Source organism: Falco peregrinus, chromosome Z (genome assembly GCF_023634155.1).
Source record: "Falco peregrinus isolate bFalPer1 chromosome Z, bFalPer1.pri, whole genome shotgun sequence".
NCBI classification, from domain to species: Eukaryota; Metazoa; Chordata; class Aves; order Falconiformes; family Falconidae; genus Falco; species Falco peregrinus.
In genome coordinates, this window is record NC_073739.1 from 73,952,263 (window position 1) to 74,083,808 (window position 131,546).

General features: G+C 59.0%; 15 protein-coding genes and 1 long non-coding RNA gene across 18 annotated transcripts in view; 5 read left to right on the forward strand and 11 right to left on the reverse strand.

The window, feature by feature from the left end:
* Positions 1 to 1,635: 1,635 nt before the first annotated feature.
* Positions 1,636 to 7,733, reverse strand: LOC101914317 (avidin-like). Its single transcript, XM_055790761.1, has 4 exons — positions 7,203 to 7,733; positions 2,582 to 2,792; positions 2,351 to 2,483; positions 1,636 to 1,929 (listed from the first exon to the last, which is right to left on the reverse strand). The coding sequence occupies exons 1-4, from the start codon at positions 7,272 to 7,274 to the stop codon at positions 1,896 to 1,898; spliced, it is 450 nt and encodes a 149-aa protein (XP_055646736.1). The 5' UTR covers positions 7,275 to 7,733; the 3' UTR covers positions 1,636 to 1,895.
* Positions 7,734 to 13,146: 5,413 nt separating this feature from the next.
* LOC106112090 (avidin-like) lies at positions 13,147 to 15,324 on the reverse strand. The gene is made up of 5 exons (XM_055790760.1): positions 15,177 to 15,324; positions 14,194 to 14,313; positions 13,866 to 14,076; positions 13,404 to 13,524; positions 13,147 to 13,323 (listed from the first exon to the last, which is right to left on the reverse strand). The coding sequence occupies exons 1-5, from the start codon at positions 15,249 to 15,251 to the stop codon at positions 13,290 to 13,292; spliced, it is 561 nt and encodes a 186-aa protein (XP_055646735.1). The 5' UTR covers positions 15,252 to 15,324; the 3' UTR covers positions 13,147 to 13,289.
* A 2,881-nt stretch (positions 15,325 to 18,205) lies between these two features.
* LOC101916234 (avidin-like) lies at positions 18,206 to 20,775 on the reverse strand. The gene is made up of 4 exons (XM_005231527.4): positions 20,503 to 20,775; positions 20,054 to 20,264; positions 19,473 to 19,593; positions 18,206 to 19,403 (listed from the first exon to the last, which is right to left on the reverse strand). Exons 1-4 carry the CDS (start codon positions 20,746 to 20,748, stop codon positions 19,370 to 19,372), a joined length of 612 nt encoding a protein of 203 aa, XP_005231584.3. The 5' UTR covers positions 20,749 to 20,775; the 3' UTR covers positions 18,206 to 19,369.
* A 69-nt stretch (positions 20,776 to 20,844) lies between these two features.
* Positions 20,845 to 22,232, reverse strand: LOC101914493 (avidin-like). The gene is made up of 4 exons (XM_005231518.4): positions 22,076 to 22,232; positions 21,796 to 22,006; positions 21,289 to 21,409; positions 20,845 to 21,010 (listed from the first exon to the last, which is right to left on the reverse strand). The coding sequence occupies exons 1-4, from the start codon at positions 22,145 to 22,147 to the stop codon at positions 20,965 to 20,967; spliced, it is 450 nt and encodes a 149-aa protein (XP_005231575.2). The 5' UTR covers positions 22,148 to 22,232; the 3' UTR covers positions 20,845 to 20,964.
* A 3,000-nt stretch (positions 22,233 to 25,232) lies between these two features.
* GBA2 (glucosylceramidase beta 2) lies at positions 25,233 to 42,020 on the reverse strand. Its single transcript, XM_055790797.1, is given in 18 exon segments — positions 25,233 to 26,174; positions 26,260 to 26,451; positions 29,366 to 29,481; positions 29,795 to 29,937; positions 30,092 to 30,198; positions 30,349 to 30,500; positions 30,873 to 30,980; positions 31,613 to 31,717; positions 32,062 to 32,188; positions 32,190 to 32,247; positions 32,350 to 32,475; positions 32,755 to 32,908; positions 35,061 to 35,163; positions 35,540 to 35,779; positions 37,062 to 37,280; positions 37,383 to 37,498; positions 37,716 to 37,807; positions 41,821 to 42,020. Coding segments are annotated over 18 exon segments (2,571 nt in total). The 5' UTR covers positions 42,006 to 42,020; the 3' UTR covers positions 25,233 to 25,946.
* A 283-nt stretch (positions 42,021 to 42,303) lies between these two features.
* On the forward strand, positions 42,304 to 53,274 carry RGP1 (RGP1 homolog, RAB6A GEF complex partner 1). The gene is made up of 9 exons (XM_005231519.4): positions 42,304 to 42,436; positions 42,913 to 43,052; positions 46,314 to 46,450; positions 46,824 to 46,907; positions 50,625 to 50,774; positions 50,855 to 51,001; positions 51,442 to 51,569; positions 51,814 to 51,991; positions 52,207 to 53,274. The coding sequence occupies exons 2-9, from the start codon at positions 42,937 to 42,939 to the stop codon at positions 52,428 to 52,430; spliced, it is 1,164 nt and encodes a 387-aa protein (XP_005231576.1). The 5' UTR covers positions 42,304 to 42,436; positions 42,913 to 42,936; the 3' UTR covers positions 52,431 to 53,274.
* A 140-nt stretch (positions 53,275 to 53,414) lies between these two features.
* Positions 53,415 to 57,287, reverse strand: MSMP (microseminoprotein, prostate associated). The gene is made up of 4 exons (XM_013294496.3): positions 57,210 to 57,287; positions 55,576 to 55,732; positions 54,825 to 54,933; positions 53,415 to 54,416 (listed from the first exon to the last, which is right to left on the reverse strand). The coding sequence occupies exons 1-4, from the start codon at positions 57,285 to 57,287 to the stop codon at positions 54,227 to 54,229; spliced, it is 534 nt and encodes a 177-aa protein (XP_013149950.2). The 3' UTR covers positions 53,415 to 54,226.
* Positions 57,288 to 57,411: 124 nt separating this feature from the next.
* Positions 57,412 to 59,373, reverse strand: LOC129782746 (uncharacterized). The gene is made up of 3 exons (XR_008744805.1): positions 59,238 to 59,373; positions 58,128 to 58,321; positions 57,412 to 57,561 (listed from the first exon to the last, which is right to left on the reverse strand). It is a non-coding gene; the product is annotated as an uncharacterized LOC129782746 (long non-coding RNA).
* A 5,900-nt stretch (positions 59,374 to 65,273) lies between these two features.
* Positions 65,274 to 76,528, forward strand: NPR2 (natriuretic peptide receptor 2). Its single transcript, XM_005231530.3, has 22 exons — positions 65,274 to 66,059; positions 70,625 to 70,824; positions 70,908 to 71,021; positions 71,294 to 71,429; positions 71,521 to 71,615; positions 71,700 to 71,832; positions 71,947 to 72,031; positions 72,144 to 72,264; positions 72,686 to 72,760; positions 72,927 to 73,004; positions 73,142 to 73,246; positions 73,488 to 73,559; positions 73,637 to 73,796; positions 73,870 to 74,025; positions 74,108 to 74,276; positions 74,393 to 74,539; positions 74,719 to 74,842; positions 74,974 to 75,042; positions 75,114 to 75,288; positions 75,373 to 75,471; positions 75,568 to 75,659; positions 75,828 to 76,528. Exons 1-22 carry the CDS (start codon positions 65,321 to 65,323, stop codon positions 75,888 to 75,890), a joined length of 3,207 nt encoding a protein of 1,068 aa, XP_005231587.2. The 5' UTR covers positions 65,274 to 65,320; the 3' UTR covers positions 75,891 to 76,528.
* A 6,490-nt stretch (positions 76,529 to 83,018) lies between these two features.
* On the reverse strand, positions 83,019 to 84,404 carry HINT2 (histidine triad nucleotide binding protein 2). Its single transcript, XM_055790943.1, is given in 6 exon segments — positions 83,019 to 83,158; positions 83,271 to 83,343; positions 83,428 to 83,508; positions 83,510 to 83,533; positions 83,626 to 83,784; positions 84,320 to 84,404. Coding segments are annotated over 6 exon segments (498 nt in total). The 5' UTR covers positions 84,389 to 84,404; the 3' UTR covers positions 83,019 to 83,066.
* Positions 84,405 to 84,989: 585 nt separating this feature from the next.
* Positions 84,990 to 89,755, reverse strand: TAF1C (TATA-box binding protein associated factor, RNA polymerase I subunit C). Its single transcript, XM_055791580.1, is given in 15 exon segments — positions 84,990 to 85,296; positions 85,298 to 86,192; positions 86,501 to 86,638; positions 86,772 to 86,946; positions 87,114 to 87,242; positions 87,337 to 87,472; positions 87,593 to 87,664; positions 87,780 to 87,903; positions 88,030 to 88,140; positions 88,215 to 88,462; positions 88,550 to 88,620; positions 88,712 to 88,807; positions 88,899 to 89,005; positions 89,297 to 89,390; positions 89,504 to 89,755. Coding segments are annotated over 15 exon segments (2,808 nt in total). The 5' UTR covers positions 89,636 to 89,755; the 3' UTR covers positions 84,990 to 85,016.
* Positions 89,756 to 91,816: 2,061 nt separating this feature from the next.
* On the forward strand, positions 91,817 to 100,813 carry TMEM8B (transmembrane protein 8B). Its single transcript, XM_055791700.1, has 13 exons — positions 91,817 to 91,951; positions 94,852 to 95,041; positions 95,525 to 95,732; positions 95,887 to 96,020; positions 96,155 to 96,414; positions 96,684 to 97,039; positions 97,357 to 97,453; positions 97,663 to 97,786; positions 99,149 to 99,291; positions 99,482 to 99,660; positions 99,750 to 99,896; positions 99,971 to 100,087; positions 100,312 to 100,813. Exons 1-13 carry the CDS (start codon positions 91,846 to 91,848, stop codon positions 100,645 to 100,647), a joined length of 2,397 nt encoding a protein of 798 aa, XP_055647675.1. The 5' UTR covers positions 91,817 to 91,845; the 3' UTR covers positions 100,648 to 100,813.
* An 11,358-nt stretch (positions 100,814 to 112,171) lies between these two features.
* Positions 112,172 to 115,941, reverse strand: LOC106112092 (uncharacterized). 3 transcript variants are annotated; one of them, XM_055791643.1, is made up of 8 exons: positions 114,699 to 115,941; positions 114,511 to 114,585; positions 114,317 to 114,394; positions 113,329 to 113,379; positions 113,214 to 113,249; positions 113,082 to 113,126; positions 112,744 to 112,887; positions 112,172 to 112,651 (listed from the first exon to the last, which is right to left on the reverse strand). In XM_055791643.1, exons 1-8 carry the CDS (start codon positions 115,033 to 115,035, stop codon positions 112,314 to 112,316), a joined length of 1,104 nt encoding a protein of 367 aa, XP_055647618.1. In that variant the 5' UTR covers positions 115,036 to 115,941; the 3' UTR covers positions 112,172 to 112,313. The 3 variants fall into 3 exon arrangements, with proteins under 3 accessions (XP_055647618.1, XP_055647617.1, XP_055647619.1); XM_055791642.1 differs by having other exon boundaries at positions 113,329 to 113,382; XM_055791644.1 differs by lacking the exon at positions 112,744 to 112,887 and having other exon boundaries at positions 113,329 to 113,382.
* On the forward strand, positions 115,197 to 119,346 carry LOC101917445 (CD209 antigen-like protein E). Its single transcript, XM_055791694.1, has 6 exons — positions 115,197 to 115,490; positions 116,703 to 116,820; positions 117,282 to 117,359; positions 117,982 to 118,130; positions 118,389 to 118,492; positions 119,027 to 119,346. Exons 1-6 carry the CDS (start codon positions 115,197 to 115,199, stop codon positions 119,220 to 119,222), a joined length of 939 nt encoding a protein of 312 aa, XP_055647669.1. The 3' UTR covers positions 119,223 to 119,346.
* An 823-nt stretch (positions 119,347 to 120,169) lies between these two features.
* Positions 120,170 to 123,574, forward strand: LOC114014132 (B-cell differentiation antigen CD72-like). Its single transcript, XM_055791435.1, has 6 exons — positions 120,170 to 120,391; positions 120,502 to 120,594; positions 121,409 to 121,723; positions 121,854 to 122,002; positions 122,234 to 122,331; positions 122,576 to 123,574. Exons 1-6 carry the CDS (start codon positions 120,247 to 120,249, stop codon positions 122,697 to 122,699), a joined length of 924 nt encoding a protein of 307 aa, XP_055647410.1. The 5' UTR covers positions 120,170 to 120,246; the 3' UTR covers positions 122,700 to 123,574.
* A 6,812-nt stretch (positions 123,575 to 130,386) lies between these two features.
* LOC129782772 (B-cell differentiation antigen CD72-like) overlaps positions 130,387 to 131,546 on the reverse strand; it is a 20,819-nt gene continuing 19,659 nt past the window's right edge. The window contains exons 5-6 of the mRNA XM_055791434.1: positions 131,397 to 131,497; positions 130,387 to 131,065 (exon numbers count right to left, since the gene is read on the reverse strand). Of these exons, the coding sequence (XP_055647409.1) occupies positions 130,918 to 131,065; positions 131,397 to 131,497 (249 nt within the window). The 3' untranslated portion in view covers positions 130,387 to 130,917. The remainder of the gene's footprint in view (positions 131,066 to 131,396; positions 131,498 to 131,546) is intronic.

Here is a 131,546-nt window from a genome sequence, read left to right on the forward strand (position 1 = left end):
AGCCCAGCCTGGGCCTCACGCCTTGGGTTAAAGGGCAGTGATGATAAAAATGCCTGGAATGAGTCCTTCTGCCAAGGAGGCTCACACCTTGTTTCCATCAAGCAGAGGAGCAGGAGGTGCCTGGTATTTCTGCTACCCTCCTACCTCTCCTTGCTGCAGACTCTGCATGACATCTTTTTCCCTTGGATGCCACAGGCATCAGAGCACAGGCTGTGTGAGCACTGGCGCTGCTTGCATGCACGCACAACCCTGCACTCTGGTTAGCTTGGTGTTACAGCTTGACTTGGGGGTCAGTGTTATGGTCTGACTTAACAGTCAGTGTATGGTCCAGTTACAGCTTGCCCTCCCGGCTGTGTTCACTTTGTTATCCCCAAGGTCAGCCTGTCCTGCACTGATGTCCCCAGAGGAGTCTGTATCAGCAGCACAGGAGCATGCCAATAGACCAGAAATATGAGCCTTTCAGGGCAAAACATTCTGCTCAGTCCTTGGCAAGTCCCATATGGGTGTTGCCGAATGGAAACCCTCTCATTTTTTTGCTTAGTGACTCCTCAAGGGTTGGTGGTGCCATCTCCTTTCCAGAATAATGACACACTGAAAGTTACAAAATTATGAAACGAAATTTGCCTCCTATTGCCATGGAGGGCCTGGGCTGTATGGCCAGTACAAAACACTTCCTGATTACAGCTTTAAAGGAATCAGGTTTTCCCTTTTTTTTATAGGAGTCAGGGGTTTCTTGGAGACATGGGAATTTCAGTCGGTAAAGGTAAAGCATCTCCTCCTTTTCAAGGGAAAACTAAAACGCCGTGTTAGGATCCATCCTATTTTATCCACTAGCACCAGCTGCTGGATATCAGTGGAAACAGAAAAACTAGCAGAAGCCTGAGCGCCGGGTTAAAAATGCAACTGGGAACACCGCAATGGAACCACTGCCTCACCCCAGCTCCAGGAACCGGGCACCTCAGCTCCGTGGCTGCTGAGCCCCCATGGGAGCTGGTTGTGTCAGCACCACTTTGGCAAGTTGTCCGAGGCAGAAAGCGGAGAGGTTGGGCTGGGATGCCTGGAAAGAAAACCAAGCAGTGCCAGATGCGTCCTTCCCCTCTTCATACTCCCTGGCCATGCAGGGTGCAGAAGGGGCTTGGCAAAAGTCCCCCTCGTGTGCGTTGCTCAGGGATGTGGCTGTGCTGAGGGCTTTCTCTGTGAATGGGCTGTGTGGGAGCTTTCCCCACCCATGGGGCAGGAGGGCAGCTGGCAGCCAGCCACTGCAGTGCATCCGCTGGGGCTGGGAACGGGAAGCTGCTGGCTCTGCAAAAGCCATTTGTGGCCGCCCCGTGCATTTGGGCGCCCAAGAAACTTCCTTTGCTCTGCTCACACATGGAAGGCTCTGCCTGGAGCCTGGCCTGCCTGCAACCCTGGGATATGCTGCTCACAGCATCCCACCGAGGCTGTGCCTCATCCCGCTGCCTGGTTTGCCCCACACCCCTGGGGACATTTGGGAGGGAAGCCACGGGACAAGTCAACCACAGCACAGCAACAGGTTTGCAGATGCAATGCTGCTGTACACTGCCAAGGAGGGGACACGGGCAGCCCCCATCCCCAGGGACCCTGCTGTCTTCAGTGGTGCTGCAGGAAGCTCCCACAGGAGGGTGGCTGCAGGGCAAAACGAAGCCTGTGGGTTTGAGGCAGGACAGAAACGAGAGCCAAGCCCTGCATCCCCACAGAAACCCTTTATTTTGCACCTGGTGCCCAGCCTTCTCGCCAGACTGAACTTGCCTGGGAAAGCATGAACCTGTGGGCTGAGAGCTGCTGAGATGCAGCACGTCAGTGCAGGCAGAGCCTGGCTGGTGGAAGCGCAGTCTTCTTGTCGTCCTGAGCCTCCTGGATTTCTCCGCTTGCTGTTATTTTATCCGGGTGAAAACGCTGGTGCCAATCCTGCAGAAAACCCCAGATCACTGTGGTTCACCCACCCAAGGTCACCTATGCTGTGGTGGAACGTACAGAGGGGAAACCCACGAGGTGACACTGTGTTCCGCACTGGGTGCTGCGCGGGATGCCCCCGGCTCCGACACCCTCTAGTGGAGGCTGCACCGGGTGTGGGCATCGTGTTCTGCTCTCTCCCTGCTGGGAAGAGTGCAGGGGGAGTCCTGGGAGGGTTCGGCTGGGGCCAGACCCCATCCTCAGGTCACCCAGCCTGGGGCACATCACAGAGATGCTTCTCAGCCCCTGTTCATCACTGGTGACAAACATATTTCACCCTCCTGGCCCTGCCATGCCTCATTCCATGGGATTTCTCCCTTCTGCAGCCTGGGGTGTAGGAAAGCTTGACACGGAGTGGCTGGGAGCCAGTGCTCACCGGGTGGCTTTCCAGTCCTCGGCAGGGTTGTCAGCTGCCTCTCGCAGGAGCCACAGGGCATGGAGGGTCTCCTCCCCGTTGGTGCCCACGTAGCACTGGCCCAGGAAGACGGTTGTCTGTGCTGTATCTGAGTCTGGAAGGAACCGAGGTGTCACGAATCAGGGTGGAGAGGCATGATGCCTGCATCCCGCTGGCATCCCTGCTGCAGGGTGATGGCCCCCTCCTGCCTACCTTGGAGCTGCCAGTGCACAGTGAAGGAGAAGATGGGCTGCGAGATCTGCCCTGTGTCCTGCTGGGACCCCTTCAGTGGTGAGGTGAGGATTTCGGAGTTGTCAGCAACAGGCCCCGGCAAGTAGGAACCAGAGAAGCTGCCATCCTTGCTGAGGACGGATACAACCATCCGGCAGCCACCGTCACTCCGCCATGACCCAGACAGAAGGCACTGCAAGGCGAACACTGTGGCTTGGGGTGCTCTGCCAGGCAGAGGGGACATCCTGCTCCCGTCCCACCACCCTGGCTCTACCTGGGGATGCCTGCAGCGGTGATGGATGTGCCACAGATCCTGTGTGAAGCTGGTGCCACCTTGGCACAAGCATTACACCTGTGGCACTGATTGCCTTCAGCCCAGCTGCTGCTCTGGGCTGTAGCTGGTGACACCCAGGGGAGAGCGGGTCCTCCCCATGCTAAAGCAGAGGGTGCACGCTTGGTGGGAAAGCAGGGTTTCTCTGGGGCATGGCTCCGTTTGCCTGTCTCTGGATGGATTCCCACAGCGAGGAAGATCATTGCAGGAGCAGTCCCTCCCTCCCAGCCTCTTCACAGCTTCCCTCAGCACTGCATAGCGCTGGTCCCATCAGCTGGTCCAGGCGCCCAGCTGAGCACCGAAGCCTCAGCAGCAGCCTTTCGGGTCTAGCAGGGTGCCAGTGCCACGCCCCCATTGTCACCCACCCCCATACCTTCCTCTCCGCAGGGGTGACACACGCCACCAGGGCCAGGGTAAGGACCAGGGTGAGGGCACTGCTCCCCATGGCTGCGGGGCTGCGCAGCGCCCAGCACGGCTCGCTCCCGGCCCTGCGCCCTGGCCCCCTTTATAGGGCTGTAACCGGAGCCCCACAGGCACCCGGCTGGCAGCAGCAGCGGCAGAGTCGGTGGCCTGGTGGCAGGGTGCCCAGGACAGGCGAGGTGAGGAGGTCTCTGTGACCTGGGCAGTGCCGGAGGAACGCGGAGCCGAGCACGGCTGTGCAGAGGGGTGGAAGCGCAGGCTTTTTTAAAAGCCCTTATAGCAGCCTGGAAAGCATTAACTGCTTTCCTTTGGAATCCACCTCCTGTGCATGCAAGGCTGGAATTTATTACCTGTTTAAATGTTTAATCATATCCTGCTTTGCTGATGCCACTGCCTGACCAGGGTGTCACCCAGGTGGTGCCAGGAGGTTCCTGACAGAGGCAAGCTGCAGCGCTGCACCAGAGGGAAGGCTGGCCCTGCCTTCTTCTTTAGCAGGGACAACATTTTCCCAGCATCTTCTCGATATCAGCTGCTGATTTTGCTGCTTTTGCTTTTACAAGAGTTAGAGGAAGGAGTAACCACAGAGGGGCACTGGAGTCCAAGTGGTCGTGTTTGCCAAACACACCCAACATGCTAACGAGCCTTGTACTTGCACCTCTTCCTCGTATTTCCTGCACTTAGGGGCTTTGGATGTACAAAGCACAGCATGTACTGTCCCAGCGTTCCTCAGCTGCTTCTCTGCTCCCTGAGCGCCTGGAGCAGGGATGGGGCTGTGTGCAACCGAAAATTAAGGTAGGATTCAGCTGCATAAACACATGCTGTTTCCAGGACAGCAGCGTTGGGTCACTGGATGGCAGCAGGGCTGAGATGTGTGTACTGGGGGTGGGGGAGTCCCACCCTGCCGTGGCACTGCTCAGCTCCCACCATGAGTCCTAGCACACTCAGGGACCCCACTGCTGCTGCTGCTGCTCACCGCCTCTTCCTCCGGTCTGCATGGCCCCAGAGGCTGGGGTGAGTGGAGAGGCAACAACCCCTCTCCTGACACTTCATTTCCCCTTGTTGTCTTTTGAGTCCCAGACTCACAGGCTAATCATAGGGGTCTGATAAATACCCCCCGGGGGATCTCTTGCTCTTGCTCTGGATCCCGTGCTCCATTTCAGCCTGACACCAGCCCCTGCCTTTCTGCATTGTTTGGCAGGGACAAGCCGCCCTGTTTGAGGTGCCAGGGAGGTAGCAGCCACCACTCCACGTCACAGCACTGTGCACCCTCCTCACTGCAGCTGGGCCAGGCTTAATGAACTACATGGCTAGTGTGCTGGCATCCCCAGAGCTGGGTTATATTTGTAACAGTTCTGCAAGAGGCTTCATCTTCACCCATGGACCTGCCAAAAACTTTGTGGTGCAAGAGCTGACTAAGCTTGGCAGGTATCCACAGAGGCAAATAGAGTAGCCCTGCTGAAATGCAGTGGCAAAGAAGAATAAAATTCCTGGTTGTAACCCAGGAGGATGTGATGGGGTGGGATGGGATGGGATGGGGTGGGGTGGGGTGGGATGGGATGGGGTACAATGGGATATGATAGGATGGGGACTTTAACTGTTCACATTTTACTTCAGGTGCCATGCAGTGCAAGGGAAGTGCTTTACCAACGTCTCGCATCTACTGATGCTGTTAGCTTCATCACACAACCTGCAAAGCACAGAGCCCTGGGACTGGAAAAGTATCTGGTGGGAGTGAATATGAAGGCACTGCAAGGAAGGTAGCTAGATTTGGGATGCTGATGCCACCTATGCCACCAGCAGGCAAGTGGGGAGTGATGGTGCAGGGTAGAAGACTGAGTTAGGCTGAGGTGAGAAATGGGCCCATGGAGCTGGGTGGGCAGAATCAGGGAGGGATGCAGATGTCCCTGAGGAAGGGCCGTGGTGAGTCCTCACCTCTGCAGGGGTACCTATGGGGACTGAAGCTGCCTCAGGGAGCAAGGGCAGTTTTTTAGAAAAGAAGACCACAGCTGATGTGATTTTTAAGTTTTATTTTTATGTGAGAGGCTGGTTTTTCTTGCCTTGTGGGGCCCAGGCTGCAGCTGGAGCAAGATGTCATTCGGTGTGCAAACAGACATCCTCACAGGGTGGGAAGAAGCTCTGCAGGAGCTTTCCTTTCGGAGTGCGTTTGCGTGTAAAGATGTTTCTGCCCACCCTGTAGGAAACAGAGAGTTCTTGTGGGACAACCTGCAGACATTGCCCACTGAATGTGTCAGTGCCAGCAGGTGACAGGGATGTCCCTAAATACCCCCCAACTTGTCTCAGGCAGCTGCTGGATGCCTCTGGCCAGGGCAAGCCCCTTGCCAGGAGACATTAGCATCCCCACTGCAAACCCATGCTGGGGTGTTCCCACAGGTGGACCCCTCACCCAGGGGGATGCTTGTACTTAGGGGTCCTGAGGAGGGCCTCTCTGTGGGGCCACTGCCCCCCACATCCCCCTACTACCTTGTGGCTTTCCAGTCCTCCTCGAGGGACCCGACAGCTTCACGCAGCAGCCACATGGTGGTCAGCGTCTCCTTCCCACCTGTGTCCACAAAGCACTGCCCAGCGAAGGCGGTGGTGGCATCTGGGGGGAAGCATTTGGTGGGCGGGTGGTGGGAATGGCACCCACACTCACTGGCTGCTTCCCTCTCCCTGGGGTCCTCCTGGCTGCAGCTGTGTTCATGCTCCAATGGCCGCATGCCCACCCAGCCCATGCCAGGAGGATCCACCACCCACCCTGCCCATCCCCAGTGGCTCCCTTGAGTGAGACAGGCTCTGTGGCACCACATCCCCCATGCCTTCATGGGGTCCGGACCCACTGCAGTCACCTTGGGCTGCCCAGTTGGGATGGGTGCAAAGACACTGAGCAAGGAGGGGCTGCCCTGTGCAAGCCCAGGATTGCCCATTAGCCCCAGACTGGGCAGGTGCCGCTGCCACCCTCTGCTTAGCTGCACCAAAGCATCACCCAGCAGACCTCCCAGAGGAGGAAAAATCCTGCTGGTCGCCTGCACAGCTCCCAGTGCCCCCAAAATGCCATCCCCAGTTGTCCCAGTACTTACTGGAGAACTTGTCCCAGCGCACAGTGAAGGCAAAGGTGGGCCAGCCCCCTTCGCTAGGCTGCTGCTGGGCACCCTTCAGGGGGGAGGCGCAGGCACAGCCACCAGCGAGGGTGACCCGTGTGAGGTATCTCCCCTGGAAGTCCCCGTTGTCCCTCAAGACTGAAATCTCCATCAGTGAGTCCTGCTCATTCCTCCACAGCCCGCTGAGGTGACACTGAAGGGACACAGCCATGAGCCCTCTGACCCCACACACAGTGCAGAGGGGACCCCATCCTCCCACTGCCCCACAGCTGAAGCCACAAGCCCTGCTGTGAGCACAATTGTGGGGCAAGGCTCTCCTTGTCCCCGGTTTGGGGAGATGCTCCCCCAGGTGCTGCACGCTGCTGAGCGGGCAGTGCAACAAGAACAGCACATCCCAGCCCATCAGTGTGCGTGGTACACCCAGACGCAGACCCCATGGGAGGGGATGCCCTGCACACTGTTCCCTTCGGCATAGACCCTGTGGGAAGGGATGTCCCATGAATCATACCCCTGAGCCCAGGCTCCATGGGAGGGAATGACCTGTGCATGGTGCCCCTGTGGAAACAAAGCTTTGTGGAGGTGGTACCAGCTGGCTGGGGGTGACCCGGAGATATCCTGCCTGTTGCCTGGACCAGGTGCTTGGAAAGTTCTGCTTCTCCCAGCCTAAAATAGCATTTAAGAGAGAACCTCTGGCTGCCCACGCTGCCTCCCAGTGCCATATCTGCCACATCCCCATCATCACCTGTCCCCGTACCTTCCTCTCCGCAGGGGTGACACACGCCACCAGGGCCAGGGCAAGGACCAGGGTGAGGGCACTGCTCCCCATGGCTGCGGGGCTGCGCAGCACCCAGCACGGCTCGCTCCCGGCCCTGCGCCCTGGCCCCCTTTATAGGGCTGTAACCGGAGCCCCACAGGCACCCGGCTGGCAGCAGCAGCGGCAGAGTCGGTGGCCTGGTGGCAGGGTGCCCAGGACAGGCGAGGTGAGGAGGTCTCTGTGACCTGGGCAGTGCCAGAGGAACGCAGGGCTGAGCACGGCTGTGCAGAGGATGGAGGCACAGGGGTGATTTGCACATCCACTGCCCAAGAGGGTTCTGTGTCTGCCCACAGGAGTTCATCATCATGGCAGCCCCCTCCAGCATGACAAGCTTCTGCTGCTGTTTCTAAATTGTTTTTTCTCCTGACTGTGCTAGGCTTTCCCTGGGTCTGGGAGCCGCGGCTATCACTGCAGTGGGACCTCTGGGGCACCCTTGAATTAATCCCTCTTGTAAGTGAAGAAGAGCTTTTCTGGAAGATATATAGATATTAAAATTTACTTGCCTCCATGGGAGGGAATGCTCTGTGGATGGTGCCCCCGTGCACAGACCCCATGAGAGACAATGCCACATGCATGGTGCTTTGAGGCCAGGCAGGGTACAGCTCCACAAGAGAGCCTTCTCTGAGCCCTCCCAAGGAGTCCCTAATGGTACAAGGGACTGTACTGAAGATGTGGAGGTGGCTTGGTGTCCTCGGAGTGCCTGGCTCTTGCCCAGGGACACAGCACAGCCACCTCCTATAAGATATCTATCCAACCTGGTGAACATATCACTGCCAATGCTGCAGGGCACCTGGCTGTGTCCGGGTCAGGAGGGACCTCTCTGGCCTCTGCTCAGCACAGGGGATGAGCTTGTCTTTGAGAGTCCTTCAGAGGCACGTCTGCCCTGGCCTTGAAGACACCAGAAGGGCCATACTCCTCCTCCTTGGGGAGCAGGTTCTGGTGATGCTCATGTGCAAATTGCACTTCATTTTTAATTAAAAAATTACAGTAGCTGCCTTCGACTCCCATCGCAGGAACTTGCTCCAAAAGCCCTTGGGATCCTGGCACCACTCTCACTTTCTTGCTGCCAAGCCGGTTCCCAGCACCAGCATCCACCCTCAGGGCTCGGTGCTTCCTTGGGGTCTCCATACTGCAACCCATGGGTGCAGCCTTAGCACAGAACAGGGATGGAAAAGTGTCCTGCAGCCCTGCTCAGCCTGGGGCTCACCTGGTGGCTTTCCAGTCATCCTTGAAGCTGTCAGCCTCACCTTCCATGATCCACGTGGTCCTCAGTATTTCCTTCCTGTCGTCGTCCATGAAGCACTGGTCTGTAGAGTGATTTTTAAAGGATTGAGGGCATCTGTTACCATCGTCCAGGTTGGACAACCCAGGCCTGTTATTTGAAGCTGCAGAGCAACTTTAAATTGTCCTTGGAACAAGCAGGGTGAGACAGAAAACAAGCTACGCACAAAGAAGAAGCCAGGTGCAGAGCAAGTCCTGGGAACCCCAAAACCAACACACTCTGCTCAGCACACTCTGATCAGGCGCCTGCAGCATGCTCACCGATCAGCGACACGGACGCCCGCGTGACCAGAGACTTTTATCCAATCACCTGGGTGTAGAGCCGTGTGAGCGGTCGGTTTAAGTTATATATATGATCTGTTTGTTTAATAAAGTGAGCATGGCATGCAGCCTTATCGGTGTGATTGTCGTGACTTGGCCGACTCTCCTCGGGAGACCCTCTTCGCTGGTCCATGGAGACAGTGGTGGAGTTTGCAGCCCATGAAGGGGTGGGAGGTGGGAGAGGGCACTGGTGGGATGGGGCTTTTCTTCTTAGGCAGACAGCTTGCTAGTTTATGAGTGGGAAAGGCTGTTTGCAGGTGGGTGATGTTTCTCTCCCCTAGTACTGGGTGCAGGTCACTGGAAAGGTGTGGGATACACAGGACATGGGGGAATGAGCCCAACTGAGCCTGCATCTAGCTCTGCCCCACCTCATTCTGGGCAGGACCTGCTGGGACAAGAGCCAAAGATGGAGAACAGGAGACTGCATCAGCCATGCAGCTCTGGTGTTGGGGCTGAGGGAGCACCGGTGACACCACAGGAGGGCAGGGGACCATCAAGGACACCACAAGAAGGGCTGGGAAGCCCTGAGGACACTGTGGAGATGGGGAACCATTTGGGTCATCACAGGGGAAGGGAGGGGATCATCAAGGATACTGCAATGAAGAGCAGAACATCAGGAACACCACAGAGTGGGCAGGGGAGGTCTGAGGACACCGCAGGGAAGCTGGGAAAGAAGCACCTGAAAAGCTCCAGTTTATGGTGAAGCCAAAGGGACACAGCACAGAATAAAGCAGAGCTGGCTCTTCTGGTTTGAGCGGTGCTGGGACCCCTGCTGCGGTGACACCTGGATCTCATTTGTGGTGGCTGTCACAGCTGTGTGGTAGGAGCTGCTGAAGTCACCTCTTCCATTCACGGCCAGGATGGTCATGTTGGAGCCCAGGTCATTGATCCAGTGCCTGGTCTCAGCACCAGTGCTGCAGCACAGCCTGGGTGTGTGCAGGATGGCAGGAGCGGGCACCACCAGGAGCTGCAGTGGTGAAGGTAGGCAAGCCACAGGTCCCCCGTTCACCCAGGGCTATGTACTGCCAAATGTGATGAGCTTGGCCATGTGCTGGGGAGGCAGATTGCATCTGGGAAGCTGCCTCGGCTCCCAGTCAGCGCCAGGAGAGGCTGGGGACTTGGCCAAGGCACTCCTCCATCCTCAGGCTGCAGCCAGACATGAACCAAGGAGAGAAACAGAGGAGCAGAGGAGGGTGTGTGGTCCCTACCAAGGGGTTGGCACAACCACATGAACACAGTGGAGGGCCAAGAGCTATTAGACTTCATTTATAAGTCAAGTTAAAGGCTTGAAAATCAAATTTATTCGTTTGTCATCACTGCAGCATGGCTGCATACCAGGTTTGCCTGTGCACACACCCAAACTGACCAGCCATGGAGTCCCTGAGTGATCTGGGAACTCCGCAGCTCCATCTGTTTAGGTGGGACAACAGCCGGGCTGAAAGGGATGTTGGGCACTAAGATGTTCAGTGTTGAGACATAGAACAGTCCCTGCAGAAATGGAAGAGTAAAACGTTCTCCCACATGTAGGTAAGACATGTAAGTGCTGGAGAAGGGGTCTCCTCCATTCTAACAGTGACCAATTGTTTGAGGCATTTGGTCCCCTAGGTGAGCATTATCCCATGCCAAGATCCCAACAAATTAGGTTTTTTAACCAATATATTATGTGTGAGCACCTGTGCAACACAGACGCAGCAGCAGCTATATGGTGTGCATGATTGCAAGGTGCCTCCTGCCTCCTCCAGCTCCCCATGCCCTTGAAGGCACGCACTGTGCATGAATGAGCATGACCAAGCCTTGCCATGCAGCAGCAACAGCTGGTTTTCCTCCAAGCAGGAGGTCTGTAGTGAGGCTGAAGGGGACCCACTGCTCACCTTTGCCTTGCTGATGAGCCTGAGCTGGAAGGAGTCAATAGTGCCACATTTGTGGCTCAGAGAGGCAGCGCAGACACAAGCAGTGTGCAAACCACTGCGATCAGGTCTTGGAGCTGGGTAAAACCCAGTGCTGATGAATGCTCAACACGCACAGGGGCGCATCCTCAGCCACAGCCTCCCCCAGATGCCTGCAGGCACCCTGGCACACCATGTACTATCACCTGCTACTCCAAAACCATGATACTGGATGCATCACAGCCTTGCTGAGTGCCCTTGTGCAGGGATTAGCCTTGCAAACAGCTCTGTCAGCCCATGCCTGTTGCATTTCTCACTGGCACCAGGGCTACCTAGAGGGGGTTGCAGACTTCTCAAACCATGGTTAGCACTGCTGCCTTGCTGGAGCACCTTAAGGATGGCTGTACAGCCTCCTGGGAGCCCTGCCCTGGAGAAATGTTGACATGAAGGCAATAACAAAATCAGGAGGATGCATGCAGTAAGGTTGTGGGCTTAGCGGGATGCCCCACTGCTGAGCTGGACACACTTCAGGGTAAGAGCAGAGTCTTGTGGTCCTTCTGTCACCCTCTTTCCTAATTCTTTGGTTCCTGTGAAGCGGATAAAAGCCTGCACAGACCAAATGACACCATAGAAGGGGGGTGGTATAAAAGCATTCTGCTCAGAAAGGCTGTAAGAGAATCAAAAAAGCTGGAGAAATTCAAGGGAGGCACCGACAAGGAAATGGCAACATCAGTCCAGAAGCAGAAGATGGACCCAAGGGAGAAAAAAGTGAAAAGCAAACCACATGCAAGTCTGCAACAAGGTGGGCTAAGGCAGAGCAGGTGGAAAACTTGCTAAAGCCATGAATGCTGTTAGCACGAGATTTGCTAAACCAGGTGAGCCACAGAAGGTAGCAGCCCCACCAGCCAACTCCTGCCTTTATCCTGCTCACATCCCAGGCAGGGCACCAGTGCAGGGCGTGCAGCACCATCTGGGGTTATTTGGGGACTGAACCCCTTGAGGACCAAGTTTCAGATTCAGACCCTGTCACATCATGGATGTGAGTCTGATGCGTGGCCAGGGGACAAAAAAGCTCACCTGTTGAGTCGTGAGCTTTCTAAACTCCTTCTCAGAGGGGAATCTAAGTGTGGATAGTTCTAATCCTAGTCTCAGACTTGGTCAACAGTGTGGGTCTAAAGGGTTACATGTACAACCACTTATCAGTGTCAACATTTGGCTATCAGAGCCCTTTCAAGACCTTTCACTGAAACAGTTTCACAAGGTTGAAAAGACAGATGATCTGTTATGGTGACAGACAAATTCAGAATTGCCTTTGATAAATGCACTTACTGCAAAAATTGAACTCGGGTTGAGAGTTCAGTACTTGTGTTAACAATACTTTCCTGGGTAACATCCAACATAGCCAGAGGCACAAGTTTTGCCAAAGAGGCATCCCTGCCTGGGGGGGAGAAATCCAGGCTCATCGACCTGTCCAGTAGTTGGAGTTCTCGTCCTCAAAACAGAGGATTCTAAATGCCAGATTGATACTCATGGTGAGGTGGGACTGAGTTAATCATTGCGTGCCGACTGGCCCTCAGCAAGGATTGTCAGCTCTGGAAAACCAGTGGAGCCCGGTGGTTCAGCACAGAGTTGGGGATTTAGTACAGATATACAGGTGTTTGTCTTTACTGAAGCAACTCAAGACTGTGAACACCCCTCCTCACCCCAGGCATCACTCAGTGGATTTGAGTGTTAGGCAGCACCTGTCACTTTTGGTTTTGTGCATAAACATGTTCATCAAGTCAAACCACACTACTCCCTGCATACTCACAGGAACTTCTGTACAACAGCTGTGGTGTCCCACAGACTCAAGCTGGATTTCCTGGAAATCATTTGGTTTGGCTGAGTGGTGTGACTGAGGCAGCACCATCCCTGCTCATCACAGTAAGTCACAAAGCCAGAATTGCAGAGGGTTGGGCTGGAATTGCAGGACGTCTGATTTCCAGTAAATCACACACATTTCCCTAAGAAGAGTTTTGGGGCAGGATGTGCTGCAGCTACCAGTGCTGTCCTGCCAGTATGGAGCAGCCCTGGCTGCTTGCCAGGAATACGGACACAGCCGAGACTCTGCATCTGCCTGCCTTGGAGCTGGGGAGCTTTTTTGGGTACAGAAGGGCTCCCCAGCTTACCCTCCATCACATTGTGTAGCATTGAGCAGGGAAGAGCCAGTGCTGGCCCATGCTTGGTGTCAGAGGGTCACTTTGGGGACACACCATCCCATTTGGGCTGGAAAAGATGCTTTCCAGGGGCCAGACTCTTCCTGGAATAATGGGGTTAGAGCTTCAGCCCGTACCCACTGCAGTGCTTTACCCAGCTTCCCCAGGACATATCCACAGACTGCACAAGGTTGGGTTTAGAGGAAAAAAAATAATTTTATTTGGGTTTTGGGGACATCATTCAGAGCTGATAACAATCCCAAATGCTGATTAACACTGATGTTACTAAGTGATTTCCTGGTCTCCCAAGCCCAGCTGACTGGAGGTGGTTCTCTCTTCTCCTTTCAGCCCACGCGAGTGAAGGTGTTGTATCCAGTCCTGTAGGGAAGCAGAAGCCCCTTAGTGTCCAGCCAGCAGAGGGGCAGGATCCCAGTCAGGCTGGGTTTCCCTTGGCTCACCTGGTGGCTTTCCAGTTGCTGGGCAGGGAGTCGACCTTCTCCCGCAGCAGCCAGGAGGTCTGCAGGAGCTCTTCTCTACCATCTACAGCAAAGCACTGGCCCACAAAGACAGCTGTGGAGTCTGGGGGACCAGTAACTTAGCATCACAGTGGGACCCCAGCTGCTTTTGGGGCTTCAAAAGCACCGGTGGGTTTAATGTTCACAGAGCCCGTGTGGATCCCAATGTTTGCAGGGAAATGCTCTGTGGCAGGGATGCTACCAAAGCAACTCTTAATGTTGCCTAGCCCGACCAGTGTTTCAGGAGGTATCCTGCTGTCTGCAGAAACCATCCAGAGTGGGGAGAGATCAAGGAAGGACAGACTGGGGACAGGAGAGGGCACAGAGGGACTGGGGTGGGTGCTGGGACCTGCCTGAGCTCCCCTCCCCGTTCCAGAACCCTATCCAGGCACAGCAGCTACCAACCAGAAAACTTCTTCCAGTTGACAGTGAAGCCAAAGGTGCACTGCCCGTCCTCGTCCAAGTGCTGGGATCCAACAAGGGGGGACGGCTTGATGGGTTTCTGGGTGTTCGACACAGCGGTGTAGTACTCGCCGGAGAAGTTGCCCTGGTTGTCAACTGTGGACACATGCATCTTGGAGCCTAGGTCATTCTCCCACCAGCCGGTCAGGTTGCACTGCCAGGGGACAATCAGATGCGTCCCTGGGGGTTGCCTGCACACAGGCACTGCACTGCCCTGCAGGCTGAGCCCCCTGCTCACACCCCTCCTAATGACCACAGTGCTGGGACCCACCTTGCCATTCTTTGCGGGGTGTTTCTGCTTACGGTCCAGCCACCAGCTGGTGTTTGTTGCCTTTTCCTCATTCACATCAACCTTTCCCTCCTTGGGGATCTCAGCTGCCTGGCAGAGAAGCTTGGAAAAGAAGGAAAATAGGGGCAAGCTGTAGGTGATGGCAAGTGAAGTGTCTCTGGAGCCCCACAAGTGTTCACACACTCAGTTTTAAGAGACATGGTTTATAAAGTTTCTGCCATCTCAGCCATGGCAGGAGGGCCAAAAGCTGGAGTAAGCTGAGCAGAAGGGGAGAGGTGAAGAGCTAAAGGCAGGAGCCCCAGGCAGGCAGTAATACAGGCAGGACCCCTGCTCCAGCGCTGCCAGGTGAACAGTGCAACACCAGGACATGCCTACCCATGCCTGTGGGGACGTGTGCTGCGCTTGGCACCACTGTGTGGCACGAGTGGGGAGCCCACGGGGATGGGCAGGGCCCTCAGGTTCATCGTGAGCTCCTGCACAGCCAAGGAGGTGGCACAGCCAGAGCCCTGGAGCATCCCACCTGCAAGGCTCTGGCTCCAGCTCCAAGCACTGCCTGTCCCCTCCCACGCTGCACCTCCCCCTGCAGGGGCAAGCCACCCCCCTGGGGCAGGGTTTCGAGGTTATCCCTGCCCCAATACCCCTGCATGTCCCCAGGGATAGGGGTCCCCATACGCGCCCCTGCACCAGGGAAGAGATCCCCATGCACATCCCTGCCGGGGCACGCACAACCCCGGAGCATCCCCGCCCCCCCGCCGACCACCCCCCTCGGCAGGAGCTCCCATCAGTGTACCCCCTGGAGCAAGGTGTCTTCATGCTGTCGGGGATTCCTCCCGCGGGTGCGCCTCCCGAGCGTGCCCCTCCCCGGACCCCGGGACCCCCACGCGTGCCCATGCCGATTCCCCCGGGGAGCGAGTGTCCCACGCGTGTCCCCCCGCAGGAGCCCCCACGCACGGCCCCGCTGTCACCTGCTGCCCCGCCGCGGCCGCGGCCAGGGCCGCCCCGACGGGCAGGGCGAGGGTACGGAGAGCGCGGCGGCGCATCGGGCTGCGGCGGTGAAACCGAATGTGGCCCCGGCAGGGGCTCCTTTATAGCCCGGCCCGGCCCCGCCGCTGCCTCCTGGAAACTCCTGGGCGGCACCGGCGAGAGAGACCGGCAGCGGGGCGAGGACGGGGAGGGGGATGGTGATGGGGAAGGGGCGAGGACAGGGAGGGGGATGGAGATGGGGAAGGGGGGAGGACGGGGAGGGGGATGGAGATGGGGAAGGGGGAGGATGGGGAGGGGGATGGAGATGGGGAAGGGGGGACGATGGGGAGGGGGATGGAGATGGGGAAGGGGGGAGAACGGGGAGAGGGATGGAGACGAGGAAGAGGCAAGGACAGGGAGGGGGATGGAGATGGGGAAGGGGGGAGGACGGGGAGGGGGATGGAGATGGGGAAGGGGGAGGATGGGGAGGGGGATGGAGGTGGAGGGAGGACGGGGAGGGGGATGGAGATGGGGAAGGGGGGACGATGGGGAGGGGGATGGGGATGGAGGGAGGACGGGGAGGGGGATGGAGATGGGGAAGGGGGGAGAACGGGGAGAGGGATGGAGACGGGGAAGAGGCAAGGACAGGGAGGGGGATGGAGATGGGGAAGGGGGGAGGACGGGGAGGGGGATGGAGATGGAAGGAGGACAGGGAGGGGGATGGAGATGGGGAAGGGGGGACGATGGGCAGGGAGGTAGACATGGGGGTGAGGTTGCAGATAGGGTAGGGGAATGGGAACTTGGAGATGTGGACAGGCATGGGCATGGGGATGGGAACTGGAACGGGGATGGAGACAGGGACAAGGATGTAGGAGGGGTTTGCCTGGGGCTGACCACTGACATGGCTCATCCTGAGGGTCCCTGCCCCAGGTCTGTTGGCTGAGGGCTGTGCCTGGGCTTTACTCCTGCCCTACAGGAACCCCTGCACCACAAACCACATCCCGGTCATTGCAGGGTATGGCCAGAAGGATGAGGAGTCATGAGGGCAGGGCACAGGTATAGGTGCAGGGATGGGTGGTGATCTGCAGTGGCTTTAGGGGTCTGGCAGATGAAGGAAGTGAACCTGCCCCAACAGCCACCGGAAAACCCCAGGGCCCTGCAGGTGGGAGGTGGGCAGCCGTGGTCAGATGTACCAGATGAGATCAAAAAGCCAGTGAACATCGGGGCAGGATCGGGCCGGGATGGGCACTTGCAGCAGGGCAGCAGGACAGCTGCTGAAGCACCAAAGACAGGACATGGGAAGTGGGGGTGGGGTGGAGGAAGTTTGGGGCAGCTGAGAATCATGGTTTAGGCAAGGTGGTGGTGGCAGGGACACTGTCACTGCTGGCTTCCTGGAAACCCTGTTGTTTTGGTTTCTGTTTCACTGCTCAGCTAGCAGGCTGCTTACGTCATCTGTCCCCTGGCTGCTCTCTTAGTAAACTACAAGAGCTGCTTGCTTAAGGCAAACAGCAAGAGACAGAATTCACAGCTGAGGGGCTGGTGAAAGGACAGAAATTAAGCCTTACTCTCGGCCCTGGATGCGGTCGGGACCTTCTCGGGCTCCTACCACACTGCTGTGGCAGCTACCGACAAGCAGATCCTGGTGTCACCCCTGCAAGGCTCCCAGCAGCACACGAGTGCCAAGGGGCATCCCACCTTCGGCTTTACCGTGCAGTGGCAGTTCGCAGGTACAGCAATACCCGGGGCAGGCAGCCGTCCCCAGCCCATGCTGGGAGTGGGGTGCCCGTGGCCCATCCCCCATACCCTCTGGGGCACCCAGAGAAGCCCTGGCTGCGGCCACAGACCAGCTGCACGCACTCACCCCTGCCGTGGGATGTGGTGGGGCAGGACCGGCTGGGTGTCTGTCCCTCTGGGACAGGTCGGGGTGCGTCTGTCTGTCTGCCCAAGGGACATGGCAGGGGCGATGCCCATCTGTCTGTCCAGGTGACGCGGAAGCAACCTATCTGGGCAGTGTGGCAGGGAGTGCTGTCGGGCGGGCTGTCTGTCTCTCTGTCTGTCCAGGGCATGTGGTGGAGGGTGGCTGTTTGTCTGTCTGCCTGGATCAGATGGCCCAGGTTCCCCTGCCTGGAGGCGCAGAATGAACTGCAAGAGCCACTGTCTTAGAAAACTGCAAGAGACCGGGAATTTGCAGCTGGGGGAGTGGGTGATGAAAGGACAGAAATGAAGCCTTATCCCCATTCCTATGTGGTTCTTGGTGGCCTCGAGTCGTCCCCCCCACCCGCCGTGGGCTCTGCCTGCCAGGGCTCCCAGCCTCATTCTCCCACTCCCACTGAGGTTCTGAGGCTTTAACCTCGTAGACCATTTGGAGAAGCATTTGGGGACCCACTCACAGTGCTGGTGACAGCCACAGCTGGCATTTTGGGAGAGTGAGCATGAGAATGAGCCCAGCGTGGTCTGGGCACTGCCAACAATGCCAGTGTGCAACAGGGCTGAACTGAGAGGCTGGGTGTGGAAGGCAGGGATGAGGATGAGGGTGCAGCAGTAAAGATGACGGTGTAGGGGTAAGGATGATGATGCAGGGCTGAATGTGAGGATGCAGGCATAAAGCCAAGAATGCAGGGGTGAGGATGAGGATGCAGGGGTGGCTTTTGATCAAAAGCTGGACTGCCAGGTACATCAACCAGTTGGGCTTGGCCAGTAAGGGCGTAGCCTGGGCAGGCTCTGGTCTGTGCAGCCTCTGGGAGCCAGGGAGGCATGGGCTGAGAGTAGCCCCAGAGCCCAGCAGGGAAGGAGAGAGGGGAGCAGAGGCTGAGGAAGAATGGGGAAGGGCAGACACACTGTGAGAGGAAGAGGATGGTGTACACGCTCTGACACTTTCCCAGAGCACTGTGTGCTTGCTGTCCCAAAGTCCCTGCTCTATCTGACAGTGCCTTCCCCCAGCAACCCTGCAGCCCCCAGGCAGCCCCCTCCCTTGAGCCCTTCACACCTCTCCCTGCTCATGTGGCTTCTCCCCAGGGGTGCTCAGGGGAACCTGAGTTGGTAACTGTGCATTAAGATTAGGGAACTTGTGAGTTAGAAACTTCATGAATTGCTGAAGTGGCGAATTAGTGAGTTAGGGGGTTAGATGTGCAAATGACATTGTGCCCTTGTTTGATGTGCACGTTTTCTTTTGCTGCTGAGTTGGTAAAATAAAGTTTAGTGTACAGGCAATGTTGTTCTGTGAATTTGAGCACTGGATAGGAAACTTACCCTGTTCCACCCTCTGGCTAGTTGGGTGACAGACAGTTAGTGGGAAATACATGCATATGTGCATATATACAGTGCAAATCTACATATATATACATATATACAGATACAGTATCTGGCCTTAGCTACTCAGTCTGCCCAGTAGCTGCCCCTAGAGCCCCAGGTGCCTCCCCTGGTCCCTCCAGTATCCAACCTAGACTTTGGACCACCCCAACACCCCAGGCTCCCAGCTCGTGACCGTGGTCCCCTCTGGGGGGGATGGCACCCAGTCCTCTCCCTAGGACTGAGCACCCCCCACAAAGCAGTGGCTGGAAATTGAGTTTAATGGGAAGACAGGGTGGACTGGGGTGCAGAGATGCAGGATGAGGCAAGGTGAGCGTGCTGGCTTGCCTGCACGCAGCCTTCATTCACTCTGACCCCTGACCATGGGGCATCCTGCTGCTCCACACCAGAGATGCTGCCTGGGGTCACCCACCACAGGGCCCCTGTGGATGCCCCAAACAGGTGCCTAGGCAAGAAGGTACCTGGCAAGGCCTGAAGCCATGGTCAGAAAACAGCATTACCCAGCTGCTCTCCTTCTCTTGTCCCCCATCCTTCTCAGACCCCCAAAACACCACCTTGCCCTCCCCCAGCCACAACACATACCCACCTTGCTCTGACCAAAGCCACAGAGGGGCTTCTTGCACCCCAGGGACACATGGGGCACAGCTCTCTGCCAGGCAGAGGAAGGTTTATTCAGATCCATGTGGAGGGGCAACAAGCTTTAGGAAGGGGGGCTCTGCCAGCAGTCTGCTGGGAGGCACTGGGAGGAAGCAGGGCAAGGCGAGACTCTGTTTCCCAGTCACGCTGCTAGGAACAGGTGGGAGCCCAGCCTGGGACATGGGCAGGAGAGAGCCTCGGAGATGCAGATGGGACATCAGGGTGCAGGCAGCTCGGGTCTCTGTTCCCATCACTTGATGCGGGTGAAGATGGAGGTGCCGACCCTGCGAGGAATCCATGTCAGCGGGAGGGGAGGGAGGGCTGCAGGGTGCTGTGGCAGGGGCAGGGCTCACCTGGTGGCTTTCCAGGCATCCTTGCGGGATGGGACCTCTTCCTGCAGGAGCCATGTGGTCTCCAGTGTCTCCTTCCCACGGCGGTCCACAAAGCACTGACCGACAAAGACGGTGGTGGAGTCTGGTAGGGTTCAGAGTGAAGGGGGCTCAGAGCCTGCGCCTCCAGGCAGGGGAATCTGGGCCTGGGCCACCTCATCCAGGCAGACAGACAAACAGCCACCCTCCACCACATGCCCTGGACAGACAGAGAGACAGAGAGACAGACAGACAGCCCGCCCGACAGCCCTCCCTGCCACACTGCCCAGATAGGTTGCTTCCACATCACCTGGACAGACAGATGGGCATCGCCCCTGCCATGTCCCTTGGGCAGACAGACAGACGCACCCCGACCTGTCCCAGAGGGACAGACACCCAGCCGGTCCTGCCCCACCACATCCCACGGCAGGGGTGAGTGCGTGCAGCTGGTCTGTGGCCGCAGCCAGGGCTTCTCTGGGTGCCCCAGAGGGTATGGGGGATGGGCCACGGGCACCCCACTCCCAGCATGGGCTGGGGATGGCTGCCTGCCCCGGGTATTGCTGTACCTGCGAACTGCCACTGCACGGTAAAGCCGAAGGTGGGATGCCCCTTGGCACTCGTGTGCTGCTGGGAGCCTTGCAGGGGTGACACCAGGATCTGCTTGTCGGTAGCTGCCACAGCAGTGTGGTAGGAGCCCGAGAAGGTCCCAACCGCATCCAGGGCTGAGAGGGTCATGTTGGAGCCCAGCTCATTCCTCCACAGGCCCTGCAGGTTGCACTGGGGACAGGGGGCTTGTGTCGGTGTCTTGGGCAGCGCCAAGCCACAGCCCCCCTCCAGCTTGCCTACACAGTGAGATGCATGCCCTGTATGTCTGAGGCTGGCATGGCCCCTCTGTATGGCAGCTGGGACGAGTGGCATGGGCATCGGCTTCGCCAGCACCTCTCCCTCCTGTGGTAGGGCAAAGCAGGGCAGTGCAAAGCTGGGAGTTTTGCACCCACCCCCTGGCTGCCCTTACCTTTCTGGTGGCAGCGGCGCAGGAGCTAAGCAGGACCAGGGTGAGCAGGAGGCAGCAGCTGGGGCTCCCCATGGTGGCAGCGAGGGCGGCGGTGGCTGTGCCCGGTGCCCCGGCTCCGGCTGCACTGCTGCCCTGCACCTGCTCGGCCTCTTTTGTAGCAGAGGGGGCTGCAGCCAGGCAGCAGCCGCCCATGCTGGGCCTCTTGCCAAGGGTCACCCCAGTGGGAGACGGGCCACCGGCCACCATGCCAGACTGAGCAGGGTCCTGTTTTCCTGGGCAAGGTGGGGGGCCTGAGGGAGCGCAGCTGGGGCCGGGGGGGGACACAACACGACAAGAGACATGTTTGGACGTTTGCAGCAAAGCTTTATTGAGAGAAGTGGGAGTGTGTGGGTGGGAGTGTGGGGGTGGGTGGGAGCATCCCTCGGCGCTGCCACTGGCCTGGGACCCCTCACACTGCCACCCTCACTCCTTCTGGGACTGCAGGCGGGTGAAGACATTGATGCCGACCCTGCAGGGACAGGGAAGGAGGAGATGTAAGGGTGGGAAATGCAGCCCTGCACGAGACAAACGCACCTTCCCAGTGCCAAATACCCACCCAGCCCCGTCCCTCTCCCCACCCCCCAACATTTGCACCTTGGTGGGACCCCCAGGGAGGCCATGCACCCCCTCCTCAGTCCCACACTGGCAGCAGCTCTGCCAAGCACGGAGCACCACGGGCTGGGAGAGCCCTGGCCTCCCCAGGGAAGTGCAGGGGACCTGGGCAGGGCAAGGGGCAAGTGGGCCCACCTGGTGGCTTTCCAGTCATCATTGATGTTGTCCACACGTGACCGCAGGAGCCACATGGTCTTCAGAGTCTCCTTTCCCTCCTTGTCCACAAAGCACTGGCCCGTGAAGACAGTGACAGAGTCTGTGGGGAGCAGGCAGGAGATGGAGGGGAGCATGGCCAGGGTGGCAGGTCAGCACTAAGCTGTGGCCCTGCAGCCTGTCCCAGCACAGGGGACAGTAGACCTGGGCTGTGCTTGTCCTCTGGGGACAGTGGTGATGGGGAAAGCAGGCAGGAGGGATTAGAGAGCTTGGGGTCTCGCATGGAGATGGGCAGACAGCAGCAGGCTCCAGCTCCTGGTGCATCCTGTGTGCCCTGGGACTGGGAGGGGACACCAGCCAAAGACCTCCAGGGTCAAAGATGGGGGAGCATCAGAGACACCACAGGGGAAGGCAGGGGATCATCAAGGACACTGCAGGGGAGGGCAGGGGAAATCTGGGGACACCACAGGGAAGCTGAGAAAGGAGAACCTGAAAAGCTCCAGTTGACGGTGAAGCCGAAGGTGGGCTGGCTCTTCTGGTTTGAGCGGTGCTGGGACCCCTGCAGCGGTGACACCTGGATCTCATTTGTGGTGGCTGTCACAGCTGTGTGGTAGGAGCCACTGAAGTCACCTCTTCCATTCACGGCCAGGATGGTCATGTTGGAGCCCAGGTCATTGATCCAGTGTCCAGTCAGCACACACTGGAGCAGAGGGAACTCAGTATCGGTGCCACAGCACCCCTGCCCTGTGAATCCCAGCCCTGCACTTACCTTTTTTGCAGACAGACTGGGAGCCACCAGTGCCAGGCTGAAGAGCAAGAGGAAGGCTGTTGCTTGCAGCATCCCTGCAGCAGACAGACAGCTGGCGTACCCAGGGATGTGGTCCTTTCAGGTCTCTGCTGATGTGCCTGCTCCCTTGCCTTTTTATTAGTCAGGTCTGTGGGTGGCAGCCGTGGCCAGGGTGTTGTGCAATCTGGGTGTTTCTGAATTGGCAGTTCCCAGCAATACGAGAGGTTGGTTGCAGGCAGATATTCCTAGAAGCGTCTGCTGAAATAGTCCCTGCTCACACTTCCATAGCACCTCACAGGGAGCCCCTGTCTCCTGCAAGTCAATGACTTCCAGGACAGATGCCCAGCTGGGGAAAACCCCTCTCAGAAGCTGTTTTCCCTTCTGTTACCCATTTGCCATCCATGGTTGTGCCCAGGGTGTATAGGGTTGCCAAAGACCCTTAATTCCAATGCACTCCAGGATCGGCTACAGCACATGGCCTCACCCTGCTTCTCCTCACGAAGCATCTTCATGCAAACCCCACCACCACTGCGCTCCCTTTGAGGCTTTGCTTTGTCCCCCTCCACAGTTCTGAAGCAGCTACAGATCAGGCTACAAAGCACCTGATCTTCTTGTGAACAGGGCTGGCGTGAAGGTTTGCTGCTGTTTTTACAAACTGGCTTTTGTTGGAAGGAAATTGTTTTATGAAAAACCAAACATTCTCCAAATACCTTGGATGTTACATTTTAGTGCTGACAAAAACTGTATTTACACAGGGATTCTTAAATAACTCTTAAGTACATATTTATATAACTCTCCTTACGTTATAGTTGCTGGCTGGGGAAGCTGAAGTGGCTCATTTCACACTGGACTTTCTCACCCATTCCTCAATGATTTTCAAGGCAGTTACCTAAAATATGTGCGTCTTAATTCCCCCAGTCACGACAGCAAGAGCTGATGGAGGCCTATTCACCAACAAAAGCGCCTTTTCTTGAAAAGGAGACAACTCTCTGTACCACCTCAGAAATACTTCCCAAATTTTGCTTTCCCTTTGATCTCACATTTGAGCTCCTTTTTCTCTCCCATGGTAAAATTCATCACTACCCAGGCTGGGGAGCATTGCATTTCTGCTGACAGCATCTCAACACCACCCTCCCCTCTCTGCAGGAGCCCCACGGCCCTCTTGCGCCCCTGCCCACATGAGCTCCCTGGCCAGAGAGCTGGCTGCCTGTGGGAAATTTCTGCCCCAGTATTTGCTTCCCTCTGTTTTATAAATTAACTGCATGACAAGGTAGGTTGTCCCACAGAGCTGCTGGGTTTTTTGGCTGTTTTTTCAGCAAGCAGGTGCTGCCTGGAGCATGGCTGAAGTTTGTGATAATGAGCACAGTTCTTCTGGGAAGGTTGCAGGGGGCAGGAGGGGCAGCCACCACCCCCCTTGCCATCACCCTCTGTCCATCACCCCTTTTCTATCACTGCCTTGCCACCATCCCCTTGCCATCCCCTTGGTCTGCCAAGCTCCTGCACGGACTCCATGGCCATAGGGATGGGCAACACAAGGTCTCCATGCTGGCACTGCTGCTGATCGCAGCCCACAACATATTTACAGCCATAGGCTTATTTTAGCATCACAAAAAAATATTGGTGCTGTCTGGAGCTGAGGTATCTCTGTGGGGTTTGCATCCTCCAAAGGGCAATGAGTGAAGTGGCTCAGGGCTGGCAATCATTACCATGGCTAAATCTTGCAATGCTGTTCTTGAGCCCTAGCACAGCAGGGAGTGGGCAAGGGCAAATGGGCAGGCAGGGAAGAAGTCCAAAGCAGAAAGTGCTGAAGAAGTTCAAAGTCAGCAGGGCTACGGTTGAAATTCACGTATGTCTGTTAATGAATAAGAAGAAAGGGTTACTGAATAATAAAACTTGCTGCTTACACTGGGATTGAGTCAGCCCTAGAAAAACAGTAGTACAGGCAAATGTTAGAGAAAAGCATATCTCTAACCATGGCCTGTCTTCCCAGCCTGCAGCCATACTCCCACACAGAAGTTCTGAAAGCAGAGCCTATTAGATACAGGAGTTAGTGAGGTGATACAGTCAAAAGAAAAGAGCAGGAATATCCCCTTGATACAGACAGAGCACCCCAACCTTTGAAAGTCTGCAGGCAGCCTGTTGCCTGGGGTTAAGAAGTGATGCGGAGGAATCACAGCAATAAAACCTATATCCTGTTCAGAAGCTGTGCTGGCTTCACCACCTGCTTTTGTCCCTTGCCAGCTGGATTCAGAAGTCACCATCCCTGGTGGCTGAGAACACAAGACAAATGGAGGCAGGCAGCCCAGGTGAGCCGCACTGGTGCCCTGGCAGCCCCATCCCCCTCCAGCCTCCCCACCGTGATCTTAAGGGAGAGCATCTTGGTCCCCCTTCCATGGCTGTGGGCTCTGCCATGGGAGGACAACACCGGCTGGTCCAGGGGGGCTGCATCCGGGACAACCTGCCCTTCCCAGGTAACATGATTCTTCTGCCAGGCGGATGCAGGAATGCTCTCCCAGGGAGCAAAGAAAAGGCCATTAATCAACTCCTGGCAGCACCAGGCCACCACAGCCATGTCCTGCCTTTGCCAGCTCCCACGACAGCCAAGGGCTAGGGCAGGGGGAGTGGAACATGGTCACAGCAGGGAAAACAGGCTACTTCCCACCCAGCCCTGACAGCACTTCGGGATTAGGGTAGGGTTTTAGAGCAAAAAGCTCTAAATCAGGTAGAGACAATTCTGGGGGCATGGCCCCCTCCCACCCTCAAACTAGGCAGGTGCAGCCTTTGACTGCTGTGCTGGCAGAGAAAGGTGGAAAAGGAAGCGAGGCATGCAGCCCCAGGCAGTCGGGGACACTATCTGGCCGAGAGCCAGCCACAAAGGCCCTTTCAGGAGGAATGCTAGGCTCCTTGCCTTCCCCTGCCTCACTGGCAGCAGGGGACAGCAAGGGCTATGTCTCATCTGCCATCATATCTAGGGTAGGTGAAGCAACATCTTGCTCCAGTTAGCAAGACCCCCATGAGAACAAGCCTGTAATTAGGGCTTAACCTTCCCTGCATGCCCAGCTCAGGAGGAATATGGGAAGTAACAAGGGCTCCCTGCTCCAGCTTGTCCCCATGGCGGAGAAAACACACAAGAAGGACAGACAGCTGCACAAATTTATTTAGAACTTCAAATGATTTGTCTTCTGAAACACACTCCACTGCCCACCCCTGGCACCAGCAGGGAGGGGTGCCACGGTACCAGACCAGGACCTGCTGCTTGCGCTCCGATTGTCACTGGCTGGGGAGCCAGGGCTCCCTGGACGATTGTATCTGCCACAGGCTCTGCTGGGGCTGCTGCCTTGGGGCAGAGCCAGTCTGTATTTGCAGTGTTGCAAAAATGGAGGGACTACTACAGCATCCACGTGCCTGCGTGCACCAGTCCAGTATCCTCAAACACACATACATCCACACGTTTTTTTGCCCTACGGGCCAGCTCCCACTTTATCCAGCCCACTGACTGCAGGAGAGGTCTCCTGTGCTTGTGGGTAAGGGACCAGCTCTGGTTGAGGATGGCTGGGGGGCCTGCAGGTGGTTGGAGTCCTGAGCAATGGGGAGGGGGAGGCACAGGCTCCAGCAGCACCTCCTTATCCCACCCCTCTCCTCTCCGAGGAGACATCACCTGCACCACTGGTCCTGCCTCGTGCTCAGTATCAGTGGCTGGAAGCCCCCTGAGGTGAAGGGCATGTAGTGGAGGTAGGGAAGGAAAACAGCAATGCGAGTATTATCAAAGAGGGGGAGAGAGGTGTTCCTGTCCAGAAGCTGAGGCCCCCCCAGCCCCCCGGTGCACCTGCTGCCCTGCTCAGTGGCACCAGGCTCAAGGGTGGATGGGGACCTGGGGGCGCTGCACAGGTGCTGGTGCCCAGCCAGCTCTGCGCTCCAGGGCCAGCTGCATGCTCCAGATGCTAAGCGGTCGCATGTAAGCCAGCGAGCGGTAGACTTTCTTCTCCCGATAGGCCTCTGGTGTCTGGAAAGCCATCCCCAGCCGCTCCCAAACTGTCCGGTAACAGCCCTCTGCTGTACGAAAGCCTTCCTCCACCAGCCCCTGCAGCAGATGGAAGATGACCTTCAACATGTCCACGGAGCACAAGGAGATGGCATGTGCCAAGGGGCACAGCATCACCACTCACCTCCTGGATCATGGTGGCAGCCAAGGCGTAGACCACACCAATCCACACCTCGTCAGACTGCACGCTAGAGGTGTCAGGCACCCCGTCAGGTCTCATGCCATTCACTGCTCCCATGGTGCCACCAGCAAAGCTCATGACATTCTTCTCAAAGATGGTCTTCAGTGCACTGATGACATGACTCCTGGGGAAGACCTGCATGGAGAGAGTAAGAGGAAGGAGGTTTTGGGCTCAGTGCTCATGCAGACCCCTCAGGCTGGGTGCCCAGCAAGCAGAGTTAAGCTTTCCATGAGAAAGAGGTCAATGCTGCTTGATGGGTAAATAGCCACCTTGGAAAAAAACAGGAGGAAGTAAAAGCACTTCTTTCCCACAAAGACTGAAGAAAAAAAAAAAAAAAACAAAAACAAAAAAAGGCAGTTGCTCAACAGAAGACATGATGAACTGCATTTCACCTTCCTCCTGGGGAGGCCAATAGCTCGTTTTGAGGCCCAGACTTTCTCATGCCAAGACCACTATACTTTTCCCTCAGCCCATCTGCACCAGCTACAAGGGGCACTGCAATGCCTTCAAGAGATGGGACACTGGCCAGAGATGGCCAAAAGATGCTCTGGGATCAGTGACACTGGAAGTATCTTCCTGCCAAAGGGAAAGATTATGGCAAAGCCAGTCTGATGACATCAGAATGCATATTGCAGTTGCAAAATGAATGTTGTGGATACTGGTTGGTTTGTTTGGGTAGCTGCTGGGAATCTTGGTAGGGGGCAGGGAGGTGGGGAATTCAGCTCAGGGGAAAAACAGAAACAGGGCTTAGTTTTAAGTGATTTCAAAAGGACTTTAATCCTTCCAATTTTGTAATCTGGCAGTAATCCAAGAGTTTGTGGCCGGACCAAGGGGAGCTTGAGGTGAGACAAGGGGCAGCGCAGGGATGAAGAGGTCAAACTGAGATGTGTGCAGGGTGCTTGATGGTTATCTGTGTCTGGTAGGCGAGATTTGAAACTTTTACCCCAAATGAAAGCTAAAAACTTACGCAAAACCAATAGTGCCCAATGCATAAACATTTCAGGAGATTACAGGGAGGAATTAGACACCTTCCCCTTCCAATAAGGGAAGAGATTGTTCAACAAACCACAGCTAAGAGCTCAAAAACAAGAGCGTAAGACCAAAACAAACTCAAGACAAAGAACTCAAAACAGTTACAAGAACAGACTGAAGTATCATGCTGAATAAGCTCTTGCTGAAAAAGAAAAAAAAACCCACCCAAAACTCACAAACAAAACATAACCAAAATGAACCAACCCCACCTGAGCACGAAAACACCTGCCAGCCAAACAAAAAGCAGTGGAGCAGCAATGCAGTGAGGACTGCATTAAGATGAAAAGCCTCTGGGCACAGGTGAAAGTAAATAAAGCTTTTGTGTCACTTTCATTATTGGCAATAGAACTAGGAAGTGTCAGTGCAGCAGAAGTTACTGCCTTGGAAAGAAAAGCAAAGCTCAGGACTCAGTGATGTTGCAAGTGGAGGGCTGGCTCCTCTCCAGCGCACCACCTAACAGCAAGTAAGTCATAACAAGAACTTTGCAGAGTGACCACGATCAGGAGCAATGCCATGGAGCAACGACGACACCTACTTGCAAGAAAGAGAAGAGCCAGATGGCTCCCAGCTCATCAGCACAGACCAGGGACACGCCAGACCTTTCTTGCCAGTCTGGTGCCATCAGAGCCAGGGGAAGCAGAAGGTGTGATGACACCAGGCAGGAGCTTGTCAAGGGAACCTGGGCAGTCCAACCAGACAGCTCCGACAGACTCAAAGGAAAGGCAGATTCCTTTAATCTACACTGAAGCCAAGCATCTGACACACTCATGTTTCCTGGTGTGGCTCTGGAGATAAGCCCACGGGCTGTTAGGAAGCAGGAGTCAGCAGAGGGGTAGTGTGAAGCAGTCATCTCTGGCAGGTTTCAGGGCAGTTTCTTCAGGACTGGAGTCACAGGCTTCTCCTACTTTGTATTTCATTACTGACCTGTGCATGCAGCAAGAGTGCATTAATGAGGTTACAAACAGGAGGGCTGCCAGCCAGGCAAGGGACCAAAATACACGGGGGTGGGGGGCATAGGGGCAGCGGGTATGGACACACACCACCAAAAAAACCTTGATGGTCATAGTAACAGAAGAAAGAAGTTCACCAGTCCCACTTTCAGGGGGAGCTCAAAGCTCACCAGACCGTTTCCCCCCCCCCCCCCCCCCCCCAGAAGGGATATCAGGGTGTTACAGCATGAGGTCTGGGCCAGATCCTGCCCAAGTCCCGGTCCCTGAGCCCCAAACCCCAAGCTCTAGCAACCCACACTGGGATAAATACAGGAGGGCATGACCAGGCACCCGTTTCTCATTAAATCCCACAGCATACAGCACAAACTGCTCCCTTCAGGTCACTTGAAACTCCCCTCTGATACCAACAGACAGTAAAATGGTCCATCACCCTCACACAGACAAAATTCATTCCTTCCTTCAGTCAGCCAAAGCGTTTGCCTGTTCATCACCATCACAGAGATCTTTGGTCTCACAACTGTCCACACGGCTCTTTGCTTCCCAGCCCTGTTCCAGGTATTGCACCACCAGCAGCTGCTCCTAACATCCCATCAGACAAGAGGAGTCTTCAGCCAATTCTTCTCTTGCATATGAGGAGCAAGAGACTTTAGGGCCCCAAATGAGCCTCAGTTCCTTCAGGTATTCATTTAGGACTTTAAACTGGGCAGCAAATAACACGTGGAAAGTTTTATACACCTTCTTCTCCTATTTTTAAACAAGTAGCATCTTGCAGAGAACAAACCCCAGTTTGTTTCCAGTGGGATCTTCCTCCAAGCGTGCCAGAGTTGACTGCAATTACACACCCCTGCTGCATGGCTTCTCCATGAAATTTTGGTTTAAGGCAGGTTGCACTGATATGCAGCCAAACAGCCTCCATCCAAGCATGCACCACTGTGGGGGAGCAGGCTGGAGCTCCCCACACCAGCCCCCAGTGTATAACCTACACCATGTACCAGCCCTGCTTCTGCTGTCCTCCTGCTGCAGGTCCTGTCTCACCCCCACCCGCATCAGGATACCCCTTCTCTTACCTCAAACTCCCCTTGGTCCAGGCCACAAGCACCAAGAAACCACTGCCCAGCACACTGGTCTGACATGATGCTGCTGGAAGTGTCACTCCCACTGCTGTCATAGTTGTAGTATTTCCCTGCAAAAGGCAGGAAACAAGTTTAAAATTGATAGTTTAGGACCCTGGCTCATGTGTGCTGTTCCTACAGTCCTTCCCACGAGGCAGAGGCACATCAGCTCTTTTCAGAAGACTTCATTCTCCTTCCTTTCCCAGATCATTACACCCTTTCTGTTCCCTCCCTGGTACCTGCTCTTTCCCCTCCACTTGCAGGTATAGCATCTCCCCTCCTTCCCCCATCTCCTACAAAGCTTGGGTGGCCCTAGGAGGAGCCATCCCCTTCCCAAGGGACACACAGCTAGCTGAGTGTGGTTCCCCACTAGGGAGCACTCACCATTCCAGAGCATCCTCTCAAATGCTTCCTTGCCCTTGGACAGGATGTCTGTGTATTTCTGCTGGATCTCAGCATCCCCAAGCACCTTTGCCATCTTGCACATCATGCAGACAGCTGCCAGCCACAGCCCACCGCAGTAGGCGCTGCAGGAACCAAAGGAGAGAAGCATCAGCAATGCAGGACACCTCACAGGTTGCACAGAGCTCCCACAACAGACAGGGATCAGAGTTCCAGCTCTGAGCCTCCTCCCCACCCCATGTCCCCCATCTTCAACTCCCACCTGCCTCCCTTGCTCACCTGGCTCCATTTACCACCCAAGCGTCATATGTCTGGTCAGCAAAGCCACCGTTTTCGATGAGCCCATCATTATCTGTGTCAAACTTCAGCTCTGACTCCATCACAGCCTGGAGAGGCAGGACATGGTCACACAGCCCCTGCATCCTGGCAGTCCCTCACACTGCTCAGGAGCATCCATCCTCTTGGGATGTTGCACAGCTCCCAAAGGAAGTGGGGAAGAGGGATGCCCCATAGTCTGATCCCCTCCTAGTACCTACCTGGCAGACTGGCCACATGTCCTGCAAGTACAAGGAGTCATGTGTCAGGTAGTAGTCACGGTACACCTGCAGCACAAACTTCAGGTTGAGGTCCTTCCAGTTGGCAGTGTCATGCATCAGATAGGCATTGACACGCTGCCACGGCTCATCACCTAAGCAAGAACAGCATGGATACAGCAGGGCAGCAAGCAAAAAATGTCCCCTCTCCTACCCAGAAGCAAGGTCCCAAGGGTGCTGTGATCAAAACAGCACTAAAGTAATACATTGCACCCTGTGCCACGTCTATCCAGAGCAGCCTTCCCAGCACTGCTGAGCTTCCCTCCGTCTCCACTGTACAGCTTCCATGCAGCATGGTCTTCATTACCACCCCAAACCATCGAAGACTGCTATTCCCAGCTAAGAAAACAGTGCATTCCATGCTCCATACCTCTTTCCCACAGCCTGGGAAGTAACTACCCTCAGAAAGTTGCATGAGCAGCCCTGCACCTCCTCTGCCCCTGAGAAGACCCAGCCAGACCCCTCACCTGGGTCCCCAATGTCATGCGGCACCACATTTTTCAGCTTCACCTGGGCTGTCTGACCACACATCAAGTACTGCCGGGGCTGGATGTCCTCATTCACCACTGTGACAGCTGGAGAGAACACAGAGCAAGAGACATTAGAAAGGCCGCAGGCACTGCAGTAGCAAGCTCCAAGAACAACCACAGGCAGGGCCACCAGCACACCTGGCTGCCCTTCGGGACTCTGGCTGCAAGACCATAGTCCTCTGCAAAGGGCTGAGAGGACAGGAGGCTGCTCCCAGCCTCCCCTCAGCAGGGGACATGCAGCTGTCACCACCCCCTTGTTCAAGGTAGTGGCAACACCCAGGGCCAGGCTGGAACCCTCGTGGGCTTAGCCCTCCAGCAGCCCAGCAAAGGGCCACCACCGAGGAGCCTCCAAGCCCACCCCAAAGCATTAGGGTCTGCAAACAGCTCCATGCTTCTCCTGTGCAAGGGGCAGAGAGAACTGGTAAGACCAGGGACTTGCTCAAGGCAGGCAGAGCCAGCACCCCCAGTGTGGCAAGAAGGCACCCCAGTACTGGGTAGAGAGATGGTGACTGGCAGCAAGATTGGGCATTTGGAAATCCTGGGCCCAGCAGAGGGGCTAGAGGGGGATGCTGGCTCTACAGCACAGATTTCTGTGGCAGACGCTGTTCCCAAATCCCGTCTCTTTCCTAGCTGAAGACATCAGCAGGCATCAAGGCAGAATCTCCTGGGTCACTCACCAATGTCATACTGCAGGCTGATCTGCAGCTTGGGCCACAGCATGACAAGAGCAAAGGAGGCGTAGAAGTGGACATCATAGGTGTTGTACATCCGGTACTCCTGGCCTGGAAGGACCAGGGAGACAGTGAGGGATGGGAGACCTGCCAAAGGGAAGGGAAAGGAGGGGCAGGTCCTCTCTCCCACATGGCCCAGGAGGGTGGGCTCTTTCACAGCACAGGCAGGGGCTCCCGTTAAAAGCGGGTTTTACTCCCTACATATAGCACCCAGGGGTCTGGAGAAGACCTCATGCCATGTCCTACAGGGCTTGGTCCTGCAAGGGGTTTTGCTGGGAACAGTGCTGCTCCCTACTCAGGGTGTGAAAAGCACCCCAAAGGCAGGATAGAAACACCTCATGACAACAACAGGGAGGGGGTGAGTTGGGACCATCCATCACGTCCCTGCAAGTTACCTTCCAAATAAGCAAACCTTCCATACTCCCGCAGGACAGGGAGCAGGTGGGAGAGGCCAGCCCCCGCCGGCCCCTGCAGGTCCTTGGCACAGCAGTCTGGGGGCAGCTCCACCCAGATGGTCCCCCCCGTCCGTCATGAAGTACAGCTCATTGAAGAGTGCTGACTTGTACCAGGAAGGCAGCTGGCTGTGGGCAAGAGGGAAACTCAACCACAGTGGCTGAGGCAGTAATGCTCCTGCTCTGGTCAGCCCAACGAGGCCATCAGGAAGGTGCTCTCATCTACCCTACCTGTTCTCCAGGATGGGCTTCTGCCATGCCTCGATCTTCCTCTCCCACTCCTCATAGTGTGTCAGGGCATGATGCGACAGGGCAGGAGCAGCATCACCTCTGCTGCCAAAGAAACGGGTGTACCGCCTGCCAAGCGGGGGTTTGGTGAGTATGCTGTGAGCCCAGGCTGGGAAGCCCACCCAGTCTTGGGAGAGGGGCTGGACTATACTGAACACCGGAGTAATACGACTGCTAGTAGAGGGGCACTGAGGAGCAGGCACTGGGGAGAGGGTCCCCTCTGAGCTAGCAGGGCTATGGCTGCAGGGAGCAGGTGGCACAAGGCTCCCCAGACAGTACTCAAGCCTGGATGCAGGGAGAAGGGGGCTTTGGGCACGAGCCAAGCCCCACTGGAGACAACCCACCCACCTGAGATGCAGCTTCTCCCTGGAGCCAAAGTGAACACAGGGCATGTCCCAAGCCAGGGCCAGCTCCAGAGTCCTGTGCCCCTGGGCAGGCACCCTGCAGCTGGCACACACTGCTGCTGCCGTCACCTCCCCCTTCTCTGTCGCGCTACTTTTACCTGCCAGGAGGGAAAAAAAAAAAAAAAATGAAAATCACAAGTGACCAAGGAAGCCCTGTGGGAGGGTAACTGATGCTCTCACACACCCTGAGGGGGGTGAGACAAGGCATGCACCAGCCCCTTTGCAACCTGGAGGGCACAGCCCCAGGGTTTGAAGGGAAGACATTACCACACGTGAGTTAACCGCTTTTTGCAAGCAGGAAAAAATACCTGTAATGGGTGGAGGGGTTAAAAAAGCAAGCCATCAAAGCAGAGGAACAAATCTGGCAGGAAAAGCCACCAGGCATGTGTGGGAGGGACAGAACATCCCATGACTTTGTATCTGCAATGTACGCAGAGACACTGTGACTTTCTAGTGACAGTCATCGTTTCCAGCTTTCTGCAGGGTGCTTGAACTGTGCCCGGATTTAAGAAAAGCCCTGAGGCAGCTGGATAATTATATGCTGGTTCTGACATGTGCATCAGGTAAACTCATTAAAGCAACAACTTCAACAGAAGTACAGATCCTGACTATGATAATGCCTTGCATGTATGAAGGAAAACCACATCCCAATAGCCTGGAGAGCTGAGCACATCTAGGCAGGAAACTCAGTTTTCCGGAAATATTTCTGTAAACACTTTGCATAATTTAAGCTTCAAGAAATGTCGCTGACACACCAGGAGGCTGCACTGCCATTCAGCAAGACCTGGACAGGCTGGAGAGTCAGGCAGAGGAACCTCATGAAGTTCAACAGGGGCACGTGTAGGGTCCTGCCCCTGGGGAGGGACAGCCCCAGGCACCAGCACAGGCTGGGGTGACCTGCTGGGGGGCAGCTCTGCGGAGAAGGACCTGGGAGTGCTGCTGGGCAGCCAGTTGCCCGTGGGCCAGCTGTGTGCCCCGGTGGCCAAGCAGGCCAGTGGGACCCTGGGGGGCATGAGGAGGAGCGGGGCCAGCAGGTCGAGGGGGGATCCTCCCCCTCTGCTCTGCCCTGGTGAGGTCCCACCTGCAGTGCTGTGCCCAGTGCTGGGCTCCCCAGTTCAGGGGGGACTGGGAACTGCTGGGGAGGGTCCGGTGGGGGCTGCAAAGACCATCAGGGGACTGGAGCATCTGCCTGGTGAGGAAAGGCTGAGGGAGCTGCGCCTCTTTAGCCTGGGAAGGCTGAGAGGGGATCTTAACAATGTCTACAAGTATCTTAAGGACAAATGTCCAGAGGACGGGGCCAGGCTCTTCTCAGTGGTGCCCAGCGACAGGACAAGGGGCATTGGGCACAAACTGCAGCATAGGAAGCTCCATCTGAATCTGGGGAAGAACTTCTTCACCTTGAGGGTGACAGAGCCCTGGAACAGGCTGCCCAGAGAGGTTGCGGCATCTCCTGCTCTGGAGACAATCAAAACCTGCCTGGATGCAACTCAGCAGTCTGCTCTATTTCAGCAGGGGGTTGGTCTGGATGAACTCCAGAGGTGCCCTCCAACCCTGACCTTGCTGTGAATTCTTGAAGACTCAGTGCCAGTACCGCTAGTTTGTCAGCATCATTCTTGTTCAAAAGTTGGCAGAGATGTCACCTTTTATTGCAGTAACAGGTCAGCAGCAAGGGCTGGGAGGCCACACTGCTACGAGGCTTCTACCAAGGGAGTGAGCAGACAACTGAGGATGATGCAGAAGCGCTAAGGTATTACCACAGACTTTCAGGGAACTGACATATTAATAAAGGACAGCAAGTGATGGCAGCACCAAACTCCAAAGACTGCTAAATGCCCACTAGAACAAACATGATGGGTCCCAGCTTGCAGATCTGGCAATGGGAACTCAGGGAAGATGGCTGGGCATCACCCTAGCTACTCAGGAAAAATCTCAAACTCAGAGTGCAGCCCTACACAGACTAACAAGATACTGGCATGTACCATTAACATAGCCAAGAACAGCCCCAAAGTGGTGCAAGCAGCTTTTGGAAAACCACAACAAGGACAGCGTGACAAGCAATAGGAGATCTGGATACAGCCCAAAGCTGGGAACAAGCCACAGCATCACTGGTAGTTTTTTTGCAATGGCACCAACGTGGCCAGAAGAAAGGAAATCCATCCTTGCTTGCATGCCTGGTGCTCCACAATCAGTGTGGCCACCCATTCCCCCTGCTCCCCCTCCACCCATCCCATGGAGGATGGAGCGACTCACCGGCAGGTGAATCCAGCCTGCCATCCTGCAGGAGGTCCTGCCACACCTCTCTACCCGATGCCACAGGATTAAATGCTGTGAGGTGGGTGACTCCCGTGTCAGCCTAAGGAAGGGAAGAGCATCATCAGGGGCTGGTACTTTTGAGGGGCAGATGCAGCTGCTCCCCCCACTCCCAACAACTCTGGGACCCCACACTCACTCCCTGCATGCTGTCCAGCAATGCTAACTCCAAACCTACTTACTGCTGTCCTGCAAGCTTCACCCACAACTTCTCTCCTGACAAACACCCCCAAAGAGGGTGTCCTCAGAAAAGTCATGTCACCGCTCCTGCTCCAGCGGTCAGACAAGTGCTGAGGACCAGTGTCAACCCCGACCCACTGCACACCCATCCTTTACTAGCTGCCTGGAAGCAGCCCCTCTACATTCAGCAGGGCTGTACAACACCCCCAGCTGGAGCCACACCAGTGCCAGCCCTTTACCTTCTCCCTGGCAGAAATGGCGAGGGTGAAGGGGTTCACATGTGTGCAATGGTGCAGCAGGACTCCTGCAACCCGCTCGCCCTCCTTCTCGAAGGCAAAAGGCTCGTTCCAGTGCCCTCCGCTCCTGTCCTCCTTTGTTCCCGTGCCATTCTGCAGGCTGAACATGATGGAGACTTCCACATCCTCATTCCTCCCATTCTCCACCTCCCAGATGAACACTCCCACCGGCAGGCTGGAGTCCTGGTAGAGACAGACAACACTGCATATAGGGCTGGTGCTCCACAGTTAGCCATTGGAGCATCACCGCTCCCACTGGCGGACCAACTGGGCAGGATGCAACGGAGTAAGTGCACTAATAACTTGATCTAAGAGCCCGTTGCCAAGCTGGGGAGTAGCAGTGGGAGCAGAGGAATTTTGGGGGCAGGGAATACAAAATTAGATCACAAGCCCTGGGCTAGCAAACCCCCCACTGGACAAGACACAGATGGAAAAGCAGCATTTAAGGCTCAGACGGGTGTCTCACCACCCTCTACTCAACAGGCTGATACAGGCTCACATGCTTCACTGGGGTAAGCAGAAGGTCAGGCATGTCAGCAGCACAGCCTGCCGCCCTTGCCCAGGGCTGGGAGTGAGCAGAGGCAGCATGTGGGAGCAGTGAGGCATCCCCTGCTGCGAGTTTCCGCATTGCTGTGGAGGTTCCTCTTGCCTGGGAGCATCACTAAGCAGAGACAGGGGGAAATGCTGGGAAAGCCCAGCTAGTAAGCAGCTCTTCCTTTGGAGATGGCAGGCAAAAGCCAGCTAAAACGCTCTCAGAAACACCCAGCTGACAAACCAACCCACAAGTACAGGCTGAGCGTTTCCCAAAATGCTACCACTGGATCCTCTGGGCAGCAAGGCGACAGCTCTGGACCTGCTGTTCCGGGTGGACAGGAGCTCAGGTGGCCATGGGACAAAACCAAAGGCAGGGAACAACCAGTACAAAGAGTCAAAGCAAAGGTCAGAGGGGAAAAGAGCAGCTGCCAGAGAGAAGCACAAGAAGGAAAAAAAAAACACCCACAAAATAACCCACCAAAGAGATAATCCTTCCAGCACCAACTGCTGCAGGAGGGGCAAAGCCTTCCAGGGTCCTGCTGCTCCACACCTGGCAGCTGGCACTAGGGACAGGGTCTTACAACAAGAGACCAAGCTGGGAAAAGAACAAGGTGGCAAGCCTGGTTGTCTTCAGGCAATGCTGACAAGAGGGACAAGGAACTCCTCTACTGCAGCCTCCCTGGATGCCACAGGAAATGCTCAGGGATCAAAAACTCACCAGCTCCAAGCCTCTGCTGCCAGAACAGGGCACACCAAGCATCACACAGTACATTCCGGTCTCTGCTGTGCCAATCCTTCCCCCCTTCCCATGCAGGCAGCTCTGCCATATCCCTGCCAACCTGCTCCACGTCAGCTGTGCTGGCAGAGCACAGTACAGCCCGGTGCTCCCATGGGACAGGCTGCAACCAGCATGGAGCCATCACCTTCTCACCTTATAGTCGTGGGGGATGACAGGAGAGACCTGGCGGCAAGTAAGCACCACATTCTGCCCCGGAAGCTCATAGACCATCCACGCACGGGGGTAGAGGGCATGGTAGAAGGCATAGCGGCCACAGTAGCCCCAGTTCCAGCCCTGCAGGGTGCTGGGTCTCTCCACAGACAAGACCTGCTGGTAAACCGTCTGCCCTTTGCAACGCAAGCACACCGTGAACTAGGTAAGAGAGAAGCACATGGAGGGGATGAGATAAGCCCAAGAGCAGATGACTCAACCACCCAGGCTGCTCGCACCCCTTGCAGACCCTATGGCACTTACCTGGTTGGCGATGACCGTTTCATAGTGATAAATGCCAGGGTTCAGCTGCCAGCGGCAGAAGTCGCCCCGCCAGCCACGGGTGATGGTGCCTCCCCCGATCCCGCCCAGCGGGCACCCTGGCAAAGACACCAGAAATTAGCACCCGTGTTCCCCCACATCATAGGATCTAGCTCAGTGACCCTCCACACAGCTCCAGGGGCCCCTCTGCACTGCCCGCACAGCAGAAGCTCCTTGACCTAGCCACCCCCCAGCATCATGATGGCCCCACGTGAATCCCCACCCACACAGCACACTGGGCATTGCACCACCCCAGTGCCCAAACTGGAGGCTGACCATAGATCTGCTGCAGAGGAACAGCACACAAGAGGTCAATAAAGGCAGATTTCTTCTCTATGCGTGTCTTCTTGTACCACCACCTGAAGTATCTGCAAAGGAAAGAGAGGTATGAAAGACAGGAGCAGGCGTCACTGTCACTGGGCAGGACGTAACCACCACCCGTTGCAGCTGCCCCTCTTGTAGAGATGTACTATGGCAACCTGTGCCCCAGGGCGCGTGGGGTGGCAGCCCCTGCCATCTATCTGCAGCACGTCTCGGCCAGGGGACACAAGCAGGCAGAACTCAGGCTGCTCAGGGCTGCCTGCAAGGGTACAGCGTGAAAACACAGTGCTCCGATACCTGAGAGCAGGGCTCCCAGCTCATGTAGGAGCAGGAGGCTTTCCCAGTCACCCGTGAAGTGGGAATGCACACAGGGACCATCGCTGCCACCACTACCTCCATGCCTGGTAGGGCATGACCTGCTAAGGAAGGTCTCGGAGGGGAGGCACAAGCCCAGAGAAGCCATATGCTGCTCCAGGGACACGAGCCTTGCTCTTCCACCCCCGTGTCACCACTTGCACACACAAGCTTGCTACATCCCAGTGCCACATCCCCAGGGGCAGATGGCACAGGGCAGCCTTGCCCTGGAGGAGGTGACACCTGCTGTCTGCAGCTGGCAGGATCCTGAGGACTCACCTTTGCACACCAGCTGCACAGCCAGGCAGTGCCTATCAGATAATTTCTCACCCAAAGGCCCAGTAATAGAGACGCCCAAACAGGGGCACACCTGCAGCCGGGTGTGCCAGCACCACTCCAGGCAAGAGGTGCAGGGCTGGGCTCAGAGTCAGCGCTTGTAAAGGACTGGTTTTTGCTAATGAACAGCCCCAAGTTAAATTTTCCATACAGAGACAATTAGCTTATGGAAACCAGTCACCAAACCAGAAGAAGCTGCTGAACTTCCCCCAGCGAACAAACAGGCAAGACCCAAACGGTGGCTCCACAGCCCCAGGTGCCAGGTGGGTGACAGGGGCACTGGAGCCCCCATGGTGTGCAATGTCCCTCAGCCACCTGCAGCCACCAATGCCATACTGCCAAGAGGAGAAAGCCACCCTGCTGGGAGCACACAGCCTGTCCCACTCCAATGGCTCAGAGGATGGAGAGTCCAGGCGATGGGCCACCACAGGTAAACACGAACCCCCTGGGACATGTACGCCCAGAAGCAAGAGGGAGAGGCTCTTCCACGACACCCCCTGCTCCTACACACTCCTTCCCAACAAGGACAATGCACACTTGCCTTTTTGGCTGCATGGTCAATGGACATTCATTTTTATTCACCAACATCTAAGGTTCTCAAATCCCTCTCAGGGCGATATTTTCTGGGTTGCAGTCTCACAGGACCTGAAAGCAGCTCACTCTCCACTCCTACATACGCACCTTGACATCTGACTGTTTAATGACATTTTGCCTGCAGACGTCCGGGGCACCACAAGAACCAGCCTGTCCTGCACAACTACCCTGAATTCCCAAATCACAGCTTGCTGTGTTATCTCTGAGCTACATCTGCTGCAACTGCTCTTCTCCCAGCTGAGACAGCCCTGGCTTTATGCTGCTGAGGTGAGGTTTTGGCAGTGTGCGCACTCTCAAGGAAATTATTTTATTTTAACCCAGCATCGGGGAACCAACCCAGCTGCTTCCCCGGCAGGTTTCTGCTGATGGGAAATAAGGTGCCCAGGTGGAGCAGCCACAGCACAGCACAGCGGGGCATCCCAGCTCCTTGGAAAGGAGGTAATGGAGGGATTTCAAAAAGCAGTTTTTCCAGGAGCACACAGCAGGAAAGGTTTGGGATTTACAGCCAGCCACTGCCTGAGCTGTTCTGCCATCTCAAGAGCAAACCCCTCCCCTGCCAGCTTCTCCCAAAAATCACTCAAGCCAAGAGAAGGTCGTCGATGCCTAATTGCTGGCTACTAACAGCTCTGCCAGGGCTGCAGAAAAATCAGGAGAAAGTCTTCATATTCTGCAGCACCAAAAGCCCTGCCAGGCCCTGAGGGCGTATTTTTCCCTTCAAACTGGCAGTAGGATTAAAACCTGTCCAGACATTACCCTGCTATTCAGATCCATGCCATGACCCTCTCCCAGGGCACACAAGCCACCTCTGCGGAAACCTGCCTGCACCTCCTCCTGCCCCAGCATCTGCTGCAGCCCAAACATCTGGATGACCTTTTCTTTCCAGATGTGCAGCTGTGGGTGTTGCCATGAAGGAGTTACCCAAAGAGCCCCAATTAACAGAAATCCAACCCCAGGGCTATTAAAATGCCCAGCCACACCACTTGCAGCAGGGCTGCAGGAGAGGACACCAATCCGCCAGAGGTTTAACTCAACACACCACCATGTCAACACAGGACATGGTGGCTCCTCTCTGCAGGTCCTAAGCTTCCTCAGCTGAGGACATACAGCAATCCCAAGGTCCTCCCAGCCACCTCAGGAGGTACAAGCACCTGCAGGTGACTTGCTCTTGATGCACTAAGCCATACCTAGTTCTGAGAGCATCCCTGGCACGGGTGCTCCCAAGAGTGGGGTGCTGCTCATCATGGGTCACTTGGGAGAGGGCATGGCAACCTACAGACCTGCAGAGGTTCAGATCCACATGCCATGCTGCAGGACTGAGCCCACAGGCTCCTCTTGCAGCACCAGCACCCAGATTTCCATCAGCTAGCTGCCTCTGCCGGGCAGACGTATGGGTGCCCACCAATGCCAGGAGCATACAGCCTTCACACATCCTCACATCCCTGCATTAGCTGCACTTCATCAGCCAACACCACTGCCCTCAGGTTTTAATTCCGACTCATGCAGGTATTTCTCACCATCCTGGCACTTACTCCACTCAGCTTTCTAGGCTGGAGTCTTCCTGCAAGAAAGCTTTGCCCTGCACGAGTATTTTGAGATGACAGCTACATTACCTCCTAAATTTGTACAGGGGAAGAGGCAGTGGTTTGGCTTTTAGCTACCTGCATTTTAACCTTAAAACCTTTTTCTATGGCTGACACAAACCACTTCCATTTTGAGACCCCAGACTCCCCAGGCTGGCACAGAGGCCATCACCTCTCCTCCCCACTCACCCCACCAGAATTTCACCCTTTCCCACACACTCAGCTTATCCCCAACCTGCTACAGCAGCTTTTCCAGCAGCTTTTATCTGGGGCGTGCAGAACCCACACGCTCCCCTCCCTGATGCCCAGGCTCACACCGGGATGTCTCAGGTCAGACCAGCATGCCGCACACCCCGAAGCTGTCAGCTATCTACCCTCTTCATCAGGCTTTGCCGGAACCAGCCCTGCAAGCAGCAACCTCCAAGCACACAGAGCAGGAAAAAAGCTCAGAAAATGGAGGCAGGAGATACAAAGCAAGCAGAGGGACCCAAATCACACTGCCACTGGTTCAAGCGTTCAGCCTGACGGGTACGCAAACACCACCCGGGCACAGTGTTGAAGGCTGAAATAACAGCGTTGCTTCCCACACGCCTTTCTCCTGCTACTTCCAGCTCACCCCAAGGCAAAGTCAGAAGTCCCCATTCCCAAACCCGCTGTGGCACTGCGAAATGCTCCCGGTTAACTCCCGGTTTCACCCGCGCCTGCCGACGCCGCCTTACGCGGGGCCCGAGCGCCCGGCGCCAGCCGGGGAGGATGCGGCGGCACCGGGCACCGGCAGCCAGCCTCGGGGGCGGGCGGGGGTCCCCCGCTCCCCCCAGCAGCGGCGGCCCAAGCCCTCCCGGCTCCGGCTCAGCTTTGGGGAACCCCAGCGGCGGGTACTACCCCTAAGCCAGTTTCGCCCAGTCCGCACCTGCGCTCCCAGTGCTGGCGCCAGACAGGCCGCCAGCAGCCGGCGGCTCGGAGCGGGCAGCGGCGCCCTACGGCCCGCGGCCTTCCGTGACCCGCCGTACTCTGCCCTCCGCGCACGGGGAGGGGACACCGTCGGTGCTCCCCCGCGCCCAGCCGCCTGCAGCGCCGACGGCCTGGCGTGCGGCGCGGTGCTCCCCCCGCCTCCGCGCCCAGGACAACCCCCGCGTCTCCCCCCTCCCGGGATGCTCCCGGCCGCCGTTCCCCCCCGCCCCCATCACCCCGCGTACCGCAAGGCGAGGCCGACGTGCCGCAGGACGTCGCGGAGCGGCACGTCGGCGGCGCCGTAGGGCTGCCGCGGCTCCTCGAAGCGGTGCGCCAGGCAGACGCGCCAGCCGGCCGCCGCCACGCCGCGGCCCCGCGCCGCCCCCTCGTACCGCTGCATCAGCGGCCCCGCCGCCTCCGCCGCCGCCATCGCCACCCCCCGCCCCGCGCGCGCCCTCTTCACTGTGCACGCCGTCCCGCCCCGCCCGGCCCCGCCCCCGGGGCTCGGCGCCACGCGCGCCGCCGAGCGCGTCCGAACACCCGGGCCCGCCCCGCCGCCGACGCGACCTGCGATCCCCCGGCCGCCCGACAGAGCGTTGCCGAGTGGGTCCCGAGCGTCGTACGAGGGTTGCCGAGCGCTGCCCGAGCATCCCCGAGAATTCCCGAGCGCCGCCCGAGCGCTCCCGAGCACTGTCCGAGCATGCCCGAGCGCCGCCCGAGTGTTGCCCGAGCATTACCGAGAGCTGGCCGAGCGTTGCCCGAGCGCTCCCGAGCGCTGCCCGAGCTTTGCCGAAGTAGGTCGGGAGGGCCCCTGCGCGGCCGAGGGGAAGCCAGGCCGGGAGCGGCGAGTAGTGCGGAGCGGTGAGTGGGGCTGGGGCGGCCAGGGGTGGTGGCTGTGCGGGGCGCGCTGCCCAGTGTCCCTGGCCGTCCTGTGGGCGTTTGCGCTTGTGTGTTTGCGGTCGAGGCCACCCTGAGGCCCCCGGGCAGGTGTTGGCGGGGCTGTCCTTCACCCCCCGCAGTATGTGCTGACCCCCCCTTACGTCTGTGTGGAGCTGGGGGCGGGGGGTGTTTGTGTGTGGCCGGGGCTGTGCGTGTGTCCCCTGCACGCCTGGGTGGGTGGGTGGGTGTGGGTGGGACTGTGTGTCTGTGCCTCGTGTGTGCAGAGCCAGGCTGGCCGTAACCCATTTACACGCCCGTGTGCTGTGTCTAGACCCTTGGCTGGGTCTAGACCTCCCTGACTGCCCCACATGCCTGTGCCCGGCCTGGCTGTCGCCATTCTTGCTCTGTTACAGCACCCAGCCCTCTCTCCGTGCCCACTGTTGGGTTTTTCTTGGCAGGTGTGCAGCAGGGCTGTCCAAGCCATGATTGAGGTCTTGGCCAAGCTGGGCCGTGGGCCTGTCTTCCTGGCAGGAGAGGTGCTGGAGTGCGTGATCACTTTCACCAACCCATTATCGGCCTCATCGACGTCCGCCAGCAGGTACAGCAGCCCACGCCAGTGGGCCCTTCTGTGCATGAAGCCTTGAAGTGGCAGAGCTGTCTGGGTCCCTCAAGAGGGAACGGACCTCCCTCCCTCCTGAGCAGCCAGATGTAGTCATGGCTGGGTTGTGGGGCAATGGTGCCAGCTCAGCCCCTGGTGACTCCCCTGACCGAGGTACTCTTTTAAGGGTGCTTTGTGCCATCACTGTTTCAGAGCTGCAACTGACATAATTGTTCTGGTTTTCTGCCCCCAAGAAAGAGACAAAGAAAAAAGTATGCAGTTAGAGATGCTCTTAACTTCCCCTCAGGTGAGCCCTCAGTGACGGGATTACTGGCAGAAAATGAAGCCAAACTGGCTGTCAAAGCAGGATATCTAGTTACACCAGGGTGACAGTCTCACAGGGCAACATCCAGACAATGTCATTATTTCCTGCGTTTATGGAAGGACCTCTCTTTGTCAAGCAGCACACTGAGGTATTGGTGTAACCTCTGCCTCCAGAGCTGGCAGGCAGAGAGATGAGCGCTGCCAGGCGTGAGAAAGAGGCAGCCTTCTGTGGCAGCATTTTCTGTGGCCCAGCCTCCGAGTGCTGCATCTCCCCTGATCATTACTGTGTCTGAAATGGGTGTTGAGGAAATGCGAGAAGATGGGAGCTTCCTATATTGGCTCACGGGGGTGACTCCACATCATAATTAGTCGCCCAAAGTTTCCATGCCTGCTGAGTGTATGGCCTTGTCTGATTCTCCAGCAGGTGGAGAGTGCTTTCTCAATTTGAGCCCTTCTTGGGAAGTGTCCATTTCCAGCCCTGTCACGTTCAGCATCTCTTCATCACCAGCATGCATTTCACACGTGATTGTTTTGGTGAGCCCACCTTCAGTGCTTGCAATCTCAGCAGCAGCAAAGCAGTCTTCTGTATTACCACTGTAGGGCTTTATTGCCTTCCTCAACTTTCCATCTTGTCTTCCTGGTTCATCTTCCTTACTGCATTCAGCTTTTGAATTCAGCTCTGGCATAAGCAGCTAGCTTTCCAGAGTTTTGTCTTGTGCAGTGGCAGTGCGTTTTCCTGGTTCCAAAACATGTGGAACTGCAAAGGTGGCAGGTGGAACAGTTTTGGAGGTTCACAGCAGAGCTACAGGAGATTCATTTAGGAGTTTCATGTGTGTTGTGGTCCTTAAAGAAAATACCTCTTGAAAAAAGGAAATTTTTTAGAATAAAAGGCAGGTGACCAAACTGATGAGACTCAGCTAAGACAGTGGTGACACCACATACATTGGTGGCTTGGAAATTGAAGCTGTGAGGTGCTTAAAGGCAGGAGCCAGATCAAAGCACAGTCACTGCAACAGGGAGGTAGGCCCGTCAGGCACTAGAAGCTTTCGGGGCTGGAAGAAGCTGCAGTGCAGGTGGGGGAACCAAGAAGCACTCATTTCAGGCTTAGACAGAATGGAAGGATAGTAAGTAAATGGAAGATGGTGAATTTGATTGTGGTGTACAAGGCATACAAGAAACAAAGCTTTTCTGCCCAAAGCGTGACCCTTGTGAGCTACAGGAGTTGTAGGGGGAGGTGAGAGAGGAGGGAGATGACCTCACAACAGCACGGGATCCTTCTGCACCCTGCCAGCTGGACAAGCCAGGTCTATCAGCAGGAAGGCAGATAAAAGAAAGAAGGAAAAAAAAAAGATTTAAAATACAGTGTTTGAAAGTACTGTAATTATACTAAGCTTATATAAAGTTCATTGTCTCTCAAGCAAGACCATTTTTCTATTTCTATATAGCAGATATGTTACAACAGAAAACCTTTTGGCAGCCCTTGTGGAAAAGCCATGCTGGTACTTTTGAAGATACAGGATTACAGTTGTGGAGCTAGAAGTAACTGGGTAGAGTAACCAACACATGTTTGGGTAAGGGCAACCAGCACATACAAAAGATCAAATAGGGCGTTGTTAGTCAGCGGAAACAAATGCAGCACGCCCTTTTTTCTCTGATTCGTCTAGACGTTTAACTGCTCTGATGTGTCACATCAAGAGATACCTGCATGTCACAAAAAATCCCTGTGCCACCTAGAACTCTGGTGTCAGTGGTTACTAATCAGATCATGACGTTAGAAAACATACACTGGCTAAATTAACACCACCACTATTGAAATAAAGATAAGATGAGTGTTTTGGAAACTGAGAGGTGTCAGTAGCACCATGGGAGATGCCGTGTGGAATGGCTGAGGTCATAGCGGTGTTCAAAACATAAGACTGTTTTTCATGCTAGATGCAACCAATTCTTGTGGCTGTAGAGGCAGAGCAAAATGACCTCCTCTATAACTGTCAGTGAATCCTTTGCATCCTGAGGAGAAAATAGGTCCTTATTAAGGACCTGGAAGCATTATTCTCTGATGGTCTTATACAACCAAAAGTTGATGTTCTTGAGGGGGACAGTGCTGTGGGGAAGGAGCACCTCTGTGCCCCACCTGCCCTGAGGAGTGTCGAGCTTGGGGCAGCCGGGGTGCTGAGGGCAGGGGCAGCTGAACCCAGGTTGCAGGTGTTTGTTACTTTTGAATTTTCCCACTTCCCTGATGGTTGTGTTGTTACTGGTGGCACCTTGGAGTGCTGCTCTGCATGTCACTTCTGGCTTGGGATTTAGGTCTTCATGGCTAAAAGTCCTCTGCTGGGCCTGGCCCATGTGCAGCAGCTGGAGGTGCCCTCTCAAAGGTGCAGTCTGTGACCAGCTCCAAGCTGTGGCTGATGAGAAAGGTGACCAAGTTAGTAGGTCTTTGGAACAAATCTTGGGACGCTTGACCTCAGCATATTTGCTGGAAGATCCCTATAAGATTCTGCACAGGCTACCTGGTCTCTGTCCTTGTAGATGGGGTGGCTTCTGACTGCGCTGCTTGCGGTCTTCTGGCATGTGTGTACAGTGGGCTTCTTGGGGCAGGGGTGTTTCCTCGCTCAGTGTCAGTTCTGTGCCCAAGGTCTTGTGGTTTAGGCTACAAATATTGCTGCTGAATAAGATCCCTCAGGCCACAGAGTCAGGCCTTGGGTGAAACTGCTGTCAGCATCTGGGGTGGAAGTGGATTTGGGTCAGCACTCCAGCCCCAGCTTGCTCCGAATGCTTGTTTGGAGCAGGGCATCAGTGACAGTAAAGCAAGGCCTTCTTCCTTCCAGACAAGCAGTCCCACATGGAGCTGAGCAGCAAGAGCTGCTCTTCTCCCAATTCATGCTTGCTATAATCCAAGTTTAAAGCGCAGACACGACTATTGCTCTTCTTTGCTCTCAGTGAGATGCTGGCGTGGGCCAGCGCTCAGATCCACTGCCAGTTTCATGCCAGCGAGAACCGGGTAGCGCTCCCTCCTTCTGATGGCAGCAAGCACGATGTGCAGGCAGAGAATGAGACAGTCTTCGTCCCCAACAGAGGTGAGTGCCATTCTTATAACCCCGGGCAGGGACAGCAAGAGCACAACGAGCAGGAATCAAGCAGACTATAATGTGTGTCTTGAGGGCAGCATGTGTAGAAGTGAGTGGAAAGTCCATGTTGCTTTCCTTGTGTAATTCCCTGGTGATGGCTACTGCAGGACCTGGTTAATACTGGGATCAAAGTGGCACTAGTTTAGAGTGAAACATGAGGGTTGTCTGTCCAGCTGTTCTGGGAATGTCTCATGATCTGACCAGGGCATGAGATGTTTCCTCCTCAGCCCACTCCTCCCCGTTCCTCCCCAAGAGGATAAGGCCCAGCTGGCCTGGGCACAGCCCAAGTCTGGGCCGCATTCATGTGGTTCTTCTCTTCCAGGAGAGCGTGGTCAGTGTATCCTGTCCACACCACCAAAGATTCTCTTCTGTGACTTGCGACTGGATCCTGGGGAGTCAAAGTCCTGTGAGTCCTGTCTTCTTTTCCCCTGCTCAGAGAGCTCACCTCTGGGGAGCCCTGCTCTCAAAGCTGGCTTTGCAGAACTAAGTGCTGCAAGTGGGAGACCCTGGTGCTTGTGGAAGGCAAGATGCTGTGGTGGGAGTGTGAGTGCTAAGGAACTGCGTTGTCCAGATTCTGTTCTCCACCATATGAGGGCTGCATACTGCAATGTGTCCCTCAGTCCTGCCCCTGGCCTGCAGCCTTTGCTGTGTAGCTACAAGGCATGAAAAGTTTTGAAATACCTGGCTGCAGCTGAAGGAACAGTTATGCACACCTGCATTACCCTGCCTTTATTTCTTCAGCTGCACCAGAGTATTCTTGGGATTTAGGCTGGCATCCTTCTAAGGTCTGTGCTTCCTCTTCACGTTGTGGCTGTCCTGGAGATCACAGTCTTCTGCCTGTTCTGTTTTTCCTGCTGTAGAAGTGAACAACTTCTCATCTTCTCTGCTCAAAGCTCTTCATGTCTCCAAAGCCCTCAGACAGTGTCATTCCAATGGGTCCCCTTTAAGCTCTCCTTCATCACTACTTTCCCTTCTGCTTTAGAGAAATGTTTTTCCTTTTCACAAGGAAGTTGCAGCAACTCGGTTTTGTTGTACCAGGCAGCTTTCTCTACCTGAGTAGACAGCTGTGAAAATACAAGTATGTGCTGTTGCCTCGTTCAGTGGCTGCATGACCCTGTCTGTCAGTTCGTGTTGGACCTCCTTTGCATTCTGGCAGCCCGTGGTCTAGCAGCAACATAACGTTAAGTGTTGCAGGCTGCGTGTGGAGAGCTTCTTTGGGTTGTCCTAGGGATCTTCTGGGAATGGTTCGCAGAGACCTCTCAAGTCACAGAGCAAAGGAAGCAGAGAGGCAGTGCCTGTGGTGGAGGGGGCTCTGCTGGAGTATTGAGCTCTGGGAGGTGAGAGCAGAGGTGCAAGTGAGACCAGCAAGTTGCAGGCTGTGAAACTGGAACTGTGAAACTTTTGAAACTGCGGTCTCCTGCCTTTCTAGGCTTGGAGGAGCCTGACTGGAGGGAAAGGCGGACAGGGTAAAACCAACCTGGCTTTGGCTAGGTGCTTTGCAGGGTGGGGCAGTGCTGTTGGGAGCTGTGCCTCCTAAATTGGAAAGCCTACTGTCTGAGTATGTATTCTACAGCACCATGTGGGGGAAAGGAGCTGGCCCTGCCACATTGGAGCCAAGGACCACTGTACTGAAAGTGGCTGTGCCAGGGAGGAGGAAGTGGTAGAAGTCTCAGCTGGCCTGAGGCTCATCTGGATTCTCCTGTGCTCTGTGCTGCTGGCAGGTGTGGGGCTGGAGCATCCAGTCCCTGGGATCAGGGGAAAGACCCTTTCCCAGCACATCTCAGGCAGGCTTGGCAGTTGCTGGGAGAGCAGATTGGTGACTACAGTCCAACCTCCAGGTGGCTGGGATGAATTGAGAAGATTTCCTTGTGTGCAGGCTTTGTGGGTGGAAGCTGTTCAGCTCCCAGCTAATCTAGCGATAGTCTGTCCTTCCCGGTGATGCTGCACTGTGTGTATCCATCTGCTGGGCCACTGAGTGACACTGGCACAAGCAGCTGCACCTGCCTTTCACTTGGATGCAGCCCCATAGCAAGAACACAAGCTCTTCCACATTTTGAGGATCCTTTGCTGTGTGTTACAGCCTTTCCTCTTGGTTGTGTGATGCGCGCATCTATAGCATGTGTCGTGTGTGATGCTGCTGTGTGTGGCATTGGGCTTTTTAGAACTGAAACCCCTGTATCACAGCCCCAGCTCTGCCAGGCTGCTCACATCGATCCCATCGGCTTGCTGTACCGCTCGTCTCACACGAGACTGCAGCTGGCATGCTTGCAGATCATTCCTGGGGGCTCCTGCCAGCTCTGTGGAGGCAGAGTTAAGGCTGTGTGGGTGTGTATCTTAATTCTTCATTTCCTGTTTTTCAGAAGTTTTGAGTTTTCCTGCACAGTTTGGAAAGGCAAAAAAACCTCCACCCAGAAATCTTAATTCTGCTTTAGCAAAGTACTATGTTATTAAACTGTAGCCAGAGCTGGCACACATAGCTGAGGTTGTGTCAGGCTGTCTCTTGATAAAGGCCTTGTTTTCAGTTGCTGACCAGCTTATTCCCCAGTATCTTCCCCTGGTTATGGTGCCTATATGTTGAAGTTGACTCACCTCCTAGCCCTTTGACACACTGCCCAGACTGAGCTCTTTAAATTTGTCACCATAAAATATTTTCTCAAAGCCCTCAAGTAATTTCTGTGGCTGTTTTTGCCTCCTCTCCAGTTTTGTAATACCTTTAAATATTTGGTAGATCACAGAGAGGGGAGGAAATAGAAGCAGCCCAGACACAGGCCGGCAGCCCAGCCAGAGGGTGCAGTGGGTGGGTAAGGAAGGCATCCATAACACCAGGAATGTACTTCCTTCTGGGGTATGCATGGAAGTTGGACTTCCGAAGCCTCAGCATTCCTGTGCCAGGTAGCAAACTGCCCGTCCTCCTCAGACAGTGGTGGTCCCTGCTCAGAGAATCCTCATTGGGCATGAAGGTCTTTGTGAGCACTCTTTTTAAGCCTGGTACAGGGGGTTACAGCAGTCTTCTTCCTTCCTTGGAAATACCTGATTTTCCTCCCTGTCAGGACAGTTCTCAGCTTTATACGCACCCTGGTCCAGCAGAACAGCCCTGTGTTTTAAGGTGTGACAACCTGTGGATGCTGTGCACTAGCATAGGCTTTTTTCTTCCTTCCAGTCCCATTATTTCAAATCTAGAAGTTATATTTCAAATGTAACACTAGCTTCTAATCTAAGCCTCGATGTTTAGGATGTACCAAACTTGGGGAAGGATCTGTAGTTTCACAGCAGGATGCTGCCATTCCTCTGGCAGGGTATGCCTGCATTATGGTGGGGAAGTCAGAGAGGCGGAGTCTTTCCACAGTTCACTGTTTGCGCCTTTCTTATTATACAGCATGCGGTTTGGGAAAACTGTAGAAGTGTTCACACTGCGTCAAGAAGGGTTGTGGTTTGTGTGGTGTCCAAGGGGCTTTGGGAAGGCTGAATGTGGTATAAAGCCAGGCCCCAGCATCTCAGAAGTCTCAGTCAGAGGCTTTGCAGTCTAAGTCATCAGTCTGTCAAGGGGCATACGCCACAGGTTGTTGTGAAGGTCTCTTAATTGTTTCTTGGCCATTTAGACCAGTACTTCAGAGAAGAACACAGGAAGAACCTAATTTTTGCTGCTGAGTTTGGGTTTTGGCAAATATCAAGAGGGGCACATTGGCACCTCTCTGCCATGTGGGGCAGAGCCCTGAGGAAACCTCAGGGTGTCACTGCATCGTGAAAGCGATGTGCAAAGGAAGTGCGCAGAGGCAAATCCAGGTTGAACTCGTGATGAGTAAGTTTAGCTCTCATGTGTTTGTGTTCCTGGATTTTACATCTTTCACATTCTTTTGAGGCAGAGTTGAGTGTGTGTGGTTGTATGTGCTGGAAGCAATGTCTGGATGACAGTGCATGTGATGTGAGGAGCAGTGCGCTGGTGCAAGGAAGCCGGGGATGTGCTTGGCCTGCTGTGGAGAAGAGGAGACAGCAGAAAGCACCAGCCACTGTCCCTAACTCAGCACCATGGCCCATCCTAACCCTTGCTGCAGGGAGCCTGTGAGCAACAGCTCCCGGAGCTTCTTTTGGCCTTCAAAGACAATCTTCTCTGTGCTCCTTGCAGATTCATACTGTGAGACGCTGCCCATAGACGGCCCTCCCTCTTTCCGGGGACAGTCGGTGAAGTACGTGTACAAGTTGACCATCGGCTGCCAGCGTGTCAACTCCCCCATCAAGCTCCTGCGCGTACCCTTCCGTGTTCTCGTGCTGCATGGTAAGGCCACATGCTGCCTTTCCTGCAGACATGGGCCTGGCTGCACCCTGCCCTGCTGACACTCTCACTTCCTCCCCCAGGGCTCAAGGATTACCAGTTCCCACAGGATGAGGCTGTTGCACCCTCAAACCCCTTCCTGGAGGAGGAGGAGGGCTTGAAGAAAGATTCTCGCCTGGCAGACCTGGCAACAGAACTGCTCATGGTGGCCACTTCCCGACGCAGTCTGCGTAGGTCATATCCCTTGCTTGAACCTGCTGTTCTCACCTGAGTATGAAGCACAGCTCAGGGCTCACTATAAGAGTTTCTTGCTGGCAGAGTGAAGCTCCAACTGGGGCTGTGGAGGAGCTCCATCAGAGCCTGCTTGGGTCAGAGTTTCCCAGGGTCTCCTCCCAACCAGTCTCAGGCTCTTCCTACTGCAGTGAGAGAGACCCTCTCCCCAGCATACTGCAGCCAGCCTGTGGTGTGCTTGCGCTCACTGCAGGCATTTCTCAAAAGGAATGCCACCTCCAGGGGCTGTCCTTCACACCTAAGCAGCAGACGTGGGGTCATGTCTGCTGGGCTCTGTGATTAAGCCAGAGTGCTGTATGGAGCAGAGCCTCTTCTTGCTGCGACCCTTTCCCCACTTCTTATTGCTGCAACCCTTTCCCCGACTCTTACTGCTCCACAGACCTGTATAACATCAGCAACACTCGTGGGAAGGTGGGGACGTTCTGCATCTTTAAGACTGTGTATAAGATCGGAGAGGATGTCATTGGGACCTTCAGCTTCTCAGAAGGGGACATCCCATGTCTGCAGGTTACTGCTCGCTGTGGGGAGAGGCAGGGTTTCAGGTGGGGGAGAGGGAGTGGGGATTGGGGTAGTATTGGGCTGCTGTGGTGTTTCTACTGAGGGTTTCTAGTGGGACCCAGCTGAGACTCCTTAGGGTGTGGGATGGGGAAGGGCTCCAGTTCTGAGCTCGTTTTGGAAATGGAGGCCCCAGGGCTTTGCATCAGGACCCTGTGAGATTGTGTGACCAAGCACCTTGCCAATTGCCCTGCAGTTCTCTGTGAGCCTGCAGACGGAGGAGAGCATCCAGGAGGAGTTCCAGCGCCGGCGGGGACAGCCGGTCTCCTTCAGTACGCATGCCCGCCATCAGGAGGCCTGCCTGCACACCGCCCAGAGCAGCTTCAGCCTGCCCATCCCACTCAGCTCTACCCCAGGCTTCACCACCAATATCGGTTAGTGGCCACCAGGGAAGGGACCCACCCCTGCTTCTCTCCTGTGATATCCCCAGCCCAGCCCTTGCTCAGCAGAGGGCTGTGTCCTGTGGGAGGGAGCTGGCCTGCATGAGTGGGCTTATTTGCATGCCCCCTTGCCTGGACAGCCAGTGCTGAGGCAGCTCTTGTCCCCAGCCATTGTGGTGTTGGCTGCTGACCCCTCTTCTTCCCCACAGTTTCCCTGAAGTGGAGGCTGCACTTTGAATTTGTGACCTCTGGGGAGTCGGTGGGGACTTGCTTGGTTCGTGGGAGCCAGTCGGAGGCCGTCACCTGGACTGGGGTGGAGCAGATGGAAGTGGACACTTTCAGCTGGGACTTGCCCATCAAAGTCCTTCCCACCAACCCCATCCTGGCTTCCTATGTATCTCAGTTCTCCAACACTAACTCCATCACCATCTGAAGTGGGGACAGCTGGTAGGGGCTTGTGGTGCCACAACCGTGTGCTGTGGTGGGAGTGGTGGGCAGGACTGTCACTGGCATGCATCCCCTTGGGTTCATCTGGGACACCCAGGTGAGCATCAGGCAAGTGTCCCATCTGCAGCTGAAGGAGCACTGTGCTTGTTGCCATGTCGTGTGCTGCAGCCCTTGGCTGGGAGCTGGACCCTTCCTGCTTGGGTGAAGGTGCAAGTCCCAGGACTCATCAAAAAGAAATCTGCCTCCCAGGGAATGGCCTGATGTGCCTTTACCCCATGAGGGAACTTCCAACAGGGAAAGGCCCAGCCCAGGGAAAGGAGAGGGTGAAATGCCTGTACCAGCCTTTGGTAAAGGCTGTGCTCCTGCAGGGAGACCCCGCAAGCAGAGATCTGGTGTCCAGGTGAGGCACAGTGGCCACCTGGGCTGGGTGGGAGCCTGCGCTCCTGCCCTGGCACACGCTCTGTCTCTTGTGAGGGGTGTCTCACACGCACAGCTTGGTGCCCCCACCACCCTCACCCAGAGCAGCCAGGTTCTGGCAGGCCAGCCCTGTGCTGCTGGCATGTGCTGGTGTCCTGGATGCAGCCACATCCTGTGGCAACACGATAGTGGTCATCGGAAACTGAGAAGTACTTGGTGCCTGAGCTGTGCTTCTGGGCACGAAGGCATCCTGCTACTCTCAGGATCCTTGGGGAGCTGGAGTGAATGTGTGATGTGCATTCAGGAGCTGGGATGGAGGACTCCCTGCTCAACAGCCAGCTCCCCATTTCTACCAAACCTTCCAGAGATTTCTTCTTTGTATGGAAAACTAATAAATGTCTGATTGTACAAAACAGCCTTCCTAAGAGCCTTATTCCTCCACTGTTCCCATTGGTGGAAAGAGTCCACCTTGTGCGACAGTCACAGGCTGGAGACCTCCTCTTTCTAATACCTTTATTGCAAGAACAGAAACATCTACACAAGGCTCTGCACAACACAGGCATGGCACCAGCTGGCTCAGGCTGCCAGAGCGGCCAGCTCCACCCTGCCACATGCAGATTGCTTCAGCTCCCTGAACCCTAGCGGGGCACCCGGCTCAGTGTCCTGCTCTGCTGCTGGGGATGGGGGCCTCCCCTGGGGACATAATCTTCTAGTGGTTTCCCCCACTCTGCCACCTGCCCCGGGCTGGCTCTGTTGCAGTATTGCCCAGGGCTGGCGTGCAGTGCTGGAGACCCCCTGCCGTCCCAGGAGCCGCAGGAGCAGGGGTGTTAGTGGTTCCAGAGGTGGGTTGTGCCCCTCGCACTCTAGGGCAGAGAAGGAGCTGGCCAGGGTGCGTGGGTCCTGCACCAAGGGCCGTGGTGCTCCCCAGCGAGCTCCCAGCAGCTGCTGTGTGGGGGTGGGGTGGTCTGGGAGGGAGGAGGGACTGCTTAGCTTAAAGCTTGAGGCGGGATGACAAGAATGCTGGGATGCAGGCTAATCTGGTCCTGTAGCCCTTTCTTTAGTAGCTGGAGGTTTCCTGCCCACCTGGGAGGAGATCCCGTAGGATCTGCATTCCTGTAGTGTGCAGGGTGTCGGGTGGGGTGGGGGCCCTGGTTCAGTTCAGGAAGCTGAAGGCAGAAGCAAAGCCGTACTGTGGCAGCGCTAGGGTGTAAATGTTAACTCAGTACCATAGTGTGTGGATAGTGGTTTCCCTTGAAGGTGGCGGCAGTGATGTCTCTACGGGATGCGGCAGGTCTGGAGCATGCGGGGGGTGTGCTCTGGAGGAGGGAGGATGATGCTGAGGGGTCGCAGCGCTCTGCCAAGCCTCTATCTGGTCAGCCCCGCGCCCAGCAACTTGTTGCTCAGAGGCTCAGGGGTGCCAGCTGAGCCCCACTCGTGCTCCATGCTCTCCACGCAGGGCAAGCTGGGGTTGGCCTTCTGCACCACCGAGATCTGGCAGGTCTGCGAGTCGTAGTGGGCCTCACACCAGTCAGGGAAGTCAATGGGGTGCTGGGTGCTGTGGAAGAGGGCACGGTGCCATCAGCTTCCCCTGGTTTGTGCCACGGGGCTGCTGGCAGGGCTGTGTGGCTTCCTGTGCTGCCAGCCCCCCTGCCTGGGGCATCTCCCAGGTCAGCTTGGACAAGCTGGGCCACATCTGGGCATCTCGCTGTGCTGAGACGTTCCCGACCCCCCTGCTTTGTCTCCCCAACTCACCCCACCACCCTCAACATGCCGGTGGGCTCCTGCCCACCTCTGCCCCTTGCTCCCCACAGTCTGGTGCCCTGCAGCCCCTTGGGGCTCTGACATTTGCTTGGCTGCAGGTAGACCCACACAACCTCCTCCCTGCGGCAGGCACAGAGGTGCCACAGCAGGGCAGCAGCACTGGCAGTAGCCCACCCCCAGTGCCCCTCAGCCCCTCGCTTACGTCTCACAGCAGCCCACGCCGATGGGGTGCAGGCAGGTGCAGAGCAGGCAGTTGGTGCTCAGCCACGACTCCCCAAGGGAGAACTGCTTCCCCTCGTACTCACAGGGAGCTGCAAAGGAAGTGAAGGGCACACATGAGCCTCCACTGGGGTACATGGGAGCCTCCGTGGCACCCCTGTGCCATGAAAGAGGAGACGGGAGACATCATGACCACCCACCCACCCTATGCTACAGACGATAGTTGGTGGCCTTTCCACCACCCTGCAGGTATGGGATGCGCAGGCATCTGCTGAGGGTGATGCTCCTGCCCATCCTCTCCTAGCCATGCCCTGCAGCTCTCCCCACTACCCCAGGGGCCTAGGGCAGAGGCAAGTGGCTCTTGCATCCATGGAGAGGGCTTATCCCGTGACCCTCGGAGTCTGAGCATCTCTGCAGCCCTGGAAAGAGGCAGCAGGGGAAAGACAGGCAGCCCTCCTCCCTTCGCTGCTCGTCCTGCACGCTCAGCCCCAGCCGGGCTCCTGCCAGGAGCTCGTCATGGCCCAGCGAGCTGTTTCTCAGCCAGAGCCCTGGGGAGCTGTTCTGTGGTTTATAGACTGCTCCTTCCACTCATCACTAGCCCACGATCACGCTCCTGAGCTCAGCACAGTCCCTCCTGCGCTTCGCAGGCACGCAGTGCAGAGCCCTGCCACCCTGGGGAAAGCTGAGGCCTCCTCTTCCCATCCAGCCTCTTCCCACCTCACCTCCCTGCTTACCTTTAGCCTGGAAGTAGCATTTAGCCTGGGAGGCTGGCAGCTGGAGGAGGAGGGAGAGCAGCAGGCAAAGCCTGCCCCAAGCACACCCCATCTTCTGCGCTCTCATGGCCACGGCCGGTGTTGAGCTGGTCTTCTTCACCGAGGTTGCCTTGCTTCTCTATTGCCCTTGCTCTTTCCCTTCTCTCTCTCTCTCTCTGCGCCTTTTTAATGCTCTTCCCCTGATCCCAACAAGAGATATTTATAAAGTTCAGCTTTACGACCCTGGCCACCAGCTGTGCCCCACTGGAAAAGTTGTAAAACTCATTTCCTGATTTGAAAGGCATGAAAACAAGAGGTAGGATCAAGATTTTTAACAAGCTGTGAAAAGCTGATTCATGCCCTCCAGAAATGTCTCCAGTTGGAAGCCCCTGTGGGTGCAAGGCTCTGCAGCAAGGGGAGATCCAAGGGACCCCAGCGGGGTTGCCCTCAGCCATGCAGTGAGCATGCAAGTGGTGAGCGTGGGAGACCCTGGACCCCAACCAGGAGAGCTCCAGGCTCCCCTCTGGTTACGCTAAGCCATTTCTGATCCTCCACAGTGGCCAAGGTCTCAGGAGCATCCCATTTCACAGAGCCTGGAGCAGCACAGGTGTCCCATCAACAATCAGCATAGGATGCAACGGCACCATCCCCTGTGGGTTGGAGATGCTTGCACCCAGCTCCCAGGTACTACAGTATGGCAGTGTCACCCCAGGCTGGGCTGTGGGCCATGCCGGGCTTGTAGCCACGCATGGGTTGGGGGTGACAGCTGGTTTTTTTTGGCAGGCAGTACAGCGATTGCCACTGATGCAGGGCAGGTGAGGAGGGGTCTGCACAAGGCATGACCCAGGGCTCATCTGAGCAGCGTGTGCGGCACCCACAAGATGCTGGAGCTGAGCAGCCCCTTCCAGAGGCTAGAGACTGGCCCCAGCAGAGACAGAGAACAGGAGGGGTGAAATCAGGAGGCAAAGGTGCATTTGGGCAACAAGGGACCTGAGAGCAAAATGAGGGGCTTGGCTGGAAGCAAGAAGCTGTGGGAAGATGCCACGCCACCCAGGGATGTGCCGGTGGTCTGCACAGACCCTCAGCCAGAAGGTCTGCCTATGGTTTGAACTGATAAGGCTGTTATCAGCTGGCAAAGTGAGGGAATGGGCAAGATGGAGGAGGTCAGAGCCCTGGGAGCCACACGGCCCCGAAGAGCTACAAGCAAAGGGCTGAATTGCCAAGAGAAATTTGCAGCCCTTGTCAGAGGCTCTGCCGGCAGCAGGAAACAGGGCTCCGGGGACGGTCCAGCCGGTGGCTCAGCCAGCACCGCGCCATGCCGGCAGCAAGGCAGCAGCAGTAGCGGTAGCATATGTGGGTCATCTGCCCCTGCATTAAGCTCCCTGCTTTCTGAAAGTTTGGGACAGGTTTACACCCTGACGCGTGAGGCTTAATATCCCTTCCAGAATTTGTGTTGGCATCCATTATTATAGCTGGATATTTTTGTTATCCCCATAAATGCCCAATCCCTCCTTGAATCCTGCTAAATTTTGGCCTGAGCATTTTCCTGTGGCAGCCTAATTAAGCACAGAGTGAAAAAAAAAAATGCTTCCTTTTATCCGCTTTGGATTCGCCACCTTCAGATTTGAAGGCATAGTCCCTTCATGCTGGTGCTCTGGGCCCCCTTGCTGTCCTGATGCATCCCTGTCCTGCATCTTGTGCTCTTGCTCCCAAGGGATCAGCCCTGGCTCTGCATCCTCTCTTCCCTCAAACAGTTATCCTAGTCATCTCATAGTGCCCTGGATGATGCTGTGCCTCCCTGGCAGGGTGGCTGGTGGATGGCAGTGAGGGTGGGATCAGTTGCGAAAGGTGTTTAATAAATCTGAGAAGTTCAGAGTACCTGTGAATAACTTGCTGACCACGGGGACATGAGCCGAGATGAAGTGTATCAGTAACAAAGGAAACTGGCCCTTCGGTGCAGAGTTCTTACTATATAAGGGAGATGAAAGCATTCGTCAGAGCAGTAAATTAATAGTCCTATTGTGTGTTTGGAAAAAGAAGTCTGGCACACTAGCAACCACAATTAAATAATCCATCATTGTTTCATCACTGAGTACAGCAAATGTTAAACAAAAGCAGTGAGCTTCATTTGGAGGCAGGCATGATTTAGCCAGGCTTCCAGAAGAGCACTGAAAATCTGGGATGAGAGCATCTCTTGCCTGTGTGGAGGGGCACTGCCCCTGCTCCACTGGGGACACGGGGAGGCATTCCCAGGATTTCTGTAGCCACTCTGGTTTCCCAAATAGAGGGTTAAGGCTACCAGCCCACTAGTGGCCTTTGGGTATTTCATCAAAGCAGCTTGCTGGGTAAATGCAAAGGAGGAAGGAAAAGGGGGTCAAGACATCCCTTGGAACGTTACAGAGGGACCTGGGCAGTGAAGTGCCCTCCATGCTGTGTCTGTGTGTCAGGGGACAGGGCAGATGTTCCCCCCACAGGCCCTGCTCTTCCCTCTCCTGGTCACTCTTCTTCCCACACTTTGCACTCCTGGCACCCACCTGGCACCAGCAACCCACTCCAGAGCATTTTGTTCTGGCTCATACGGGAGGGGGCTTGCAGCTTTGGAAAGCAGCAGCTGGAGTTGGACTTGATGCTCCAGAGCTTCAGCTTGGTACCCGAGGGATGCAGTAGCTGGAGGAGCTGACACCCTCTCTGGCTGTGCTAGCTGGTGCATCCTGCAGGAGGTTTCGCTCTGAAAAGTGAAAGGGGGCAGCCGGTTTTGGTGCTCACATCTCAAGGGGACAACTGAGACCTGGGGAAGAGCCACAGAAGGGGTGCAGGAGCTGGAAGAAGTGCCTTGCTTTAAGTTCAGTCACTTTATCAGGCAGAGGCCAACTGTAGGGACTGACTACATGTCCTGGCATGCCGGTGAGGAGCAGTCAGCACCCTTGAGCATCCCAGGTCTCTACAGAAGGTCAGATCCGTGCCTCAGCATCCCCCTGGCAGGACCCAGCTGCGCCTGCCTGGCTCAGCTCTTGTGCTGCAGTTGTGCCCAAGAAGGGCTGGGTGCTGCACCCCACAGCATTGCTGGCTTCCTCTCCAACAAAGGTTGGGAGCCCCTCTGCAGAGCTGCTGTTCAAGCCCCTGGTGCCAGAGGATGGGACCCTGTGGACAGGCAGGCACAAGCACCCGAGCCAGTGGGTGCTTGGATGGGGTGAGCTCTTGTCAGCAAGAGGCATGGGGGTAATAAACGATGCTGGACAAGTTGCCATCAGCAGGATCCAGGAGTGTTATAAAACCTGAATCTCCTGAGCCTTCAGCTGGGACTGCAGCTGCAGAGCAGGAAGCAAACAGGATCCCGGCTGGCATTGTGAAAGCAAACACCATAAATCCGAGGAAGTGCTGCGATTGCTGTTTTAGGCACTGGGGAGCTTGGCTTCTGCTCCCCACAAGTGCTTTATTTTCTCTCTAAACAGAAGAAAAGAAAAGAGCCCAACCCCAACTTATCACTGGGCTGAGCTGTCCCAGTGCTGCCTTGGGTCCTGGGGAGGCTGTGGGATATGGGCACTTCTCACCCAGCACCTTGAAGATGCTTCAGGCCCCAGGGCAGCAGGGAAGGGTGCAGGCAGCACGCAGGTAGATGCCAGCTCTGAGTTATGTCCGCTCACCTGAACACTCACCACTCCTCGGAACGGCCAGATCCCAGGGAGAGGTGATCGGGGGGTCAGAGAGAACTAGGCAACCAGGAACCTGGAAGGGGGACAGGAGGGGACAAAGAGTTACCCAGGGAATGACAGACAGCTTACTCCATCCTTCCTCCTGCAGCTAGTAAGCCAGATGGGATAGACTGGAAGTACAGGTGGGATCAGAGCCAGCCCCACCAGACTTGCTCCAAAAAGGGTACAAAGCAGAGGGGACATGATGAAAACCTTCATGTCACCTTACTCTGTAGGTTGGCTACATGCTGCATGGAGTTCCATGTCACTAGAGGAGCATGGGTGGGAGGCTTGCTGGTATGCCCTGTGTCTCCCACGGGTGTCCTTGGCCTTAGCACCCACACTCTGACCCTACTCGCAGGGTAGAGACATTCCCACCCCATGGGTTGGGTGCAGTGTTTTGCAGGGGCTCTACAAACCCGGGGTGGATGGTGTCTGTGGGGTGGGGTCTGCTGTGGGCTGGTGTTGGTGGGTCCTCAGCTGTGGGATGGGGTCTGTTGTGGGATGTGTCCATGGGTCCCAAGCCATGGGGTGAGGTCTGCTGTGGGCTGGTGTTGGTGGGTCCCCAGCTGTGGGATGGGCTTTGGCCACCCCAGGCTGTGTACCTTCTCCCTGCAGCTGGTGGCAGGCTCTGTGGTCTGGGCAGCCCCATGCCAGGGCTCCCTCAGGCTCCCTTGCCCTCTTGCCCTCTCTCACATGGTCTCATACTCCCTTGCTCACCCCCATGCTCCATCCCTCTCCATCATCCTTTGGCACTCTCCCGGGCCATTTATCCCAGCTGTGGCTGCTCTGTGCCAGGCCAGATTTTGGCACCAGTGGGTTAGCCATGCATCCCTGCTGCCTTCAGCCCTGGCAGGGTGCTGGCACCCACCCTGGCACCCCAGGTACCCCAGTACCCTAGGTGTGCTGCAGCCTGTGGCTCTGCCCAGGCTCCCCTCAAGGAAACGTGCCGGGAGGGTGAGAGGTGTTTAGGAAAACAGGTCTTGGCACTTGCTGGCCATCCCGGGAAAATAAAAACATCCGGGCGGGCAGCCGCATAGTGAGTGCGAGAGGCCGGCACTCCATAAATCCCCTGGAGCAGGTGCTTTGTAGTCGGCACAAGGAAATGAGCACATTATTCAGCTCAGCTTAAACCCCGAAACGTTTCCTGTCCTGTGAGTCAGAAATATCCCTGGGAGATCATTCCTGGGCCACGCAGGAGCCACACCAGCCAAAAAAGTGCCATGTGCCTGTTGGGCCTGGGGAACTGCTGGGGAGGTCAGGGGTCTGGGCACCCCATAATGGAGGGAGTTTTGTCATGGTAGTGCCATGCCACTGGCACTGACCCTGCCTATGTAACTGCTCTGGGATGTGCTGGGGAGCCCCTGGGGACTCCCAGACCTGTCCTGGGCACCATGTTCCGGTAGGTTGCAGTGACAGGGAGAGCCCCAGGGACACTGGGGCTTTCTGAGTCCTGGATGGATCCCGCAGATCTTCTCCGACCTCTCTCTGGGATCAGAAACACAGATCCCCCTGCACTCTGTATCACCCCAGTGTATCATGGGCTGCTGATTGGCACCCATGGGAGCGCCTCGGAGTGCCACCCTGTTTTAGAGACATCCTACAAGAAAAGTCAAAGATGGCCAGTGGCTTCATGGCGGAAGAGACCACCTGGGCATGGGCCTGGGAGTCCCAGAGCAGATGGAGGGCAAAGCAATGCAGCAGGTGCCCCCAGCTTGGCACAGTCAGTGCTTGTAGGGTGTCACTGTGGGTCTGAGGCATGGAAAGGTGTGGGTGCTGGGTGCTGTCCCTATGAACACTCAGGGTAGGGGTAGATGATACAGCTGCTGCATTATCCATATTTTTTCCCTTTAAAATATTTGCTTCTATTCAATTTTTTTCCACTAATTGGCACACAAACCCCAAACGCAAACTGCTCCCATCCCTGTGTGTTTCACGCCCACCTGGCCATAGCTGCCCTGACCTTCTGGAGGTGTTCCTCTCCCATTTGGGATGGAGTGGCTCCTACAGCACTGGGAATGGAAACCCTAGCAGGACTCTGGCTCCCACTTGGATGGAGATGGGGACCCTCAGTGGCGCCTTCTCCGTCCCTGCCCTCTTCCTATGTCTCTCCTTTGCAACCCTGTTTACAGACCCCAGCCTCCAGCAGGAGGCTGCTGCTGCCCATTCATGCTAGACCTTGCTGTGACCCAGAGCCATACATGCCCTGGCACAGCAGTAGCTGCATGACTCCTTCACCTGGCCCTGGTGCAGCCAACTGTGCCGCATGTGGTGCCTGCCATGTTCTTTACATCCACCTCCTGAGGATGACAGGTTTCTGGCCTCACTCTTGGTGCAGAGGTGAAGGCGCTTGGCAGGGCCCTGCAGCCTGCTAGCTTGCATTACTGTGCCCCAGGAGTTGGAAAAACACTTTTCAGCAATTAAACAATCATCAGCATTGGGGACCTGGGGCTTAGTTATGCTTGCTGGGAACGTGGAAAGCAAGATGGGAACTTTGTGGGCATAAGCTCCCCGGGGTGGGTGGGCATGGCTGTGCCCTTGGTGCCCACCATGCTCTGGTGCAATGTGAATACCACCATGTGCCACGATGGACTGCCGCAGACCACCACGGACCACCATGGAACTCTGTGGACTGCCATGGACCACCATGGATGACCATAGTCTGCCATGGACCATCATGGACTTCTGTGGACTGCCATGGATCACCGTAGTCCACCACAGACTACCACAGACCACCATGGACTATCATGGACCTCCATGGACTGCTATGGACCACCATAAACTGTCACAGACCACCAGAGGACAACCAGAGGTGTCATGGACCACCAGGGACTGTCATGGACCACCACGGACAGCCATGGACTACCATGAGCCACCACGGATTACCATGGACCACCACTGTTCACCATAGACCATCATGGACCTCCATGGACTGCCACAGGCCACCAGAGACCACCACAGATTTCCCCTGACCACCACAGACTGCCACAGATTGCCATGGACCACTGCAGACCACCGGGACCAAGGTGCTGGGCACAGCCCCATGGAAAGAAAACCTGTCAGCTCCAAGATGTGGGAAACCAAGTGCAGGAAGACTGAAACTCAGCACGAGAGCAAAGGGTGTTACAAAAACCCTAAAGCATGGTGACACCCAGCCCCACACACCCCAGGGAGCAGGCAGGGGGGGCAGCGAGCACACCGAGCCCCATGAGACCCCATCCCCACCTCAGCTCCTCGGCCACCACGCGCGCTTGTGGGGGGGCCCTGGTCCCACAAGGGACGCAGAGGTGTGGCAGCCCCTGTGCCCTCCGGGTGTCCGAGCGGCGGCGGGCACGGCGGGGCACGGTGCAGCCGGTGACCCCAGCCGTCGGGGTGCGCGGTGCCCGGTGTACAGCGCACCGGCGGCGGTGACCGGGCCCCCTCTACTGGCATGTACGCGCAAAGACGGGGTGCCCTGGCACCCACGGCCCCTCCCCCGCCCAGGGCACCCCATGCACCCATCCTGCCTGCAGCGAGTCCCCCCGGGGGCTGCCTCCACGCTCCTCTGCCTTTTTTTCCCCCCTTAATCTTTTTTGTTGGTGGTGTTTTTTTTAACTTGCCAGGGTTGTTGCCTCCACTGGCTGCATCCTGCCTGCCAGCAGGTCCTGAGAGAGCTTCAGCACCTCCTAGACAAGTGACTCGCTGCCTGCTCCCTGCCCGCTGCAGGCAGGGAGGGGACAGGCTGCAGGCTTTTCCCACACAGGCTGCTGCCAGCCCCTTTGCCCGCTGCTGCACCCTGCCCTGTGCCACCAAGTGAGCCCAGCTCAAGGCTTGAAAATGCCACCGTGGCTCAGGACACGAGCCCTGTGGCTGGGCTGCCTGGCCTGGGGGCATGTGAGGGGCACAGAACCTGGCACCGTCGGCGCCCTGGCAGCCCCCAGCAGCAGGGCAATTTTACAGAGGCTGTGGTCGCTGGTGGGATTGTCACCAATCCACCATGCCTAGCCCCACACCCCATGGGGGAGCACGGCCAGACCCTTCCAGGTTCTCCTATATTTGTTGCCGGCTGGGTTTCACCGTCCTGCGGCAGCGCTGTCCTTCATCTCAGGCACTGCTGCCGGCTCCGTGCCGTGGCTGGACGTGGGTATTTATAGCTGGCAAACCAATCTGCCCGGCTCGGGTTGTGCCGGCCTGGATGAGCTGAGCTCCGTGACCCTGCAACGGGAAGGACCTGCCACTCATGGTGGGGACACCTGCAGTGGCACCAGCAGGGACAGCAAGAGGGGCCGTGATTCCTGGCAGCCCCAGCCGCTGAGGGACCCATGCTGGGTCACCCCAAGGGTACCACACGCCTGTGACTCTGTTCTGCTCTGGTGTCCTGCCCCAAATCCCAGGAAGGGACAGGGACTCCCTGCCCACTGCTCAGCACAGCATCCCTCACACATCCCACACCCGACGGGACCTTGCAGGGACAGCGGTACCAGCAAGACCAGCGGGGTCCCTGTGCAGCCACTGGACTCTGGCTGCAGTCCTCTCTGTGCCCCACACATGCATGTTGCCCCCCCCCCAGCTCTGAGCCATGGGGCAGGGGCTGTCAGCGCGAGCACACACCCCGCCATGGGAGCAGGCAGCAGGCTGGGAATGAGAGGAATGCACCGCAGGCATGCTGCGCCCGCCGAGCCCCCCCTGCCCCAGTGAGGCCCCCCCCCTGCAAACGCAGGGCCCGTCTGTGTCCCCCGAGGCTGTGGCAGGCCCCCAGGCAGCCGGGGCTGGCAACGCCTCGGGTCCTTCCCCAAATCCCTGGGGAGGACCGGCACTGCCCTGCCCGGGTAATCCCAGCTCCCATAGCGTCCCGGGGGGTTGCGCAGGGCTCCCTGCACCACAGCTAGCCCTTGTCCCCAGAGCGCTCCCCTGTGCTCCACGGACTGTCCCTCGGAGCCTCTGCTCCCCACACAGTCCCCCACCCTCCTACCCCACCACCCCACAGCCCTGTGTCCCATTGCACAGGGGTTGGAGCCCTAAAACCCACCGTGGTGACATGCCCACTGCCTCCAGCCCCCCCCCGGCATCCCCTGCCCTCAGCCCCCCCTAGCTCGACCGCCCCGGCCAGGCCATGTATCAAGCAGGGACAGGCAGCGGGGACACCAGATCCCTGTGGCGTGGCCCCCACTTGCACCCTCCGCTGCTGGGAGGACATCCTGCGTGTCAGCGTTGTCTGGATGCCCAGGGCACCGCACTTCTCAGAGCCTGATTCCCCGGTCGCCCCCTGCATCCCAAATCCCCCGACCTCCCCAACCCCCTCCCCTGCCCCCAGTAGGGATACCCACACCCAAGGCACCGGATGTTCCCTGAAAGGGAGGGCCCCCTCCCCAGAGCCCAGCTCGCCCTGCACCCCACAGCCCAAGACCTCCCTGAAATCCCTGGTGGGGTGCCCTCCCCTACAGCACACCCAGAGCCGTGTACCCCCTCACACCCCACAGCGGGGGCACCCCTCTCCAGAGCACCCCTCGGCAAGGCCCCGTTGCGCACAATCCCTGCACCCCATCGCCCAGGGCATTCCCCAGCTCCAGGGGGGACCCCCAGAATGGGGCATCCCCTCCCCAACCCGCAGCCAGTGGGGCTACCTGCAACCCGGACGCCCCCCTCCCACCCACCCTCCTAGACCCCCTAGAGCCCAGCCACCCCCTCCTCAACCTCTGCCAACTGCGGGCCGCCCGACACGGAAAGCCCCCTCCCCAACCCCTCCACCGGCGACCCACAGAAGGCGAGCACCCCGCCACCCCTCCAACCCTGCCCTCCCGGAGCCAGTGCGCGCCTCCCCCGCCCCCCGCCCCACTAGCCCCCCGCCCCGGCCCCCCTCTCCGGGGACACCGCCCCCCGCCCCCGCCGCGGTGCCGCCCACCCCCGTGCCGCCCGTCCGGGCGGGGAGCGGCGGCAGAGGGCGCTGGCCGGCCCGGGGCGGTGCCGCCCGGGGGAGGGCGCAGGCGGCGGGGCGGGGGCGCGGCGGGGCGCAGGAGCCGCGGGCGGCGGCCGGGGCGGAGGAGCCAGCGCGGCCCATGGCTCCGCGGCTGCCGCTGCCGCTGCTGCTGCTGCTGCTGCCGGCGGCGCTGCTGGTGCCGGCGGCGGCGGGAGCGGGCCGGCGGGCGGCGACCCCCGACGGGGCGGCCGCCAACTTGACGGTGGCGGTGGTGCTGCCCGAACGCAACGTGAGCTACGCGTGGGCTTGGCCGCGCGTGGGGCCGGCGCTCAGCCTGGCGCTGGAAGCGCTGGAGCGGGGCGACCCGCCGCTCCTGCCGCGGCCCTTCTCGGTGCGCGTCGAGTTCATGAGCTCGGAGCTGGAGGGCGCTTGCTCCGAGTACGTGGCACCGCTCAACGCCGTGGACCTGAAGCTCTACCACGACCCCGACGTCCTCTTCGGGCCGGGCTGCGTCTACCCCGCTGCTTCCGTGGGGCGCTTCGCCTCGCACTGGCGGCTGCCGCTGATCACCGGCGGGGCGGTGGCGGCCGGCTTCAGCCGCAAGCGGGAGCATTACAGCACGACGGTGCGTACCGGGCCCTCGGCCCCGAAGCTGGGTGCCTTCGTCTCCCACCTCCACGCCCACTTCAACTGGAGCGCCCGCGCCGTCCTCCTCTACGTGGACCGCAAGACTGACGACCGACCCTACTACTTCACCGTCGAGGGGGTCTACCAGGAGCTGCAGGACGGCAGCAACCTCACCGTGCGCCACCACATCTACTCTCCCGACGAGGGCGGCCCCGATACCGCCGTGCACTTCATCAAGGCCAACGGGCGCGGTGCGTGGGGAGGGGGCGGGGGGGGGGCTCCGCGGGACAGGGCTGAGCACTCGGGGCGGGGGAGGGGGGGGGGAGGGGGGCGGGGAGCGGAGCGGCCGGGGCTCCCCGCGGGGGAACCGCACGGGGCTCGGAGAGACGGCAAAATCTTCCGTGGGGCGCAGCGAGGGGCTGCAGATGTGGTGGGATCCGTGAGGGGACAGGGGTAGGGTGGAACCTGTCTGGGGCACAGTGGGGGGACAGGGGTGCTGTGGAGCACACACGGGGCACAGCAAGGGCTTGAGGGTGCAGTGGGACCTGTCTGGGGCGCAGCAAGGGGACAGAGACGAAGTGGGACCCGGGTAGGACACAGTGAGGGACCGGGCACACGGTGGAACCCGTGTGGGGCACAGCAAGGGCTTTGGGGGCCACTGGGATCAGTGTAGGGCACAGCAAGGGGCTAAGAGGGCAGTGAAATCCCTGTGGGGCACAGTAAGGGGACACAGTGGGATGCATGTCGGGCACAGGGAGGGGCTGGGAGCACAGTGGGGACCCATGTGAGGCATGGGGAGGGCTGGGCAAAGCGGGTTGTATATGCTGTGCAGCAGGGGGTGGGCACGTTTTGTCACGGTGGGGCTGGGGGAGCAGCGGGACCTGCACAGGGAGGTGGGTGCACAGGGGACCAGGCAGGACCTGAGACCCCCAGGTCACCCTGGTGCCAGTGAAGGGGGTCCAGAGCAGGGTGAGGAGTCACAGGGTCCCCTTCCCTGCCCCCCAGCCCAGTCACCCTGTGCTGGGGGACAGCTGGGGTGGACCCTCACCTTGGTGGGATGTGTGGTGTGAGGGGCACTGAGGCCACCCTATGCTCTGTGTTGGCATGATCAGGGTGTCCGTGGGGGCAGGCAGGACCCAGCCACCTCCTTGGAGGCTGAAGGTGATGGTGTGGACGTGGCCGCCTGAAGGGCAGCGCCGGCTGTTGTTACATGCCTAGAGCAGCCTGGTGCCGACACATGGAGGTGGCTGTGCCATGCTTGGGCAGAGCCCCCAGCCTGGCACCTGAGTGCCCTGAGCTGTCAGTGTCCCCGTTGTGCCCCAGGGAGGGGGCTGGGGATGGCCCCACCCTGATGATGGAGGGATAAATCAATGTTGTGCCTTTGGAGTGCCCCAGGAGAGCGGCTATACTGGGAGCAGGAGGAAATGGAGGGGCTTACGGAGGCAGCTAGAGAGCAAGGGCAGCCTGATGCGCTTTCATTATTGATGAGCAGGGTTTATTGATCCCGGAGCCAGCCGCTCCGTGATGCTTCTTAATGGATCCTGAGATGCTGTGTCATTAAGAAGGACATCGAGCCGCGACGATTGGAGCCAGATGGGCCAGCGGGAGATGTGGCCAAGGCTGTGTGGGATGAGGCTGGAGGCGTGTGGCTGGGGTGCTTTGGGGTGCTGGACCAGGTTCGCCCAGGGTTGAGGCTGGTGGGGCTGGGCATCCCATGGTAGGCTGCAGGACCTGAGCAGCTTCTGGCTACCTCTCTCGTTTGCTTGGCCAAGAGGCTGGGATGAAAGCTCCCTGTGTGCACCGTCACCAGCCGTGGAGTGTGGAGCTTTGTGTGGGATGGGGGCAAAGCACCCCGCAGTGAAAAAGGTTAAAATCAGCGATTTCTGTCAACGTTTCCGGTTTGGTGCCGTAAATCACCCTGGTGGGAATAGATCTCTCCTGGTGCAGGCAGGGGGTCGTGGCTGCTGGGGGAGGATGCCAGGCGTGGGCAGAGACCTGGGGGCCTTCTGAGCTGGGATGTGGGAGGGTCTGGGCCCCTATGGCCACAGCCCGGAGCGGGGCGCAGAATGTGAGGCTGAGTGCTTGGCCCCGCAGGGGTGGGTGCTTAGGGCTGTGATGCTGATGTTAGTTACATGCTTTCCTAACCTCGGGCTGTGGGGGACTGAGTAGGGACCCTGCAAGTCTGTCCTGGGGGTGCCCATCCCTGCATGGTGGGGCACGGAGAAGGAAGCAGGAGCTTTGGTCAGAGCTACATCTGTGTCCATGCCCTGCAGCGATACCGCGTCATCCCTCTTGGTGTCACCTTCCTTCTCCCAGGTGACCGGCAGGATTTTGGTAAACATTTCCAGGGGAAAGCTGCTTCTGTGTCCCACCATGTGTCCCCAGTGCTGCCTAACCCTGACATTTGTGGCTCTGAAGAGCAGGCATGGCGGGATGTAGGTGCATCACCCTGTCCCATGCATGGCCCCCTCACACTTCCCATTGCCCCTCTTACTGGTGTCTGGGTGACGTGCAGGGGCCCACGTCTCTCCTGCCACTTGCAAAAGCGCTGATATAATTAGAGCTGTGGTTGAGGGAATTACCGGAGCATCTGCCCACAAAGCCCAGGTCTCCTGCCTGGGGAGATGGCTGGGTGCTGCTGGCAGGAGGGGAGTGCATTTGGTCCTCATCCCTGCAGTTCCCCTGGGTGTGGGATGGCCACTTGACTGGGGTGAGGGTCTCTGCGCTGCAGTGCCCTGTGCTGATGACGCTGCTCAAAACAGATTTGCAGGGATTTGCTTCCCCAAACCAGGATTCGCCCTCACTTCAAGGTTATCTTCCATCATGCAGGGGTCGGACAGCATCCTGCCACCCTGTCTGCATGCTCGTGGTCCTGCCTGTCCCTTGGGGCCATGCACCCTGCCTCCTGCATCACGGGCACACACTAAAGAAATGCCTGGGGGCTGCATGCACCCCAGCCTCGCAGGACCTCATTCCCCTTGTCCTCAGTGATGATAAAGTTGCCTTTGACCATTCGCAGACCCCTGGAGGGTTCTGTGAGCAGGCAGGGGTGCTGCTGGCTGGGCGGGAGGCTGCCAGCTGGAGACAGCTGCCAGTGTCATGAAAAGCCCCAAGCGTTGACCCTTCCCTTCTGCACAGCTCCTGCAAGCTGTCCCCAGGGAGCCATCCAGGCGCCATTGATCCCCATGCTCGGCGGCCTTTGACCAGGCAGGCTTTTGCTGCCGCCACCGCAGGGGCTGGCTGCCCATGGTGTCCCACCATCTGCTACCAGCTGTTGCAGCTCCCCAGCCTGTGTGGTGCTGTGGGCCGCCTTTTCCTGGCGCCTGTGATGGGATGGGGAAAGCTCCATGCTGTGTCCCCATGGCGGGGGACCCTCAGTCTCTGCGTGCTGGAAAGATGCTGCGCTGTCCATCCTGGCTGAGAAATTTGGGTACAGCACATTTCTGGGTGCGGGACTAGTGAAGTGGGGAAGCCAGGAGTGTTTATTTGAGGTTTTGCAGCACTCAGAGGGAAACCATTTCAGACCATGAAATGGGCTTTTGCTCATGCACAGCCCAAGCTACTGCAACTCCCCTCTCTCCCGTGCCCAGGACCAGCTCCCCACATCGCTGTGGGTTTCCTGTGCCCAGGGTGGCTCTGCTGGGTTTCTTCCCCCACCTATGGGCTGCCTCGCTGCCTCCATGGGCGACCCTGTCAGCCCTGCTGCCTGCACGGCCGGGTGTCCTCCAGCAGCTGGGACACTGTCCCAGGGCATGGGGCTTCCTTGCTGTCCCCAGCACTCCCCACGCTCCAGATCCAGCTGGGGCGCCGGGCCCCATGCAGAAGGGCTGCGTGCTGGGGCCAGTGCCCGAGCGTGACATTCCTACAGCACCCGCCGCCTCCTCTGTTGCTCAATCCCGGGTTCCCAGCCAGGCTGGCTGGAGCAGGGGCCCTGGTTTTCCGGGGGGAGGGAAGAGGCAGTGGCAGGATCCTCAGCAAGGGCAAGGAGGGCCCCTGCTCGGGGGGGTTTCAGACACTCTTGGGCACCCATCCCCATGGCCCACGGTGCCCTGTGCCAGCCCCATGCTGCCCCGACGCAGCACCTGGGTGAACATCCCAACAGGGCTGGCTGAGCCCCCAGCAGCGGGTGGGGGCACGTGGGGTGGCCAGCCGGGCCCCAGACACCCCCTTGCCGCGTGGGTCGCACTAGCGAGATGCTCTGTTTCCAATTAGCGCCGGCGGCCGCAGAAGGTGCTGGAATCCGGGAACCTGCGCATTCCTGCCGCACGGCTGGCCAGCCACAAACCCAAACATGGGTTTGTCCCATTCCTCAGCCCGGGTTCCCCAGGGGCCTCCGGCGCACGGCCCCAGTGCCTCTCCTGGCCCCCAGGTCCCCTGTCTGGGGCTGGTGGGGAGCAGCTGGGGATCTGGTGCCAGAGGAGACAGCCCCTGGGTGGCTTTTGCTGGAGCAGGATGCATGTGGGTGCTGGAGCAGAGCGTGTGGGGTCTGTGCATAGGGTTGCATATTTTGGAGCAAGGGTTCCCCTGTTCTCCTTTCCCCCTTCAGCCCAAGGTAGCTGGTGGGGCAAGGGTGGGTCAGGGCCAGTGAGGGTGGTGGGGCTGAGTGGGCTCTGTGGCCATGGGTCACGTAGCATGAGAAGGTGGTCAGCCATGCACTCCCCCATCTGCCTGCTCCGTCCTCCCCACAGCCGTTGAGTGTGCCCCCGGGGCTGTTCTGCCCGTTGCCCCAAGGGAAAGCGTCCCACCCCACACCTGTTGTGCGCTGGGTAGGGGCGGTGTGGCATTGCCCCCCTGACATGCCATGTCTGGCCAGCAGTGGTGTATCTCTGTGGGCCACCGGAGATGCTGCGGCAGATCATGCAGCTGGCTCAGCAGGAGAACCTCACCAATGGTGACTACGTCTTCTTCTACCTGGATGTCTTCGGGGAGAGCCTGCGGGGTGACTCTGCCCGCGACCCCTTCAAGCCCTGGCAGCAGAGCCCAGGCCAGGACTCGGGGCTCCGTGAGGCTTTCCAGGTGAGCTGCACCCGCCTGCCTGAGGACAGGGACCTCCTCAGCCTGGCCTCAGTGTGTGAACGGGGTGCTGTGCTCGGTTGCAGATGGTGCTGGTGATCACCTACTATGAGCCCCAAAACCCCGAGTACCAGCACTTCCAAACCCAGCTCATCCTTCGAGCTAAGCAGAAATTTGGGGTGCAGCTCAACTACTCCCTGGTGAGTGAGCCCCCCTGCATGATGGGGCAGTGGGGACCCTCTGCATGGGGCTGTGGCACCTCACCAGGATGCAGGGGGTGGGACACAGCCACAGGCAATGCCCAAGGGGCCATTCCTGGTCTGAGCAGCCATGGGCACTGCCATTCCCCCGGGGTGCATGTTGGCTCCCATGTGAGGTTATGGGGTTGTGGGTGGGTACATGACCCTGGTGTGGGGCTCCTGGGGTGCTCCCATGCATGTGGCCACAGGTGTGCTGAAGTTCCCTCTGACAGATGAACCTGGTGGCGGGGTGTTTCTATGATGGGATGCTGCTGTATGCCATGGTGCTGAACGAGACCCTGCAGGAGGGTGGCTCCAAGAAAAATGCCACCCACATCATTGAGAAGATGCGAGATCGCAAGTTCCAGGGTAACGGTGGGACAGGGGCAGCTGGACTGAGGGTGCCACGGGGGCGGTGGAACCCGGTCCCTGTCCCACCTGGGTCTTGCTTCTCCCACAGGAGTGACGGGACTGGTGAGCATGGATAGCAACAATGACCGGGACACCGACTTCAACCTATGGGCCATGGGCGATCCCGAGAGCGGGCAGTACGAGGTGGGGGCTGGCACTGGGATCCTGCCAGCAGCTGGGGCTGGGGGGCTGGGATGCTGGGGGCGGCCTCAGCTCTCTCTGCCGTAGGTGGTGGGACACTACTCGGGTGTGGAGAAGCAGATCCACTGGCTGGGACGACCCATTCCCTGGGTGAAGGGGGCCCCCCCCTTGGACAACCCACCCTGTGTCTTCGACGTGGACGACCCCTCCTGCGATAAAAGTGGGTGTACTCGGCCTCCATGTCCCTTGGTCCCCAGCACCTTTCCCTGAGGGTGCATGATAGCCTGGCACCTGTGGCCAGGTGGGCCACACTAACATCTCCTCTTGCCCACAGCCCCCCTCTCCATGCTGGCCATCGTGGCTTTGGGTACTGGCCTCACCTTCGTCATGTTTGGCATCTCCAGCTTCCTCATCTTCAGGTCAGTCAGGGCTGGTGGAGCCTCTGGGTACTGGTACCCATCAGCCTGGTTTGGGGCAGGGGGGCAGGCAGGGCAGAAGAGTATGGGGGCCTGACCCCTGTGTGCCCCCCAGGAAGCTGATGCTAGAGAAGGAGCTTGCCAGCATGCTCTGGAGGATCCGCTGGGATGAGCTGCAATTTGGGAGCCCTGAGCGGTACCACAAGGCAGCAGGCAGCCGGCTCACCCTATCCCTGGTGAGACCTTCCTGCCCTGGGGCACCACCCTCTTCCTGCCCCTGCCCCGTCCTCCGTCCTCCCTCCCTGCATGACAGCTCTTCCCTGTTGATCCCCTCCACAGCCCTCCATCCCCTATAGAGCCACAGCCCCGCTGTGTCCATCCCTTACACAGCCCTGCATCCTCTACAGAGCACCATACCTCATCAGGCCCCTGTGTGGCCTTCCGTCCCCTACACGGCCACATGTTACCCATACCCTACACACCTTACACCCCCTGTAGTGCACCATACCTCATCCTGTAGCCCTTGCCTTCCCTACAGAGCATGCAGACGTCCTGACCCTTCGGAGCTTGTCCTGCCACCATCCCTTGCACACCCCTGGGGGTGCCTGCCATGCTGCACTCCAGGGTCCCCATCCCTAACCCCCTCCTTCCCTGCAGCGTGGCTCCAGCTACGGCTCCCTGATGACCACCCATGGCAAGTACCAGATCTTTGCCAACACCGGCCACTTTAAGGTCAGTGCAGCAGACGGGGAGCTGAGCTCTCCCCTGAGAACCCCCCAGCCCTGTTGGGGTGCTTCCCTTCAGCTGTAACCCCACCCTGCGGCATGCTGGCACCTTCTTCCCCTCCCCAAATCTGCCCAATGGGCACTGACCTCTTCCACCCTCCCTGGCACCGCAGGGCAACGTGGTGGCCATCAAGCACATCAACAAGAAGCGCATCGAGCTGACACGGCAGGTGCTCTTCGAGCTGAAACATGTAGGTTTGGGGTCTGGGCTGCAGTGGGTTCCCTGCTTGGGGGTGCAAGGGCTGGTCCTGGCACAGTGGGTGCTGGTGGGAGCAGCAGCCCATCCCATCTGACCTTAAGCCTGTCTTGGCTCTGCTTCCACCTCCAGATGCGGGACATCCAGTTCAACCACTTGACTCGCTTCATCGGGGCATGCATTGACCCCCCCAACATCTGCATTGTCACTGAGTACTGCCCACGGGGCAGCCTGCAGGTAGGGGGGCTTGGGGGCACTGGGGGTGACCTGGCTGGGCTGGGCCTTGAGGACAGGGCTATAGATGCTGGTGGCCACCCAAGCCCCACAAGACCTGCAGCAGAGCTGCACAAGCAGGTGTCAGATGCCAGTGGAGGGGAGGAGGTGGGTTCCTCAGAGTCCCCCCACAGTTGGGTGCTTGGTGAGGCTGGTGCTGGCATCACCACCCCTTGGGTGGAGTCCACTCAATGTGCTGCCCCAGGACGTCCTGGAGAATGAGAGCATCAACCTGGACTGGATGTTTCGCTACTCCCTCATCAACGACATTGTCAAGGTACTCAAGTGAGGGGCACAAGGGTCTGGGGGAGGTGCCTGTGGGATGCCAGCTTCCCCGTGTCTTATCTGTCCCAGGGAATGGCTTTCCTGCACAATAGCATCATTGGCCACCACGGCAGCCTCAAGTCATCCAACTGTGTGGTGGACAGCCGCTTCGTGCTGAAGATCACCGACTACGGGCTGGCCAGCTTCCGCACACCCTGCGACAGCGAGGACACGCATGCCCTTTATGCCAGTGAGTGCCTGCTCAGGAGGACCAGGGGGATGGGGTGACCCTGCCTCACCACTCTGTGTCTGTGTCCCACCAGAGAAGCTGTGGACAGCTCCAGAGCTGCTGCAGAAGGGGCGTCTGCCCACGCCAGGCATGCAGAAAGCCGATGTCTACAGCTTTGGTATCATCATGCAGGAGGTTGCCCTACGCAATGGCCCCTTCTACATCGAGGGCATGGACCTGAGCCCCAAAGGTGAGGGTAGGGGGCAAGCGTGGGGTAGTCCTGTCCCCGACGGGGGTGGTCCAAGTGCTCACCATCGGCCACCCCCTGACAGAGATTGTGCAGAAGGTGCGTAACAGCCAGAAGCCCTTCTTTCGCCCCTCCATTGACATCGGGGTGCACAGCGAGGAGCTGGCAGTGCTGATGGAGCGCTGCTGGGCGCAGGAGCCGGCTGAGCGCCCTGACTTCGGCCAGATCAAGATCTTCATCCGTAGATTCAACAAGTGGGTGGCTGGCGAGTGGGGCGGGGGTGGCCCTGGGCAGCAGCAGGGACTGCTGTGGGGGCAGTGGTTGGGGGGACACCTCTTCCTGACGGTGCCAGCTGCCTGCACCCCGGCAGGGAGGGCAGCACCAGCATCCTGGACAACCTGCTGTCGCGCATGGAGCAGTACGCCAACAACCTGGAGAAACTTGTGGAGGAGCGGACGCAGGCCTACCTGGAGGAGAAGCGGAAGGCTGAGAACCTCCTCTACCAGATTCTGCCCCAGTGAGAGAGGGAGAGATGGGAGCATGTGGGTCTGGATGTTGGCATGGGGTTAGCATGCACCCACTGCTGTGCAAGCATGGGGTCCCTTGCCAGCTCTCCATGCTGGTGAAGGGCAAGGGACACAGGAAGAACGAGTTTTTGGGGTGGGAGCCCACTACCATCCTCCCTGTCATCACCAGCTCTGTTGCGGAGCAGCTGAAGCGTGGGGAGACAGTGCGGGCCGAGGCTTTTGACAGTGTCACCATCTACTTCAGCGACATTGTGGGCTTCACTGCCCTCTCGGCCGAGAGCACCCCAATGCAGGTGAGAGCAGGGCTTGGGGGGTGGCCCCCCTGCAGGAGTGGCAGGGGCAATTCATACCCTGGCAGTGCCATCCGTGGTGCTAGGGGGGACATGCCCGCTACCAGCCCTGCATGCACCCTTCTTCCATCCAGGTTGTGACGCTGCTGAATGATCTCTACACTTGCTTCGACGCCATCATCGACAATTTTGATGTCTACAAGGTGAGGGGGTGGCAAGCAGTGAGGTGGGCAGTGAGGAGCCCAGGGTATACCCACTGTCCCTGACTCCACAGGTGGAGACCATCGGGGACGCCTACATGGTGGTGTCAGGGCTGCCAGTGCGCAATGGGAAGCTCCATGCCCGTGAGATTGTCCGCATGGCCCTGGCCCTGCTTGATGCTGTCAAAACCTTCAAGATCCGGCACCGGCCCAATGACCAGCTCCACCTGCGCATCGGCGTACACACCGGTGAGCCCCCACATTGGCTAGCACCAGCTGGGGGATGCTCGCTCACCTGCCCTGCAGTAGCTCCAGACATCTCTGTCCCCATAGGTCCTGTGTGTGCTGGAGTCGTGGGTCTGAAGATGCCGCGGTACTGCCTCTTTGGGGACACGGTGAACACCGCATCCCGCATGGAGTCCAATGGCCAGGGTGAGCCGTGGGGCTGGCAGCTGGGGTCTGGTGCTACAGGTTGTGCCCTGCTCCCAGACCCATCCATGTTCCCTTTTGCCCCCCTGTGCCACCCAGCCCTGAAGATCCATGTCTCGTCCACCACCAAGGAAGTCCTGGATGAGTTTGGCTGCTTTGAGCTGGAGCTGCGTGGGGATGTGGAAATGAAGGTGAGAGCGCAAGGACGCCGGTGGGGTGCCCACCCTTCCTGGCACAGGGGCATGTGATGCGTGGGTGGGTCAAGGCTGGGACCTTTTGTCCTCCTCTGTGCTGGGGATGGCACCCAAGGAGCAGCAGTGGCTGGAGGGAGGGTCTCACCACTCCCCTCCCCTGCCCAGGGCAAGGGGAAGATGCGGACCTACTGGCTGCTGGGTGAGAGGAAAGACCCCAAAGTCGTCTGAGCCCCATGGCAGTGGCGCAGGCCCCCAGCCCCGATGGGACTGCCAGCACTTCCCAGTGCCTGGACTTCCACGACACACTGGCATCCCCCCATCACTGCAGCCCACCACCACCACCACTGCAGCCCCCCTGCTTCAGCAGGGCCCAGGCGTGGGGGGCTAGCAGCCACGGCACCGCAGGCCCCCCCTCCATCGGCACCAGCAAAGCCCACTTCCCCCTGCAGCCTCTGCTGGAGGGGGGGCTGGCCCAAATCCAGCCCTGGGGACCCCGTATCCCCCCATCCTCCAAGGTCCTACTGCCCCTGCCCTCTCCCTTGTGGCTCAGCTGGCTCTGAGCCGCTCCTGGGGCCTGGCTGCCCCACAGGGCACTTTGCCGTCTCTTTTCAGTACCTCGTCCCCAGCAGAAGTTGTGCCCACATCACCCCCTTCCTGGGGGGGGGCGCGGAAATGGGGGGCTCCTGCCAAGACTGACCTCGTGGTGAGGGCAGGGTTCAATGCCGCACCTCTCCCCCCTCCTCAAGTCTTCCCCTCCCCTGTATATAGCCCCACCGGGTCATGTAAATACCCCCCTCCCCCAGGTGTAAATATAGGAGTCACTGCAAACTATTTTGTTGAAATACAAACTTCCCCAAATCCTTCCATCCCCTGACCTCTGCTTCACTCTGCCCTGGAGTGCCAAGTGGGTGGGTGGGGGGAGGAGGGGGGCAACACTGAGCTCAGCCTGTGCTGGGGATGGCTGCCTGGAGCATCCCAGAGCATCGTAGCCCAGGGGTCCGGCTGCAGCATGGGGTGGGTAGTCTGGGCGCAGGGAGCTGGTGCGGGTGGCTGCAGGGCTGGCGAGGGCTCAGGGTGTTGCTGGGAAGGCAGAGCCACCGCGGCCGGCGGGGTTTGCTTTGGCGCCAGGGCAGCAGTGCGTTCCTCTGAGCTCATGCTCTGGCCGTGCCACTGCCACCTCTTGCTGGAACCCACCTGTGCCTGGGGACGGGGCCGCGTGTCATCTGCTGTGGCCGCTGGGAGAGGGCACATCCCAGGGGATGGGGCTGTGTCAGGGGCTCTCCCTTTCGTGCCCAAGGAGCAAGGCTTGGGGTAGTAGCATGTTTTGGGGCAGCAGTGACTTGCAGAGGGGCTAGAGGGTGTCCCCATGCCCGTGCTGCATGGTCCCACAGGGATCAGGACATGGTGCTCTGCCTCCAGATGCCCAGCCTGAGGACAGCCCTGGGGCAGCAAGGACCCTGGGACCACCTTGCTTTTTATTGCTTGTAGGGCTGGAGCCGGCTCCTCAGAGGGGCACAGGGCAGGGGCTGCTTTAGGTCCTTGGTGATGGGAGTGGAGAAGACTGCGTTCCTCCGAAAGGGACTGTCCCTGCTGCGGATGCTGGTGACACCCTGGAGGGAAGTGGAGAGGTCCCTGTCAGCAGCTGAGTCCCCCAGGTGCTGGCAGGGCAGGGTGCTGGGGGGCTTACAGGCAGGCTGTGGGCTTGCTCCAGCCAGAAGCTGCAAGGCTGCTCCGTGTAGTAGTTGTGGGGCTGCAGATGGAAGCAATGTGACACGGGGCGGGGGAAGCAGCATGCCTGGGGGGACACGGGAGCCTTGCAGGCTCCCTGAGGGATGCCGCAAGGGAGGGGTGGGGGACCGTTCCCTGCCTGTACCTGGGTGGTGGGCAGTGGTGTGAACTGGCAGCCCCTGGCACAGTAGTCCCGGTGCGTAGTAGAGACTGACTCCATGGGCATCCTTGGGGGACAGATCTCCTGCAGCATCTCCTTCCTGGTGGCAGAGCAGAGCCCACACCCCTCAGCTCTGGGGTCATTTCTCCCACCCCAGGCAGGCACCTGCAGCAGGGTCCCCTCCTCCGGGGCATGGCTCCAGGGGTGGGTGGCATGTGGGGACGCAGGCTTGCCTGTATTTCTGGTAGAGCTGGGACTCCAGCATGACCTCCCGCTGCCCTGCCAGGAGGTAAGGTGCCATCAGCCCTGCAGCAAAGGTCCCCTTGCTGCCTTTTGGTGGGGCACACAGCTTGGTGGGAGGGGCTCAGCCTCACCTCGTCCCAGCAGCCGGGCCCTGTGTGGCAGGCGGTAGGTGTCCTTCATGGTGGTGCTGTCAGTGGACCGGGAGGACTGGTGGACCAGCAGCCCATGGTGGCCATGCCAGTGGGTGGAGGCTTCACTGCCTGGCTGCTGCCCTGGCGTGAGGTCCAGGTGGTTTGTGGCTTTCTGGGAACACAGAGTTGGGGCTGCAGGAAGGTGCAGGAGCCCACCCTGCAGTGCCCCATGCCCACCTCTGGTTTTTAGGCTTTTGATAGTCCCATGGGTCTCTGGGGAAGACTGGGAGGTAAGCTTAAGTCACCCCTCCTGCTGTTGGCAAGCAGGGGGTCACTGCCCCATACCTGAGGCCATGCTGTGCAGTCAGGTGGCTGATGTGAGCACTGGGAGCAGCCCTGGGGGCACAAGCTGCAAAAGGGGGGACAGTCCTTCCAGCCAGCTCCCTGGGAAGGTCGGTGTGGGGACAGCTGCAACCTGGGCAGAGTTGACCTCTTCTGCTTGCCAGGGGTCAGCTGGCCTTGTACAGCCACCCCAACCTCCTGAGTGCCCAGGCTGCCCCTATGGCTGGGCAAGCGTCTTACAGCACTTGCACAAACCTTGGGGTCCCCAGGCTGTGGCATGGCTTGGCCCATGTGCCCCCCAAAGCCTGGCTTGTCCAGGCAGCCATCTTTGTGATGGGCTGTGACACCCAGCTCTTGCTGCCCTTGCAGCAAGCTCCTGGCTCTTCTCTCAGAGCCTCACCATCGCTCCCCACATGCCTGCCCATGCCTTTTGTGCTATTGAATTTCATCCCCTTTCCATCCTGCTGGGCTCAAGGTCATTCAGGGAGCTCTACCTTGGCCAAGGGCAGCTATTTAAAGAGAGGGGGCTGCCCAGGAGCAGGAAGCTTCACAGGATCAGCATGTGGGACAACACAGTGGAGAAGGTTTTGAAGAGAATGTCCCTTTATGGCTCCCCAGGCAGTGATGGGGACTTACCTCCTCCTGCCAGTTGCGGATCAGGCAGCTCCCACGGGACACCAACTGGCTGGGCTGCCCTGCTGGCATCTGCAGGAAGGGGGGCAGCACCAGCCCCACGATGGGGGACACCTTGCCAGGACGAGTTCCCTGCTTTCCATGGCAGGGCGGCAGCTCAGCCCCACTGGGATCCTTCCCAGCTTCAGCAGGTGTCACCGCACTGGGCACAGCTGGCAGGGCCATGGCGGGCAGCTCAGCCGGGGCCCACAGCATCCCCTGGGGCACCTTAGCTGTGACCATTGGTGTCTCCCTGTGGCACTGGGGCTTCTCCATGGGCACCTCAGGCAGGAGGACATGGCTCTGGGCCCTGACTGGACGCGGTGGCCTCTTTGCAGGGTACACAGGAGGCATGTGGCCCATCGGAGCCAACCTGCAGGTGGGGACGGTCCCTGAGGAAAGGCGGTGGGGTGCATCCCTCAGCCTCCCCCTTGCCCACCATGTCCCCAGCCCCTACCAGTGTGGGCTGGGCCCTGAGGCCAGGGGTCCCGGGACCCTCGTCGTGTTACCCCCACCCCAGGGTGAGGGACAAGGATCAGCTGTCCCTTTAGGGGGCAGAAGCAGTGCCTGCTGCTGGGTCAGCGCTCTGCAGGGATCACCCTGTCCATGGCTCCTTTCCCCCTCCTTGGCCCCCACCCCCACTTGCAGCAACGTCCCCCCCGGTGTCCCCAGCTCAAGCTCTGCCCCCCAACGCCCCCTGTGCCCCGTCCCGCGGCTCCACAACACCCCAGCACCCCCTGCGTGAGCTCCGGCCCCTACCTCCTCCCCAGGTGCCACCCCACCCAGGCAGTGCCCCGGACCCCCCCATCTTCTGTCCCCTGCCCCCTTAATGCTTACCCCCAGGCCCCTGCCCCCCAGATGTCTCCCTCGGGGGTCACCCTAACGCCCTACACGCCCCCGCCCCGGTGCCCCGGCCCGACCCCACCCTCGGGGAGCCCCGGCCCGCCGCCGCCGTGCTCCCGTCTCCATGGCGCCTGCGCGGGGTGCAGCCGCTCCGTGCCCATGGAGACGGCAAACACCGGCCGCGCCGCGCCGCGCCCGCAAGCTCGATCGTGGCGCCGGGTGCGCGCGCACCTCCCATTGGCGGAGAGTCTGGAGGGGGCGGGGCCCATCCGGGGCGAGGCCAAGGGGCAGGAGTAGAAAGCAGAGGGGCAAGAGGGCGGGGCCGGGGGGCGGGGCCGGGGCAAGTGGGCGTGGCTGGGGCAGGAAGGCATGAAGGCACATGGCCCGGCCCAGGACTGTGGCACCCCCCAGCCGGGGATTCGTGTCACCCTGCCCCGGGCTGCCCTGGTGCCTTGGCCAGGGAGGAGGCCTGGGCCCAGACAGTGCTCACTGGGTGTGGCCTTGTGACAGGGGTGGCCCCAGAGGCTCTCAGGGGACAGGGCAGGTGGGCACTGTGCCCGGGCCAGGGCAGCTGGGCCCCACCGGGGTGGCAGGAGGGACGTGCCTGGCACCGGGCTCCTGGGGACACACTGCTCCCCATGAGTTGACCCAAGTGACCCTCCCCTGCTATTTGGGCCTGGCCCTTGGGTGCGCCTGTCAGGGACCCATGGCTGGCCCTGGGTGACAGGGCAGGATGGGCCCAGCTGGTCCCCCACAGGCATGGAGCAGCCCCCCTTGCCGCCAGCCCTCACTGGGCCCCCGTCCCCGCCGAGGCCAGGCAGAAGAAGGGCCCTTTGATAGCGCGCAGCAGGCTCCGTCGCGAGGGCTGTTATTCCAGCGTTCTGCGGTGTGTGCTGCCGGGGCCACCACGTGCTCGGCGCTGGGGCCTCTGTTTTTCCTGGCTGGGGATGTGCCTGGCCCCTCTGGCCTCGGCCGGCCGGGGCCCCCAGCGGGGACAGCTTTCCCCTCCGGGTGCTAGGCCCTGTGCCAAACAAGGGCTTCTCCAAGCCCATCTGCTAAGCAGCTGCAGGGAGGAGGGAGAGACATGCCCCAGAGCTCAGGCTCAGCAAAGGCCCCCCCCCCCCTTCAATGCTTGGACTGCACCAGACCTGCTGCGGCTGGGGGTGGGTGCCTGTATGTGCCAAGGGCTGGGTGCTCGCTGCAAAGGTGTTGGGGTGCATCCTGTTGGTCGTGCCCCCATGCTTGGCCCTGGGCCTAGGGCTGGCCCCTGAGCTGCACCCATAGGTCAGCTCATGCACCCCAGGGTGCTCTTCCCAGGAGGGTCCCTGGCTTCCCCACCAGACACAGGTGGGCTTGTCCCCAGAGCAGCCAAAAGCCTGGCCAGGCAGCATGGGTGCCTGGGGAAGCCAAGGGACACTGAAGACACCACAGTAGTGTGATACAAGGACCCTGGCGATGCCAGCCCAAGGGTGTGCACTCACTGTGGGGCAAGCTGCTCCGGGGTGGCACATGGGGCACTGCTGTGGGGCAGCAGCCCTGACGCTGCTGGAGCACATCTGGCTGCCTCTCGCTGGCTGACACATCCCCCACCACTCCCCGCCCTGCTCTTTTGGGAACTTGCGTCATTTGTGATAGTCTTTGGCTGAGAAAACAGCCATCACCCCCCCACCTCACCCCTCCCAGGCCCAGCACTATGGGGCTGTGCTGCCCTGGGGATGCTTCAGGACTGAAAAAATAAACCTGGTGCAGAAGCAAACACAATTGCAGGCGTCTGTCCTCTGATCTCCTGTGCCAGCACTCACCCTCTGCCAGGCTCGGCATTCCTGGGGACTGCTCCAGGTGAGCTCTGGGGGATGATGCACTGGGGATCCTTGGCCCCTCCTTGGGGTCCCTGGGGAGATGGGGACCCCCGCCCCTCTCTGGGGTCCCCCGCCACGAGACAGGGCTGTCCCACGTCCAGGAGTGGCCCCAGCCCGTGATGAGGCTTGAGCAGGTCTCAGAGGTGGGAAGCATCATCATCCAACATTTTTAAGGTTCGTTTACACCCCAGAAACACTCCCCACACTACACTGGGTGGGGAGGCAGGGAGCGGGGGTGAAGTGACTGGACTCTGCCACGGCCCTGTGCCGCTCCCGGGCGGCCCCCCGCCACCAGCGCCACCGAGCCGGAGGCTGAACAGAGCGGCCATTCTCCCCGGCAGGCTGCGGTCCCCTGTGCGGCTGGCAGGGGCCCAGGTGGCCCCGCCGGCGGTGCCAGGTGGGCCCGTGCGCTGCGCCAGCACCGGCCCCCGCCACTAAATATAGCCCACGGCGCCCAGCGGTGGCCAGCACGGCGCGGGAGAAGGAGGCGCGGGAGAAGGAGGCGCGGGGCAGCGAGCACGCAGCTGCACACGTGCCAGCCCCCCAGCATGCGCAGCCCCCCCAGAGTTGGCCGCGGCCGCAGGCAGGCACGTGCGTGCAAGCTCAGCGTGCACACACACACGTGCTGTGTGCGTGGGGTGCTGCTGTGCTTGCCATTCAGGAGGTGGGGTCTGCGGCTTGCAACGCCATGTGTTCCACATGGTGGTGCGTGCGCAAGGGGCCTGGGGTGCACAAGGGGTCTGTGAGTGGCCTGTGTGCACCCGCCTTCACCACCGCGTGAACCCCCATCACCCCCACACGTGTCGCCCCCGCGTGCATCCCCCCTGCCACCCACCCACTGCTTTGTGCCTGCGCTGTGCGATGGGGGTCTGGGGTGCATGACACTGTTTTGCATGGTGGTACACGCACAGAGGGTGTGTGGTGCGAGGTGTTCTGCACAGCGGTGCACATGTTGCGGGGGCGGGGGCACACAGGAGTGCTGGGGCTCTATCATGGCAGTGGGGCTGGGTGGGTGGCCCAGGGTATGTGGGTGCTGCTGGCACTGCTCTGGGATGTTCCCCAGCTCGGGGACACCTCCATGACACCCAGCCTGCTCCCCGCTTGCCCAGCACCAGCATGGGCCTTCTGCCTGTGGGATGTGGGCACCCCTTAAAAACCTCCTCCAGCAGGGGGGCTCCAGAGAATCTCCAGCACGACCAGTTGGGATGTGGGGAGCCCAGGCCCCCACTCCAAGAAGCAGGGCACCAAGTCCCACCCGTGTCCACACCCTGGGTCCCACTGGCATGTCTTCACTGCTCTGCAGCACCCAGGGCCACCCCTGCCCAGGCTAGCCACCCCCACCCCCACGAGGGCCACCCGGACACAAAACCACCCAAGCCTCTGCCAAGGAGATGCTTTATTGGGGGGCAGTGGGTGGGCGGTGGGCTTAGCCAGGGGGCCAGCCCATCTGCCGCCCCCCCAGCACATGGAGGTGCAGGTGGTACACGGACTGGGCACCATGTTTCCCGTCGTTGATCACTGCCAGGAGAGGGACAGGCGGTCAGGCCACCCCTCCTGCACACCCCCAGCCACCCGGGACCACCGGCAAGGGTCCTCCTACCCCGTGGCACAGCACGGGACAACAACTCACCGAGGCGGTAGCCCTCCACCAGCCCCTCCGCCTGCGCCGTGCGTGCTGCCACCACCAGCAAGTGCCCCAGGAGCTGCAGGGGGAGAACGGGACGGTCGGTACCGGGCATGTGTCACTCCCCCACCCCCAAATATCCCGGAGACCCGCCTGGACTCACCTCTGTGTCCTGGGGACCCACACTGCTGATGCGGGGGATGGGGCGCTTGGGGATCACCAGGAAGTGAACGGGGGCTTGGGGGGGCCACATCGCGGAAGACCAGACACTGGCGGCAGGGTGGGAGCAGGGTGAGCCCCGCACCCATGGGTGCTGCCCTCCTCCCCCTCCCATGGGACACGTGCCCTGCTGTCCCCCTACCTTGTCATCTTCGTAGAGGATGGTGGCCGGCACGCTGCGGGCGATGATCTTGCTGAAGATGGTGGGCTGCCCGCCCGCCCTCTCGCTAGCCGCCGCTGCCCGCCGCGCCTTGCCCACCTCCCCGTCCTGCCCGCCGGGCGCTGCCGCCGCCGCCCGCCGCTGGGCCGGGGGACACAGGGGCCTTAGGGGCTGCCCACGCGGGCCGCGGGGACACCGCGTGCAAGGGGGAGGGGGTGCGTGGGGGACGCGATTGGGAGTGGCGAGGTGTGTGTGTACATGGGGGGGGGCTCTGCACATGGGGGCACACGGGGGCCGTGTCCCACGGGGAGGGTGCACCGGGGGGTCACGGGATGGGGATGACGCACGGGTGCAGGCTGGGGTAAGGGGGGATGGGCGTGGGGGTGACCGCGTGCGACGGGATTCACTGGGGGTGCACGCAGGGGGTGCACGCGGGGCTGATACCCGTGGGCGTGGCAGGGAGGATGCACGCGCGGGCGACACGCACGGGAGCGACGAGGGGGGGTTCACGCGGGTGCACACTGGTGCTCCGAGGCCCCGTTGTCGCCGGAGCGTTGGGGGCCGGTGCCCACGGCGGGACTCACACCGCCCACAGACATTGCCCGCGGGTGGGAGCAGCAGCGAGCCTGGCGCAGGGACGAGGCCCACCCCTCCCCCCACCCCCCTCCGCGCCCACCTGCCCCGCGCACAGCGCGCCCCGCGCAGCCCAGCCGCGCGCCAAGCCCCTCGCCAGCACCGCCGCCATCACCGTCGCGCCGGCCCCGCCCCCTCCGCCCCATTGGCTCCCGCTCCTGCCACTCCCACCCCTGCCCCCACCTCCCCACCGGCGCCTTAAAGTGCCCGCCCGCGCCTGCGCCCACGCGTGACTCCCCCGTCCCCGCGCGCGTCCCCCTTGTGTTGCAACACAACTTGTTGCAACAACAACTTGTGTTGCAGTGCTGGGGGACTGCGTGCATGAGGACCTGCTGCTACAGTGGGCCGGCCTCCTCTTCGATGACGGCCCTACAGGGGGGGCACGGGCCTGGCTGCCCCCCAGAGATGGGGGGGCACACAGAGGCTGCCTGGTGTACCCCGGAGGGAAGGCCATGAACCACCTCTGTATCCTTACCCACGGGGTGTCCCCAGGGAGGGAAGTGGGGATTGTGTTGCACTGCCCTTAGCTGGCACCCCAGATTTCCAGGACGTGGTGCTGAAGGAGCTGCCCCGCAACACAAGCAACGACTTGTTGAAGGAGTGCAACACAAGCGCGACTCCCGCTGCCCCTCCGCACCGCACCGACGGGTACCGTGACCCCGCGTGGCGGCGCAGCACCACCCCCCCCACCCCAGTGACGGCCCGGGGCGGGGGACTGGCCAGGCGGCGTTTATTGGTGCTCAGAAGCCCATGCGCGGCCGCTTGCGGCGGGGCTGGGAGGCGGAGGAGAGCTGGCTCTGGGAGGAGAGCTGGCTCTGGGAGGAGGGGATGCACTGCTGGCTGGCCTGGCTGCCGGGGGGCTCCGGCGGCTCGGGGGGCACCTCGGCCCACACCGCCAGGTAGTCCCGCAGCGTCTTGCGCCGCTCCTTCGGGATGCCGCGGCTGCGCAGGCTCTGGGAGGACAGGAGCTCGTCGTCGTGCAGCGGCGATGCCGGGAGGGGGCTGCCACCCGGCGGAGAGCCCTGCTTTGGGGGGCTCCCCTTTGGGGGGGCGCGGGTCGGGGGCCCCATCGCTGGGCTGCGACAATTCGGACTGGTAGGTGAGGGAGGAGGTGAAGCTAGCCGAAAGGCTGCGACGGCCCCGGGATCGCTTCTGCCGCTGCCGCCGCTCCCGCAACGCCTGCTGCCTCTGCGCCATGTTGAAGCTCATCCTCTCCTCCCACGACTGCTCCCAGTCCCGGGACCAGGCCTTCGTCAGGCGGGTGCTCAGGGCGTCCAGACCCTCTGCCGGCTGCAGGAGGGCAGGGGCCTGGGGGCCTGGGGGGTCCCAGCGCCGGATGCACCCCCCTTCCCGCATGGCCTGGCGCAGCTGTTGGCGCACCTGCCTGTGCAGGGCACTGGGGCCAGGTGGCCACTCCAGCTCTTTACGGGTGAAGAGGCGCTTCTGGCTGAAGGTGTCGGGACTAGCCTGCCTGGGGTGCTCCCTGCAGCCCTTGGAAAGGGCCTTCAGCCACCGGCAGTACCGTATGGCCGTAGCTGGGCTGGGCTCCGCCCGGGAGGGCTGGGGGCTAGCACAGGGCTCCTGGGGGAGCTCAGCTTCCTCCAGGGCCGCTGATGTGTCTGCATCCTCTTCCTCCTCCTCCTCATTGAAAATCACCTCCAGGTTGGACAAATAGAAGGTCTGCTCTTCCTCCACCTCGTCTTTGTCCTCTCTGCCCAAGCCTGGTGGGCTGCTGGCTGGAATCTCAAATAGAGGGGAAGAGCCAGGCCCTGCCGTGGCCTCAGTCCTGGAGATGACTGCAGGGGGCTTCACTGCCTCATGGGTCAGCCTCTGGCAGAAGACATCCCCAGCCTCAGAGAGCTGGAAAACCAGCAGGGACTCATGTGGTCCGTCCTTCTGCAGTGCAGCAGCCAGCCCTGCTGGGACAGGAAAGTCATTGACACAGGTGTTCCAGCCCTAGGGCCCCTCCTGGGGCCTGACCAGCAGTGGGGGCTGCCATCACCCTCAGCCTATCACCCCCAGCCCTGGCATGTGCACAATCACTGCTGGCTCCTGTCCCCCATATCCTCTTCTAGGTCACTGATCTCTTGCCCAGGGCTGTTCAGGGCTTTGCTTTTGCTTTTTCAGCCACTACCCCGCAGGGCACAGCAAGGGCTACACTCCCCACTCCAGCCCACTTTCTCTTCTCCAGGACCTGCACACCCAGGCGGCGTGGGACACCCACCAGTAGCTGGGGCACTGAGGCGCTGCTGAAGCAGGTGGTGGCGGTGCGGGAGCTGCGTGGGAAAGTGCTGCAGGCAGCCGGCGATGCTGTGCAGCTTCTGTGGAGGTCCCACCAGCCGGCAGGCCGACTGCCTGCCCCCTGTGGAAGAACACACCAAAAACTAGCCAGTGAGCACCAATGCCAGGATAACAGCTGGTGCCAGCAGTGAGGAGGCTGGGATGCAGGCACAGAGGAGACCCAGCCCCACAGCACCACCGAAACCCCATCTCACCCTGGTATTGCAGCATCAACAGCTCCTGGGTGCGAGATGCACCAAGCAGCACCTTATGGCTCCTCCCGGGGCCTCCTGGCATCAGATGGGCAAAGAGAGGGGGATCCTTCATCATGTGCGTCCACTTCAGCACAGGCACCAGCGGCAACCGCTCATCCAGCACATACACAGAGAACTGGGAGGGCAGGCACAGCTTGGGGGTCTCAACACAACACACCGTGGCAGCCCCCCTCAGCTGGGCAATCCCCCAGCCCCATGGGCACTGGCAGCCAGGGCTGTGCCACAGTGTCCCGTTCCCCCCCCCAGCCCATGGCTGTCCCTCCCAGGTGTGGTGGGACTCACCTGGGAAGCAATGAGGTGCTGGAAGGGGTGAGCCCTGCCCAGGTACATGGGCAGCACCACGCGCTCACCCTGTTGGCAACCATTTGCCTCACCTGCCTTGAACAAGTTGAAGTAGCATCTCTCGGGGGCCTGCAGCAGCAGAGTGGGGCACTGTCAGCACTCGGGGCCAAGGAACACACTCCCCCAGCCAGCACGAGCCCCGTGCCCACCCTCCCGGGCTCACCCGGGTGTCCAGGCACTGCACGCCAGTGCGGTCAGCACAGCTCAGCACCCGCGGGTGGGCTGTGAATTCGCTCCAGCGCCAGGGTGAATGGTCACAAAAAAACATAGTCTGGGGGTCATGTCGGAGCTTCTGCAGCCTGTGGGGAGAAAACAATGCCAGCACAGGGCTGAGCTGCTGCTCTCACTTGAGCCCCTCCATACCACTGAGATCTAGGGGTCTGTACAAGCCCGGTCCAGCCCTGAGTGCCCCATCTCACCCTGTCTCAACGCTCCAGAGGTAGACGGCTCCACTCTGGGTGCAGACAGCCAGTTCCCCAGGTAGGTGAGGGCTGCAGGATGTGGGCATGGCATCAGCACAGAGGTGAGATCACCCACCACAGAGGGGAGGGCTGCAGAAGAAGCAGCCTCCCACTCCTTGCAAAGCTCTGTTCCCCCAGTGCCTACCTGACAGTGAGGCAGGAGGCAGGCACGCTGGTACGGATGACCTGCAGTGGGGTGGGGGTTGCCCCTGTCCTGCCTGGCACCCTCCAAACACCGCAGTGATAGTCTGAGCGGATACCAACAAAATCTGACAAGGGGACAGCAGGCAGCACGTGAGAAGGCATGGTTTTGAGGGTTCCCTGCCACCTCTCCACCCCACACCCTGCCCAGCCCGAGGTACAGATCCTGGGTATGGATCCTGGGGCTGGCTCACCTTCCCTATCCACCCGAGTGGCAGCCACTTGCCGGATGCGCCCATTGAGCTCAAATTGGGCTGGGGAGCCCCGGGTGCGGGGCAGCTCCTTCAGCACCACGTCCTGGAAATCTGGGGTGCCAGCTAAGGGCAGTGCAACACAATCCCCACTTCCCTCCCTGGGGACACCCCGTGGGTAAGGATACAGAGGTGGTTCATGGCCTTCCCTCCGGGGTACACCAGGCAGCCTCTGTGTGCCCCCCCATCTCTGGGGGGCAGCCAGGCCAGTGCCCCCCCTGTAGGGCCGTCATCGAAGAGGAGGCCGGCCCACTGTAGCAGCAGGTCCTCATGCACGCAGTCCCCCAGCAGCCCCAGCGGCACCTCAAAGAGCCAGTCGCGGCTGAGGTGGGAGAACCAACGCAGACGGGAGGTGAGGTACTGCTGGGGGCAGCCTCTGCAAGGGTACAGATGGCGTCAGGCAGGGGGAGAGAGCAGGAGTACCCTCAGGCCTCTCCAGGGCAGGGGCCATGGGGACACTTACCGCCTGGCCTCCAGACGGGCAATTTCCTCCATCAGGGCCGTCATCCGGATAGTACTGCTCCGAGCCCGTCTCTGCAGGGAAGACAAGGAGTCAGAGGTTGAGGCTGGCAGTTGCAAGGGGAGGAGTCCGGGATGGCGCTGTCACACCTGGATGGACACTGACCGTCACCTTGGAGTTGCCCAGGTAGAAGTTCTTGTGCAGCAGCTGTCCAAGGGAGCCAAATGCATCTTCTGGGTGATCCACAAAGAAATGGCCCAGCTGTGTGGGAAGGACAGAGAGGGGCTGGGAAATGCAGAGATTCCATGCCACCTCCCAGGGCCTCGGTGGGACATGGTGCCCCAGATCCTACCTGCTTGGTGAAGTTCAAGGTGGCTCCAGACTTGTCTGTCCGGAGCTTCCTGCGCAGGAAGCCACGGTAGAGAATGTCCTGAGGTGTGAGCGAGGGGATGCAGCAGCCTGCGGGGAGACGGCAGCAGCTGGTTGGTACTGCATAAGCAGCAGGACCCCGTTGCAGCACTGCAGGGCAATGGCTCACCCATCCCCACTCCCTCCTGTGCCAGTATCCCTGGGAGAGCTGCAAAAGCTGCCCATGTGAGTGTGGCAGAACCAGCAGGGACCTTGAGGTGCAGGGCAGCTTGGCAGGTGGGTGCAGAGGTGGCATGGGATGTCTGTCCCGTGTGTCATCATCGTGTCCCCCCCCACCCCGCACCACGCAACATACCCCTTCCCGCCCCCCGCGACCCTCACTCTCGTTGGGAGGCAGAAAAGGCACCGCAGCGGCGTCGGCAGGTTCCCAGCTCTCGCCCGTCTGGCCGCGGTGGGGCACGAACGCCGTCTCGGCCTGCAGGGCGCGGAGGCAAGAGGTGAAAGCTGCTCCTGCCCGCCCCTCGCCGGGCTCCCCCGGCCCGGCCCGAACCCCGGGGCAGGGCGGAGCGGGCTGCGCCGCGGCCTCACCTGGCGGCTGGAACGGCCAGCCCCCAGCACCTGCCCGTGCTCGCCCCAGCCAGCGGCCGGAGCGGGGCCCCCCTCCTCCCGGGGCGGGCCAGCGCCGAAGTAGCAGGGGAAGAGAGCGTCCGGGAACTCCATAGCCCCAGGGGGTGCCGGTGCCGGGCGGGGCGGGGCGAGGCGGGACCGGGCCTGGGCCTGGGCCTGGGCCTGGGCTGGGCCGGAGGGTCCCGGGGTCCGAAACCAGCAGCACTCCGTGCCCGCGCGGGAACGGCGCCGGAAGTGGCGTCACCACAGCGTCGCGCTACTGGCGCCACTCACCAATCAGTGCCCCCTGGCGGCAGGAGGAGCAAACGCCTCTCCGCCGCCGGTACTGGCACAAGGCGCGGGGACCGGGACCGGCACCGAGCGGGGGGAAGCGGGGGCAACCCGGCCGGACCAGGCCGGCACTGGGAGAGCCCATCGGGACCGGAACAAACCGGGAGACGGGCCGGGGGCGGGCACAGTCCTCCCCTGCTAGCCCCCAGGCGGCAGCGGGGAGCCCCCGGCGGTCCTGCCGCGGGCGCGCCGCGTCCTTCGTGGCCGGCCTGGCCCCGGTGCTGCGTTGCAACACCGAACACCCTGGGGACGAGGGGCTAAAGGGCACCTCCTGGAGGGATGGGGGGGGTGTAGGGCTGCTGCAGCCCACCCTGCCCTTCCCCTGCCACCCGCCGGCTGCCTGGCTCCGGGAACCCCGCTCCCGCCCCGGCTCCGGTGCTCTCCCCTCGCCCAGGGCGGCGGCGGGCTCCCCATGGAGGACCCGCCTGGCTCAGCACCCCCACGGGTACCCACGCCCACCGGTGCTGCTCACCGCGGACGGGTCTGTCCTGTGGAGCTCTGGCGGGACCCGGGGGCCTTTGGGGAGTATCTGGGACAGGGACACGCACACACCAGACTCCCCCGTCCCCTTCCCAAGGAGAGAGGGTCCAGGCTGCTCCCGGAGGGACCGCGGGCCTCGTTCATCCCTCTTGTGCCAGGGGCCACCGGCCTGGAGCCGTGCCCCGGGGGGTCTGAGCCGGGAGGCGGCGCTCAGTCATGCCTGGAGGGGGGCTGCGCTTGGCGGGGGGGGCCGCTGGGCAGCCAGGCCGGACCACCGGGGGGCGGCTGCTCCCCCCGCAGCTCCACGGTGCTCCGTTATGGGGGAATGGGGTGGGAGCGGGGCTGGCACAGGGCAGAGCGCTCCCAGGAGCAGAGCTGTGGCCACGGATACCCCCCACCCCCGCCTTCACCGCGGTCAGGGAGGATGGTGATGTCAGGGGAGTTTGGGGATGATGTCAGGGGAGTTTGGGGAAGCATGGTGAGATCATTTCCAGTCGGGATGCCCTCATCCCCTCAGGCAGTGCCCAGACCCTCTGTCACAGACACCTCCTCTATGTAAGATAAATAATTTATTACAACAAGACGGTGGCTGCTGTTAGCAAAATACCTGATCCCCATCAGACAGCCCCGATAGGTAGCCCCCCCCAGCCCTCATAAGTAGCCCTTGCTATTTCACATCCCCCCTCCACAGGATCCCTGTTTGCCCCTGGCATTGTAGCCCCCTTGTCCTCCTACACCACATCCCCACAGCCCATTTCACCTAAGTCCTGTGTCCCTCTTGTAGCTTAGCCCCATGGCCACCTGCATCCCAGCTTCATGTCCCCTGTCTCCCAGCCCCGTGTCCCTAACCCCAGCTTATGCCCCTGTGCCCCAAACCTTATCCCTGTCCCCAGACTGCATCTTTGCCCTCAGCCTTAGGTCCCTGTCCCCAGCTTATATGCTTGTGACCAGCCCCAGTGCCAGCCCCAAGCCCCATGTTCCTCTCCTTCAGCCCCATATCTCTGTCCCCCGGCCATATCCCTGTCCCGAGCCCCAAGCCCCTGTCCCCAGCCTGTGTCCCTGTCCCCCCAGCCCCGTATCACTGTCCCCAGCCATTGTCTCTGTCCCCAGCCTATGTCCCCGACCTCAGCCCCATGACCCTGTCCCCAGCCTGTGTTCCTGTTCCAACCCCTGTGTCTCCATTCCCGGCCCGTGTCTCTGTTGCCAGCCCCATGGTTCTGCCCCTAGGCCATATTCCTGACCCCAGCCCCGTGTCCCTGTCCCCAGCCCCGTCTCCCCGTTCCCACCCATCTCGGTGCCCCGAGCAGCGGCGGGACCACCCCGGGGGAATCGAGTCGCTCAGGGGGGCGGGGGGCTGCCGCCGGCGAGTGACACGCGTGGGGGCCAATGGTCGCGCGGGGGCGGCCCTGGGGGGCGGGGCGGGTGACGTCATGGGCGCCGGTGCGCGGCGGGGCTGCTGGCGGCGCGCGCCCCACGGCAGCCGGCGCGGCGGGATGGGCCGGCGGGGCGGCGGGGGCGGCGGGCAGCGGCGGCCACTCGCCCCCCGCCTCGGCCTCCCGCTGCTGCTCCTGCCGCTCCTCCTCCCGCCGCCGCCCGCCGGTGAGTGCCGCGGGGCCGGGGGCGCGGGCCGGGGGGGGGGGCGTGCGACGCGTGTGGGGCACAAGCGCGACGGGGCACAGGGACGAGCCCACGGGATGGGGCGCAGGGTGCGCACATGCGTGGAGGGCGCGTGCCGTGGGACGGGGGGATGCACAAGCACGGGGGCGCGTGGAGCCGTGAATGGGGTGCATACGCCATGGGGCGCGGAGTGCGCGTGCCGTGAGGCGGGTGTGTGCAGTGGGTGGGAGGTCTGCGCGCTGTGGGGCGAGGGGCTGCGTGTGCGGTGGGGGGAAGGGTGGCCGCGTTGTGGGGCAGGGGGACGAGCTTGCGACAGGTATGAGGTACATGAGCTATGGGATGTGGGGCGTGCACGCAGTGGGGCGGGGGTGGGTGAGGATGGGGCACAGGGGTGCAAGCAGCGGCGCGCAGCATCCGCTTGCTGTGAGATGCAGGATACACGTGCAGTGGGACAGGTGAGTCTGTGCAAGGCGGGGCGGGGGGCACACGCAGTGGGATTTGGGGCACGTGTGCAACAGGGCACGGAGGTAGGCCCGGCTGGGTTCGGGGTGTGCGGGCAATGGGGCAGGAGGTGCTCCTGCAACAGGGCACGAGGTGGGTGCGACGGGACAGAGGATGCGTGTGCCGTGGGGTGTTTGCGTAACGGGGCACGGGGCTGCACGTGCAGAGGGTGCCAGATGCCTGTGCAATGGGGCGCCAGGATGTGCGTGCGGTGGGGCATGACGATAAGCCCGCCGTGGGGCGCGGGGTACCCGTGCGGTGGGCCACGGAGATCAATGTGCAGTGGGTCACGGAGGTGTGGGTGCCAGGGGGACGCAGGCGGTGCAAGTGCAGTGGAACCCCCTGGTGGGGGGGGCGGTGGCATGTGCACGGGCCGCGGGCCTGGGGGGCTACCGATGCAGGGCAGAGGGCTGTGCGCGTGCAGCGGGGCAGCGGGGTTGGACAGCCCGCGGGGAGAGGGGGATGTGCGCGCAGGAGGCGTCGGGATGCGACGGGGGGGGACATCGGCGGGACTGTGAGAGGCGATGAGTGTGCCATGGGGCACAGGGAGCGGGCTTGGTGACGGGGGTGCGGAAGGGGACCCAGGGACTTGGAGGGGGCACCCCTAAGGGAGCGGGGCAGCTGGCCGGGGGCTGCCTGTCCCGCGGGGCCGGGCCGCGGCGCGAGGGTCGCCGTGGGGCAGCGGTGGGGCTGTGGCGGGAGCTGTCCGCGGTGCTGAGCGACGGCGGGAGCTGTCCGCGGTGCTGACGGCCGGCCGCGGCGTGGGGCTGTGGTCCGGGGGTGGAAGATCCTGCGGCGCCGGCCGCTGGCCTGAGGCAAAGGGGCACTTGCTTTCCTCCTTCTCCACCCACCTTCCATGGGTTGGAAATCTCGTTCCGTCCTCCAGCAGCTCTCCCGTGCTCTGGCCACACCGACACGGGGCTTTCAGACTGACCCTCTGCCTGCAGTCGGCTCCTCCTGCCTTGCCCTGGGCGAGTGGGTATGGGGAGAAGCGTGCTGGGACTGGGAAGCTCTGAGTGCTTCTGCCATGCCACTTCCTAGAGCTGCATTCGACATCCCCTCCTTTCTGGGGTCTCCTGCCAGGTCACTATCCCCGGCTGGGGAGGGGAGCTCTAGAGTGGCTTGGTGGTTCATGGTGGGGAGATTGGGATCAGGTGCTCTTGCATTGAGACAGGTATTTAATGTCTGGCTTGTTTCGCCTGGAAGTGAAGGGGAGGGGGAGCTGCCTTTGTTCCAGGCAAGGGAGCAGAAGCGTGTCAGTGTACAGCTGGCTGGGGCTGCACATAGGCAGCACAAACACAGGTGCACACAAGCACATGCACGCACTTCCAGCCAGGTGCATGCTGTGCAAAGCAGCCCTTCTTCTCAGCTATCCCACTCGCCAGTGGATGAGTCCTCCTGGACACAGCCCTGCTCCCAGCCCATTCTCTGCTGGTGTCCCACTTGCTGGCAGCTTGTCAGGAGGTGCATCTCATCCTTGGTGCATCTCTGGGGAGTAATGGATGGGTCTGCCGGGCTGGCACTGGAGAATTGTGGCAATGGTAGGGTGAAGTTAAAGCCGCTGTGTGGAGACCAGGTCTCCTTTGTCTCTACTGTGCTGAGGAAGTGGCTGACCCTCTGGTACTGCGGCTCCTAGAAATCCCTGGAAATCAAACTGTCAGACAGTTGGGCAAGGGGAAGTGGCCCCAGTGTGTGCTGCGGACTTGAAGGGGGTATCTTGCAGACATGGGGGTGTGCACAGCATGCACACCCATCCATGTGGGTGTGCACACCTCCACTTTGTTGTGCATGCAGACAGCACCCACGTGTGCATATGTGCACACATATGTGCACCATTCCTCCTCCGCAAACCATGGGAGAGCTGGGAGGCTGTCCAGGCAGTGCACTGCTTGCTGCTTCTCCTGGCTCTAGGGTGGGACTCTGTGGTTTATGATGGGCTCTGTGCTGAGCCTCCTTGGCAGGCAGAGAAGGGGACATCTATGTCCCTGTGGGAGCTGACCTGTTGGGGCAGGGCTGGAGCCATAAGGAATGGCCCTTTATTAGAGGTAAATGCAGGGAGCGGGTCCTCACTGAAGAGGATGATGAGTTGAAAGAGGTGAGCTGGCTCCAGAGGGTGAGTGCCCACAGCTTGGGGAACTGGGCTTGAGGCAATGCTGAACCAGGCATGATGCAGACTGTGCCAGGGCTGGGAGGCACAGCTGAGCACAGCTGACATCAGCCCTAGGGACTCACTGAAATGGCACAGTACCAGCCCTTCCTGCCTCCAGGCTGCTGATTTTGGGACATGTTCAGAGCCTGGATGGGTCGGCCTGGTCTGGGAGGGGTGCTGCAACCCACCTAGTCCTTCACCCTGCTGAGAGCCCCTTGGGTGTCCTCTACAGATGGACTCTTTGTGACTGACTACTTCACCCGCACACCACGCAAGCTCAGCCCCTTCCGCTCCTTTGCCAGCATTGAGCTCTTCCACTTCCACATCCCTGAGGACACAGTCATCGCTGTCTGGAACCTCATCACCTTCAAGGAGCAGGGTGGCACTTTCGGGGACCAATGCCCAGATCGTAGCATCACCGTGTAAGTAAGCAGCCTGCCCTGTCTGTTTCCTTCTTGCCTGCCCCTGCTGCTCCCTGCCTGAACTTGCCCTGGAGCCTGGCTGCTCCTGTCTGCTTCTTGCTTGCACGTGCACATGTACGTACACGTATGCACATGCACACATACAGAGGAGCGCTCATGCACACACATGCATATGCAGGTATGCACTTGTGCACAGATGCACACAGATGCACACACATACACATGCATGCTCGCTCCCCATGATTCATCTTCCCCAGGACCATTGCAGGCTCTGATCTTTTGTGCTTTTCATACATGAACGGTTTTGCTTGAACACCCACCCTGGGAGGCTCACAGTCTCCAGCAAGGTCCCAGCTTACAAATGGCTTCCCATAAAGTCTTTGAGCTTCCTAATAGCATGGAGGACAGAATCCCATGTGTAGGGCATGCTGGCCCTGCTATGATACCTAGCCTGCATCCTGTTAATTGCTGTGTTGCCTGCAGGTATTTCCGCTCAGGGGCTCCCTCCGTCATTAACCCGTTGCACACGCACTTCCCCAGGGACACAGCTGTCCCTGGCTCCTTCGCACTGACCCTCACCTGGACCCTGCCCAACCGCACCACAGGAGTGTTCAATGTCACCAGCCCACTGCCTGGGGACTGGTTCCTGGCTGCCCACCTACCCAAAGATGAAGGCAAGATCTCCGTCAAGGTGAAGGGCTTGTGGGGACTGTGGGGTGGCCGGGCTCACTGCACTGCTCTCCTGGGGTGTGACTGTTCTGGGCTGGCAGTGCCTGGGGCTGGTGTCCCAAGTGGGGATAGTGCCCTGTGCCCCCTGCCCTGAGCTGACTGTTCTGCTGGTGCAGGGGCTCTACGAGGAGTGCCAGTATCTCTTCCAGCCACAGCTTATTGTGCAGCGCCTGGTGAACATTGCTGTGCTGTACCCTGGCTTCATCACTGAGCAGAGCATGGCCCCCCACAACCGCTCCTACCTTTACAAGTGAGTGTGAGAGGGTCTTCTAAGGAGGAGGCATCCCCAGGGTGAGGAGCTGAGGGTGCTCCATCCCTCTGGCTTGCCTCCCCAGCCTCGTTGGTCCATGCTGAGAGGCAGGACATGACACCGCTGTCCTGCAGGGTGTTTGTGCCCAGCTACACATCGCGGGTGCTGGTGGAGGTGCTGCGATGCCGCGGGGTTGAGGGCTGCCCGCTCTGGCTGCGTGTGAGGGCCAAGGCTCCCCCCCTGCACAACTCCACGGCTCTGGACTGCCGGGAACATGCTCCCTGCCAGCTGACACTGGACCTGCCCTTCTGGCAGCACTGGTACTATGTGCTGGTGGAGAAACACCCTGGGGTGCCAGGCACTGTCTCCTTTCAGGTCAACGTGCAGCTCACAGGTGAGGGTGCACAGGGAGGTATGGGGGGGCAGGGGCGAGGGGGCCATGGTCTTGCCTCTGCTTGGGTGACTGCTGGGTGATAAAGGATGCCCCCAGGATCTGGCCTCAGCTGGGCACAGGGTTCTACCCAGCTCTGCTGGGATGGGGACACTGGGAGGTGTTGGGCATGGGTTGCAGATGGAGGTAAGCAGTGGGCAAGAAAGGGATGCGGGAACTAAGAGGGGGCTGAGAAATCTGTGTGTGCCCTTGCTGATGGCTCTGTCCCCCAGACTGCTCCCGACCCAGCCTGGCCCGGCCACCCTTCCTGCCCTCCAGTGCCTCCATGAACATGCCCCACTCCTTTGGCTCTGCGGGTGGGCTGGCGCTGGGGGACAGCCCTCCACCGACCAGCCCCAACAGCACAAAGCACCCGGTCCCCATCCCCATCACCTCGCCTGCTGGTGAACGGTGCTGGCCGGTCCGCCCCACGCTGCGCAATGAGCTGGACACCTTCTCCGTCCACTTCTACATCTTCTTTGGGCCCAATGTGTCAGTACCACCCGACCGCCCTGCTGTCTTCGTCATCAACCTGCTACCAGTGCTGGACAGTGGTGGGGTGCTCAACCTGGAGCTGCGGCTCAACGTGGTGAGATGGCGACATTGCATCCTGGACGGGGCAGGGCAGCCCAGGGGAAATGGGCTGGGAGATGGGTCATGTCAAAGCTGCAACAGGGGAAGGGACAGGATTTGGGGGACTCTTGGGTCATGGGCCATAGTTTGGAAGCTCAAGGGTAATGGAGCACAGATTAGGGTGCTCCAAGGGCAGGATGATGGCCTGGATTTGGGGTTGTTCTTGGGTGATGGGCAGTGGGTTAGGGCACTGCTAGGTAGTGTGATGTGATCTGGGTGCTGTCAGAGCAGGGGACATCCTTAGCTTAGGGCCATCTCCTCCTCTGCTGTCAGAGCTCTCTGTGTGGTGAGAACGTGACGGTGTTTGGGTGTCTGAACCATGAAGTCCCGCTGACGTCTGGTGACAACTCCTCGGTCACCTGTGAGACAGGTAGGCTGGGCTGTGCATGTCCAGCTTGCCATGGCTGTGGGAGTCACACCCCTGCATGTGTCTGGCAAGAGGCTGGGTAGGAGATGGCAGAGACCGTGGGGGCATCTGGCCCTGGAACCTGGCATGGGGTGCTCTGTCCCTGTCCCAGCTCTGCCCAGGGGAAGCAGTGGCCTCCTCCCCTGCTCACCTGGACTTGTCCCGGCCCGCAGAGTCCCTGGCAGGCTTCCTGCTCTCCGTCAACGCCACAGCCAGCCTCAGCCGCCTGCGGATCCCCTACCCCCAGACGGGCAGCTGGTACCTGAGCCTGCGCTCGCTCTGTGCCACAGAGCACGGGTAAGAGACTCTGTCTGGCCCCTCCCTGCGTGCCCAGAAGGGATGTCCCCACCATGGCCTGCATCCATGTGCACTGTGGGTCCGTGGGTGTGCCTGGCCCCTGAGCTGCATGTCAGTGCTCACGTGTGTGCACGTGGCTTCACGAGCTGTGTCTCACCGCGTGAGTGCCTGCGTGGGCATGGATGGTTCTATCCTGTGCCTGCCTGACCATCTGTGGGTCCCTGCGGCTTTTCCCTCTGTCTTGTGTTTAGGAAGTGCCTGTCAGCTTGTGAACGCCATGCATCTGTTGGTGCCTGCCCATCTCCGCAGCAGTGTCCATCTGTACCCATGCCTGGGAGGGAGCTGGGCTGTCACTGCGAGGACAGGGCTTGGCTCTCTGGTCAGGCTGCTGTGCCCTTGCTCTGCTCAGCCTCTCTAGGGACTGGTCATGTGTCTGTGGCTCTGCTCCTGGCCTGTGTGTCTGCCTGAGAGCCCCGTGGAGAAGAGGGACTGTGGTGTATGTGTGTGTGTGTGTGTCTGTAGATGTGAGTGCATGTGGGGCTCTGTGCTGAGGAGATGGTGCTGTGTGCATGTTCAGTGCATGTATGTAGGCAGCACTCGGTGTTTGGTGAATGTATGCAGACAGCACTGCATGCATGTTTGGGTGCACACATGTAGATGGCTCTGTGTGCATGTTTGCGTTTGTGCAAGCAGACAGGGTTGTGTGTGTTCTGTGTGCACATGTGCAGATTTGACTGTGTCAGTACACATAGGGACAGAAGATGTGCAGACGTGCGCTGTGCATGTGTGCAGACAGCACTGTGTGCAAGTTCACGCACGTCAGGGTGCCTGTGTTTGCACAGGCAGCAGTAGGTGCATGCTGTTGGGGCATGGGCTCATCTGTGCTCCTGCGTGCTGGAGCTGCTGAGGTGCTGGGTGTGCCCAGAGCTGTGTACATTGGAGGTGCAGGGCAGCCGGGATGCTGTGCCTGCTCTGACTTCACTGTGTTTCTAGTTCACACTGTGTTGCCAGTTGCAGTCAGTCCTTCCATGACACAGTCACATGAAGGCATTGCAGGGCATGGTGTTAGCACAGCAAAATCCAAACGAAATAAGAGCCAGCTGATTGAGTTGCAAAAGGCAAAGAGGGTCTAAGCGCAGCCACATTCCTCCTGCCTGCCCAGCCTGGCCCAGACAATTGCAGCACACAAGATCCTGGGGGACTAGCTCTCAGCTGCCATATGTAGCACCGAAGCAGCCTATTTCTGCGTTCACCCAGTCTTCCATCACCTGCCAAGTGTGGGTGTGACAGGTGCCTCTGGTGGAGGCAGGAGATGCTCAAGGGGCACAAGGCAGGGGCTGATCCCCTTCTCCTGTACCACAGGTTCGAGCCCTGCACCAATGTGACGGCCGAGGTGTACCTGCGTGCCTATCTCTCACCCTGCATCAATGACTGTGGCATCTATGGCCAGTGCAAGCTGCTGCGCACCAACAACTACCTGTATGCCGCCTGCGAGTGCAAAGCTGGTGAGAGCTGCCCCAGGCACCCATGGTGTCCTCTGCACCCAGGACCCCCACTGGCGTCCTCCCTGGGGATTGCGCACCCTATCAGTCCCCCCGCTATAAGTCTCCATAGGGCACTGGAAAGGGGCTTCCCTGCTCCCTCCGCAGCCCCTGTGAGTGCTGCAGGGGTGATGGTGGCTCTCCCTGACCACAGGCTGGAATGGCTGGGGCTGCACGGACAATGCCGAAGCTTTCTCCTATGGCTTCCAGCTCCTCTCCACACTGCTGCTGTGCCTCAGCAATGTCATGTTCGTGCCTCCCGTGGCCATTGCTGTCCGCAGCCACTACCTCCTGGAAGCTGCTGTCTACATCTTCACCATGTTCTTCTCCACTGTGAGCATGGCGTGGGGGTGGCTGTCAGGGGGAGGCGAGGGGCCAGGGCTGTGCAGGGCTGGTCTCACACCCTTTCCCTGTTACCCCAGTTTTACCATGCTTGTGACCAGCCAGGCATCGTGGTGTTCTGCATCATGGAGTATGATGTGCTGCAGTTCTGTGACTTCCTGGGCTCCCTCATGTCTGTTTGGGTCACCGTCATCGCCATGGCCCGGCTCCAGCCCATTGTCAAGCAGGCAAGTGTGGGAACATGGCACGAGGGGGGGGCACAGAGAGGACCTATCCTGATGAGTGCCCTGCTGCCCCACAGGTGCTGTACCTGCTGGGGGCAATGCTGCTCTCCATGGCTCTGCAGATGGACCGCCATGGGCTCTGGAACCTGCTGGGGCCCAGCCTATTCGCCTTAGGGATCATGGCCATCGCTTGGGTAAGGAGATATTGTCCCTGTTCTCTTAGGTCCCCATCCTGGCTGCACTCAGCATCCTGCCCAGCTGTCTAGCACCACTGTCCCACCAACATCTCCCCTCTGCTACCCCCACCTTTCCCCATGAATGCCCCTCTCTGGCTCCTGGAGATGCGGCATTGTGGCACAGGGGCTGTGCCTGTCCCTGCTGGGGCTGCCTCTTCCAGCCCTCCTTTTACCTACTGCAGACGGCTCGCACCATCCGGCGCCGCCACTGCTACCCACCAACCTGGAAGCGCTGGGCTTTCTACCTGTGCCCGGGAGCACTGATTGCTGCGGCTGCCGTGCTGCTCTACGCCTTCGTGGAGACGGAGGAGAACTACTTCTACATCCACAGCATCTGGCACCTGCTCATCGCTGGCAGCGTCGGCTTCCTGCTGCCACCCCGCGCCAAGTCCAGCAGGCGCATGGGGCCGCTGCCCCGGCGCAAGGGCTGCGGGTACCAGCTCTGCGTCAATGAACAGGAGGAGCTGGGGCTTGTTGACCCAGCTGTGGCCTCCATCAACAGCATTTGTACCAGCTGATGCCAACGGCAGCCCGGACTCCTCTGGCACGGACAGCAACCCCGTGGGGCCTGGCATCTGCTCTCTCTGCCAGCCACCCATCGCCAGGAGCGCCAGGACTCCTCTGGGTGGGCTCACAGCCACCCGTGCCACCTTGTTCTTGCAATTACAGCCTGGCTGAACTTGTCTCCGGGAGTTGCTGTGACTCGGTATGGTGCAGAGCTGGGGGGGCTCAAGGCTGAGCTGGGGCCGTGCTCCTTTCTTTGCTGGGCCGTGCAGGTGCCTGGGGGACATAGCCAGTCTAAAGGGGTGAATGGCAATGGTCTCTCGCTCTTGCTCAGGGGTCCATAGCAAGAGATGCCACTCTGCAGTGGGCTGCTCTGGGGCTGACCCAGGTCCGGCATCAAGCAAGAGGTGGGGGGCCAGGGACTGCAGTCTTTTGGCTCGCTGCAGGGCAGGCTGTGGAGCTGGAATAACTTTGTAATGGCATTGTGCTCCACAGGACAGCTGTATTACCTGACCCATGGGTAGCTATGCTGCGCCAGGGCAGCCAGGGTCCACCCCAAGCTGGCAGGACTGTGGGGAGCCCATAACCCTGGGGGTAGTTGCCACTGGGGATTGGTGGTGATGCTGCCTGCCGTGGTGATGCATCGGTCTGAGAGTGCACTGCCTGCAAGGGCCACATCCACAGAAGCACACAGCCCTGTGGTGTCACCTGCTGCCCAGAGCAACCTCCCTCAGTGCTTCACATGTGGGTGCATCACCCAGGAGCAGTGATGCTGTGTCCCTGTTATTGCCACCAACCATGACCAACTGTCCTGTCTGCAGGACAGGGCATCAGTGGGAGGGGCCATTGCATCTGGGGATATACACTGGGGACTGTACCCACCCCATCTGGTACCTGGGAGAAAGGGTTAGGACAACCCTTTCTCAGCCCCTGTTCCTCATCCTGCCCTGTGGTCAGACCCATGGGCTCAGCACCCACTGGACCCAGTCATGACTAGTGGTAAGGTGGCAAACATCTGGGCTTTGTGTTTGTGGCTCATGGACAGGGCATTTCTACCCTGCTTCTGCATCTCACAGGGGGCAGGATGGACCAGAGGAGAGGGCAAACCCTCTCTGGGGACTGCTCCAACCCCCTGGGCTCTTCCCAGCATTGCAGGGGTTGTCAGGGGTGAGTCCCCAGGAAAAGCTCTGCACCCCAGTGGTCACATCCTGGCTCTGCAGAACCCTCCTGCCAGCAGCCCCCTCCTTGTACCCTGGGGACAGAGCCCAGCTACAGGGAGATTTACTGGATGCCTAACAGGATTAGCAACTGCGGGTGGGCAGGCAGCTATGTAATAGGATTGCAATCTAATTAAAACTGCTGCCTGGGAGCTGAGCCCCAGCTGGCCTGAGTGGGTGGGCATGGGTGGGGGTGCTGCGGGGGCTGCTGGAGAGGATAGCAGGGATGAGGTGGGCAGAGCAGAAGGAAGGGTGAGCTGGTGGGGGCCACGGTGGCATTTGTGGATTCAGGGCTTTCCTGCTTGCACCTCAGGCCTTGCCAGGGGTGATGGCTGTGGGGAGCCAGCCTGGGGTGGAGGTGTGTTGGGCAGCCCAGGGTGGCTGGGCAGGAGCCCTGGTTACTGTGCAAGGGGGCCGGGGGATCTGTACCGGCTGCCCTACTTCCCCTGAGAGCTCACTCTCCAGCCTTTTCTCTGTCACACAAAATGCCTTGTCTGGTCCAGCCAGGCGGCTGATTAAGGATTAATTTTTTAATTTAAAACATTACTCACTTCACCAAGTCCAATCACATCCCCCTGGCAGTAGCAGCCCCCAGAGAATGAGGAGCTCAGCTTTAGCTTTCACATCAGCAACACACTGGAGTATGGTGCACACTGAGCACACCACGCCAGCAGGTGCACAAGCCTGGTGGGTGGTCCTGCACAAATGCACCCCAATGTCATGGAGATATCCATGCAGTGTCCTTAGGGCTCCCTCATCCCCTGCCTCACTGCTGTAGGGCTGAAGTGAAAACCTGCTGCTTGCCAAGCCTGATGAGCGTGTGGTAGCATGCACATTCCCCTTGCAAGCAGCTGCACAGCCCCTGGCCTGTCCCACAGCAGACACTGTGGGGGTGGGAGGTGCAGGTCTGGACCCCTGAGTGGTCCTGGCAGTGGCAGGCAGGGGTTTTAGCCAGCAGAGCTACCCAGGGAAGCCTGGAGGAGCCATGCACTGGCTCTGCTGGACTGCGCTTCTCCAGGCTTCTGGGACAGCTCAGCACTCCCTCTCGTTTTAATTAAACCTGCGATGGCATTTTTCATCTCAAGGACAGGCCAAGTGGCTGACCGTACTGTCAGGGAGGGAGCTTAGCCAAGCAGTGCTGGAGGGGATCCTGATACTCTGCCAGCCCAGCTCATCCCCCGGGGATCATAGGCTGCCCACTGAGAGGTGGTAAACTCCTCCCCACTTCATCCCCCAGCCCCAGTGGGGCAGGAACATATCCCCCTGCCCAGGAGGCTGGCACAGCTCAGGGAGCATTGTGGTGCCGTGCAAGTACAGGACATACAGTCTTACAGGACTGAAAGGTTTTTGCACAGTGCTCCTGGCATGAAACATGGTGAAGACACTCTTTCCCTGGGACATCCAGTACAGGGTGTGCGGCACTGTCTTTCCCACCAAGCCTGGCTGGGAGCTTGCTGGGACACTCCATGGGAGTCTCCGCATCCCCTCAGCCTCCCCGCCACTGCAGGGCTGGGACCACTGGCCTGTCAGTCCCTACTGGATTAGATGAGCTTTACCAGTACGCTCTCCATGGTGTTCAGCCTCCACTCCATTAGGATGTGCTTGGTGTGAAGGCTGGACCCTGCCTTTCCACCCCTGCTCAGAGAGTTGGGGTCTCTGTGACTGCTGTCACCACCCCCAGTGTAAACAGCCTTCCTGATGCTCCATCCTTGCCTCTGCCAGGCACAGTAACCACATAACCATGGCAACAGTGTCCCTATAACAACCAGGTACATCTGACATCCCCATGGCAACCGACTCCCTGAACAGCTGGTGAAGAGCTTTGCTTCCTCAGTGCTGGAGAGGGATGGAGGGGTTCGAGCTCCACCAAGGCAAGTGGCTGCCAGGATGTGGGGACAGACACAGCTAGGAAGGGCTTTGGCCTGGTGCCTGGGCTAGCACAAACCTTTGTGGCCTTTATCCTGCCAGGGAGGCTGCGGGGGACACAGGTGATGCAGGAAAAGGGGGTGGCCCTGGGGACAGCATCACCTCTGCTCAGATTCCTGCATTGCAGCCCTGTCCTGCCTGCTGGCTGTCAGTGCCATCACAGTAGCATTCCCTGCTCTGACACACACTCCTTGGAAATGTGTATCCCAAAGGCCGGGACCATGCTTCCTCCCATAACCTCCTCCTGCCCCTAACTCCCACAGCAGGGATGCTCTGCCTATTGCCCACAGACTGCCCTTCCCACAGGGCTGCTGGGCCCTCCCGCCACTGTCTGCCCATGCCTGCTGGGCCAGACTCACCAGACAGCAGACCTGACGCAGTCTGTCATTGCAGACAGCAATTGCACGCCATGCAACTTTAATGTGTCAGGCCTGAGTTACTGAGCCCTGCAGCGGGCTGCTTGCGTGCAGGCAGGACCCATCATCCCTCCTCCTCTCCCTGCCTGAGCATGCCCGAGCAGGCAGCAGCGTGTGGGGGCTGGTGAGAGGTCCCAGGTTTTAGGGTCTCTCCAGGTGCAGGGGGGTGCCATGCCCCTTGCTAGCCCCAGGAGCTGTGAGGTGCAAGTGGCAGGGTGGCTGCTGGTGCCACCAGCTTGGTCTCCTTGGGGTTGGTTTTCCCCAAACATGGCATTATCTCCACAGGGTGCAGGAACAGGTGTGTAGGGAGGGATGTGCAACCCTGCTCTGTCTCCACCTCAGCATTTACTCCCTGCATCTTCATGAAACCCCACGGCCAGAGGCAGCAGAACCTCCACTGCTGCCCTGGGAGGTCCTCGCCCCTCCTGCTCACTGTGCTGCCAGACCAGAGCAAGATGAAGCCTTTCCACCACAGTCAACGTGAATTCCACTGTCCATGCCACCAGAGCTTGCTCCCTGGCCAGGCATGGCTGTCACAATGCTGCTCTGGGGATGATGAAAGTCTGGGAGAATGGTCCGACTGCTCTCTTCTTAGCAATTTGCCCGGTGCACCCTGCAGCCACTCGACGATTTTCTCTTCAGAGTAGCAAGCTTCGACTGCCCTCCCTGTGCAGACCCATCCATCACCCAAGGTTGGCACCACCATGCAGATCACAGACACTGGAGCCACCTGCTGTGCTTTGTCCCTGGCCATCACTCAGTCCAGCAGACAGTGGCCGCACCATGGCCAGCCCAAGGGGAGCAGCTCTGGGCATGCAAAGGGACCCCATTTCCCCTGGAGCAACCCACAGAGAGCCTGCTTGCTAACCCCTCTTTCTTCCCCATCCCCTAGCGCTGTGTCTCACCTTCCTCACTGCCATCCCCAGCCCCCATGGCATGTCAGGGACCCCTCAAAGCTTCAGCCCCAGCCTGCAGCATGTGGGGTGAGGGCCAGCTGGGAGCCAGGCACCCACAAATGGGAGATACAGCTACAGGTGGAAGCAAGCCCAGCTCCAGTGCATGATGCTGCATTGCTCCTGCCGTGGGGCATCTCTCCAGGTCCCTGCCCCAGGGCAGCACCACAACGTATGGGATAGAGCTGAGCATGAGAAAGCCAGCCCAGAGCAGGGGCAAGGTGCTCAGAGTTGGACCTGGGGCATTGGAAACCAGCATTACGGCAGCAGCACCCTCTGCCATGACACCTGGGGGGGTGAGAAAGCAGCAGCATAGGAGGGCATGCCAGGTTTTGCATGAGGGTATGGGTGCAGGGGCCATGGAAGGAAGGAACAAATGGCTTAGGTGTACCCACGGGGACTGGAGCATCTCATGGGGACTCTGCCAAAGGACAAACAGCAGTTGCCACAGTCGCATGGCTGGAGAGGAGCTGTAGTCAGGGAAGGGGGACAATGTGACATGGGAGCCCAGGCAAATGTGGCGGTGATGCATTGTGATTTTCAGTCACTGCTAATTAAGTTTCTTGGAGAGGCTGTTGGGGGAACCTGGTGGGGGGTGTGGGGGGTGTGGGGCTGGGCTCAGAGCTTTATCCCTTGCAATTTAATAAAGGGCAGATGAAGAGCTGCTCTGCCAAGCAGAAAAGCCACTTGTGTCGTCCTTAACTTCATCAAGGGAACTGCATAGGAATCAGGAAGCTTGCTGAAAGAAATTAACAGAGCAGCCAGGAGGGCAGAGCGCCGGCAGACAGCATGAGAATTGCTCAGAGCAGCATGCTGGAGACTTAAGTAAATGAACAGGTCCTTCAACGAGATTTGCAGGGCCAGTGTGGCTGAGGAGCAGAGTGGGTAAACGAGTGAGAAAGGTTATCCCTTTAAGGAGGGGAGCTGTGTCAAAATGGGAAGCCTGCGAAAGGGGATGAAGTTACCTGAAAAAACGGGGAAAAAAAGACCCCCCAAAAAGGCTTTGAGGAAGATCTTGGCAACGGTATAAAATTGCAAATAATTTTGCAATGCGAACTTCAAGGTGTAGCTGTAGCAATGAGACTTTGGAGATGTCCAGGGGTGCCCCAGAGTGCTGCAACCCCGACCTACCTCCTTCGGATGAATCTTGGGGTAGGACTTGTGTGTCCTGCAAGGCTTTTGTATTAGGACAAGAAAGTCAAGTGTTTCTAGCCCCAGAGCAGACATCCAGGGCCCATATATCAACAGAGAGGGATGCTGCTGAAAAAGCAGCCTTGTTGCATCACAGCCGGTGAGTAAGGGAAGGGTCTCCTGCAGGCTGTGACTACACAAGAGCAAAGTCTACAAGTGTGAAGTGCAGCTGTGCTCACTGTCAACTTGTAGGAAATTAAGGCAGTTACTCTCATGAGAAATCAGCCCCACACCAACAGAAATCAAACTGTTACAGCAATACAATCCTGGATAAATTTATCTTAAGAAGCAAGCCTGCAGAGGAAGATAAAACCATGTTAGCAGAGGCTGAGAACATTTTCCATGGGATGCAAAGCCACTGTTCCCTTTATGCCTTGCAGATTAAAGTTTTCTCATAAAATCCATTTCCCCCCACTCAAGTACCACCACTAAAATTTCCCTTGAGAGAACCAAGTGCTAAGTATTATGTTGTTATGTATGAACGGTGCTCTCAGCAGAAGCTATATTAAAGAAATCACATTGAATTTCCCTGTTGAAGTGTGAGTGGTGCCTACACCAAGGGGAATATTACAGTTGCTTCTTACTTTATATAAAGACGCTTCACTACCTCCAGGGCTAAACCCACGGGCTGCGCATTTTGAGGAGGAGTATTTTGGCTAAAATTAAATAGACTTGGAACAAGTGCAATCCAGAGGCTCCTGGCTCAGCAGGAGGGGAGGTAAGTCCCAGTGGGCTCCGGGCTCCACATCCTCCCAAAGAGCTTTGCCCCAGGGCTGGCCTGCAGTCAGCAAATCTCCTGCCAGCATAGCTATAAATCCCAGACAAGCTCATGAGGGTTGTTGTTCTAATCAACTAATGAAGACGTCTCCTGCAGGGAAGATGGATAATCTGAGCTGGAGGCTTCTTCCCTGTTTGGGGGGGCAGACGTGGAGCAACACCCAGCTCCTCATGAGGGACCCCATAAACATTAGTACACCTTGAGGATCAGGGTGCAGTCCCTGCTGCAGAGAGGTGCCAAGTGCTCCCAGGCACTGAGCGTCTCCCTGCACCCTGCCTTCAACTGAAATTCATTCTCAGACCCTGAGTGCGCTGTGGTTCCGGGCTGCCTTCAAAAACCCACTTGACCCCATCCTCCGCCTGCTGGGTCTGCAAGCAGCTTGCCTGCTCTCATCCCTGAGTCTTCACTTCTGTCTAACCCTGTCTGCTGCAACACAGACTGTTTTTCACGCAAATCACATGAGAAAAATCAAGGTCTGATGAGAGTGAAGTCTGTGCAGGATCTCCCTGAGCCACAGCTAGGCACAGTGCAAGGAGGATCCACTTCAAAGCAGGGAGCCGCTTCATTAAAAAAGTGAACTAGGGCTTTTGACATCGAGATAAACATCCTGATACACTTCAAAGAAGCTTCCTCTCCTTGTCCTTAGACACCCTCTGCCGCTTCACTCAGTTCTGGATTTTGGAGTTAACGCTTCTGCCTAATCCATCCTGCGCCATACCCTAGCAGTGGTTGTGTGGCAGGGGAGATGCTGGATGCTGCTTTGCTGCATGAGACCTTCAGGGCATGACCACACATCCAAATACTCCGTCATTGCCTTCTGACCCACCTATGAATAGATAAGAGTTGCTGGTGAAAGTGGTGCCATTTTCGTTGAAAAACATCATGGTTCTAAAAGAAAGTACAATAGGGAAGTGCCTGAGGGCCGACAGGGGTGACTTCATGCCCGGAGAGGTCCAACCCTCTGGACACCCCACTGGCAGAGGCTGCAGACCTATCTTTGGCAGCAGGTCAGGCATTCAGCAGCCTGGGAGGTGTTAATGCTGACCATTTGTGCAGAGAGAAGTGTGAGCAGGTAGGAGCAGTGTGTGCACAGGGTGCCTGCCGTAGTCATGCTGCACCGTGATTTACCCCATGGTAAACTTCTCCATCAGCATTTGGAGCTGATGAGCAGGATTCTGCAAGGCTTGAGAGCCAGGGGACTGTTCCTAATGCCATCACCCAGTGCTTTTGCTGTGGCCAGGGGCTTTAGCAGGGTGGCCATGGGTAAGCCATGGCCAGGAGGTCTGTGTGTGACCTCACCAAGTCATCCCAGGACTTGGGGCACCCTTTGGTTCAGGAAAGGGAAGAGGAGGAGCTGGTGTAGTGGAGAACCCTCAGGGCTGAGTGCTACGAACAGGCAACCACAGGGCACAACCCAAAGCTGCTCTCAGGGCAGTTATTTGGGTCACTGTATCTGTGCTTCTGATTTGTGGGCTGGGGCCAGGCTCCAGCAGGCACACAGCATTGCCTCCAGGGCACGGCATGCCAGCGGTGGCTGGGAGTGGCATACGGGACAAAGGGGTTGCTGCCTGCTCCACTGGGAGGTAGAAACATTTTATTATTTCAGTTCCTCTAGACTATATACAGACTCTGGGCTGGGGCAGACCGGGCAGGATGGAGACAATCAGGAGAGTGGTGCAGCTTTGACTTGTTCCAGAGTGGGATAAACCCAGGGATAAATTGTCCCCCAGGCCTCCACTACCCCAGGGATCTGCCGTAGCTGCCTTGGGGGGGATCACATGGCTGTTGGGGTCTAGAGGGCTGCTTGGTGTGCTGCAGCTTCCTTGTTGCCAGCTGTTGTCTGGGATGGAGCAGGAAGGAGCTGTATGTCCTGGCTGCCCAGAGCAGGACCCTCACAGACCCTGGGCCACCAGAGAGTGGCTTTGAAACCCTGCTGAGATCTGCTGCTAATTTCACCTCTGTTTCCAGCCTGGAGAAGGCCTTGCCTGCCCCAAAAGGACACTTCCTCTCCCCAGGCTTTCTCCGTCTTCTCCCAGCTGTGCCCTGCAAGCACGAGGCCATTGCCTGTGTCTGGAGCAGGATGGAGCTCAGCAGGAACAGGGCTTGTCTCAAATGGACACCCCCAGGAACCAGCGATAGTCTGCCAGTCTCAGAGCCTTCCCCACCTGCAGCCCCTCTGTGCCAGCCCGGGTTCCCCTTGCTGAAACCGCCCGGTGCCTGCCTCCCAGGGCTGGGGGCTCGCTGGAATGGGGCTGGGGTCCAGCCCTGCTCCACTGCCCCTCTAACCGCGCCCCGTGCCCAGGCTGTGGGTGCCGGGGCAAGGGGCACCCCACGCTGCGCTGTAAGGGGTGCTGGGAGCAGAGGGTACCGCAGGACACCCCCTGCCCGGCTGCCCCAGGTGGGTGGCGATGCCCCCGCCCGGGACCAGGCGGGACCAGGCTGGGTACCAGCCCCCCAGCAGGAGCCCCGGGGGCTGCCCCGCCCCGCTGGGGGATCCCCCTCCCGTGACGTCGCGGGGGAGCCCGCACGCCCTCGCCCCGCCCTTCCCCGCTGCATGATTGGCTGCGCCGCCCGTGCTCCGCCACAGCCTCTGCGATTGGGTAGAGTGCTCCTCGGCCCCGCCCCTGATGGTCAGGCGGGCCTTGGACTGACCCCGCCCCAACCTCCCCTCCCTGATCTCCTATTGGCTGCCGAGATGTCACTCCAGCCCGGCCGTGCTCGCACGGGCAGCGTACGGCGCTGCGGGCTGGTGCCGCGGTGCCCGGGCTGTGCGCTACTGCACCCCACTGCCGCCCCTGTACCCTCTCGGCAGCCCCACCGCCGCCCTACTGCACCCCAGTGCACCCCCACTGCACCCCACTGCCGCCCCTGTATGCCCACCACTGCCCTACTGCACCCCAGTGCACCCCCACTGCTCTCTACTGCACCCCACTGCCGCCCCTGCACCCTGCTGCCTGCTCAGTCTAACCCTCCCAGTTCCTGGCACTGCACGCTGCTGCCACCCCACACTCCCCCAAATCTGCAACCCTCAGAGCACCCCACTGCAGGCCCTGATTCAATCCCATCCCCTCTGCAGCCAGCCCCCTACTACACCCCATCCCAGGTCACCCCTCATTGCACCACCTCCTGCCAGTGGCCTGCCCCCTCTGTGTGGGGAAGCGTCCTGCCCCACTGCCCCAGCACCCCCAGGGTTCAGTAAGAGGGTGCCATGGTGTCTCAGGCCTGGAGAGAGGAGGCTGCAGCCTCTGGTGGGAAGCGTGGCAGGATGGCAGGGAGCAAGGCAGGGTGGTGGGGAGTGTAGTACAATGATAAGGGATCACAGCAGGGTGGCGGGGAGCTCAGAGGGATGACAGGTAGCACAGCAGGATAGTGGGGAGCACAGCAGGGTTAGTGGGGTGCATCAGCAACCACAACCCAAAGGTGCCCTCCCATTGCAGCCTCACTGGTTTCAAGCAGCAGGGCTCAGGGAGATCCCACCCTTCTCCTGCCTTCACCCACCCTGATCAGCTCCCAAGGGGGAAAAGCCAGGTCAGAGCTGTGTGCAAGCCCCACTGCTATGAGACCTGGGGCCAGAGCTGCTGGTCAGCAGCCAGCTGCTTTCTGCTCTCTGCTTGGGAGCGTAGAGCAAGGTTTGTACACGGTCATGGGACCATCGTCCCCACCGGCCCTGCTCCTAGCAGCACCTGCAGGCCCTGACTCCCTGCCCACTGAGTCATGGGGACAGTGGGTCTCCACAGCATGGCCAGAGGCACAACCCAGGGTGCGTAGCTGGTGTGGGATGAGGGACAGTGCTGCAACAGGTAATGGGCTTTCCCAGCACTGCTCACCCACGCTTCCCCCCTGCCAGATGCTGTCTGTCTGGGTTGCGATGTTGCTGCTCACTGGTGTCATAGCACCTGCCTGTCTCCTGGCTATCTCACTAGTGGCCCCTGTTGGCCATATCCCTGGCCCCTCTCCATGACCTGGCCACACATGAGGTGCTCCAGCTGGCTGGCATGTGCATCTGAAGGACATGGCATGCCCTGGCAAGCCCCTGGCAGGCAATGTTTCTGGTGGGGCAGGCACCTGAGGCAGCAGTAGGCTGGGGCATTCTGCAGAGAGGGCAGGAGTTCAGAGACATCTTGCTGGAGATCTACAGGGACATGTACTGCAACTTCACCCTGAAGGTCATGCACAGCATCTGAGTAGTGCCAGCCCTGCTACATCCTCAAGATGGATGACAACTGCTTCAACATGGACCACTTGCCCACCTTCCCGGCTAGGCTTGACCTGGCACAGACCAGCCTCTAGGTGGCGTCTCTCTTCTGGGAGAAGCGGCCGGTCACCTGCACATCACCCACCAGCACTCCAGCAATCGCAGTGGCATGGCAGGGCTACTGTCCTGATGTCTAACCACCCTATGCCAGCAGCATTGGCTACATCCTCTCCCTGGATGTGGCCAAGAAGATTCTGAAGGCAGCTGGCATGTCCACCCCATCCCCATGTGGGATCCATGCATCCTGGCGGAGGTGGTGGTTGTCTGAGCAAGAGCCAATGACCACTTTACCAAGCACAATGTGCCATGGCACGTCCGCAACTTATGCTACCTGACAGTGATCCACGTCCTGAGCCCTGGCAGCAGGAGGGGGCTCACCGCAGCATGCTGCAAGTCCATAGCACTGCTTGTGACAGCCCCAGCTCACCTGCTGGAAGTGACCCGCCAAAGACTTGGTGACCAAGGGACCATGGCTGCAGCATGTGCTGTCCCCTCAGCTGCAGAGCTGCCCAGGATGCAGTTTGTGCCTCCTCCCTGCCCTTCCCAGCCCCAGCAGCAGCCTTTCTCCCCTCCCCAGCCCATAAGGCCATTCTCCAGGCTGGGGTCCTGCCCACTCCAGCCAGAGCTGGAAGCTGTCAGGGAGCAGGTAGGGGCACAGAAGGTGTTATCTGCCCCGCAGTGTGCAGCCTGGATGCTTCTTGGAGGCTGTAAATAGCTGAGTTCCCCTTCTGCTCATTTCGGAAGTGAGAAAAGGAACGTCCCTCAGAGAGGTGGAAAGAATCAGTCAATTTTCATCGCTGGTAAAAAAGCTATTTTTAATTTTATTAAAATGTCTCTCTTCTATAAACTTTCGAAAATATCTGGCACCTCTGCTATAAAGACTTGTGCCGCGGCTGTGTAGCGATGTCATTGCCCCTGGGATGGGGGATAGTGGTACTCTCCACTCATGGAGGGGTGCAGCCAGCAGCAGGGGATGCCCGAGGCTCCTCTTTGTGATCTGAGGAGGTGTGGGGAGTGCTGGCAGAGCAAGGCTCCCCAGGGCCACCCTCGAAAAGGGGCACATGAGGGACGTAGTGGCCAAGGGGGCTGGGGTGGGTCTGTGGACGGAGCAGGAGCTGGTGCAAGGTCTCACCCACCTGCACCAGGCTGTGGGAGAGGAGATGGAGATGGGAGACGGTGTCGCTGGCCAGGCTCTCCAGCAGCGCCTGCTGCTGACGTGACGTCTGCAGGATCTGCACCAGCAGCTGCTGGACACTCTGGAGCAAGCCTGCCACGTTGGAACCTGCAGTGAGAGGGGAGTCAGTGGCAGCAAACCCTCACCACAGCTCCGAGAGCCCCCTGTGAGGCTGTCAGGATGCTGCAGGGAGGACCCACCGTGCAGGCTCGTGTCCGATGCCTCCTCACCCTCTGCCAGCTGCTCGCTTATGGCAGCCATCCTGGGGGTGCCCAGGGCAGTGGCAGCCACTGTCAGCACTTGGTTTCCTCTTCCCATACCCAGGGACATCTCACCAGGAAACCCTGCCACAATGGTTTGGCATGGAGGGAGCAACCAGAGTGCTGGAGCCACCCAAGCCCCATGCTCAGCCTGATCCTGCTGCAGAGCTCTGGGACAGCACTGCCTGCAGGAGCCCCTGCCCTCTGTTCCCACAGGCAGGACAGAACAGAGTTGCCCCCTGAAGCAGGAGGACTTGCTCTAAGCCACAGACACTTACCAGGCTTTTGCTCAGCTCCTTCCTGCTTCAGGGCAGTGTGACAGCCTGGAAGGAGAGCAGACAGAGCCTGTGAGCTGCAGCTGCCTCTTGCCCTGGGGCCCACAAACACGGTGGCCTGGGCATGGTACTCACCCAGGAGGGGAAGCAGAGGGAAACAGTGACTGGCATCTGCAATGAGAACCATATTAGACCCTGCTTGCAGGACTGAGGGAGTTTACTGGGCTGAGCGGGGCAAGGAAAGCCTTACGTGGCATGGCAGGGGGAGCAGGCGGCATTCCAGCGATGTGGTCCCCACTGGCTGCTGGGAGAGAGCAGAGGGGAATGATGCACCGTCTGACAGGACCTGTCAGGGGATCACCACCAGCCCCAGGTCTGCCCAGCTTGCCCCGGCCAGCCCCGCAGCCCGACATGCCCTAGCCACAGCTCCACAGCGCCCTGCAGGGCCCCAAAGTGTTTTATGAGCTAGATACAAAAGCAGGAGTCACTCACCCACCACTGCAATGCAGCCACCTCTGGGCTGGAAGGCAGCAGCGGCGTAGCAGCACGCAGCAACGCTACACAACAGATTAGGACTGGAAGTGAAGGAGAATCCCACATCCACTTGAAACTGCAGGGGGAATTTAGGGAGACAGAAGGTAACTACCCAGTGTGGGATGCTGGCCAGGGCGCCCATGCAAACCAGACGCAGGGACATATCCCGCATCACCTCAGTGCCAAAACCCCAGGAAGTGTGCACAGTGAGGGGGTACAGGATCTGCCCTGGGTGGGCTGCAGGGCAGCGGAGCTGCAGGCATCTCTGGCCCTCACACCCAGTCCTAACTCATCCGAAGCTTTATGGTGTTACTAGGGAAGGGGGGAGCCAGGACCTGCCAAAGTAAGGGGAGTCATGCCCTGCAGTGCTGCACAGCTGAGGAGCTCCCTGGGTTGGATTGGGGCCACCGTCCCTTAAAGACCTGGAGCCCCGCAACCTGCCATGGGGCAGCCAGCAGCCTTGCCATGTCCTCACAGAGCTGGGGAGCCCCTCCTGCCCTGTCTCAGCCATCCCCATCCCCTCCATGCTCTGGGGCTGATTTGGAGCCAAAGCCTTGAGAAGGAAGTCCCAACACCCCCATTCAAGAGCATCTTTCCTGAGGCACTTGTGATGGACCCCCGAATCCCCTAAGATCATGCTGGCATGGGCTTGGGCTGGAGCCGTGGCCGTGCAGCCTGGTGCAGCGGGGCAGCCTGGTACTTACCGTTCTCTGTCTTGGCCTTCACACACTGCAGCAGCGGGGACAGCAGTATGCCCGCAGCATCCTCGCCAACATCTTGCTCTGCAGAAGGAGAGTGAGGGGATGCAGAAAAAAGTTTCAATAACTAGGAGACAAGGGATGCCTGCCACCCCACAGCTGGGACAAGCCCCACTCTGGCTGCCTGAGCCCATGGATACCTGGTGATTTGGGTGAGGATGGAGAGCAGGTAGCATGGGCTGACCTGTGCTTCCTGGGGGGCAGCTTCACCAGGTCTAGAGGAAAAGAAAGAGATCAACAGACCCTGGGTGGCCGCCCAGCACGTTTTCCCCCAGTATCCCACATGCCACTGCCCTGCCAAGCCCATCTGCCCATCCCCAGCACTCACCTGGCATCCTCCGCTCCCCGAAGACGGGCTGCCCGGCTGCCTTCCAGATGCTCTTCATGGCTCGGTAGTGTGGGGGCAGACGGGGCGAGTGGTGTCCTGCCCTCCGGCGCTTCTCCCGCTCGGAGTGGAAAGCCTGCTTGAGTGCCTTCCACTTGGACCGGCACTGGGCCACGCTGCGCCTGTATCCGGCTGCCGTCAGCTCCCGGGAGATCTCCCGCCACAGAGCCTCGTTGGGTCGCGACGTGGAGGCCATGAGCAGGGCGGCCTCCCCCGAGCCCCCCACCAGCGCCAGGAGGCTGCTGACCTCCGCCTGCGTCCAGGCTCGCCCGCGGGGCATGCTGCCGGGGCCGAGGCGGGGAGCTCGGGGGAAGCCCGGCCCTGCGCGGGTGGCGAGGCTGGGATGGGCAGGGCTCGGCCGTACGCTCCCGAGGACGCACCGGACCGGGAGTCAGCCGCGCCGGGAGCCGCACCGGCAGCTGCACAGGGAGCCGCCGGGAGATGCACCGGGAGCTACACTGGAAGCCGCGGGCCGTAAGGGGAGCCGCGGCGGGGACCGCCGGGAGCCGCACCGGCGGTCGCACCGTCAACCGCACGGAGTGTTTCTACGCTGCGCCGGGCGCCGCGCCCGGAGCTGCCGGGAGTCGCCGGGAGCAGCAACGAGCATGTGCAGGCCAAGGAGGCGCCGCTGGGAAACGTAGTCCTGGCCGCGCCACCCGCCACGGTCCCGATCACCCGCCGGACCACCCTCAGGCATCGCCGCCCCTGCCCGCCCAGCCCCGCCGCAGCGGTGCGGTACGCGGTGCGGCGGGGAGCCCGGGCCAGGGCTACCCCGGGGGTGCTGGGCACTCACCCACCACTGCCCAGGGCACGGCAGGGGTGGCTGTCCTGGCAGCCCCCACGGCTCGAGGAGGGGAAGAAGCAGCCCAGCCCCCTCGCGCCCACGGCGCTTTCCAGGGCTGAGATGCAGCTGCAGCCCCATGCAAAAAAGGCAGCAGAAACCACACCGGGGCAAGCCCCCACACGGTGCCCTGTGCCCTGCTCCCCCAGGATGCCCGGGTCCCCCCCACAGTCCCTAGGGCAGCTCTGCTGAGCACCGAGGGGTCGGGGCAGCCTCGACGTTGCAGAGGGGGTTGGACTAGATGACTTCTGAAGGTCCTTTCCAGCCCAAACCATTCTGTGACTGTGACACGGCCACCCGGGCCAGCCCTGGCCTCACTGCTCGCTGCCCCGAAGCCGGGGGCAGGGGGCTCCCTCGTGCCAGGAATGCCTGGGCGGCAGCCTCACCGGGGCTCCCCCTTGCCCCACCACTGCTGTGAGTGCTGTGACGCCCCCAGGGTTCTGGCCCAGGTGGTGCCTCTGGGGACCCTACCGGGAAGTGACACTTTCCATTTCGTATCATACCCGGCTGCCTAAGGGAGCTAGGAGGGTGTTGCTGCTTCCCTGTGGGACGAAGAGCGAGACACTGAGGAGGGGATGGAAGAGAGGGTCATGTACGCTGATCTGCGCTTGCCCCCCCCACCAGGTAATTATACGCTGCTCCCTGCCCCTGGCACCCCAGCACTCCTGGCCCCTGGCACCCCATCTCTCCCAGCTGGTTTCCTGCGCTCCTGCAGCCCCTTGCCCTCCACAGGGCCATGGCCCCAGCCCTGCTCCCCACCTCCCTTCTTTTGGGTATCCTCTCCCAGACAGGTCCTCTCCACTCCTGTTGCAGACTGCCTGCTCTCAGGGTGTGGGGCAGTAGGGGCTCAAGGGCAGGGGATGCTCACTGCACCCCAGTGCCACAGTGCGCACAGGGACCCCCTGCTCTGCTTCCCCCACCTGGTGCTAAGCACAGTTTGCAGGAAGACAACTTCTAGGAGGGTCAGGGTGCTGCAAAGAGGCTCTCCCTGAGTTTTCCTGGGCTCCCCCTCTGTCTTCTGGGATCCTTCCTGGGGCTCACAGACCTTTCTTGGCTGGGGAGTCCCCACTGCTCCACCAAGCCCCCAGGGCCCGTGTTAACTCCCTCTCTCAGCTCCTCAGCAGCCGGTGCGGCTGCCCTGGTGCTGGGCAGCCCTCAGCCTGGCTCTCCTCTCGCTGCTGCTCCTGCTGGCACAAGTCATTGTCACCAGTCTGAGCTTCCACAGTGAGTACCTGCTTATGCCTGGACCTCTCCGGCTGGGGTCTTGGCGTCAGGGTTGGCATGATGGGGCCTGTGTACCAACAGAGCTGCAGCTTGCCTGTGGAGCTGGGCCCTCCTTCCTGGGGCTGAGGGCATTGCGGGTTCTGGGGCAAGCAGGAAAACTAGTGAGGCAAGACCTCATCTGGCTGGCTGGGAGAGGAAGCGTGGGTTTGGAGACAGTGCTGGGGCATCCCACTCCATCACATGGCAATGAAATGAAGACAGGTGGGAGAGCACTGACACTGAAATCAAAACTGAAAGGCAGAAACACTTTCCCCGGCAGCTTGTTGTATGATGGGCTCCCAAGCACAACAAAAGCCACAAGGACCTTGGTGGGCTTGGCTGGCAGGTCACCTAAAGGGGAGGATGCCCTCAGCTGCAGGGGCCCAGGGTTAGCAGGGACACTCCTGTGCTCCTCTTTGTAGATTTACAGCAGGCAAGCTGCACCCATGGTCCCTGGAGCATGGACAAGAGTCCCAGCTACGGGCAACAGACGCTGCAAGGTAGGAGGCTTCTGGATGAGTTTGGAGACAGGATGTCTGCTCCTTTCAAGAGGCAGGATCTGTCCCTGCTCTAGAATGTGCCCCCCTTCAAGTCTTCCTTCACCCTTGCTGCCTGTCCTCTGGCCCACAGCATGGAGAGCTGCCCCAGTGCTGCTGAACAGCTACACCCTGGTGTGGTTCAGCATCACCTGGGCATGGCACCAGCACCAGGCTTATGGCTGCCATGAGCATCCGTGTGCCAGAAGGCATCAGGCACTCTCTTTTGAACAGTCTCTGGTGAAGTTGAAATTTTAACTGCATTCCCACTGTTTTGCAAATGGTGTTTGTATCACGTCCCCAAACATGGATGGTTGACTCACCTGCCAGATGCCAGCACCTTCATGTAACCAGCCCATCTCCCCTGGGGCTCCTGCTGGGGAGCTGGGGCTGGGATGTGGGAGCTGGGCTCCAGAGAAAAGGCAAGCGGAGGGCCCTTTCCGCAGTAACCATAGGAGTACACTGGGTTGGTTGGTACCCTGGCTGCCCCTTGTCACCCTCCTGTCCCTTGGGCTGAGGGCTGGTGGCAGCCCCTGCTGGCTGCCCCATCCTGGCTGCTCTTGCAGACTGTGTTTCTGATGTGCAGGGCGATGCCAGTTCTGCCCAGCTGGCTGGCTCTGGGATGCAGGGCAGTGCTACTACTTCTCCTCTGCCAAAAAGAGCTGGGAGCAGAGCAGAGAGGAATGCTGCTCCAGAGGGGCACAGCTGGTCATCATCCGAGCCAACACCACCCTGGTGAGTGCACCCAGCTTGGCCTGTCCAGCTCCCTGCAGGCATTGGGCTCTGCTGGTGACCACTTCAAGGTCCTTGAGCAGTTATTCAGCCATCGCCAGCCCCATCTCAGCTCCCTGACTCTGAGCCATGTGTCCAAAGACCAGCCAAGCCTCCAGGCAGGGAGCTGGCGATGCTGTGCCCATACTGTGCAGACCCCATCATGTAGTTGCAGACGGACATCCCCCCAAAGGAGCTCATCAATGTCCTCTCCTCTGCTAGGCTTTCCTGATGCGCACAGCCAACATGGAGGTCTTCCACGTGGGGCTGAAACGGGATGGCCCCAGGTCTGACTGGAAGTGGCTGGATGGCACCCCACTGAAAGGGTGAGGCTGTCAACTTCTCCCCAGCCAGGGATGCTGAGGGTCCAGCATCAGGGCTCGGGGAGATGACAGGGGAACAGGCAGCCCACTGGCATGCAGGGATGTGCTCCACGTTTTGCCCACGTCTCATTTTTCCAGGGCTGCACTGGGGCATTTTAGGGAAGGGGAGAGAAGACTGCAGGGGCCTGACCCTGGTGCCCACACCCTGCCTGGGTGAGGTGCTGGGGTGGTCCCCCAAAAGCAGGTTTGCAGAAAGGGACTTTGCTTGGTGCAGCTGGAGCTGACCCCTGCTAGGAGGGACCTGGGGGTGCTGTGTGCGTGATGAGGCTGGGGGCTGCATGTCAAACAGGCAGGGGTAGGGTGGGGGGCAATTAGAGCATATATCCTAATTAGGAGGGGGGTGGCAGGGAACAGTGGTCCATGGAGAGGGTGAACTTTGCCCTCACAGCATCTCTGCGCAGCCTCTGGTCCCTGGCTGGAGGAGCTGCTGATGTGATGACTCCAGCCTTTCCTGCCCAGCTCACTCTCTCCCTTCAGGCTCTTCCCAATCCGGCGTTCCACCAGCTCCTTCCTGGCCTGCGGGAGAGTGTCAGGCTTGGGGCTGTCGGGTGGTCTGTGTGGGGAAGCCCTCGGCTGGGTCTGTGCGAGGAGTGCAGCCACCCTGCAGTGGCTCCGGTCCTCGCCCCCTGCCTTCTTCTGGGGAAACACCACCTACATCTGTGCAGGGCTCTGATGACCGTGAGGACCTCCAGTGTGTCCCTCCACCCTGTTTCCTGCCTAGCCTCAGTGCATGGGCATCCCTGGGCACCACTGCTTCCTCAGTCAGACCTCTTTATCCCACTGGATCTATGCCAATAAACTCTGGCGCCTGGATGCTGTGATTGGTTTTGGGGGATGAGGGTGGTGGGATGGAGGTGCATCTTCCCGCTCACTGGGGGGGTCATGTTGCTGCCTAGTGGGAAACTGCAGCTGCTGCGGCACTGAAGGAAGTGGCCAGAAGCCAGCATCTACCCAAGCGACCTCACGGCCTCATGGCAGTGTGGAGCAGCTCCTGTGTAGGCTGGAGCAGGTCCCCCACAAAGCTCTGGGTTTTCTGATCATGGCGGATGCCTGGGGTTTATGCTTCTCAGGAAAGGCAGCTGAGAGGTGATCCTTTATCTCCCTGGTCCCACAGAGGGCTTGGGCTAGGTGACAGCTTTTGTCCTGGTGCCTGCCGAGTCTGAGGAAGTCACCAAAAGTGCCCTCATTTTGTTTTGAGGCTGGGTGATTTGCCAGAGCCTAAAAGGCCTGCTCAGGCTTGGCTTGGGAGGGTTTGGTTCTGGGGGCTGTTACGGTTTCATTATAGACCACCTGGGTCGTGCCAGCAGCAGGCAGCTCTGCATGGATGAACCTGGAAGTCCTTCCTGGCATGAGTGGAGGACCAAGCACCTACCGTGACAGCATCCTGTCTCCCGAGCAGGGGATGGGATGGGGAAGGTGATGCATGGGGCAGCATGGCCCTGCTGTGGGCGGTACATGGGGTTTCTTGGGGCTCATTGCAGCCTGGGGAGGTGGGTGCGGAGTGTGCTGCCCAGGATGGAGTTCATTCACCCACCACCCCCACAAAGCACAGTGGCCTCAGAAATAAACCCACGTTTTACAAATAAAGCAACTACTTCTGCTTTTCTGCATGCAAAGGAGTGGCTCCACCCCATGGAGTCTTGGCCACAGCCTGCGCCATCAGACTACTGCTGCTGCCTGGGGCAGCACCCACCCGCATGGCCCAGAGCGTGGTCTACGCCGACCTGAAGTTTGCCATGGCCCCCCCACTCACCTCCCCCACCTGCCACGCAGCCCCCGATGAGGATGACAGCCCCTATGAGAACGTGCCGCCGGCACCGGTGCCCGTGGCACCCAGCCCAGGTGAGGCCCCGGCCGCGGCCACCACTGCGGGGGTGCCCTGGTGCAGAGTGGGCACCGGGTGGCGGCTGTGGCACCGTGCGGTGATGCCCATGGGCACGCATCTCTTGCAGGGCGCCGGCCCCGGCATTGGCGTGTCGCTGTGAGGCTGCTGGCAGCCAGCCTGCTGCTGCTGGTGGCCACCGTGGTGGCCCTGGGGACTTGCTGTGAGTCAGGGTGAGGGCCGCGGGGTGGGGGGGTGGCCAGGGAGGGGGGCACTGGGAGTGGGTTGGGCAAGGGCCAGGCTGCTGGGGGGTTGTCTAGCCTGGGGGTGCTGGAGCTGGTGGTCGAGGGGCAGCACCGCTGCTTGCTTGGCTGCCCGGAGCTGCCCTCCAATTGCCTGCACTGCTTCCCACTGCTTCCCACTGCTTCCCACTGCTTCCCACTACCTCCCACTGCCTCCCACTGCTTCCCACTGCCCCCACTACCCCCCACTGCTTCCCACTACCCCCCACTGCTTCCCACTGCTTCCCACTGCTTCCCACTGCTTCCCACTACCTCCCACTGCTTCCCACTGGCTCCCACTGCTTTCCACTGCTTCCCACTGCTTCCCATTGCCTTCCCACTGCCTCCCATTCCTTCCCACTGCTTCCCACTGCCTCCCACTGCCTCCCACTGCTTCCCACTGCTTCCCACTGCTTCCCACTGCCTCACATTCCTTCCCACTGCTTCCCACTGCCTCCCACTGCTTCCCACTGTGTCCCATTGCCCCCCACTGCTTCCCATTGCTTCCCACTGCCTCCCATTGCTTCCCACTGCCTCCCACTGCTTCCCACTGCCTCACATTTCCTCCCTTCCTGTTGCCACCGCTGGGACTACCTTTCCCATCCCACTGGCACCCCCAGGACAGTCTCTGCCCACAGGCTGAACACTCTTATCCCACTCTCCCTTGCAAGGGCCATGCCTTGAGCAGGGTCAGCCCACGTGGCCCTGCCCGGGCTGTCCCATCGCTGTGCCCCAGCTCACCCCCGCTGTCCCCAGACTGGCAGGTCACCCACAGCCTGCAGGACGCCTCCCGGAAGCACGCGGCCGAGCGGGGCCGCCTCTCGCAGGAGGTGAGGGCACGGGAGCAGAGCCTGGAGCAGATGCGGCTGGAGCTGGCGTGGGCCATGGCAGAGCTGCAGCGAGCGTGGCGGGAGGGCAACAGCAGCCGGCAGGAGCTGGGCAACCTGAACGTCAAGCTGGGGCACACCAGGCAGGAGCTGGCTGTGCTGCAGGAGGAGATGCAGGAGGTGCAGGGGGAGCTCAGGGCCAGCAAGAGTACTGTGAGCAGCCTGCGTGCCTGCGTGAATACAGGTAGGGCCATGGTGGGGTTGGGGGGACAGGCAGTGATGCTGCCGGGGGGATGTGGGGGCTGGTCACAGCCAGGCTGGCCTCCTGAGCACCCGTGGGAGGGCGAGTGCCTGAGCTGTGCCCCTGCCCCCAGATTGCTGCCCCTCAGGCTGGGTGCTCTACAGGGGCAAGTGCCTCTTCATCTCGATGAGCAGGAAGACGTGGTGGGAAAGCCGTCATGACTGCAGAATGAAATCTGCTCAGCTGCTGGTCCAAGGCAACTGGCCAACCTGGACACTGCCGGTACAGAGCCGGGGGGCTGCAGCACCCCAGGGGGCTGTGGGCAATGGTGGGGCTGGGCAGAACCCCGTGGCGCCAGTGGCATGGCAGCTGTGGACATGCTGAGGTGGCAGCGCAAGCCCTGGGTGCCCGTCCCAGCAGCCTGCGGGGAGGGCATAGCTGGCCCCGTGGCTCCTGGGAACCAGGTGGGCACTGGCCATGGGGCAGGTGCTTGACAGCTTCTCTTGTCCCCAGCAATTTTTGGTGATGAGTGATGACACATACTGGATTGCAGAGAGAGATCAAAATCCTCATAATAAACATGAGGGGTGGGATACAGATCTGTATAAAGGGTAAGTTGTTCCATCTTGGCCACCTGCACCTCTCCCACCTTCACCAGCCAGGCATAGCGGTGCTGGGCAGAGTGCGACTCTCTGTCCCAGATATGGGGCTGATGCTTGGTCATGGGCAGTGCTCTGGCCTTCCTGCCCAGGCTAAGGGGCCCTGGGACTACAGCTATGTGGCAGATACCACAGGCTGGCATCATGCTGGGAGCATAGTGGTGGCATGTCTCACATGCTCCTTCCCTTCTAGGAGAAGTTGGCCCAAGACTTGTGCAAGAATATTGTTTAACAGGATGAGCTACTCCAACTGCTTAAACAATTTTTCATGGATCTGTGAAAAGCCCCCAGATCTGAGCAGCCCATTGGAGACCCTCTAGCCTATCCCAGCCAAGCGGATAACTGAGACCCCCTTTCCACTGCAGAACTGAAGAACAGGAGCTGGGGGTGCACAGCAAAGTCACCCTTTCCTTCCTACACAGCTGCTTACGTGTGCACCATTGCCTCAACCGCATTGCAGAGCTCTGGGGATACAGGTTGTGAAATAAGGTGCCTGCCTTTCAAAACAAGAATTATTGAAAAAAGACTGTGTTTCTGTGTTCCACATTCATGCCCATGCTTACATCCCCATCCCCTGCCCTCCAGCCCCAGCTCCCATAACCCAAGAAGGGGACACCAGTACCCAACCCTGATTACCTCTGCTGCCTTCCACTGAGGCTGGTTTGGGAGGTGTCTTTTGCGTGCTGTGAAGCTGGGTATGATAGTACCACTAGTGTCCCCCTCAGGGAGTCCTTTGTTTTTACTGGCTGTCCCTTGCCTCTGTCACTGGCTGCTGCTGGCCTCTGTCCTTCCCTTTTTTTCCTCCCTCCATGACCTGCCAGCGGCCACAGCCTGTCCCAGAGCTGAGCTTTGTTCTTCCAGACAAAGAAGAACCTTGATCCCAGGAAGAAGCAGCAGCATGTCGTCCTTAGCATGTGATGGTCCAGGCTTGGGAAGGACATGCTGGTTGTCATGAATGAGTGGTTTAGCTTGCTTAAAGAATCACCATCCAAGGTGTTAGCAAACATAGTTTTAACATGAATTTGTAGGAGTGCAACTTCACAAAGTTTGATGTCAAGGTTCACTCTATTACTCATTACATGGATGAAACAGACAATGGAAAATTGAGTTAGAATCAAGCTAGAATGATTTACACGGAGACAGGAGACACGAAAGAATAAAGGAGACCCTGCCACTGCATCTTGCTTTCTAAACTCCCGACAGAGTTTAGGTGTGGCTAGGTCTAATCTTAATCTCAGGCTTGGTCAACAGGTTGTGTCTAATGGAAGAAATATGAAGAGTAAGAAAATCTTTCTAGAGTCATGAGGTTCAGTGAGGAGCCCCTTGTTTTCTAAACTCCTGACAGAGTTTAGGTGTGGGTAGGTCTAGTCTTCGTCTCAGACTTGGACAATGGTTTATATCTAAAGGATGTCTAAGGTTTTATCACAGTTTTGTGGTGGATCATAAGATTTTTAGCAGCACTTAATCATCAACTGATTTAACATATACAAAGTGAGATCAGTAATATTTACTTCAATATACAACAGTGACTTAATTATGGATCCGTGACGGTAATATTTATATTATATTTGCTATGAGGTATCTGAATCAATTCACACACAAAGACACAAAGGAATAGATGTATAGGTTTATATATGTAAATGTACAAAGGTATACCTGTTAAGAGTTCCCCCGGAGTTCAGCGATACACGTTGAAACTTGGCGTTTCTCAGTGGGCAAAGGGCTGAGCCTCAAGGAGCGGGGCTTTCAGCTCAGGCCCTGCCACCAGCTTTCGACAGCGGTGCTCCAAATTTCACAGACTTGGGAGTTTGCGAGCTCCGAGAGGCGTCCCACTCGGAGGGGGATGCTGGTCACAGCCCACTGCAGTGCAGGAGAGTTCAAAGGGCCTTACTTAGCACCACTGTTTATAGCGTCGCAAGACGATTGGCTTTAGTCATCTGTAAATTTCCATTCTGGCCACCACCAGGCTGGTAATTTTTCAAAATTCCAGTAACAATGGTACCATTCCGCTCAGCCTACAATTCAGGTAAGGACAGTTCCAAGGCCATTAGGGGATGATCGATTACCCCTGCTCTTGTTTCCCACCTTGGCCAGACAACAGGAGTTCCTGATAGTCAGGGCCACTCCCCATCTCAGCCATGCAAGAATTGCTGATACCATCATGGGATGCTCAACTGCCTGACTCATTACACAAAGGCCAAGGCATAATGGGGGTTCCTGAGAGCAGCCCAGGGGAGTGAGAGGAAATGCATCGCCACATAGTGCATGAGGAAAGCCAGACAGGATTTACCAAGGGCAAATGATGCCTGTCTGACCTGCCTGCTGCTGTGGGAACACTGGGCTATGGATGAGGGGAGAGTAATGGGGGCTGTTTATCATGGGCCTTTGAGGTCTGGGATATGGCTTCCCATGGTCTCCTTGCTGGCAGAGCAGGGACATGTGCCCAGGAGAAGAGGAGAAGAAGGTGGGTGGAAACCTGGGTAGTGGGAGGGCTGCAGGAGGGTGTCAGTGACATCCTTGTCCAGCTGGTAACATCCCAGCAGGGTTGATCCTGGGGCTGATGCTTCTTGGATCCTTCACCAGCGCCCTGGATGATGGGATGGGGATGGCCTCAGTCAGCTGCTGGGCATACAAAACTGGGCAGTAGTGGGTATACTGGAGGGATTGTCTGGTGTCCAGAGAGGCCTGGAGATACTGGGTGACGGAAGCCTGCTGATATTGGATGAAGGAAAGGACGATTCCTGCAGCTGGGAAGGAAGAAGGAACCCGATGTGTCAAGATGGGCAAGCAAGCAGCTGTGCTGAAGAGGCCTGGGGAACCCAGAAAACAGAGGCTGGGCAGGAATTAGCAGTGTCCTTGTGGTGGCAGAGCCCAATGACACAGTGGGCAGTGGTGGCTGGAGCTCAGGGTTCCAGAGACAGGGAGCCTACTTCTCTGCAGGCACCAGGGAGACCATGTCTGGGGTCCCCAGGACCAGCCAAATGTAGCAAATTCTTATTTCACATGGTATCTGAGCTTACAGGGGACCTCCTGCGATTCTGTCCCAGCCTTGCCATGCCATGGGCTGACCCCACCACCCTCCTTATGACCTTCTCTCCCAGAAGCTGCCCACATCCAGCTTAGCAAAGTAGTCCCCACTTCATCCCCCTCTCTGCAGAAACACTGAAATGCTGCCCCTGGACCTCCCCCGCCCCCAGAGAGGTCGGGGACAGGGCCCTCTCCTTGCTCACCTGGCATTTCGGGTCCCACCACGGTCTTAGCGATCAGGGGTCTCGGCTTTTGTTTGTGTTCCTAAGCCTCCGCAGTGCTCACCCCTCTCTCCCACTGTCTTAAGGCTCATCACTGAACCCCCATTTCCAACTGTGGCCTAAGGGCTCCCTCATTTGACTTCTATGATCTCAGGGATCTTCATTGCACCCCCATTTCCCCCACTGGGGGAATAAGGTCTCCCTTATTCACCCCCAATGGTCTCAGGGTTCTTCATTGCACCCCCTTTCCCTCATGGCCTAAGGGGTCCCTCATTCACCCCTGTGATGGGTTGACTGTGGCTGGATGTCATTTGCCCACCAAGCTGCTCTATCACTCGCCTCCTCAGCAGAATGGCGTGAGGGAGAAAATAAGGTGAAAAAAACCCAAATTGTGGGTCAAGGTAAAGGCAGTTTAATGAAAGCAAAAGCAAAAGTTATGCAAGATCCTGCCCACCCCCAGCCTGCTGGTGAGGGGGGAATGTTGGAGGGACAGCCCAGATGCTGTGTGAGTGCTGCTCAGCAGTAGCCCAAACACCGGTGTGTTGTCACCACCTTTCTCACTACCAACACAAGCACAGCACTATGAGGGCTGCTGGGGGGCTCAGTCAGACTCAGTACAATCTCCACCCCTTATTCCATACCGTTTGTGTCATGCTTAGGTCTCACATAACTTAGTACATATATGTATGTATCTTTTAATCATTCCATTGTATTTAATTCTCATTACTGCAACTCCTTACCAACAGTTACAACTTAAACTACATACCTAAACTATCTTTATACCCAACATACAGATTTATACATTCTCACTACTATCCCTTGTCCTTTAACAGATAGATATTACCCTTCTGTTCCATGATCTTCCCCTACTCCTTCAGGTGTGCACAAGAGGCTATGGCTTGAGCCCCATCTGTCAAGGTGGGCACTCAGGACAGCAGAAGCAGTATGTTTGATTGCTGGGCACCAGTACCAGCTTGGTTTGGGTCATTATTGCACTCGTCTGGTTCCTTGTGAATCTCAGTCTTTGTTGGTTCAGGTCATTCCTGCTACATTACTTGCTATAACATGCAGCTCACACCACAGATTATTTCCCCTCCCCCCCCCAAGGTTAAATCTCCTTGAAGCACACAACAGGTCTGCCAATCCTTCCTCATTACCCACCAAGCACACCCAGGTCCTTGAGTGAAGACAATCCCATAAATGGGTTTGCCTTTTCCCATGGGAGAAGCAGCTCACACGACCTTCCCCAGCCACTTCCCTGTGTGCACTACGGGGACCTTATCACCTCCCATGGTATGTAGGGGTTTTGCCTGGGCAGGACAGTTAGCAAATCCTCTGGTGCTAATCAGCCAAGCGGCTTCAGCTAAATTTATATCCCAGTGCTTCCATGCCGCATTGTCCAATGCTCTCAGCATAGTCTTCAGCAGTCCATTACATCTCTCAGACTTTCCAGAGGCTTGTGGGTGACAGGGAAGTGACACACCTGCTCAATGCCATGTTTCTTTGACCATGAGTTTATATGGTTATTTTGTAAATGAGTCCCATTATCTGTTACAACTTTTTCTGGGCTACCATGTTGCCACAAAATTTGTCTTTCAGGGCCTAAGATGGTGTTTCAGGCAGTGGCATGGTTACAGGGCATGTTTGTAGTGACCCAGTAGTTGCTTCCACCATGGTGACTATGCAGTGGTTGCCTTGGTGTGTCCGTGGCAGTACCCTATCCTAAGGCAGCCTGTGCCAAGGATGCAAGGGCCCTCTGGGCCGGTCACAGCGGAGCGCTTTTCCCTCTTGTCCCCTGTCATGCTCTCCTCAGCCTCCAATGAAGGCAATACTTGGCACCCCCGTCACTCTAGAGATCCAGATGGGTTTTGTGCACCAGCATACACTGCGCACCAGTGGCTACCAAAGCCTTATACTTCTGTGGCTCTGATGTGCCAGGCCATCGAATCCACATGGCCCAGTATACCCGGTCACCCCTTTCCTCCACCTGCCTGAAGGCAGGGACCCTCCATTCCTGTTCCTGCTCAGAGTACTCACTGTCTGACCCTTGCAGTGCCGGACCAGAAGTCCCCTCACCAGGATCAGGAGAGCTGACCTCAGTTCTTCTGTGTCTGGCAGACCGTTGATTGCCTTCTTGTGTCTCTGCAGCCACTGTGCCGACAGCTCTCGTGGGTGACCCCTTCTTAACAGCTGTCTTCCCTCTCGGTTCATTAACACAGGCTTCCCGCTTAAAGGTGGGTTCACCATCCCACCTCCTCATGTCCTCTCCTGCTCACGCAGGCAGAACCACAGTGCACCGTGCGGCACGTGCCTGGGGCTCCCTTTCCCTCTGGTTGGGGCAGCAGAGCACGCGTTTCTTGGGGCGCCCCTGACAGCCAAGGTGCTGGCCTGTAGGGATGAGGGAGCGCAGAGATGTTCTTCCAAGTTTTGGAGCCAAGAAGACAGTTTCTCCACAGCTGGTGTACCCATATCCAGGCAATACATTGCTGCCAAGCTGTTAGAATGTGATATCGGGGCACTTTGAATCACCTTCCTCACATGGCCCGTGTGCACAGGACATCCTCTGGATCTTTGGAGACCTCCTCATCGTCTAGATCGTTGTAGATGGCTGCTAGTACTGCTAGTTCCCTCAGGTACTGGATGCCTTCATGTGCAGTAGTCCACTTTCCTGGGGAGTTCGTGAGAGCTTCCTTGAATGGATCTCTCGCCCTCACACCTGAAAGGAGCTGTCTCCAGAGACTGCAGATTGCTGCCTCTTTTCCAATGCTTCTCCCGGATCCTCAGGTTCTAGCAAGGGATCCCAGCTGTTGGGCTTCTTTGCCTCACAGTTGCTGATCACTGGCCCCATTAGCCCAGCACCGGAGCCTTATCCCAGCCCCCTGCCCGTCTCTGGACACGCTGCAGCCCCTCTGCATCCCCCTGGCAGTGAGAGGCCCAACCTGAACACAGGAGTCGAGGGGCGGCCTCGCCAGTGCCCAGTGCAGGGGGACAGCACTGCCCTGGCCCTGCTGGCCACGCCGTTCCCGGCACCAGCCAGGATGCTGCTGGCCTCCTTGGCCACCTGGGCACACGGGGGGCTCATGCCCAGCCGGCTGCCGACCAGCCCCCCCAGGCCCTTTCCCCCCAGGCAGTTCCCAGCCCCCTGCCCCCAGCCCGCAGCGCTGCGGGGGCTGGTGTGACCCACGGGCAGGACCCGGCACTGAGCCTGGTTGACCCTCACACAGCTGGCCTGGGCCCATCGCTCCAGCCTGCCCAGACCCCCCTGCAGAGCCTCCTGCCCTCCCGCAGATCAACGCTCCCCCCAGCTGGGGGTCACCTGTGAACTTGGTGAGGGTGTGCTAGATCCCCTCGTCCAGATCACTGATAAAGATACGGAACAGGACTGGCCCCAGCACCGAGCCCTGGAGAACACCACCTGTGACTGGCCACCAGCTGGATGTAGCTCCATTCCCCACCACTCTCTGGGCTCAGCCACCCAGCCAGCTGGTTACCCAGCACAGAGTGCATCCATCAGGTGCAAAGCCCCTGGCTATGGGAAGTGATGCCCATCCTAGGAATCTGCCTAAATCCTTCCACACACATTGCCACCCCGGGACCGCCGTCTCAGGGCACATTTCTGTATTGCCTCACACAGAAGTTGTCTCCTCTTACACCGGGGTGAGACCAAAGTCCACAAAACCCATAATATGCCAACAGTATTTAGTAACAGTATTGAACAGCTCACATAAGGGTGAGCCAGGACCTCAGGACCCCGCATAACAAAACCATCCACATCAGTCCTGGGCACGGAAAGGCAGGTGTATTCCCTCATCTTCTCCACAAGATAGCTACCCTAGGACAGCAAAGGCATCAATGCCAGGGCAAAGCACATTGTCATTGTTTGTGCTAGCTCAGCCCCAAGTTCCTTCACCCCCCCCACAAAATCACTCCCACAGCGCAGAAAGGCCATCTATGTCAGGGCAAAGCACACAGCCGTTGTTTCCCTTGACTCGTTCCCAAACTTCGCAAAATAGAGATAAGCCGTCCACCTAGCAGACTCCATGACCCACACAGGAGCTTGCACTTGATCCATTTGATAACTACCACAGCTATGGCTCACTTTGTATACAACTGCTGCTGTCTCAAGCTTGACATTGGGTGCCAGAAAGGACCTTGGCTGGATGCCATCTGCCCACCAAGCAGCTCTATCTCTACCCTGCTCAGCAGAAAATAAGAAAATAATATGAAGAAACCTTGTGGGTCAAGATAAAGGCAGTTTAATGAAAGCAAAAGCAAAAGTCACGCACATGGAAGCAAAGCAAAACAAAAGATTTTCTTTTTTAATTCCCATCGGCAGGCGAAGTTCAGCCACTCTCCGGAAAGCTGGGCTTCAGTACGTGTAGCAGTCGCTCTAGACAGCAATACTGTAAGTAACAAATTCCCCTCCTTCCTCCTCCTTTCTCTGGCTTTTATATCTGAGCAGATTTCATATGGTATGGAATATCCCTTCGGTCAGTTTGGGCCAGCTGTCCTGGCCATGTCCCCTCCCCAGATCCTGCCCACCCCCAGCCTACTGGTGAGGGGGGAATGTTGGAGGGACAGCCCAGATGCTGTGTGAGTGCTGCTCAGCAGTAGCTGAAACACCGGTGTGTTATCACCGCCTTTCTTGCTATCAGCACAAAGCACAGCACTATGAGGGCTGCTGGGGGGCTCAGCCAGACCCAACACAGCACCCCCTGGTCAGGGTTCCCCAGTGCTCCCCCATCTCCCACTCGGTTTCAGGGCTTTCCAGAAGTTTTGCGTCTGGTGGCACCACTCTTGCACCCTTCCCAGGTTGGGGCCAGCCCAAAGCCCTGGGCAGATTATGGAGGCAGGAGAAATGGCAGGATGGGAGCTGTCAGTGCTGTGGGAAGGGACAGGTTGGGGATGCCAATGGCACTGTTACCCCCCAGCCCTGAAAAGATGCAGATGGCACATTCTGCAGCAGTGCTAGTGCAGCACCATCAGCCCTGGGGGGGCACAGCTGGGGGGGGCTGGACTCCACACTGGGGTTTTGGGTCACTGTGAGCTGTACTGGCTAATGCAGGCACACAGGGATACGCAGAAGGCTGGTGCAAGGTGATACAAGTGTATGCATGAGTGTGAAAGAGGGGAGTAAAATCTGCTTTCCGTGAGCCTTGCTTTATAATACAGACACTGTCCCCCAGTGCTTTGTTGTGGTTGAGACATCGTGTGCACAGCGGAGAGGGTCTTGGGGTGTACCCCCAGCTCCTGCCCCTGAGTCCTGTGACAGAGGTGGGTGGCAGCACAGTCAGTCCTTGTCCAGGAAAGAAAGGGAGGTCTTGGATGGGCTGCTCAGCATCGGGGGCTGCTCGCAGATCCACTGGTACTTTCTCACACATTTTGAACTTTCTATATTCCCGTCAGCTGACATGCCACACTCTGTAGAATGGTTGGGCCTAGGAGACAGAGCATGTTTCAGAGGGGCAGTGACAGCACCCTCACTGTGGACATCCCCTCTCACAGGCCCCACTGCTGCTGTGGCAGGTGGGACACCTGGCACTAGGACAAGTCCGAGGAAGGGCCACATTCCTCCCCCCAGCCTCCTGCTCTGCCAGTTGGGGATCTGGCAGTGAACCCTGCAGCTGGGCTCTGCCCAGGACCCCTTCCTCAGGATGCTGATCATTTGAGCATCACCCCCTTGGCCAGGGGGGACTCACAGGATGGAAACAGCATGTCCTTGGCATGGCTAAAGGGCTGGTGCTTTGTGTCAAGGACCACTGCACTTACGGGTAGAACTGCTTGCTGTCCTGCCATACAACAGTCCTCTTAGAGTCAGAAGAAAATTGTGCTCCAATCCAGTACGCTTCATCACTCATCACCAAAAATTGCTGGGGACAAGAGAAGCTGTCAAGCACCTGCCCCATGGCCAGTGCCCAC

What these genes read in the sequence shown, in the direction of transcription:
- RGP1 (XM_005231519.4), top strand. Translation starts at nt 42,937, where the DNA reads ATGATTGAGGTCTTGGCCAAGCTGGGCCGTGGGCCTGTCTTCCTGGCA. An exon ending in AGTCTTCGTCCCCAACAGAG is followed by an intron (nt 46,451 to 46,823) that starts GTGAGTGCCATT and finishes CTTCTCTTCCAG; the next exon opens with GAGAGCGTGGTCAGTGTATC. An exon ending in CACTTCCCGACGCAGTCTGC is followed by an intron (nt 51,002 to 51,441) that starts GTAGGTCATATC and finishes ACTGCTCCACAG; the next exon opens with ACCTGTATAACATCAGCAAC.
- LOC101917445 (XM_055791694.1), top strand. Translation starts at nt 115,197, where the DNA reads ATGCACCGGGAGCTACACTGGAAGCCGCGGGCCGTAAGGGGAGCCGCG. An exon ending in TCCGAGCCAACACCACCCTG is followed by an intron (nt 118,131 to 118,388) that starts GTGAGTGCACCC and finishes CTCCTCTGCTAG; the next exon opens with GCTTTCCTGATGCGCACAGC. An exon ending in GATGGCACCCCACTGAAAGG is followed by an intron (nt 118,493 to 119,026) that starts GTGAGGCTGTCA and finishes CTCTCCCTTCAG; the next exon opens with GCTCTTCCCAATCCGGCGTT.
- LOC106112090 (XM_055790760.1), bottom strand. Translation starts at nt 15,251, where the DNA reads ATGCGCCGCCGCGCTCTCCGTACCCTCGCCCTGCCCGTCGGGGCGGCC. An exon ending in CAACTGGAAGAAGTTTTCTG is followed by an intron (nt 13,525 to 13,865) that starts GTTGGTAGCTGC and finishes CTGGTCCCCCAG; the next exon opens with ACTCCACAGCTGTCTTTGTG. An exon ending in AGCAACTGGAAAGCCACCAG is followed by an intron (nt 13,324 to 13,403) that starts GTGAGCCAAGGG and finishes GCTTCCCTACAG; the next exon opens with GACTGGATACAACACCTTCA.
- LOC101914493 (XM_005231518.4), bottom strand. Translation starts at nt 22,147, where the DNA reads ATGCTGCAAGCAACAGCCTTCCTCTTGCTCTTCAGCCTGGCACTGGTG. An exon ending in CGTCAACTGGAGCTTTTCAG is followed by an intron (nt 21,410 to 21,795) that starts GTTCTCCTTTCT and finishes TGCTCCCCACAG; the next exon opens with ACTCTGTCACTGTCTTCACG. An exon ending in GATGACTGGAAAGCCACCAG is followed by an intron (nt 21,011 to 21,288) that starts GTGGGCCCACTT and finishes CTGTCCCTGCAG; the next exon opens with GGTCGGCATCAATGTCTTCA.
- LOC114014132 (XM_055791435.1), top strand. Translation starts at nt 120,247, where the DNA reads ATGGCCCAGAGCGTGGTCTACGCCGACCTGAAGTTTGCCATGGCCCCC. An exon ending in GCCCGTGGCACCCAGCCCAG is followed by an intron (nt 120,392 to 120,501) that starts GTGAGGCCCCGG and finishes CATCTCTTGCAG; the next exon opens with GGCGCCGGCCCCGGCATTGG. An exon ending in GATACAGATCTGTATAAAGG is followed by an intron (nt 122,332 to 122,575) that starts GTAAGTTGTTCC and finishes CCCTTCTAGGAG; the next exon opens with AAGTTGGCCCAAGACTTGTG.
- NPR2 (XM_005231530.3), top strand. Translation starts at nt 65,321, where the DNA reads ATGGCTCCGCGGCTGCCGCTGCCGCTGCTGCTGCTGCTGCTGCCGGCG. An exon ending in CCGAGAGCGGGCAGTACGAG is followed by an intron (nt 71,616 to 71,699) that starts GTGGGGGCTGGC and finishes TCTCTGCCGTAG; the next exon opens with GTGGTGGGACACTACTCGGG. An exon ending in ACAATTTTGATGTCTACAAG is followed by an intron (nt 75,043 to 75,113) that starts GTGAGGGGGTGG and finishes CTGACTCCACAG; the next exon opens with GTGGAGACCATCGGGGACGC.
- MSMP (XM_013294496.3), bottom strand. Translation starts at nt 57,287, where the DNA reads ATGCAGGACAGGGATGCATCAGGACAGCAAGGGGGCCCAGAGCACCAG. An exon ending in CTATGCCTTCAAATCTGAAG is followed by an intron (nt 55,733 to 57,209) that starts GTGGCGAATCCA and finishes CAAGGGCAATAG; the next exon opens with AGAAGCAAGGCAACCTCGGT. An exon ending in GGCGTGGGCTGCTGTGAGAC is followed by an intron (nt 54,417 to 54,824) that starts GTAAGCGAGGGG and finishes CCTCTTCCACAG; the next exon opens with CACCCAGCACCCCATTGACT.
- TMEM8B (XM_055791700.1), top strand. Translation starts at nt 91,846, where the DNA reads ATGGGCCGGCGGGGCGGCGGGGGCGGCGGGCAGCGGCGGCCACTCGCC. An exon ending in CTCGGTCACCTGTGAGACAG is followed by an intron (nt 97,454 to 97,662) that starts GTAGGCTGGGCT and finishes CCCGGCCCGCAG; the next exon opens with AGTCCCTGGCAGGCTTCCTG. An exon ending in CTCTGTGCCACAGAGCACGG is followed by an intron (nt 97,787 to 99,148) that starts GTAAGAGACTCT and finishes CCTGTACCACAG; the next exon opens with GTTCGAGCCCTGCACCAATG.
- LOC101916234 (XM_005231527.4), bottom strand. Translation starts at nt 20,748, where the DNA reads ATGGTGGCCGGTGGCCCGTCTCCCACTGGGGTGACCCTTGGCAAGAGG. An exon ending in CGTGCAGTGGCAGTTCGCAG is followed by an intron (nt 19,594 to 20,053) that starts GTACAGCAATAC and finishes GAACCCTACCAG; the next exon opens with ACTCCACCACCGTCTTTGTC. An exon ending in GATGCCTGGAAAGCCACCAG is followed by an intron (nt 19,404 to 19,472) that starts GTGAGCCCTGCC and finishes GATTCCTCGCAG; the next exon opens with GGTCGGCACCTCCATCTTCA.
- LOC101914317 (XM_055790761.1), bottom strand. Translation starts at nt 7,274, where the DNA reads ATGGGGAGCAGTGCCCTCACCCTGGTCCTTGCCCTGGCCCTGGTGGCG. An exon ending in TCACCCCTGCGGAGAGGAAG is followed by an intron (nt 2,793 to 7,202) that starts GTACGGGGACAG and finishes TTCGCCTTGCAG; the next exon opens with TGCCTTCTGTCTGGGTCATG. An exon ending in GAGGACTGGAAAGCCACCCG is followed by an intron (nt 1,930 to 2,350) that starts GTGAGCACTGGC and finishes GGTTTTCTGCAG; the next exon opens with GATTGGCACCAGCGTTTTCA.
- LOC106112092 (XM_055791642.1), bottom strand. Translation starts at nt 115,035, where the DNA reads ATGCCCCGCGGGCGAGCCTGGACGCAGGCGGAGGTCAGCAGCCTCCTG. An exon ending in ATCCTCACCCAAATCACCAG is followed by an intron (nt 114,395 to 114,510) that starts GTATCCATGGGC and finishes CTCCTTCTGCAG; the next exon opens with AGCAAGATGTTGGCGAGGAT. An exon ending in TGCTCCCCCTGCCATGCCAC is followed by an intron (nt 113,250 to 113,328) that starts GTAAGGCTTTCC and finishes TTCTCATTGCAG; the next exon opens with ATGCCAGTCACTGTTTCCCT.